Source organism: Larimichthys crocea, chromosome IV, assembly GCF_000972845.2.
Source record: "Larimichthys crocea isolate SSNF chromosome IV, L_crocea_2.0, whole genome shotgun sequence".
In the NCBI taxonomy this organism is placed as follows: Eukaryota; Metazoa; Chordata; class Actinopteri; family Sciaenidae; genus Larimichthys; species Larimichthys crocea.
In genome coordinates, this window is record NC_040014.1 from 4,893,649 (window position 1) to 5,037,827 (window position 144,179).

The following is a 144,179-nucleotide window of genomic DNA, read 5'->3' on the forward strand; positions in this document are numbered from 1 at the left end:
TGTTTGGCCTGATCTCCACCGTCACAGATCCTGCTGTTACACCCTTGAGCCTCGTGGTGACATCATGTGGAAAATGGCTTTACAAATAACCGAATCATCCAATGAAGGCTCCCTCGAGACTTTCTATGACACACAAGTAGGACCTCAGAACTTCAACTCTACCTCGTCCAACCTGAAGACTCATTAGTTTTGGTGAGAAAATGTTGACCTCAGGGTTAAGGGTTTCATCCGTTCTTGACTGTAGTCATTTACGATTGGTTATGGTTAGCAATTTGTCAGTCATGTTGGTGTGTTTTTGTTTCCTCTATGCCATATATATGATTTATGTTCGGTAAAAATGCAAAAGCAAAAATCTGCAGTCAGTCAAAGGACTATGAAGCTCTCTGTCTTCAGAGAAATTGGAAAGTTTTCAATATTAATTTATAGACTTGGACTTGCAGATCCATGGACTGAGTTTTTCACCCAGTTTTGTATGTGCACATTGTCGCTTCACTTTTAATAAATCAAAATTTAATTTAATTGTATTATTTGTATTGTATGTAGTTATGCTATATTCTTTATTCAAAGCAGTTATCACTCATAGTGGAATAGAAAATTACTGGCTTTTTCTGATTCTCCCCCTCAGTTCAACATCACTGAGTAATGTATTTCAGCTCCATTTTCTGGCCTGTAACTTAACTGTTCACCCTAACCTTATAGCACTATCTCTGGTTGCAGCTGAATCCAGAAAGAAAATCTCTGAAAACCCACTGTACACAACCTGCAACAGTAACAAACAACAAACCCGCCCAGATAGAGAGATATCTGGTGAACATAGTGGAGCATTTAGCAGCTAAAGAGTGAGATATTTCCCTCGGGAGTTGGTGGAGACCAAAAACAGAGAGAGAATATTGGACTTAAATTTGCCAGGTGGCCAGGAAGATGACTTTTAAATGCTAACGCTGCTCTACATCTGCTGGATATGTCTGCTAACCAGTTAATTTCAACTTCAAATGATAATATGCCTGTGTTGTGTTCACAGCTTGTTGATGTTGATGTTTCTGTTATATTTTGTGACTTTATCTTTTTCCATTGTTCCACTTGGGAGACACTCCCACAATGTGGAACTTTAAAGCAAAGATAAAAATATTTCACATGTTGGCCTGTTGGTGGCACTTGATTTAAATGTAAAAGGTAACACTATAATTATTGCATTTCATGCTGAAATGTTTGTACCAAACGTCATGGCAATCCATCCAAGACATTCCAGTCTGAATTAAAAAAAATGCCAACTTGCTGGTCACACTCAAAAGCTTTCAAGGTATTTCAGTCCTGAACTGAAGCGGTGCACTGAAGTGTAGGTTCTCCAAAGGGGGTGGGTGTTAAAGGGTTAGTAGAAGGAATAAATAAATTAGTAAAAGAAAAAAGCAATGCGTCATCTTCTCTAAATTGCCCCAGCTTAGGCATGGGGTCACGTCCCTGTCTTTGAAAGCTTTTTGGCTCTAAACAGAGCTGAGTGTTAGGGTTGGGTAAACTCTCAGAGAGAAAAGACCCTTTTGAAATGGGGACGAGCCACAGCTTCAGGTTCAATCACCGGGGTATAAAATATAGCTGGTGTCCTCTCACGGAGCTAACGAGATCTAGGCCGTGGCCTCTGACCCTAGTGTGCTAAAGGTCACCACGCTCATGTGAAACTAAGAGCTATTAACAAAGAGGTCATTGCTAATGAGGACCCCTGTCTGGATGTCCGATAAAAGCCTGTGGAATGTGGACTCCTCGTGCGCTCTGTGAGAAGTTAGCACCACAAGCTCTTGTGACATGGCATAAGGTGACATTATATTACACTATACTATACGTATACTATATTATCTGGCACTGTGGGACTAGTGGTGAATGTAGTAGCAGGTTTAGCTCATTACAAACAATAGTAAGGAGTGTGAAGAGTAATACCATCATGTTGAGACAAAACCAACATCAAATATATCTTTGTACCGCTAAAGTAGAACTTTGGTCTCCACAGGTTGAACAATTATTTTGGGGATTGGGTATCACTACCACTGGGCCAAAATTCAAATGTGTTCACAGGTACACTCAGTTACTAGTAAACCATGAAACACAGGAAAAAATTGTTTTTGCTGCTTTGTTCATTGACTGCATTACGTTCCCCCCAGTATTCTCTACAGCATTTGGGTACACCATGGTTTGGATCTGGTCTATTTTGGACTATTCTTGTATCCCTTTTGGATTGGGTCTACTTTATGCACATTGTATTTTGGTAGGTTTTCCATGAGTCCACAGGACATGTCAAAATGTAGAGTGACCATATGACCTAAAGGTTTATGGTACATGAATTGCAATGCCACTTGACCTAGATGTTTATGCCCATTTGTCATTCACCATCTCCCTTCCTTGTCTCTAATATTATGACATGCTTACAACAACAAAAATCCAAAAACAGAAAAAAACTATCAACATCTAAGGTGCGTGCTCCATAGAGGATGACCCTTTGAGTACACTTGCCTTTATAAAAACTCATCTTCTATGATGATCTTCCTCAAACCAAAATGTTGATTTTGTGCTGAAGTTCAACAACCTAACAAAACAATTTAACTGACATCCACCCTGGTGATAAAACATTTTGCTACATTTTCTGTACAAATATTAAAATCATCAGTATCTTGATTTTTCTGTACAAACACTTTTCTATTAAGGAGAGTAACAAACATTGCAGTCTTTAAGAACAGAAAAAGACTTTAAACAGCAGCAGGTTTAAAGTCTTTTTCTAATCACGAGGGGAGCCTGATCAGAGCTGTGACAATAACTATTTGTAAAGCAGGTGATCATAAAACCGCATCCTACAGCTGGTGCCAGAGTACACTCTATTTATGACTCTGTATTCATTGTCTGTGTTGCATGTGTGTGTATATTCACATGTTTATGGTTTTGTTTTATGTGTGTATTTGTCTGAGGGAGTGTGCGTGTGTGGTTGAACGCACCCCATGTGCTGTTCCAGAACTGGTGTGGTTATGATTTAATTTTCTCCATCTGAATGTGGCTACTGTTTGTACTGATATGAACTAACTGAATTTCACATATCTCATCATGATTATTTGATTTAGTTCATTATCCTGTGACCTCCCACCATCCTGTACTGCTGGCACCGGGAAGGCTCTGCAGGTCATATGGAGGTCTAACTGTTCGGTTAGTGTCAAGAAAAAGGCTGTCTGACAGTAAGGTAAAGCCATGAAAGTATTCATAATACAGCATAAACTTAAACACAAATGTTACAAATGGCCTGCTATGTGCTGTGGATGACAGCAGATGTAAATCAGAGACAGATGAAAATGCTCTCTTAAATTCTTTTAGATCTCAGTGTCATTTGTCACTGTTAATCACAAAATTCTCCTGGATTGCCTGGCATCTCTGGGTCTGCCCTTGACTGGCTCCATTCTTACATTTCAAACAGACATTTCATGCTTTCCATTGGCAGCTCATCTTCCACATCTGCTAACATCTCATGTGGGATTCCACAGGGTTCAGTTTTAGGTCCACTTCCCTTTTGTCTCTATGTGCTCCCATTAGGAAAAATCATCCAAAACCAAAACATTGGTCTCCACTTCTACGCAGATGATACGCAGATCTATCTCCCTCTCAACTCCCAGTTGAAGGCCAATATACCATGTCTACAAAATTGCATTCAAGATATTGAACACTGGTTGACTCAAAATTCTTAATTCAGTTAAATGAGGATAAGACAGAGATCGTATTATTTGTCCCCCACATCTTACCACTGCCTCAAACACTACCTACATCAGACCACACACAAAAAACCTGGATGTCAAGTTTTTAACAGACAGGTCAATTCTTTTGTCAGGGCCATCTTCAAAATCAGGCATTTCCTATCCCCTACTGATCTTCAAAGAGTCACTCACACACTAATATCTCCCATGCTGGACTACTGTAACTTAACTCACTGAGGCATTTTCCATTTTCAACTAATTAAAAATGCTGCAACCCAATTTGAAAAGAAACCACCCCCATTCTACCATCCCTACACTGGCTTCCTGTTAAGGAGTTTTCTTTAAATCTCTATTGTCTTACCCCTACATATATCTCAGAACTCACCTTAAACAGAACCAACAGAGGATAGGACGTTTTGAATAGCACATTTTCAATAGCTTGGCTCTTGAATATCCTTCTGGGGACCATTGGACCGGCTGGTAATCTGGAGTCTGGTAATTATTTTAAGACACACCTTAAGACCCACTTTCATTCTTTGTGCTAGATAAATAAAATAAACCTAAACAGACATAGATCTTTTTGAGGTAGGACTTTTTTGAATGTAGCTAAAATAAGTTTTTTTTTTTTCTGCCCTTCTGTAGGTAACACACTGGGGCTATATTTAATCCCACTTTAAAAAAAACTAAACTATCCCTTTAAGCAGATGGACATCTGTTGTTATTTAACAGCTCGCACAGCAAAGAGGTAGATTATGGATACAAAAGTGAGAACAATGCTCCAATTGTTATAATTGATATAAAACAGATTAAAAATCACATCCTGTTTGCTATCATTACTCCATAACACATGTTATGAGTGGAGGATTTCATCAAGCATCTAACAAAGCTGTGAAGCACGAATCCTTGTGGGATCTACATGCAGATTTTTCCATGACACTGACACAAGAAAACACTTCCTGTGAAAGTAGCTGCATTAGAAACAGTCAAATATTATTAACACACACACGTGAGTGTGTGTGCTTCTCCTTGTAACTGAAAACAGAAATACTGGTAAGACAAACAAACAGTGGGATATGAAAACTCACACACTAAACTCTTGACAAGCTCAGCTTAGTGTTGATATGTAAACAGCAGTAATGAGCCAAACAGATGAAAACAATAGCTCGCCTTTAGGCAACACAAACAGTCACAGGACAACTACTGCAGATGGTCAAGCAGGATCTTGTGCCAAAGGTTTCAGCAGGTCGGTCATAGTGACACAAAGAAAGAAGAGAAGATGTTCCTGATCAATGCTACTTCAACAATGAAAATTAAAAAAAAGAAAAAAAAAGAATTGGATATTATGGATATATTTTGTAAAGGAGGTTTGAAGAATCTTGCTAACTGGAAATGAACCTAATATGACCCTGTGTGCATATCAACGTTTGCAATGGGGATTCATTTCAAAGTCGCAAAACCTTCACTTCATAAGCTTCACTAAGAGTAACTGATACGCAAACTGTCCAAACATAATGAACAGTCCTGGTTCTGCTGCTGAACATATTGTACGAACCAAAACATCTGGTTGTACATCATGATCAGGGTACAGTATCTGACATGGAGGCCGCAGACTTTCTGGAACACCAGCATGCTGGCTGAGAAATTGTGAAACATAAGCCATCTGTATTTAGAAGAACTGTAATTTACTGCAGCACTACCATGTATTTAGTAGATAACCACTGTATTGTTTCCCCTCAAAATGGTCAGTTTTAAAAGTCATTGTTTTTCTGGAAAATAATTCATGAATACCAACAAGTCTGCAGTCATGCCAGCAGTCATGCAGCTCCACGCTAATGTCCGAATGCTATCATCTTAGTTTAGCATGTTAGCACACTAAGATATGCACAGCAGCTCTAAGCACAGCTGAGGATGACGGGAATGTTAGTTGGTGGTATTTGGTCATTAGACAAATTTAAATTTGAACCTGATGGCGGCAGCAGATGAAAGGTCAGGGGATCACCAACGTTATTACAATCCATCCTGCGAGGAACAGAAATATCTGCACCTGATGGCAATCCATCCAACAGTGTTAGTCAAAAAATGGCACCAAAAATTCCACAAATTCAAATGACTCTGAATTAAATTTACAGTGGCAGGATTTCAGAACAAATATTGTAACTTGAACCATGGATCAAAATGAATATCTTAATCCCTTTTTCATTCTTGAGGGAAACCAGTGACAAGTGAAACATGATAACCAACATCTTTATTATTCTGTTATCTAAAAAGTATGGAAGAGTGTTTACTGATGGCAGCAGGGACAGAAAGACACAACCTGAAAGCAAACCTGAACCCCGTCAGCTGAGAGAGATAAGTGAATGTTTACATTCTTCAGGTTTTGGATAATTAAGGTTGATTAGCCTAAGTGTGTGAGGTTAGCTTATCTAAACTAACACTGAGAGACCGGCGGAGACAGCAAGAGGAATCCTCCGGTGGTTTTAGTTTTGTCATCCCTGCCTCTGACGCTCGCAGGGCTGAATTGATTTAATGCAGTATCATGCTGTATGCACACAACAAAACACATTGACACGCACTCCCATATGTGGGAAAACATACAAACAAATAATTCTTTTGTTACTTTTTAAGCAAAGCTATTGTTGAAGAGTAACATACTGGGAAGGTCTGTCCTCCATTACGATGTTTGTTTTCTTTTCCATTTTTTTTCTTCTTGGATTGATTTTGATTGATCTCACTCTTCTCCCAGGGATATTTGGTGTTTTGGAAAATGTTCTTGCATCCCTCGCATCATACTGCCTGGACTCGCCAACCTCGTCACAGGACTGCAAGCACACATAGGGCAAAATCTGAAAGAATAAGACTATACATGAAACAGATAAATGGTCTCAACATGCACCTCAACTACCTCTTGCTACTTGTGTATGGATTGGAGAAAAACGTAACATAAATCCATGCAGCACTTATGTTCCCTCCAGAACATACTTGGCAAAATCATTCAGGACTTAATTATTAGAAATGTTTGTGTCTACCCCAAACACTAACAACCCTGCACTCCCAACTCAGCCATTGTTAAACCTTACAAACACAGGTGCATTTAACATCAAATCACACAGGTGACCTCCATTCAACAAGGACCACAGCCACCCAGCTCACAGGCTGTTCTCCTTGTTACCGTCTGGCAGATATTACAGGAGAATGGCTGCATGTACCACCAGACTGAAGAACAGTTTTTACCATCAGACTTCTCAGCTCTTAATCTAACAGGACTGCTGTTTGGAAAACTTAACAGCCGTGACTGCTGCTACTGTACCAGGGTGATACTTCTAGATACACTTTTCACTTTACTCTTATGGCTTAACTCCAACGGGCGTGGCTGCAACATGTTCCGGCTACGCTGCAGTTGCTGGAGCTCTTCACGCCCGTTCAATAATTGTAATTTCACCTAAAGTGTCATGCTGCATTTCAGAAATGTCTCGAGTTGACCGGAAGTGGCAGAGAGAATCCGACCAATTTTAAAAATTCAAAACACTCTGTGCACACTCCTGATGGTAAAAGACAAGCCTATTTGCTCCTGGTGGAATATGATGCAGTGTGGAGAATGGACCAAAACAACCTGAGGTCACGACATCACAGAGCTGTGGCTGGTGGAACACAATGCCGAATTTTCATATACACTTAGCACTTTTACACACTTACTTATCATACACCATAGTTTATTTATGGATTGGACGACAAATAAGACTGAAAACTGAAACTTCCAGAAGGAACTGGCAGAAGCAGTGATGATTTAGTTGCTGTTGTAGTTTCGGTCTTCTGCAACAAGACAGAAGTTTCAAAGACCTCTAATAAAAGTCATGTATGTGTTCTTTTGTTCAAAAGCATAAACTTTCCAGGTTTTTCCAGGTTTTCCAGGTTTGTGCGGGCACATAAAGCAGTCCATCTCAATGCCCGGGGCGACTCTGACCAGTGTATCACCCGTGTATCTGCCGCTGTTTTGTCTGACAGTTGCCACATAATAGATAGCCGAGGGCGGCAGAGTAAACAGTTCAGGGCGTGAGCTGTGTGCAGGGGAGGTCAGACATGCTGATTTATGGCCTCTGTGATAAATCACCTCCTCTTTCAGGGAGGAGGTCACCGTCAGATCCTCCTGACTGAGGAGCATGTGTGGTTTCAGCTGTGGCCTCAGTGACCTGCAGGCAGGGCTGTGCCAATCGGATTCTCCTCCTACACAGTGTCACTTGTCTCCTCCTCATCCTTTTTTCCTTCCCTTCTACGCCTCCTCCTACTTGTATACTCTCCTTTTGCCCTTTATCTCTCTGTCCTCATGTTCTTGTTCCTCATTCTCGTTACACATCTTTGTCCTCCTGCTTTGTTTTCTTCTCCACTTTCTGTCTCGAATTTCACAAAACCTCTCTTTTTTGAAATCTTCTGCTCCTTCTCTCCTTACACAGTTTAATCTTCTCCTTCTTCTCGTCCTCTTTCTATACCCATTACCCTCCTACTCCCTCCCCCTCATCATCTTCTTACTCTCTCTCACCTCTTGCTGCTCCATCTCCTTTCATTCCTCATCCTCTCTCACCAGTCACAACTGCTCTCCTTTATCTCCTGCCGCTCTTCCTCCCCCTCCTTCTCTTTCTCCTACTTAATTAGATAACATCCATTAATGCACACTCCATCATTATTTAAGTGTCTGTTGCAAACACCTACTTAAAAACAGACCGGGCCGATAACGTGCAACAAAGCGGGATATTTACTCCTGGGTGACACGAATCACCATCGGGGGTGCAAAACTTTTGCATCACTGGCAATTTTTCAGTTTAACAGGATGTTTACTGAGACTGCAGATGTAAATGAGCACAGCCACAGTTCATCTGAGCTGCATTAAGTGACTAAACAAGTCCTGATCCCGGGCTGTTTGGACACATGTTGCACATGTCTGGAAAATAGTGGAGAACAAAAGAAAACTGTTGAAGTTGGAATGTTGGTTGAAGAGAAAAATATTTTGGTAGTGCAAGCAGGCTTTATCCTGTAGGTAGCTTCGTGCATGACGGGAAACATTAAATACTTAGGCTTGATGTTATCAGCCCAACAAAATGATCAGGGATTTAATGACTTTTGGTAAAACTTTTAAACACAAAGTGCTTTGCGTAATAAATAACATGACTCTTGTACTTAATTACTGGCACTGCTGTGAGTCATTAAAAAGTCTACGGCAAACAAGCAAGAACTTCATGTGAAGAAAAACAGGTTGCTGCACTTGCATCTTCTGTAATGCATCTTTTAATTTGTCTGTCTCCGTCACACTGGTTCATCCTGACCTCTGTGTGTCCAATGAAACAGCTGCTGCAGGTTTGACATTACTGTAAATTTCAGATACAGTCTTGTCTGCCGCAGTGTTCAGTCTGTAGTGTGCTGAGAGTTTTTACATAAATCTCCATTTCCTCCTCCTATATTTTGTGCCATGATACATGTTTTTTTTTTCTCAAATAATGATGCCACTTTACTCCATTCCATTTTACTCATGGAAAACCTAAGTGCAGCCATTTAGTAAATAAAAACAAACACATTTTCACTGTTTAATGCCAAAAGTCTGTCTGAAATGTGCGGTTGGCCTTGCAGAAGCCATTTTATATGTAAATTGTTTTATTTCTGCCTTGTCTCATAGAAATTGCTGTAGACTTTTTCTTTATTAAACCAAGACCACAATCTCTCCCTGAGCTGAGTGCCTAAACAAAACCATAAAAAGTTCATTGATGCTTTCGCCTTAATAATGCTTTAGTTGCTACTGTTTTAATTCACATTTTCTGACCTGTTGGGTCCATTAATTTGATTAATTTTTATTAATATTTCTTATATTTCTTATACTTTCTAATTAAGGTCCAGTGGGCTCTATTTTCAAAATATGGTAGACATGAAATATAATATACATCGCTTTGTTTTTATTAATGTACAATGGCCTGAAAATAAGAATCTTTTTGTTACTTTAATATTAGCCTTTTTTAATGCTAATAACGATGATTATTATTTATTAGTACATAGACGTAGAGGCCGTATTGTTTATTAATTTGTTTACCTCGCCTCACTTCTAGTTTGATCCAGTTTTTTGTGACTTTCTGTCCCAGAGAAGATGAACAGAAGATGGAAGTGTTGAGGCAGGAACAGGTTGGAAGCTTTGGACACCTTGTCTTCACCTTTAGTGCGAATAAAACATGCAAATTGAAATACTAGTGTCAGCACCCAAAGGCCTCAGTACGCTTTAAATGAACAGCTTGTCACACTAACAGCAGCCTTTTGACACCAGAATCAGGCGGTGCTGTGCCAGACAAGTTTGTAACTTGTCAGTCAGTCCCACAATAAGCCCACAGCGTTTGACCAGGTGTGCAGAGCTCCATTCCATCTCATTATGTCGAGTCTGCAAGCGACACCAAAAACTCACATGGAGGCAGTGGGATGCACCCAAGAGGAGTACGCTATGACAGCAAGTGTTTCTCTTCATCTTCGAGCGTAGACTTTCACAACAGTTTTGCCTTTAGACGTAGTGGGATGATGTCTTGTATGGCCTTGTTCATTTGAAGCTTACTGAGGCCTTTAGAGGTGTAGTACTCTCTTTGCCAAGTCATGAAAACAAGTGAAAAAAGACTCAACTGTAGGCGTCTCTGCTCGCCTGAATATCTTCATTGAAAGTTCTGGCTGCTATTTGATGTATTGTTCACTCACTCATGACCCTGTGTGTAGAGAAAAAGGTGTAAAAGAGCATGACAGATGAAGTAATAGAAGTAAATTGGAGTGTTTTATGTATTAAACCTTCAGAGGCTACAGAGATTTAATTTAAGCAGATTTCATTCTGTATATTGCATTTATCTCAATACTTAATAGATTTTTTATGCATGGTTGAGGTTGTTGCTGTGTGCTGAATCATCACGGTCATAATAAAACTGCCGTTACACACAGGGACACTAAAGCTTCTTTCAAAGCTCCCACATAAAAAAGTCTCTGAGGCAAAGACTGATGATTGTCACATGGCCGTGTTTTCTTTCATTTATTGTTGTTTGGGACTTCTTGTTGTGTTCTATTGTGCGCCCACATGTGACTGAATAGGAATGACAATTAAAATGTGTTTATGGCTGAAAGACAACAGACTTCCTGACTATATTATTATGCATAATGTGGATTCAAAGGGGAAACAACTGATCATGCTCAAATCTTTCTAATGAATGGAGGCAGTCTGTTAATCAGTCTCACCCACACAACACAGATCCATAGTTTTCAACGAGATCAGAAAACCTGAGTTTGTTTGTTTTTTAGTTATTTGTCTCTCAAAACTATGATGCAGTTCCAGCAATCCGATCAATCGCAGATCAGATCTCCAATCAATAGAGGTGTGTCTGTCCAGTCAAAGACTTTTGCAATGTTATCTAGTGACACTTTTCAGAGCAGATCTAAACTAAGAGTTTCATAACTAGGTTCAGGAACAAGGCTAATGCCTTGAACTCATCCCATTTCCATATCTAAAGTACTTCAACACAACCTATCTGTTCTCTTTATCCCTGTATTTTCTTCTCTATCTCTTTCATTCAAACACAGGAACTACGGGGGCTTAAATACATAGATATAAAGAGAGATGGTTTCTCCACCCAGAGTCTCAACTCCCTCCCGGTTCCCTAAAGTCTTCCTGCCCCCAGCTGACACTGGTCAACCTCCGAACTCCTCCATCTACCAGTGACCCTGATTTCTCCTCTCACCCCCTACCCTCTACCCTCATCCTTTCATCCCTTATCCCTCCTGCAGCACATCATCTCGGTTCACCCTTATCCATAACATGAAAAAAGGTCTAAATTTAAATCTATATTGGCGTGATCCTTGTTAGGTAGAATAACAAATAAAGAGGTAGAAACCACGATAGACCCTGGTTCAAGGTGGGCGACCATCTGTTATGACCGGTTGTCCATCCCTGCTCTTGCCTGAATTTCCTTGAGAGCACTGAAAGGGCCTTCATGATGGCAGACCGGAAGGATTTTTGGATCAGTTAAATCAAATAAAAGAATTGGCATGTACTCACAGTTGTACGTTTGGCTGCCCTGCACTATCACCCCTGCTTCACACTAAAAGCAGGTCAGCCTTAGGTTTACACAAGTCAACACCCAATACATCCTTGATAAAATGGAATGCACATCAACACATCTAGGCATTTGGAGTGTTCTTGCCCACATGTTTTGAACTGGGACAGCACTTGGCATTCAATCCATTGACGTTTCACAAGTCCATGTGAACACAAGTACAGACAAGAACAGGTTGAGAACGGCCTCAGTCAAAGACACACCAAGCGGAGTCAGCAGCAGTTCACTCAGTGCTGCCACAGGTGGCCAGAAGCTACACTGCAGCAACACTTTGCTGTCTTGTTTATTTAATCTTCCATACTGTGGTGAAGACAGTATCGAAGCTGGTTTTCATTTGTATTGAGTGATTTAGACATTGCTGTTAGACATTGTTATTTATTCTTTCGTGGAGGCTAATTGGGATCCAGATCACGGCTAAGGAAAGAAAAGGAGTTTGTAAAACTCGTAGTCTCTTCAGCCCCAGTCAGGCAGCCACTAACAGATTGAAACTAGCATTCTGACATCAATGTTCCTCATCAGCATGGAGCAGATGATCTCTGCCTCTCTGTCCCATTCTCCACTTTTCTCATTATCTCACATTCCTGCAAAAAAATCTATGGGAACAGTGAAGGGAAGATTTATCTCAGGTAGATTCATGTTTGTGTCCATGCTTCAGACTTAGCCGACATATCTCAGTGTCTTGGTATGTGCATGTGATGTTGTGATATGGAGAGATGAGCACAAATCATCCACTGCAGTGTGTTTGTTTGTGAGTATGTGTGTGTGTGTGTATCACCGCAACCTGTCATTCGATTACAGGTCACACTAATCTAATCATCCAGCTGTGAGCTCAGTGTACAGGCGTTTATGAAAGGGACTGCAGTGCTGGACAACACAGACCTCAGTCTGTCACCGTGTTACCTTTTGCTCCATGACAAACTGTGTCTGGCCTGACTCTGATAGCCCACGGCTGTTTCCCAGACTGATTACTGTGGGAGCAGGCTTTTGCTTCAAGTTAGATACCTCGCCAACCAGTTGACATGTCAGTGTAAACAAGGGGTCACGTCTGGTCTCCCAAAAAAAAAAACATGCAGGTCTATGTGAAACCTGGGGGATGTCCAGGTGTGATGGAGGACAGCGACGTCTCAGAGATAAAGCTGTTATCTGTGTGACTTTATAGGACTGGACAGGGCGACTCAGCTGTCCTCCCTGAAATCATATTGACAGGAAACGCGGCTCCCTCAGATGAACTCAGGCGTTTTCGTCTGGTTTATCATTCTGAGGCCTGGCTTGTGAGGGTTGGCAGCTGATACAGATTTTCTCAGGCTCAATCGGGCTGAGCGGCTTGAGGTAAAAGAGATCAATACTTTTCATTTTTAACACAGAGGCAATATCGACCGTCTGAAACAGCCCCTTCAGTGGGCACGGAGAGGCTTCTCTGCTCTATGATAAGAGGCGTATTATTTTAATCATCATCATCTTTCATCCGCTCCCCTCTTATCTGTCGCTGTTACACAGGAAGATGTTTAAAGAGAGGGGGGCAAGGTAGAAAGCTTCACACAGCGGTGCAGAGTCACAGAGGCAAAAACAGATTGCTTGACTCATCTCTTGCACTCTTTGTTGAATTAAAGCTGCAGCTAATAGGATGACATGCTAATGACAGGTTGTGAAAACATGCTGGCACACATTCGTGAACACAAACACATGCACACAGGCAGCACACAATACACCATGACTCTCTCTGAACACACACTACTCCTATTACTCATACCATTAATTGGCAGTGTAGCGTCACCATATATATAGTGGTTTGGTAGCACCAACAACTGTCATGGCACAGGAAGTAGTGATGTTGCGTCAAGGGACATTAAGCCTTGTGCCAGCTGCTAACAAGCCACCACGTATACCAGTAGGTATAATAGCAGGCTGCTCAGGCCTCCGCCTATACTGAGCAGCTTGACTCATCTCCCATGGTGTCATTTGCCTCGATTTGGGTGGTGGGAGCCCGGCCTGCTGTCCTCTGGTGCGTCATAAAACACTGAATGCCCACTGTTCTGACGTTGGTTTCAGTTCATCAAGGTTAAAGTGGCTATTTGTAAAATAACAATGTGTCAAATAAGAATGTGAAAACAATGTGACAACGTGAAAGGATTCGCTCATAGTGATGAATTATCAGCCTCCCTTGCCTTTTTAGAGCTTCATAGTAAGGTTCAGCTCATTGTCTGGCTGTCTGGCCTGCAACTTTACAGTTTTGGCTCATAGCACAGTTTCCAGAGAAACCACTGTACACTAGGGGCATAGCACCAAAAAGACACAGATAGCGACTAGCTGGTGAACAGTGGATAAAGAGCCAGATTTCCTTCAGACCACCTCCTGCCTGCCAAAGACGTAGAGCATGGGTGGAGCTGAGGTGAGCTAAATGAAGGATGGTTGTCAAACAAGCCACCTGTGAGGCCAGCCACCTGACAGTCAAAGTGGCCATGCTTTTAAGTTAAGCTTATGGAGATATGGAGACTCCTAGTGAGCCACAAGTGGCCGTTTGAGGAGTTGCAGTTTTTGGCATTTCTGCATTGGCTTCATTTTCACATCCACAGAGGTTAATGTTTGTTCCTTAACTGCTGGATCAACTTGAAAGATGGTGATATGTCAATGTTGTGATCACAAACAAAGCCCAAATACTTGAGAGGAGAGGGTTATTATTCATTGTCCCAAACAGTCTTTGACATAAGGAGTTTCTCATTACTCAGCAGAGCACTAACTTTCTTGCCTCTCTCAGCGTCTGCCTCTGGCAGGCTCAGAGAAGATGAGACCCACCACTTTCTTGATATTTGGCAGCCAATCAATAGGACATTGACAAGCATATCAGTGTGACACTACTACTACTGATATTACAACAGTTTCCACGGCTGCTGCAATACTTTCACTATGCAGTCTGTGTACACATGGCTTTACTTCTGCAGCTCTGCGTGCATTGCTGCTACAAGAAGCACTACTCCTGCTACAATAAATGCTACGCCTCTCTTTACAACAAATGCTCCAGCTACAATGGTTGCTACTACTGCTGCTGTTGCTGCTATAGCAGATTTTGTTGCTGGTGTGGCTAGTGGCCTCCTTGAAGGAGTGTCTTGGCAAGAGAGAGCAGCAGAGGTTGAGCGGGTTAGACAGTGGATGCGTGTGTGTGTGTGAGAACAGAGTGGTGAATCAGAGAAATAAAATGTTTGGATGGGTTCACATAAGTTATGTAATAAAGAACAGATAAACAACTTCACCCAACCCTGTAGGAAGGTGCCAGAATGCCAGATTTTAGAAGAAGATGAGAAGAAGAAGAAGATTATTTTAATGTTATTGATCCCTCAATAGGGAAATTCTTTTTTCATTCAGGTTTTACATACATAGGCCTGAAATACAACCACACACACACACAAAGGGCTTACAGACATGCAGATGTAGAGAGATGGTGGAGTGATGGGGAGCCATGTGGCGGTGCCCTGCTTGTGTCCTGGCACCCCAAGCTAAGACTGAGCTACCGCCCCCTCTGCTCTGCATGGGTTGGGTTCGATGACTCCTTCTGTCTACATGTCAAAGTGTCTTTGAACAAGGTGCCCAAATTGCTCCTGCATGCTTAGGCCAGTGCTTCGCATGATAGCTCACTGCTATCAGTGTGTGAGTGGGTGAATGAAAGGCACATTGTAAACAAACAGAAATGATCACATTTCACACAACAAGGTGTCCTACCTCCATATTTAAGGCCCTTGAAAAAAAATCCATCCTGCTGAAGTGTCATTTAGCAAGGCACGGAATGGCCATTAGGTGCAGAGCTGCCTCTGACACAGCACGTTCACCTGCCAGTGGACGGGAGAGAATGATGAACAATTTCAGTATCAGTAATACCATCATCTGTAATAACCAAGAGATGTGTACACACTCAGAAGAGGCACGGGACAATGTAACGTCATATTAACATATGTGATGGAGCCATAATGTTAGAGAATGAATCACGTGATCATGTGCCATCACCCAGGCCGATGGAGATCAGAACAGTTGAGTTCCATCACAGTTTGTCAGGAGGCAGCGAAACAATATATTGTAATTTTATTCATTGACCAAATTGACAGATGAAATACAAACCATATTCATAAAGTGGCAATAAGAAGCAGAGGCAATACAAAGCTAATGGCTCTGCTAGCGCAGCAGGGTTTATTGTTTCACTGCAGTAATAGACTCTCAAGGACAAACTATTGTTTAGAACTGGCCTTAATGTTTGCAGAAAATCACATAATTATTCCGAGAAATGACATGCTGTAAACTGCAGTCAGGGTCTTTTTGCATTTTTCTTAAATTTAAAGTTTTCACTGTCTTACAAATATTGGATAAACACACATAACTCATCCAAAACCACAACTTGCCTTACTATCTCAGAATTTTTCAAACCTATACTTACCTCCTTAAAAGTCGCACAAATCCTCACACTTTCCTTCCTAAAGGATCTGAGTCACATATTCAATATTCTAGTTGAGGTTTTGATAAGTTTGGGTATTTAAAACTACTGGTTTCTGGGTAGCGAGAAGAGTGTGCAATACGGACTGTTGTAGGAGACGGCATGTGAACAGTACTCTCGGGTGTCAAAGTCACACACTACCTCCACGCCTGTCTTTTGTATTGGCATAATGCCAAATGTCAAGGTCTAATACAGAACACACAGAGTAATACTATCAGTCCTGAAACAATGTAAATCAGTTTATTGGTTGATCTTCTAAAGCATTTTTTAAGGAAACATATCAAACATTTTCTGTCTGCAGCTTCTCAGATTTGAGGATTTGCTGTTTTGTCTCTGTTTTATAAATTGAATATGTCTGGGATTTGGGCTGTTTGAAGAGGTCAGTTATTTGAAAAATATTTGATTTTGGACATAACAATTTGTGCTGCCATGAAAAATTAAATTTGCCATTGAATAGAGAAAAAATAGGATATGAGATCAAGTAAAAACTTCTAATAAGATGTCAAAATAACAAAAAAAAAAGTAAGTGAATGATAGAATAACGTTTCATAATAATGACTTCAATATCACCTTCAGCCTATATTGGAATGAAAACAGAACAAAGATATTTAATAATAAATGTACTGCTAAATATCTTGTCGTATTGTTTTTTGTAAATATATCCTCCCTTTGAAGTCGATGTTTTCTGGTTTTACAATGTATTTAATGTATATTTATCATGTATTTTATATAATATTGAACACTTTGGGGCTCCATACACAGTGGGCCAATTAATTACAAACCTCAGGTCAGTCATGCCTGACAGTGTTTTGATATCAAGCCGTGATATGGTTGACAGTGCTGCACTTTAGCTGATTGAACACTTTGAAATTGTAACTTTAGCATAAAGATGAACATTCATTCAGCCTTCGTGCGGACTCATTCTCTCATGTAAAAATAGATATAATGGAGTCCTCTCACATTAACGTCAGACCAAGAAGATCTTTTTGCACAAAGAATTCAAACACATGTGATTTGCAACAGCAGAAAACAGGAAGGAGGACTAACAGGATTAATTCGGTCCTTTGTTTCCACAAAGGTGACAGCAGAGACTAATTCCATGAGTGTAATCATCATCATCACCATTTGACCGTGCCTTGACCTCCTCATCACCGCTCCGTAAAATAAGCTGTCATGCTGGAAGCACAGAATTTTGACAATCCTCTGATGTTTCACAAACTGACCCTCCTTTGTAGGTGGCATAGATTGAGTTCTGCTCTCTGTAACCAAACTCACGTCAGTCTATTATGAAAATCTTTTGTTTTTTCATGACAAGGTTACAAAAACCAGACACCCCTGCGCTGTGAAACACTGATTACCTTGAGCTATCACTGCCAGCTTGTATTCAACCTTTCTATGAATCACCTCAGCCATATCCATTGTGTGACAGAAACCAGGGACTGAGAGGAATTTACTCACTTTATGTATTCCTGCTGTCAGGTAAATGTCAATGTCAAAGTGTCAGTTTCTGCTGGAATGGGAAATACTGTTATTTTTATATCGATGACCTGGTTTCTTGAGGGCCAAGGTGATGAAAAAAGTCTTCAACTCTTGACTGGAATCATTCAGTTCAAACATGAAAGATAAATTTTCAAAGATATTAGTCAACAGACCTTTTCTCCTCCTCCTCCTCCTCCTCCTCCTCCTCCTCCTCCTCCTTCCACCAAAAATTGTGACTCCTGGTTCCACTCCATTCAGCCCCTAGCAGATTTACCCAATAACCCTTGCTGACAATTTGCCAACGAAGGCTTTAGGGATTGTAAAGGAGATTAACTAAACAAACACATCATCTTTAGAAGCTAAATCTGTCTTCAAGGAGACTGGTGAGGGATGGACCTCTGTGCGGGGAAATATAGACAATGAATAAGACCAAGGACCAAGCAGGGTGATCTGATAGCTCCTGAGGGCATCCTGTGACTTGAAATCACACATTTCATCTCTGCAGCAATCACCGTGTCTCTCACTGTTGAAGTGTCCTTGAGCAAAAGCTGGAAAAAGAAACAAGATTTTCCTGTTGGAGCTTCCAGTCGCCTCATACGTATGATCCTACGAGTAATACATAAAAAGAGTCTGTATTTTGCTTTGCAAAATGATCTAAAAAATAATAAACACATGAAAATAAAAGAGCAACATACAATACCGAGCACCCGGTGCTTGAGAGATAGCGGAGGCACTGCTGGAAAACAGCAGTTGGTTGAAAAGTAATACTAAACAGGAAAAAGACTATTATCTGCTCTCACACAACTTACATGGACTTTAAAACTTATTTTCCTGTTGACGACAAAAGTTTGACATTTTGGGACATATACTTATTGGCTTTCTTGTGGAGAGAAGACTGGAAAGCTATACTGGCTCAAAGGTTGTGTTAGACTTTCCTGTTGTATGTCATTTTGACAGACAGGATTCTAAAAATTCTGTCATCTAATTATATTTTTTAATCATCATGAGCCTACTCAATTACAAAAACATTTAGTATACAGAAGTTCCAGATTTGTGCACAGATGAATGATCTGTACCTTGCTGCCACTTGTTTCCTCTTGTACAATCCTGTCTTCTTCAGATTACATTTGTATTTAACTCAATTGTTTTCATAAGCTGACGTTAGCTGTCACTCGGTGATAAACCTGCTTGTTCCTTATCCTCCACCATCAGTCTCCCTTTCTTCACAACATTTATCAAGCACATCACAATGACTGAGCTTTCTGAAGAAACTCTGGAAACTTTTGATTATGTAGCGATACAGCTTTCCAGTGTGAGTTAGTTCATTAATATGCATACTGGCCACCAACTGGACATGGGGTTCTACTAAAGGTGATCTACCGTGCTTATTGACAGTGTTACATGTGAATTACTTAATGTTACGGTAGACCGTCCTCTGTGTAAATCTGTCAAAATGACCAACAGTTTTCAGATTTTTATTGTTAAAAAAGTTCAGTCAGTGATGAAAAACATTTGGGTAACACAACCCCCTTTTTTGTATAATCTGTATAAAACCAAAGTTTAAAAACAATTCACTGTTTCCATAGAGTTATATTTACAATATACAATTTCTTGACTCTGAGCAGTTGTTACATCTTTTGTAAGAATATGACTATTCTTTTGTAAATAAAGAATAGTCATATTTCCCAAATCATCCCTGAGATATTTAGCATTTTCAAACTTCTAGTCTTCACAACAAAAGGACGCTTATCAGACTTTGTACATCTCTCTCTCTCTCTGTAGCCACAAAATGTTTTATATTAATTTGCAGTGTACCTGCACAAAGACTTGAAGAGAAGAGTTGATAGATATCTCCTTTAATGAGGTTGTATTCAGACCAAAAGTAAATGAGGAACCAGCTGTACTCTTTGGCCTTTCCCTACTGACTTCATCTTTTGGAGGCTTAAGGCAACAGTTACCTCGGCTTCCTCACCTTCTGTTGTCCCTGTTTTTTGTCTTTTTTCTTCATTTTACAATTACTCAGTACTTGTATCATGTCTTTTCACAGGCAGTTGTTTTGCTCTAGCAGACTATAGAGACACAAAAGATGTTTCCTTTGGGAGCTTAGCAATTTGCTTTTTTGCTTTCCGCTGCCTCACTTAAATAAATGTGCTTCATTTTTGTTGTGGAAAATGTCACATCGATCTACCTTGAATGGTCCTTCACAGGTGTACCAGCTGGAATCGTGTGCTTTTGTAGGCATAACTTTGAGTCACAAACTAAAGTATAAACATCTTTTTCTTTTGGAGATTGCCAATGTATGGGAAAACTCTGAATTATATATAAACTGCAGTCTGCTGGGCAGCTGCATTTAAAAACAGGTAATTACAGGCAATGAAAGAATATAAGAATTAAAATCTACTTGAATTTCATCCATTGTTGGAAGTCATTGAAAATAAGTGCTTCGTTGCCAGGAAACTAATTGAGGCACTTAGTGCTTGCTCCCTTATTTTACAATGCACATTACATTGTATAAAAGAAAATTACCAAATCCAGATGAGCCAACATACAAAATATGCCTGTTGAAAAGTTTTCAGTTATACAAGAATAACATTGAGATTGTCTAATACAAAGCTTTCGATCAAAACAGGTCCTCAAATCAGTACAAATACTTGAGGAGATGAGCACTCCGGTTGGCAACTTGTACTCAAATGACAAGGCATGGCAAGGATCATGGAGCAGATGGGACTTTCCTGTAACAACAAAGCCAGCTGTATATAATCAAAATAGTAACCCTAAACCTGATATCAAAAAGGAAGAAAAAAAAAAAATCACTAACCATTACTTAATGAGCAAAAAACACAGTAAGAACTCCCCTAAACCTAGTGCTTCTAAACAAAAGGATCTGTGTGTGTGTAATAAGAGAATCAAACATACCTGGCACAGTCCCCAGGTAGTGAACAATGAAGTGTTCAGCAATTAAACGAGTTATATAATTCACAATGACAATAATGATGTTGGCAAGCTTGAGAAGACCCAGCCCACCACTGCCAAATGGTTCAGACTTACGTAAGCTAGTTCCTCAAATTGCATCCTGCAAATTCATATCAGGTGCCACTTCAATCAGATTCTACCAGCTCTCCAGGAAGCAATGACGAAGGTGGGCACGCTTTACCAACTGGAACCACTGGAAGTTTTGATTGCCTGTATTTTGGGAGCAGAGGACCATGTACCTAACTTGGCATACACAATATACACTACAAGAAAAGGTTATACAGTATGGATCTCCTCAAAAAGCAACACGATAACAGTTTCCCACATCCAACCCACTACTTATTTATTAAGCTTCAAATAAGGCCTAATGTTCACATGATTTCTCTTGACAGTCCCTCCATTTTATATAATCCAGCAATAGATAGATGAGCAATAGATATTAGCTACATTAACTGCAGAATGTGCTATGCCAAGTGTTAATGATCATGCAGTATTGACAAAGTTATTGATTGTGTTGTTTCTTGTAACAGTGTTGCAAGCGTATCCAAAAGTTGCCTTCAGGCCATGTAAGTATACAGTGACTGTTTTTATTTATCTGTGGGTTCACAGAATTCAGAATTGTGGCAGCTCAGAGGGATGTAGCAGCATCGAGTCTTGACTCAGGACAAATGTGCTGCTTCACAGCTTGACTAATCCAAGGCAAAAAGCCCCAATAGAGGCAGTAATGAAGGACACCATCATTTCTTGCATGTTTTGCATGCATTTCTTGGTTGAGAATCATAGTTTGAGAACTTTTCGCGTCAGTTGTGGATGTCAGATTCTGTCAAGTCACACCCAGTAAAGGAGGCCAACAGAATATTTAGAGACTGTCTCTCGCACAATAGACATTTGGACTGACAAGAGCACGTATGAATTTTTTGCTGACAGCTCATTTTTATAAAGATGGGAGGAAAAAGATGAGCCCAAAACTACAGACTGGTCTACCAAGCTGTGACAGACAATGAATGATACATTTAAACACAGCTGTGATAACCATGAACATGCAGCTTTAAACATGAAGTAGGCCTTCATGGCCCGTTTTCCCTCTGTGAGAAAGAAGAAAAAAAGCCACAGATAATTCACAAGCTGACGTGGAATTGAGCGTAACTGCCAAAAACATTGCTTGCTGTGTTTTGCATGAGCATTTAAAGCCAATGAGACAAACATGGTGAACTGGTTAAAGCCAGACTCACAGGACCACAGGACTTTTCAAATCCTAACCGATTGTGAAATCAGCTTGCAAACACAGATTTTCTTTTTTTGAATGTAGCATGCACACAATACAAGATACAAATAACTCTATCTAATTAGGAATCTTTTTGTTGTTGGTGCACACACACGCACACGCACACACACACACACATTTATTTTCTTTATTCTGTTTTTGCTAAATCCTGTGAGTCCAACACAAACACTATTGTTAAAAAAGTTCAAGCAGGTCAAATAAATAGAGCTAGATGTGCTATTCACTGAGGCAATGTTTGAGTTGATGCCAGTATATTTGCCTTTATTTTCAATTAGAGGAATGTGCCTGTGGGTCCTACACCGTAAAACCCGTTACTACATTGGATACAATTCAAAGAGAGAAAATGCTCTTGAACTAGACATATTAAACTGGAAACTGCAACTGAGCTGGCTCACTAACTGATTGCAAGCTTTGTTGGCCTGGTAGAGAAGTTCAAGTAGTCCTCCTGTAGCAATTTTATCACCAAGCTTCTATGCTACCTGTTTTCAAAAGAACATGCACTTCCCTGTTCCACTTTGTGGTGTGACAAGAACTTTAAATTGGATTGAAATGGAGAACCCAAATAAGACAAATAAGTCAGAACATCTGTAAAAAAACAACAAAAAAACAGTGTCAGGGAGGAGTCAACAATGACAGTATAAAGAATGGACTGCATTATCGTCACCCACAGGTTTCTGAAGAACCATTTTGAAGCTCGGTGGGGTGGCTTTGGACACTGCCATGTTGGCAGTCCCGCCTCTTCTACCTCCTGGTTAATTTAAAAGACATGGCTCATCAGCGGATCTCAGGCGGGTAAAATGATGGCTGCATGCTCAAACAAGCCATCTATTATGGCACCCACCTGTCAATCAAAGCAGTGTGTCATTAACGGACCAATTAGCTAGTCAAAAAACATTTTTTTACCAGGCTGTAAGCATGTTTATTTCTGCTGTGAAGTTGGACATGTGAACATGGGAGCTTATGGAGACTGACTAGCCAGCCTCAAGTGGCCGTTCAAAGAACTGCAGTTTTTGGCACTTCCACATAGGCTTCACTTTACAATTCAAAGAAAATGTTTGTGTCATGTGGGTTGTTTATTTCCTTTAAAGCTTTGGGTTGCCCTCTGTTTCCTGCAGCGTGCCTATTAAAACATAATAATAGTTTGGATGATGTGGTGATTTAATTTGGTTTAACTTTAGCAATTATGGGCTCCTCATTATTATGCAGTCACACCAGCATAAAAAAGTTATTGTAAATTATTTCCCCCTGAGGGGCAGCTTGGCCAAAGAAGGTAAATCGCCTCTTGCTCTGCAACTTTAGTTGTGGACATCCTTGACTTTTTCAGAGCGACACTGTGGTGCAACAGTTAAAAAGAATTTGTCAAATCATCACTGAGCTTTGATCACTGGATTTGAGGTAATTATTAAATCAAGATTATTGGAAATAATAAAAATCTGTATTGTTTTCTTGTATATTATGATTTTATAAAACTCATGACGGGAAGTCTGAGATCATAACGGAGATTCCTTCACTCATTACAAGAATCCACGGCTAACATGCAGATATTTTGCAGCTCTCTCTCTCTCTCTCTCTCTCTCTCTCTCTCTCTCTCTCTCCACTGAGTCCTGGCTGTACCGCTCTGCTGGGCTGGCACAGACGCCTGTGATCCATCATTACCAGCCACAGCCAATGCAGAGTCACCTCAGCCCCACACATCTCCACAGGCTGTCTGCTAATTAGGAGAAGCAGAGAGTTGTGAAGTAGCTATGGTGTAATAACATCTACAAGTCATGCATGCGTGCCCAACATGGAGCAGTGATATTTTAGATTTAGCTCAGTGAGGGGATGTTTAAATATGCCGTTATATCAAAAGTTTTGTCCTAGACTAAGATAACTTCCACTGGAAAAAGGACAAAATTAAAATTAAATGTAAAAGTTGACTTAACTTGAACTGAAAGTTATACCTGATAACACAAATTGTGTTTTCGTGCAAGCACCAGCAGGTATAGGTCAAAATATATATGTCTATGTACGTTTCAGTTTTATGTGCAGCTATTTACATTTGTGAAATCGCATAGTTTAACATCACAAGGCTGTGTTATTGCATGATGATGAGGAAACCACCTGCGGACATCCACTGAGCACGTGTCAGTAAATGCTGATGACTGCTTTCAGGTTTCTTTGGAGTGACATTATATCACACCACATATTGTTGTGACTACATGTCCTACCAATCAGTTAAATGCCACCAGTGTAAACCTGTCAGCTGGTTTCTGTTGGCTGTTTGACAGTATCGTGACGATCTGGTTGCTCACAAGATGCAGTGCAGGAATTTGTGATCGTAAGCCAAGCTTTGAAAACCACCGTTATACAAATACGGAAGAGTAAGGCTGACAACTCACATTTAGTGCACCTTGGATTTGATTAAATCAGGTTTCAATCCACATAAGAGTCTTTGTCAGGTTTAAATGTTGTAATTTAATCAGGTCCAAGAGGGAATACAAACTGCAAGCATTTCTATTCTGCATTTACTCGCATTCAGCACTTGGAAATAATGATGTATTTAGTGAGCAATTGGGCAAGATTTATATGACTTGCATTGATTTATTTATTAAAGATCTACAGATGTATATTGTATTCTAACTATGTGAGCATTTAAAAAAAAGATGTACTGCCTCTTGAGGCAACATGCAGTATGTGTGTACATGATACTCCCAGCTGCTGTACAGGCCAGTCAAGTTCTTCCACAACTGGGAAAACCATTTTTTTTATGGAGCTGGCTTTGGGCTTGGGGGCACTGTCACATTTGACATGGGTTTTAAGAGTTCCCTTTATTGGAACGAAGCAGCCTAGCACAAATCATGTAAAACAGATCCACACTACAAATACATATAGTGTGTTTTCATAGTGTAAACAAAACAGGAAACCCAGCAAAAAATGAAAGAAGTCTATTTAAAAGATTTCTGTGCACCGTCAGTTTTTCATAAGTTGAAATAAAACACATCTGACAAATGTGGTACTTGGTCTGCAAACCTTTTAAGCCAAAATTATGGGTTGACAAATACATTTTAAAAATACGTTTTGATGTGGTTGACTAGGTTTTCAAGTGGCCAGCCGATGGTGCTCAAATCTAACGTCATTTATATGGTTCATTTAGTTGCAAGATCCGTTGTTACGCAATTGTTGCTATGGTTATGTTTAAATCTAAAGTCTGTGAAGATTCTCAGTCATCCAGGTCACAGTACCCATTGAAAGGGTTTCAAGGCAACTAGACTTGCTTAGTTTCTCTATGAGATCTCTCTTCCAAGAGGCTTCTTCAGTTCTACCTGAACCTTGAGGTGGATGGAGGGCTTTGTCAATGGGTCAGATGCCTTTCAATCCACTGATCCTATAGAGATAAATAACTTTGACTCCCACACAGTTGTTTAGAACTGAAGAAGCCTCTTGGATGAAAGATGAAATGTCTTCAAGAAACTACGCAAGTCCAGTTGCATACGATAACCTTCAACAGGTTTGAATCTAAAGTTCAAGTTCTTTGGTTGACTTGTCCAACAGTCACAGTGAAGAAGTTGTTGGCAATAATATTCTAGTTGCTGCTTTTAACAATGATCTTACAACATGTATAAAGAGAAAATCATGCTAGTTACATGAAAAGTATCACCTACCTACTTCAACACTCCATATCTCACTAGTTTATTTGGGTTACAGAGTGTGTTTACTTGCTCTACCCTGAAATCTCTCTTCAGGTTATTTGATGTTTCCATTTTGATTTCAAGGGCTCTTCCTCAGGCTGACCGCAGCAGAAGTCATTTATTTTCAAGCCCCATATTAAAGGCCAGCTTTATTGAAAAGTGTGTTTCATTTTCACACAGATCTTCCCAGAGGGAGATCAGATATCTGCCCCCCCCAGCCCCCTTCTCTCCCCCCTTTTCCGTTACCCCCATCAGGTCGAGATCCCACCAATGCACAATCTCCGCTCATTTATCCAGCAGGGACACATGAGCTGATGAGTCATTTCGATCATTGGCTTCAGATCAATTTTACCATGCTTGGAGTGATTTTGTTTTACCAGTCTGATTCACAGCTGCCCCGATTTCCTGTTATGTTTAAGTACCCACTTCAGCTTGAAATGCCTCAGATCAAAGGCTAATGAACAAAAAGCCAGCTACGCTAATTTGCAGACATTTTCATTTGAAGAACTAAAAGGTGTAAGTTCTGTGTGTATAATTAATCTCTTTGATAGAGATTAACTCAAACAGCCACTTCAAAGGGTCATGTTCTTGCTAAGCTGATTTCTGCTTTTGTTTACACGTCCCACATACTGTACAGAATATTATTTGAGAGGGGGCTAAGACCTGGCCACTAGATACAAAATATGACTCAATATATGTAAATTTCTCTAGCAATTTTCCATTCTGTCTTTGGTCCTCTCCCTGAATCTAATCTCGACTCCTACAGTTTCAGAAATAAGCTAATTTCAGACAAAATTGTGTTATGAGAATGGGAGTGAGTGGATTGATTGAAAGGGCAATAAGGGCCGATCAATGAGCAGATGAGCGCTGGACTTTCAACTCCACAGTGTATGACTCCCTGAGGCAGGTTTCACTTCGATTTGGATAACACCCTCTAATTTAGTCTTTGGGGTGGTTACCCACAGCTGTGACTTTTCCTAGCTCTCACTTTATGTTGCAGAGATCTGATCCTGGGTCTGCAATAGTCACCTCCACATGAACTGTATGAATTCAAACATGAAGAGTCAAACATAACTGGGTCAAAGAGAATGAGAAAGGGGAGTATGTCTTCTCTCGTGCAGTTTTTTTTATTTTTATTCCAGGGTACACAAAAGAGGTATTTGAGATGACCACAGGACAGAAGGTCATGTGGCCTGACCACAGGGACACAGATATAGGGCACTGGTCAAGGGCTGAATAGAGAGCACTTTTCTCTTACCAAAGGAGCATTTGGATGAAATGTTGTGTAGCCAGACAAGCACTTGGGGTGACTAAAAGAGACACTTGGGCTGGCCAGAGGGGCACTTTGGTTGACCAGACGGTATAGAGGGACACTAGATTCACCCAGAGAGGGGCACTTTGGTGCATGCTGATCGACTAAAGGGGAATTTGAGCTGACCACATAGATTTACTTTAGCCAACCACATGAGGACTTTGGTTGCCCATCAGGGCATGTTGGTTCGGCCAGCACGCCACTTGGGTAGACCAAAAGGACACTGTTCCACCACAGGGGCATTTGTGACACTTCGATCAACCAGCTGAACACTTAGGCCACTTGGTTGACTACAAGGTCTGACTAGAGGGCACCTGTTGGCTGGCCAGAGAAGCACTTTGGGGCTTTTTAGAAACACTATGGTTGACCCGAGGGGGCACTTTTGTTAATTACACAGGGGCACTTTGTTCAACAGAAAGGACACTTGGGTCTAATAAAAGGCTACTTCAGGGGCGATTTGGTCAAGCAAAGATGCATTCTGGCTAACCAGAAGGGTATTAGGGGCACCCAAGTACACTTTTGGTGTGACAGTAGGGTAAAACCAAAGCATGAAACTGCCTCATTACGACTAAGTCGCATGCTGGGTTGATAAAAGCAACAGAAAAGGGCACTTCACCTCATTACCACCCTCTGTGCACGCACACTGGTATAAATGCACAAATCTGGTGAGCACTTCCCCCCCAAACATAGCTAGCATTCCAGTGTCAGCAGCCCTCAGTTTGAATGACTTTAAGCAGGGCAGGCTCCACGGGTCACAGACATTACTTACCTACATGCAGGGAAACATCGCTATGAAAACAGTGACAGAGAGAAGTTTTTCCTCCATAAAAACGTGTGAGGCGTGTGTGTGTGTGTGTGTGTGTACCCGTCTTTGTGTGAGCTTTACACACACTCTAAGGCTTTTGTGTGCAAGTGTGAGTTTGTGTATTTGTGTTTGCAGAGGTCACGTATACAAAAGGAGTTCAACCAGGTGCCACACACAGGCCTACAAGTGCAGATTTCGGCAGGAATAACTCAGACCTCCCACGTTTTTCTGGGTCTAAGTCAGCCTGTCATCGTGCATCTTCCTCACACCCCTCTTCTCTCAACTCCTATTTCACCTTAATTTGTATATTTTTCACCACGGCCAAGTCTTTTATTACAGACTATTCTTCTTCTAACCCCAAAATCTATGTCCTATACTAGGCTGCATGCAAGGCCAGCTGGGAAGGTTCACACTGGAGTTTTAGACAAAGCGATGAAGAAGGAGAGACAGAGGAATAAACCACTCCCTGGGGGGAGAGATAAACATTTACTTTTCCACGAGGAGATGGCGATAGCATTACAAGCAGTCTGAAAACAAGGGAAAGAGAAAAAAGGGTGAAAGTAAAAGGGAATCAAATGGACAGTGAGAGTAGAAGAGACAGAAGTACATGACTGTCAAGATCAATCTGTATCTAATGCAGAATGTATTCCAATAACAATGGCTGACTGTTTACTTTTTTTTCTGAAAACCTTTTAAAGGCTAGCAGAGATGGGCTTGTAGAATGTTGAGCAACCATAAGCAGTACCATGTATTAGTCTGCGAGGCAGGCAGCAAGCTTTGATTATTTTTAAATGGAAAACTGTCTCTTTGTATAGAACATTCATTCAACATTCATTTACAAATCAATATTTAGTGGCTGAGGTAGGTACAAAGGCATACATCATGGCTGTATACGTGTTCATTAAACAATAGAGTGAATGCGTTTTTTCAGAATAAAAGGAGGTGATAATGAATCAACATGTTGATTTGCTCACTAGATGACTGCGACTTCACGACCTATAAAAACAAGTGATAACATTGGGTTATGGATCACGTTAGATGGAAAAAACATTGCCAGTGAACGTAATCCAGACAGGTATTATGTTCCCTGAATTGTGTGTGTACAAAGAGCAAGACTTTGACATCGGATATTGGGTGTCCCACGTCCTGCATATGTTTAGATTTAGGCTAAAACACTTTGGTTATTGAAAAGATAATCTATCTGTCTCATGCTCCAGTGTTTTGGTGTTTTTGGCACCTGATTTTGATTTAATTTTAGTTTAGCTTCTTAGCAGACGGTCGAATGCCAACATAAATCCTGCTACTAGTTCCTTCCAACAAGAAAGGTAGCCAACTGAAAGCAACATTAATGTTACTTCGACATTCACCTGGTAATGTTACGTTAGCTTAACTTTTTGGGAAAGCATCCTGCTTGCATGTTTTCCGTAGTTTGTCATAGATGTCTTTTTCCTGCTTCTAGTCTAAATGTCTGTTCGATAGCATGACTGACAGTCACAGAATGTGTTAGTTGTGAAAAATAGGTTGTGAATTAATATTTCTTGTCATAGTTTGCGCTGATGAAATTAACACCGTTCAGCAACAACAGCATGTGTTTCCTTAAACAGAACCAAATAATTGTTAATCATGCTTTAGCTGCAAAATATGTCTTGTAGGAGACATTGTTAGATATTAGTTATCACGTCATGTAACTAAAGGCATCATTATGCTTCATATTGAACACCTTCTCTTCACACATTGGAATCATAGGGGGGCTGTGTTTAACAATGTTCTCTCTTTTTTATTCTTCACACCACTTCTGTCACCTTTGTATGTACGAACAATGATTAAACATTTTCCAAAATACTGCACTGTTATCCCAATGTCATTATTGGCAGATTTTCAGCCTCACTTTTGAAACGGCTATGAGGTCCTGGCCCGGCGCCTCTGTCAAATTTTAGAACCAATGTGGCCCGCAAGTCAAAAAGTTTGCCCACCCCTGGCCTAGAGGTATGTGTTTTACCAGAGTGGCTTCTCGGCAAAATGTTGGTTAACCAGGGAGGTAACTGGCCTGACTAAAAGGGACACTTTGGTCAACCAGAAAGTGTAGTGGCACTCAATTCAACCAGAGAGGCCCACTTTGGTGCATGTTGATTGACCAGGTGGACACTTTAAACTGATTACATGGGGTTACTTTAGTCACCCACATGAGGATTTTGATCAGCCTATTGGGCATGAGTTGGTTTGACCAGCGTGCCACTTGAGATGACCAGAAGGACACTGGGGACATGTCTATTAAACAGAAGCACACTTGGGCAACTTGGCTGACTACACTTGGGCTGACCAGGGAGGCAACAATGTATTTTATTTTTGGTCTTTCTATAAAAATTATTTCTACAGATCAAAATAATATCCAGTGGGAATATTAAAACCACTGTAGCACTACAAGTTCTACAGTGAACTCTTGACATAACTAACAAATCAATCAAAAAAATATAAATAATTCAAGTGGTTACAGCAGATATATAACTTGCGTTAAGAAAAAGAAACTATTTATCTACTTCTCACTACAAGATAGGAATATTGAAATGGATTTTTCTTTGCAGGGTGATTACAGTCTGTTTACGATCTGCTAATGGAAGAAGACTGAGGGGCTGTAATGCCTGTGTCACAACATAAACACTCAGCGCCACTTTGATGGCACTGGTTTATTACAGATTGCATTCATAAACAACAGAAGAAGGAAAAAAATCGGAACAATCTGCAGCTCTCTTCGCTTCACCGCTGCCCTCTTTGCTCGTAATGGAGGAGGTCTGTGATTGAGTGTTTTATGGTAAAGCAGCGTGTGAAGTGTACTTCATATAGGAGATATGATTCCTCCATGTATGTGACAGTCGACTCATTAAAATGCACCGCTGTGTGTTGTCCTGGCAGCCCCACTGACCCTAATTTATAATGACTCCATTGTCTTGGCGAACACAGACGTATATCAGGCGTAAATGAAGTAGGACAGGCACTTTAGCTGGGGAGATGAGGTGATTATAGCTCATGGATTAGTCTGGGCGAGGTGGCTGATCAGTCTGATGTGCATGCACGCACAAACACACATATGAACAAAAGAAGCGTGTGCTCTGGCTCCCAAGAACACACGCAAAAGCGCTCAGACGGTGCGGGTTCGTGTGTACACGTCCATGCATTTACAGGACACACACACACATGCTTGCACGCATGCAAGGCGATGAGCTCACCACGACACTGAAACACACACAGTGTGAAGTGGATTTACTGTAAACAAAGCCCGCAGGAAGATGATCATGATGCTGTGGAGTTTTCGGTTCAGCTCGCTCACCAGTGATTTCTGAGCACACCGCTGTGGTTTACATGGTTTGTAGATGGGTTCAGGTGTGGAGAGACGGTTCTGGAGCTGTTACAGGCGCCTCATAGATCTAGATTATCAGTGAAAACAGGCTTATGTCAGTGAAGTTTATTTTCAGGAAGTTATGTATCATAAAGTTTAAATAAGTCTGACCTAAGCTACCCTGGAAAATGATCCCTCCAGACTAGCCAGACTTAGCTTCACCTCAGGATTAACAAGTGTTGCAATCAATCTGTCAGACTGAAACCTTCCTAACAGTTCTGCTCTGTGAATGTGAGTCAGCTTTATTTGTATGTCCAGTTTATCACAGTGGAAACTGTTGTGCAATATGAGGTTAGTGCTTGCACAGTATTTTAATCAAATATGTGATTTTAAATACAGTGAAATTCAATTTCCAAACTATGATAAAACTAACTTGTAACATTTTAACTCTGTGTTCTATCTGTAAGTGACTTAAATACAGTTAAAGGAACAAAGTGGGCACAATGTAAAGTTATTTAAATGTTCATATGGAGCCTCTTAACTGATCAGGAACTTTTCCAATAAAAAAAAAAAGTTAATTATTTTATTTTTTTGCTATAAAAACACCAGGTCCTATTTCATGCGTGAAAACTGTTTAACATCATATCAGGTCAAGTCAAGTGGGATTTATTGTCATTTTAACCATATACACAGTACACAGTGAAACATAATGCAGACAGGACTACGATAAAGTGCATGCAAAGTGCACACACTTTTGCTAAAGTATGGCTGTAGATGCAACTTTACCACCTCTCTACTTTATATACCCAATATATTTATACTGCATATGTAGCATGCTAAACATATTTTGCATGTTTTATGCAGCCATTTTTGTATTTTGTGTTGTAATGTGTGTGCACTTTATTGCACATTTTTGCTGTATATATTTCTCTTTATAATATGTAAATATATGTTTTGTCTTTATGCATCATTTGTCCTCCCTGTGGATTAATGCAATCAATGTTTTATGCCTCAGGTCTGTATTCAAATCCATGAAATAAACCAGACTTAATGTGATCTCATCAGCTCTGACTTGGCTTTATGAAACAGCTTCTATTGTTGAGAAACATTTCTTTTTTTAAAAACTCAAGGATTCTCACCAGAGCACATTTTGTTTCAATTATGCTCTTTGAATCTTTTTTTTGTCATTTTTCCACAATGAATCTCCGATAAACCCATTGCACAGCGCCGAGCCGCAGACAGACACAGTTAGGGAACATTGTGCAGCTAAAGGGTCCAATCATGCAGATGGAGCACTTGGAGGAGACGCCATACATACATGCATATTTTATCTCTGAAGGTCCTTGTTGGATCCATGCTCTGAGGCTGCAGCGTGAACCACTGAACCACCGTGCCACTCAGTCACAGGCATTAAAACATCTAATATGATATATATAAATATATATAAAGCATTTGATAGGATATCTACACTGTGCCCTTTCTATTTCACTCCACTTTGCAGGTGATCATTTCGGAGCTTGCGTCCTGGTAAAAATAAAAAAAATCTCATCACTTTAAAACTCTTTCTCCTCATCCATTTAAGCATTGCTTCTATAGAAGCTATTTCATTTTGTGCTCTGGGGACTCTAATACTTTTCAAATAAGTGTACACACTTTGGCATCAGGGGCTAAACAGATGGAGAGCAACTCTGAACCGGGAGAGATGGAGTTCATCGCGCCCATTCAGGTGGAATAAATCAGGCTGTTTGCGAACAGAAGCCACAGTCTGACGAACGTCTGCGACTGTTCAGTGTCTCTGCAAAGTTTGCGATCCTCCCGTTGAGCCCAGCGGCCCTCGGACGAGCTTCCTCGGTGGTACTGTTGTTATGAGGAGGATTAGTTCAGCTACCAGGCTTCAAGTCTGTCTGTATCTGCACTGATTCACTAATGGACAAGCTCCAGACTCCACCTGGTGATGTTTATGCAGTCTAAATACTTTAAATAATCCCATCCAAACAGAGAAGCAGTTCAAATGTTCTCCTCTTTAATGAGCAGTGGACTGAGACCCTGTGGATCCACTCACAGCTCATGATGTTTTTCCCATGACCACCACTACGTGGCGCACTGAGTCATGAGCAGACATGCAAGGCGCACTGTGAAACTATACAGCCCTGAAACCTAAGGGGGGAAAGTTTGCAAATGTCTGGGAGATAAATGTGTGGCCAATAAAAATGCATAAAAACTACCAAGTCAGAAAGCAGAAGAAAATTATGCTTTCGTGCTGAAAACAAAATGTCTCTTCTCGGGTCATTTAGTGCTGAATGAAAATTTTGTTTTTTCCCCCAAACAAGTGAAAACTGTGCCAGCTCATTTTATGGCACAGTTTTACTGGTTTCAAGGCAATTTTTCCAGTTAGAGAAACTGTGTTGGAACCAGTTGCGGTTCTTGAGGCGGGACAGAAAAGTGTATTTACTGACAAGATAATGAATCAGTCAGTAAATCCATAAAATGAGATCATTTTGCCTCGAAAACAGCAAAACTCTATTAGAGAGTGAAAATGAAGTTTACCCAGCGACAGGAGCTTTGTTGTGCAGCAGCAGCAGCAGCTTTCATGAACTGATCTGGGATCTGTCTGCCGGCCTGGGAATCACAGATACCCCCCAAGAGGAGGGACGTTGTTTTTTTGTAAGCGAAACGCCCGTCATTCAAAATCCAAGCCAATGAGACTGCGAGCAACCGTGAAACTGTACACTGCAAGAAATATCCGCAATAACAAACAAACCCCCACATGGATGAACTTGATTGAGATTATTGATCCGCTTTGGGAGGATTCTCTGCAGCCTGTGGAGACGTGGAGCACTACAGAGGGGAAACAAAGCAATCCGTCTGAAAATACCTCGTCTAACGTGAGAAAACTCAGAAGATTTGGACATTTTTTGCAGTGTGACTCGGCTGGCACAGTAGGAAGGATTGAGGGGGGGGTGTGGGAGAGAGAGAGAGAGGGAGGGAGAGAGAGAGAGGGAGGGGGTGGAGGAGGGTTGGAGGTGAAGAGGGGGGAGGTTGGTCCGGGTGAGCATGGCCGCAGGAGCCAAAGCGCTGCTGACTTGGTTTGGTTGCTCCGCATCGATAACACCGCTTTCTCGTGGCGCTCGTCAGGGGACATTTAACCCGGAGACTGTGTGCGTTTACGCGCGGCGGACAGGTTTGATTTAGTGCGTGTGCGTTGTTGTCGTTCGGCAGGACAGAAGCGCTCGGTGAAGCTGCGGGTTCAGCCGGAGCTGAAGCTGCTGCTTTCAGTCTTCTTCTGTTTTTTGGTTTCTTGGTGATTGAGGAGGAGAGATCCTGCGCGTCAGGATCAAGGACTGCGTGTTTGCGCTCTTTATCTTCACATCGTGGAACATTTATTCTCTGCTTTTCTTAGTTTTTTCCCTCCTTACTGCGCACTCATCCTTACCTCCTCTCTGGGAAATTCAATGCGAGTTGGAGAAAGTGTTCGCGGCGCGGAGCGGAGTTGAGCCGGAGGAAGAGTGTTCGTGGCTCAGACGGACGTAGCCTGTAGTGGATTTCCAGCCGAGTCTGGTCGCTTCTTTAAGTAGAACTGCTTTTCATTTAAGCGAGTGAAGAGTGAGTGTTTTGTGCAAAGTACTGTCAAAACGCACAGTGGAACAGAACCCCGCAGTTTTTAAAGACATTTAAGCTCCAACTGTGCGGGAATAAAACGCGTGAAGTGAACTCTCATCACAACACATCCACGTCTGAACCTGAACCAGAGGAAAAGGAACTGTAAATCAACCCATTTTTGGCTTCATCAGGAGTTCCAGCTCAAAAAAATATGCCGCAGGTGGAAATGCTCCTCTTCCTCATCCTCATCATTGGGATGTGTGTGTACGGCCAGGACCCCGCTTCCAAGGTGGTGTCCGACCGTTACGCCGTCTACTGGAACCGAACCAACCCCAAGTAAGTTAACCCGTACACGCACCGGCACACTGTGAGCTCCGTGAGCCCCGCAAGAGGCGGCGGACTTCACCTTTGACGTTGCCCGGCTGAAGCTGCTCTAGAAGCGGGTTCGAGTAGTTTGAAATGTTGGGTGACAGGATGCACAATGTGACAAGTGTTAAAAGTCAAAGTACTTTATATATTAATAATTCAAAAAAGAACCTCATTTATAACAGTGTCATCATGATGAACATTTAAACATTTGAATTATCTCTATTCTAAACTCTCTCACTCACTCTCACACTCACACACACACACAAGCTCGATACATTTGTTAGACTCACTCTTAACTCCAACCTTTTATTATTTTTATTTTTTTTATCTCCACCGATGGATCGTTGTGTCGATCACAGTTTAATAATCCTCCATATCTGAATCATCTTTTTAATCAACTGTGCGCCCCGTGCAGCATAAATCATCTCTGACAGAGGAAACAACGAGGCATTCTCACACCGCCTGTTCCCTATTACGCACCATTACACATTAATGTTCAGTGTTTGCTCCACGTTCACGTCGAAAATGAAAATAACAGGACGTGTGTTTGAAGGGGGGGTGGAGAAGTGTGTGTTCGCCTTGAGCTGCTGCGCTGAAATAACGCCGAGTCTCCAGACTGCTGCCATCGATTAGAATTGACAGTATTGTTTTTTTTGTGTGTGTGTGTGTGTGTGTGTGCCAAATGGAGACTCATCTCTGGAGACGTTGGGATATTTCGGTCTGGTTCATGTGGTTTATTATTTGTCTGACTCTCACCGCGCACGCTGGTGTGTGTTCAGAAAGTGCTGATAGAGTGGATTCCGTCCCGTTGGGTGACTCAAAACTTGCAGTTGAAAACTTTTTCAGGCTGCTTCCTGGTTCTGATCATCACGCTTTTGCCCTAAAAGTCTCCTCTCCGGAGACCAGTGGGTTTTAGTTTAAATCCTAAAGTGACATTTCTCGTCTATAGCTCCCTCCTGTGTGTCAGGGCACCTCCCTTGGTGACTCAGTGCCTCACTCTTGGCACTTTAAGCACATAGTGATATAATGAGAGTGTGTGTCACTTTGTTTCAGTTGGGCATGGATACTTTCACCTCTCTCTGGTGTCAGCAGGTCACAGTTTCGGCAAAACATTTTTTTCAACATTTGTTCAGGAACAAGAAACCGGTTTGTTTGGTTAGGAGTTGAATTGACAGAGTATCAATTATGCATATGCAAATAGGTGCTGGTGTCACTCCCTGTTCTGCTAACAGACACATCTCTGTCTGATAACTTCTGTCTGATTTCTGTGCCACTCTCAGGCTGCAGGTTGTTGTGTTTTTTTTTCTCGTCTTGGCCCTCAAACAGTTCCTAAGTCTGGTTTCTTGGTTGCCATGTTCTCCCCATCCAAGTGTCCCCCCCTCTCCCTCCATCCCTCCACCCCCTCTGCTCCCCTCCTGGCCCACGCTGGGGCAGACAATAAGGGGGTACACAGGGGTATTTCAGCTGCGGCCAAGACGCAGCATGGTGCTCGGTCTTGTGAGAGATCCACACATGCTGAGGTCACACACTTGGTAGTAACCAGGCGAGTTGCGGGTTAAGCAGCACAGAGGAGACCGTTGTCAGGGTCAAAACCGGGGCAGTACCGCCGGCCATGGGGCCCGGTGACGGCCCCGGCACGGCACCCCGCCTGGGCTTTGTCTCTGCAGAATGGGGGCTAAATAAATGAGTAACTCTAAATGACTGTCTCCTTTTCTCATTCATGACTTTAATCTAAACCTGACCCAGGATGTATAATGTAAGAGAGGGCCATGTTTAAAGCCTGGGGCCCCCTGACCCGCAGCAGAACCTAACAGTATTCCGTACAAGCTCACTGGCCCCCGGATCCCTGCTGTTTAATGTAACCATACTCAGTATTGGAGCCCTGGGAACCTGCTGTGGTACAGTCCTAACTTCCAGATGAGCTTTCTTACCCCCCTCTTCTTCTTCTCTGCTGCATATTTGACCAAAGTGGGGAAAAATGGCATCCGGAGCAGCAGTCCATACTCAGCCATTCATGAAATCCCCTACAGGAGCTCTGGAATTGAAATGGGAAGTGAGTCGTGAAAAATGGAAATGCGATGACATTTTCATGTTTTTCTATTGTTTCAAAGAAGCCGAAAGGAGGCTTTTTGTAATTTAGATAAACGTGCGCTTGTGTTTGCTATGCTTTCATCTCAGGGAAACATCTTCCCGTGCTGATGCTTGTTGCTGATTAGGCTGAGACGAGCAGGACTCTGAGCGGAGTGGAGGAGGGATTTACAGCCCCGAGGATGGTTCAGCTTCGCCTGGAGTTTGAAAAGCTCCCACGGTGACAGCGAGTAGCTGTGCTACTATAAGCTACTTAATGAAATTAAATGTAACTCTAGTATCAGGCAGGCTTGTTAGAAAGAAACAGCTGAGACAGAATTGATGTAATGACACTTAGTTGTTTTTTGACAGATAATTGTGTCATTTATCAGTCAAATGTAATTCACTTGGTGTACAGCAGGCAGTGAAATCATTCATTGTTCGGTCTACTCAAGAGTCCACTGGTCAGGGGACGTTATGTGCTTAAGACATGCGTATGCAGGTTTGGAAAGTCAGGGAATGCTAATTTGGATTTAATCCTAAATTTCACATTTAGGAATTTCACAAAAAATCTTTGACTTCCTTTAGTTGTAGACCCAGAGCAGTTTGAGTTAATGTCATAGAAGAAGAGTAACGTGTAGCTGCTGTAGTGCTGTGCTATAATACCCTGATCACATTGACAAGGTATTGTTAACATAACTTGTCGTGCGTTAATGTTTTCAGATGAGTAAGAAACCATTTGTAAGAACAACGTTTGTGTTGCCAGGTTGAAAAATGATGATCCTCCAGTGGACAGATCCACCTTCTACCCTCTGAAAAACGTCTGCAAAAGCCAAACCACATTTATTAACCGCAGACAATGGAATAGTGCAGTGGAATATTCTTTATTCATTTATAATATGATAACTAGACACCTAATGAAAAGAAACGTCTTTTCAAAAACTTAAAACAAGTTTGCTTGTGGCGAATAACAAACTTTCAGAAATGTTTCAGGTATGGTGATTAAAGAATAATGAAGAGTAATGTGTAACTGCTGTTATAGTGTAGCTCCTGTCATAATGACAAGGCACTGTCAACAGGATAAATAGGTTAACACGTTGGAACGAATGGTTAATAAATAATTAAGAAATTCTTTGTAGATCAGAGGTTGTGGTGGCATTAGCCAGTTGTTAATCTATAAGGTTGATTTATTAACCGCTATTAACATTAATTGCAGTTTATAAACACTTTATAAAGTCTTAGAAAATAATGTTGATAATGTTAATAAATTGATTTTATTGCGGGAATAATCTCTATTAATATCTTATTAAACATTAATGAAGCCGTTAGTGACAGCATATAAAGTATGTCTAATGAGATAAGATAAAAGGAATCCAAACGTGTGTTCTTTGGTGTGATCAGTAAAGTGTTATGAACACATGTTCTAACCATCAATAAAGACATTAGTTACAGCTCATAACGTCTGTATCAAGTGTGTTTTATTAGAAACTGGCACCAGGACAAAAACATCCCAATGAAGACAAGAAATCAAGACCTAGAAAATAAAAGCGGTGGTGGAAAAGCTCATGTAAGAAAAATGAGCCACAGATGTTCCTTGTCAGCTTCGCCGTCTGTGTCGGTAACCAATGATGGAATAAAGTGCATGAGTGGGGTATTTACTGCTGCTCTGACAAGGAGCTATTAGAGAATTCCCTACTCACCAGCTATTTAGCTGCTTCATTAAAACCCACCCGGGCCCATATGGTCCGCACGCAGGCTGTGCCGTGGCCCAAGGTGTTTATTTGTTGCTGATAGGTGGGATCAACGGAGAATCAGGGCCGAGTTCCGTCCCTAATCTCTCAAGCTGTTTGTGTCTCGGACGCCATGGAAACTGATACCCCTCGTCATCAAAGAACCTCATTGGGTGGGACTAACGACCTGACAGCTGGGGAGAGAGGGAATCCAGTGTTCAGGGAGAGCACTGTCACCCCAGGGGTTTCCTTTAATCCATGATAATGCTCCATCCAAAGCTTTCCCCAGCAGATGCAACATATTTCTCTCAAAGACAATCAGAGAATCAGTTCAGTGGCTTGTTTTCATGTTTGATATATTGTAAGTGTGGTTATTAACTTAAAAGAGCTCTCTGATGGTCTTTTCCTCTCACTTTCTGCACACACGTGATTGTTTTTGCTTGAGTTAATACCTCAGAAATGGGAGTAAGCTCCTCGACTTGACACTTGCACACATTTCTTCTCATGGCGGAATGACCTCCGCTATTTGTTTTTTTTTACACTGCTTTCTTTTTAATCTCCACTTAAAGAAACAATACTTCATTTTTCACTCTGTGGCGAGCTGATGTTGTGATAGTTTCCCAGTGGCATTGCGAGTTGCCCAGTTTGCATTGTTCCCAGTGTTTACCCTTGCTTTCCCCTCGAAGCCTTTTCCCGGCTCCCTGCTGCTCGGTTCCGCTCGGATTAAAAACGGACACAAAAAGGCAACCACGTCCAAATATTGACTGGGTCTCAGGACCGCAGCCCTCTCCCAGCGCCCGACACAGAGCGCCTGAAAGGCCGCTATTGTTCCGCTCGTACTCAGCGGCCCATAGCCGGCTTTTAGCTGTGCATGCAGAGAGACAGACTGAGAGAAGGAGGAGACGGGAGAGTGTGCATAAGTTATCCGAGGTGGGGCAGGAGGGGGATTATAACAGGAGGGACAGCACAGTCACTGGGGTGAGAGAAACTTCCTCAAGAGGCCAGAGGCTACGACAGGGGAACACTATCCAGGCCATGGAGTCCTGGGGTGGGGTCAGAACCAGTGTTTCCACCCTGAGGAAGTGCCAATCTCAAAAAGCATCAAAGAGACCTGACTGAATGTCATTTCCTACAGAGGGGGTTCAGAAACTATCAATAAACCGAGGATAAGAGGCCTCTTATCTGAGGTTTACCTTCCATTTTATTACAAAGTGCAGGAGCATTAAGCCTCCTCACAGCACTTCAGACTGTCAGCGGATGAAATGAAAGAGCGCCACATCTCCGATAGGAAATCTCCCTGATTCAGTTTCTCATATCATTTCAGTTTCCTGCCACTCGCTGTACTTTAATCAGTGGAATCTAACAGAATGTGCTTAGTAAAACTCAACCTTCGGGTCAATTAAGCTGTGAGTTTCATGAGCTTTCTGCAGAGGGGGAACAGTTGTCCTATGGAGACCCCCGTCATTCCACATGCTCTCTGTGACCCTGCATGCAGAGAGAAGCTGCCCCTGCCCTCCCATTACCCTTTGGCTAATAAGGCGAGGCCCTTAGGCTGCCAGGTCTTGATTGACAGGAACTAGTGACCAGGGGTTACTAATAAGTGTGGAGGGTTTACTGGTTTATGACAAGATTTCTCTCAAGCTCTTCAGAGAAAATGCACTGTGGTTACAATGACTGTATTATAAGTTAAGTAATTTCAAACTACAGCATCTTTTAATGTGAATTTTTGGAGACATCATTTTTTTGTTTTCCACATTAAGAGAAAAAAAAGTAAATTTGATTCCAGACTTTTGGGGGAATTTAGCATCATAATCGTGAAAAGTAAATTACTGAACCAGAATCAAGAAAACACTTGAATCTAGAAAAATCAGCTTAACTTTAAAAAAGTCTCTCAGTATCTTAAACCTGTTCCTATACAAATCAACTTTTAGAACTGAACTGTCAGTGTAAATGCAGCAGATCACACCATGATAATCTGGGAAAAAATGATAAAATATGTATAAAAATATGACAATGAAGCCAGACTCCAGTAAAAGAAAAGCATCTTTTAGATTTGGCCGTCAGTTTCTTGAAAGAAGACAGAATGGAAAATTTCTGCACTTGAAAAAAGAAAAACTAGACCTATTGTCTAGTAGAAAAATCAATGCATGAACTGAACATCCTCTCGCTCTAGAAAATTAAAATAAGCTTAAAATTTTTTTCCTGTTTGATCATTTCAGCCAGTTTCTGATACAAATGAACTTGTTTGAAGAGTTTTCTAGAACTGTGAAGTGTCACCATCTTGAAAGGTCACATGATAGTAAGAAATGCAGGGCTAGACTCCTTTCTTGATCTAGAAAACCCAAAGAAAATATAAATGTATCATTATTTCAACCTGTTTTCAATATAACTGTAAACCTCTGTCAAAGATATTTCTAGAATTGTCATTATCTTGAGAGAAGACACAATAGAAGAAGTTAAATTGATTATAAAAAATGTAACAAACATGTGCATCTGGGAACAGGTCGGATTTCTTGACTGGCAGATTTTTCTTCTGTGTTTTGAAAAAATAAAACATTATAACTCAGCAGCAGACAAAAAGACTTGATAAGATTCACTGTGTCCAGATCAGATACTGTGTGAGTTTGGCATCCTGTGTTTGATATGCGCGGCAGTCAATGGATTAGCGGGGGACTCTTCAGGCCTAATCTCACAGTCTCACTCCGCTGCACAGAGGTTCACTTTTCTGCCGTTTTAATCTTGGTGGGGCTTTTTTCGAGTGTATGCTGTTTAAATGTGAGTGGTGAAATGGCATCCCCTGTGTCTTTGTAGGCACCGGTGAGGGTATTAGCAAAGAGGCTCTAAGGGGCTTAAGAGGTCAGCCCTCCCTTTGTGTGGAGACACAAAACACTTCCTGTGGGACCCTTCACCCCTCTCTGTTCTTCCCTCAGAAAGCCAGGTCCTGCCTGACCATTCACATTAATCAGCCTTAGCTCCTAATGACTGCAGTAAAGCTTCTAAAAAAGTGTTTCTAAAAGGTCCTAAAGATCCACTAAGCTGCTAACAGACTTGGGCCAGGCTGCTGCTGTTTGTAGGGCATCAGACAGCGTCAATATCAGGGTGGGTGCTAGGATGTCTGAGCATCACTCTCCTCAACACCAGGAAATAATGAAACATGAGTTTATGAAGTTTGTCGAGGCTTGCTGTGTAAACTAGAGTCCAGGGAACCGTGCAGCTGCAGGAATGTGTTCCTCATGTTCTGTCTTCAGTGTTAAAAAGGACAGTTAAAACCTCAATCTCACCAAGACATTTTTGTGCATTATTCAAATCTTAAAGTCTGATCTTCAGTTTTTTATAGCGTGCTAAGATCATTTCAGTCTGTTTCCAACACACATGAATTTTGTTTTCCAGCTTTTTCTACAATCATGAGACATTTTTTTCTTGACTCTAGTGGAACAACTGGTCCTTATCTTGTGTTGTTTTTACCAGATTTGTATTTGAATGAAGTTGGAATGAAGTTATCGCTGCTATATTTTTTCCCTCTAGACTTTTCGGTCATTATAGATAAAAGGTCTTTATAAAAAGGACTTTATAATCGGGAAATTGTTGCAGTGTGGAAACATAAAGGTGCATCAACACTCCATTCTTCAAAGTAGAGAAAGTATAAAGGATGAGTAGATTCAAGAGGACTGAGCGAAAGCTGGAGGAGAACACAATTCGTCGTGTTTTCTCCCGCGTGTTTGCATTACTTACAAGTGAATAACTGTCTTGTCGTGGTTATTAAGCTTCATTTTGGACTACAAACCGTTACTCTGTGGTTTTGACTTGTTAGCTCTGATGTTAGTATCATTACATCACATTGTGCTGGCAGAGAAAGGCTCCGCTGTCTCTTCTAGTTTAAGACAAATGGAGGTAATGAGAAAATTGGCACATCAGTAGATTGAAATCATATACGATCACAACTGAAATGTAAATTGGCTTGAAATGCACGCTTGATAAAAAGCAAATGTGATCATTTCGACAGCGGGGGCCAAACCTCCAAGTAAATGCTTCTGGAACTATATTTGGGTCACTGCGGCTTTGGAGGGAGGTCTGAAACAAAAAAATATATATATGTACGCCTCCTCATCAGGGCAATAGTTCCTGATTTTAAATAGCTGCTGACTTTTAGATTTTTGTCTATGTTGGAAGAAAATAGACAAAGCTTGATGTGAGAACATATTGCTTTTCCAGTCAAGGTTTGTGAATCATGTGTGATTCACGGTGATGAAGCAGCATGTACGATAGCCAGTATTTCTCTGAGCCACAAAGACAAGACAAAACAGCTCTGATGAAGCAAAACAAGCTTTTGCGGGCGACGCTACTGCCGTCTAATTGCTTCTGTTACCCCGGTTCAAATGTCTCGTGTAATGGTTTAGGTATGAGGGTTTATCTGATGATGGTTTGGAGCCGGGTTTTTTCGTACCACAACAGAGCGAAGGTTGTTTTGTTTTTTTTGCTTGTTTTGCCGTTTTGTGACTCCCGCGGTGATAAAGAACGAATGTTATTCATCTGCGTGTGAAGAACAGTTGTTGCTAGATGAACTTGGTGTGACTTTGTGGGACCTTTCGTGTGGCTCTCTGGTCCGTTGAGACTCAAACTGTTTCCTCCTGTTGGATTTTCTGCGCACTTGGTGCTTTGGGACGCATGAAATATTAAAAAAGCCGTTTGTGATCTCACGATATAGCCTGGACAAACCTTCACACGCAACCAGGAGAAATCCAGGTCAGGACCGCCTTGACTTTAATAGAGGGGTTGACATTATGTCTGCTGTGCTTTTTCTTTTTCACAAATTCTTTCCCGGCCTGTGTTTTGTTGCTGACGAATGACTGCGATTAAATCGCATTTTTGGTATTTTATCATTACACAAGTTGAGTTGCAGGGTCATTAATTGAAATCTCAGACTGCCAAGATCTGTACACGTTCCATACATGTGGCTGACTTCTCTTCCTCTTCGTCTTTTCTCTGTGGTGTGTGGCGGAGCGGGGAGAACAGGCAGCCATTTTCCAAATTCGACTCCATTTTGATTCAAGGAACAAAAAAAAAAAAAAAAGTAGGTTGCGGATCATGGGACGTCACGTGAGCATTATCTGATCTTTACTACTGCACAAAACAGACAAATTCTTAATGTCTGATTTCCCTAAAACATGAAAACAATTCATGTGACGGTAAAATATCGTTTTGTTTTTTTTTAAAACAGAGCCGCTTATTTGAAGAATTTTCGAATATCACGTCTATCTTGTTTCTTTTCGCAGTTAATTCTTTTCTTTTAAAACATTTTTTTTAACTTTATTTCTATTTGAAACAAGTCAAGTGTTCGTTCTGTTTTACATTTTTCACACAGTTCTCATTTATTACAGAAAATATGATTTTTTCCAAAGAAGAAAAGAATCGTCTTGACTTCATGCCTGCTTAACCTCATTTTCAGGATCTGTGCAGACTAATCGACTGAGGCTGAATTTGGGAGCACTGCAAAGAACTCCCCCTCTAGAAACAATCGAAATATGTTTGTTTTTATTTTGTACAAAAATGTAGTGTCAAATAAAAATTATACCGGTGAGCAAGCTAAAATTATGATTTTGCTAAGACTTAAAAACCATAAAAATCAGCCCACTGTGAAACACCATCTGAAATTAAAATCATCGAAAGACCTTCAGAGACTCATCATAAATTCAGAGGTTAATGACTGAACCGCTGTGTTATGTTTGTCTTGTCTAGCTGAGATTAGGATCTGACTTTTCAATCAAGCGAAACCATCTAGATTTCTCAGACGGTTGAGATTTGAGTGTGACAACAGCACAACCGTTTCTTGTGTACAAAGCAGCGCAAATGTTCCGTGACAAGATTATTTATCTTGGATGAGGTAAAATCAGATTTGGGGATCCACGATCAAGGTTTTATGACTTTGTTGAGGTCTGACTTGCTAACACAATGCTGATTGTACAAAGCTGTGATATGTTTGTTTATGCTCCAGCCCGTTGGTGTGTGCCATCACTGCCGCCCTATATGAATCAGTACCATGGTGCTCATATCACCGGTTGCGGCAGCAGTGCGGTGGGAACGCGCGGGCAGACGCTTGGAGCGCTCGCGCTGATGATCCCCTTTTATGTCTTGGCTCCATCAGGGCCCTGAGTTATTCTAGTGCATAATTGATGGAGGAGTTAGAATAGCAGAAGTAATGCGATGAGAGGGTGCAGCCAAGCGGAGCGAGGGATCGCGTGCGTGGGGCTGCAAACATTGCAGGGGACGAGAGGAGGGCATCTGGCGTAACAGGTCCCAGCTCTGAGTCGACACAGAATATGTCACCGCCCCAGCCAATCGCAGCTCTCCTCTTCCCCGCCAATCAGATGTCTCCACTTGAGCAGAGTACTACGTTCTCATGAATCGGGCAAAAGACTCTTCGGTTATCAGAGCATTCTCAGAGCATTAAAGAGTATTGAAGCTTTAAGTTGATTCTGATGTATTGTATTTTATAGGAGATTCCTCTCTGACTGGGAAGGCATGTTGTAAATGACCTCGGGGGTATTTTTGTCCTCAGAAGGCATTCTTTGTCCCCGTAGTGGATTCTGAGGTCGACTCTGCGGTATCAGCGGTGACAGGGTGGATATCACACCTAGACGAGCAGCTACAAAGACAAACTAATGGCCCAACAAGACTGTATTGTGTGTTCAACAAAAGGGACGAGTTCACAGATAACCTGCCCCGTCCTGCTTCAAAGAGACTCATGAACTCTCAGAGGGAACAAATAAAAAAAGAGATGGGTTCCAACCCCCCCAAACCTCTCCCAAAGTTTCACTCTGAAAGAAAATTCATTTTGCCGGGAAACAAAAAAAAAACACAAAAAAAACTTAAAAAATATTGAAGCACTGCAAAAAAAATGTTGCAGACAGTGAGAAGTTAAAGCAAAAAATTTTAAAAGAAAGAAAAATGCTTATTAGTTCTAGTGTTACTATTCACTGCACAGAATACATTTTATTTTATCTGGAACTGAACTGATTACTTTTTATTAGTAATAATTAGTAAGAACAGAGTACTACAAAATGAACAAAAATATCACACTGAACTATTAACATTCTAAAAATGGTTCAAAACAGGAGTAAAATCTGAAAAGTTTTTGCGAGATCAGAGATTTATTTTTAATAAATTCTCACTTAATTTAGGAATTTTCTAGAAAAAAAGAAACAGATCTGTGGGATAACAGAATGTAAAAGAAGCAAAGAAAAATCAAGGAAATAAGTTTTTAATCTAGAAAATGATTCAACGATCTTCCTTTGTGCTGCAAAGTGAAATAATTGACTCTATTACTGATCATTTTCACTTGTTTGTAAGAAAATATGTTTTTTAATCATCGCACATTCAAACACAAGCGCTGAAAAATTACATTTTGTCTCTTAATACACCGACCACACGACTTCTACACACTGTTTGTTGTGTATCAGCTTCATGTTCTGTGTTTTAATATGCAAAACACTGGACCCAGCTAATGGGAATTTATTGTAATTTCACGGCCAGTGAAAGTGTTCTTTTAATTATCCAGCAGCTGATGATGAAGACAGGAAGTTGTGCAGAGTTTTGTGTGTGGTGGTGCAGACAGTAGCCGGGCTCTGAAGTCGGCTCTGAAACACAGACCTGTCCAGCAGAGCACTTAGAGGCCACTGGACCGGGACTATGCCTATTAAGATCATAAAATGGCGCTCATAAAGATGTTTTATTTGTTTCCTGAGTGTGCCGGCTGCTTAGGTTTCCATCAGAAGTCTTTATGGCTCAGTGCTCATATTTCTGTCTCTGGAAGGAGGTGACTATTAAGTTTTAGTGGACTTTTGTAAGTAGCAAAAGGCTGGTCACCAAAAGTTCACTAATTATTTTTTTTTCTTTTCGTTAATGGACTTTTATTTTCTTAACCGCGGTGTGAGGCTCGGCAATAATTAACAGTTATGTAGTGTGACTTTATGGTTTTATAATATCTACAACACCATCATCATCAGATGCAAGAAGAATTCATTGAGATATTTTTTTTATTTTTAAATATTTTAATCCGAAATGTTCAGTAAATTCCCCAAAAGAAAGCTTTTTATCAGTATGATCTTATTATATTCTGTCTTCTGCTGCTACATAGATATTCTAGTATTATTCATATGTAATGGCTTATAAAGATTTTTTAATATTATTTAAAATCATAGTGACTTAAACATTTAAATTTGTAATTTAAATTGCAAAAATTTTATAATTTTATTTAAAGTAGAATTTCTTTAAATTAATAAAATAAAAAAAAATCCGGCATTTTCATTTTAAATCATAATTTTATTTGGAATAAAAACATAACACACCTAAAATCATAGTTTTTATTTATTACAAATATAGTCGTATACAGTACACAGTACAAATATGCATGCATTATTTTTATGTATGTATGTTACAATTCATTCAGCCCACAATGAATTAAATCTTGAATATTATGTGAACATATTCAGAACATATTAATTCAAAGGAATTTTTCTGTTAGGAAAAAATATTTAAAATAAGAAAATCACAATAAATGTATTCATTTATACATTTGTCGTTTATTTATTAATTTAAAATTTTTATTAAAATATTTGCGTGGTCGTTGGCATAACTTTTGGAAATTAATACGATATAATGTCTTATGACTGCTGTTGCACCTAAAAAACTAAAAAAAAATACAAATAAAAATCTTTCGAAAAGCGAGCTGCTATTTGCAGAGTTTGAACCTCGCTTTGATGCAGCCATGTGTCATTGGCGCTTGGCTCCACTTCTGTCACTTTGCCTCACTTTCACTTATTTGAACATGTCTGATTACAGGCTGGAATAAAAGGGACGAATTGATCGAAGAAGAAGAAGAAAAAAAAAATAGGCCTTAAAGTGTGGATGTTGAAGTCCTGTGACTACTCCTCTGGGTCACATGGTCCTTCCAGAAGTAGTGCTGGTGAGGTCTAGACACGCGATACACAGGGGGGTTAGAGAAACACGCCGGCTAAGACGTCACACACATTTACCATCCACCAAGCCACTCCTGTATGGAGGCAGGCCCGTTCTAAATTTTGCCCAGCAACCCAGCAGTGTAGTGGGAGATGTGGTGCAGCACCACTGCTTGACACACTTCTTGACTTTTCCAATCAGGAATCACGTTATTTTTTGACTATACAGTACAGTGAAAACTCTGCGCGAGTATAAAGTTGATTAAAATAGTTTTAATAATTATCCCCGTGTTGAAATAAGATTTTGTAGATCAACTCTGAAGGCTGAAGCCAACTGAGATCTTTTTCTTAACATTTGGCGATATCATGTCTTTGTCATTTAGGGCCAAAAAATGGTAAAAAATTAGGTTAAAAATCCTCCACACTATAGTGAAAATAGATAAATATGCAAATAGCAAATTTCTTCCAACAAACCCCCCCAAAAAACAGAGGTGTGTCCTCTCCGAAAGTCACCAATCAGGATTAACCCATAACCCCGTGTCAGCCAATGAGCCGTGGAGCAGCTGTGCTCTCATTGGCCCGTTGAGCACAGATAACCAAAACTGTGCCAGATACACCAGGGTAGAAATAACCTAGAATTCATGTTGCCTGAAGGGAGCAAAGCTCTTAATGCAGCATGCTGAATCCATGCTGCAGGAGCCTGCTGCTTTCTGGGGGATGCAAACTGAAATGCCAACAACTATCTGAATAAATCACTATCTGTATGGTCTCTATTCATTGTGGCAAGGGCACACACACATGCACACTCACTGTTGCAGAGTCCACCATGGTATGAATGGTACAGGAAGCTTCCACTCTTTCATGCTTCCTGCTTGCTCATTATCTCCCCCAGTGCTTCTCATCTCTCCCTCCTTCTTTTTTTTACTTTGAAGGAAGCTCGAGCCTTTTTGTCCCAAAACAATTACCTCGAGTTAATGACTATTAAAATGTGCTTAAACTTGGACCATACCTGTTCTGTGCAGTCCTTTATCAGAGAAACCACTAACGTGCAAAAACTACATAAAAAACACAAGTTGTTAGCTACACTAAGAGTTTGTTTTAGCACATGCAAGCCCCTAACTCTGAGTTCCTCCAAGAATATTTGTTATAGTACCACAATATCCCAAACTATTTGTCCCCCTAAGCTGTTTAATACCAAAGTTTTTACAGGATTTGCCAAAATACTGCATGTCACAGTATTCACAAACCGTTTTTCCATTCGGGATACTACCAAAACTTAAAATGCCAAACTTCCAAAATGTGTTGTAGTAACCTATAAAATTGTCGTGTTGTGTTAGACGGTCCATTAAACACTCTTGGCATTATGAAATATTATGTTACAAAGTATGCAAATCACCCACATTTGGTGTAGTGTTACATAAATATGTTAAACATTTGGTTCAGCTGCCCCAAAAACAGGCCACAGAGTCCAAAACTATGTTGCAGTACATGCACATCACCCAAATTTGTCACCAAAACTTTACAATTTATTCTATCCCCAAATGTGGTCCAGGATAACCAGCACGCGTTTGTTAGAATCCCCACATTTGTGATACGGCTTCAAAATTCCTTGCCAATTTTCCAAAAGTTGCTACGGTGCACAATCTGGTTTACTGACCCTGAAATGTCATTTGTGATAATCCCAACATTTTTTTGACAGTGTCAGCAGTCTCATAATTTTGCTGCGGCAGCTCCAAACATTTTGAAAAATGTGGTAATGTGCAAAACAGATGTAGAAATTTGGTATGTCCCAAAAAATGTGTAAATTTGTATTGGAAGTATGAAATCCAAACATCTGGTGGAGTACGCGCCGAATAAATTCGTTATAATATAAAGACTGAATTAAAAAACGTGTTGTAGCAGCACGGTCTCACATGTATTGTAGTAAAACACGTGTTTTAACCCCCCAAATGTGTTAAAACCTTTTTATAGCGACAGGAAATCACAAAATGTAGGAGAACATTGTCAAAAAATTTTGCCCCCGAATTATAAAATGTCCGCTGAGGGCTACAGCACAACGAACATTCATTCATATAATCATCGTTAACATTTAATCAGCGCCGAACAGCAAAGAGAACCCTAGAAACATTTCATGATTTGTGTACATTCAGAGCCCTCAGCTGCCTCTTTTTTGATTCAGCTCCACTAAGCCCGGCGTCCAGATGTTTTTCATCCAGCTGCTGATTCCTGCCGCTCTGCTATCAGATACGAGGAGGCCGATTAATGCTTCTCAGACTTCAGCGCTTTGAACAAAAAAAAAACCCACCTTTGCTCCTGACCACTCAGCTGACTCCTTCTCTCTGTGCCATGTTTAAGTTGAAGTCATTTCCTCCACATGTGCAACACACGACACACTGAGCATGCATTGTAGGTCAACATTAGTGGAAGCCCTCTTTTTTTTCTACATGTTTATGAAGAACTGTTCGATCAGCCACAAGTGTTGAAGTCTCCTTCAGGTTTTGGACCCGTGTTCTAGCTCCCAGCTGCACAGACGAATGCAATGCGGCCCATCGGAGACTTTAATTTGGCGGTGTGCTCTGTGGGTGCAGACACACTTTTAATCTGCTGTGGTAAATGAGTCTGCAGACTTTGGGGAGACGGTGTGATCGCACACACACACAGACCATGCATGCCTGCACACACAGGCAAACACACACACAGTTGCAGACGCAGACTTGTTAGCAGGGTGTCATATGTTTATCCGGTAACTCAGCTGTTTGATCATAATTTGTGATTAATCAGCCATGAGAGCTTTTGAATTAAGTGCAGCTTTTCATGTCGGAGTAACTGCAGCCTAATCCGTCTGGCCTTAACCGAGTGCTTTATAGTTTAGCAGAGCAGATGACAGAGCGGGGTTTGCTCGGTGCTGGTGCTTTTATTACTGGAAAGTCACAGGTTTTAGTCCCAGTTGTCTCTTGAGCACAATCATTTCCTGCCCCGCTGATTAAATGTAGGAGGAGATCTACTTTTTCACGTTCAGGCAGACTTAGCAAGGATTGTGCACTCTCTTTTGTTTACATCTGAGGTGTGTAGGTTCAAAGGTTTGCAGCAGGAGAAGCTCAAAAAGCACTGAAACTCTGTAGGAATGATTCCACAGAGACACTGACAGTGACAAACAGCACGGTATATAAGAAGTGCCAAAAGAAAGTATAAAAGTAGAGTTACTCTAGCTTTAAAACCCTCACCCTGCAGGTAGAGGGCACCGAGGGTGGCAGCTGATTGGCCAGTGTCATCTGTTGTAACCTTGATAGTGCTGTGTTCCTCCACACATACTGCAACATGAAGCAAACACACTGACATGTCGCTAATAAAGCTGAAATAAAGCAGCAGGCTTTAATGGCTGCGGTCTGGCAGCACAGATCTTTTTTTTTGCTCGGCTTTGTTGTTCACCGTTGGTCAATAACAGGATAGAACGTGAGATTCCTACAACACGAAGCGTGTTCAGAAACATGTTTTTCAAAGTCTTGTTGAAGCAGAAGACATAACATTCGAGTGCTTGGGGACATAACGTAAGATCTGAGTTGAAATCAAAAATTAGTCATAAACACAAACAACAGACCTTCCCCTCCAGCCCTCCTATTTTTGTTTACAGTACTGTTTCTGTTTCAGTTTGGAGCTCGACTTTCTTACAATAGAGGACTGTCTTCTTCTCCCGTGATTTGAAAGTGCCTCCCCCCTTTCCGTCAATCAAGCATCAACTCCGAGTTAGGATCCAGACATTTTGCTCAAAGCGACATGTTGAACGAATGTGTCTAGCTTGTTTATCGTTGTTGTTCACACTATTGGGGCCGTAAGCTGCAGAGTCAATGACGTCTTCACGTATATATCTGCATGTCTGCCTGGAAGCCTTAAGCGTGCCTGTTTCTCTTTATGTCTGAAAGAAACAATGTCCTCATAATCTCATGAGTATGATAGCAATTAAAATGCATCAAACTCACCCTGCATGGCATTCCCTGGGCAAACTGTTCCCTCCCCACAAATGTTTCTCCTACTGCCCTTTTGTTCCGCTCCAGAATGGAGTTGACGCGTGTGAAACCGAACGTGATACCAGGGGCCCGAGAGTTCATTATTTGCCGCTGTTCTCACGGGGCGAGTGAAAAATCACTCCTTTGTGCCTAGGAAGAAAGAGCCTTCCTCTGACCTCATGGTTGCGCAGTGTAATGTCAAAAGGCCCCGAGGTTTGTGCGGTGTAGCCACACCCACTCTGTTGTGGAGCCGCCGTGGAATCCGACCAGGGTTCCCCGTCCCTGAGAGAGAGAGAGCCGGGGAAAAAAGCAGCCTCTTGTAAACAAATGTTTGGATCCCACATCGTATGCCACACTAATTGGACCTTGGCTGCTGAGAGGATCATTTCTTTCCCCCCCCTCTACATCCAAATAGTGCATTTTCTGCATTCTCTGTATACTGTACCACACTCACTCTCCAATTAAGCTCTTTCTTTTAACGGATATGTTAAAGATTTCATCCACGCCACCATGTCTGTGATGCAGCGCTGTGCAGCGTCGGACGAGCCTGAATTATAGGTTTTCTCGACGTCAGCTCGGATGGGGGGCTCCCTTCTGCCTGTAGCATCTCACAAAGAGTTGACCGACATCAAACAACATCTGCACGTTCATCAAAGCTGCAGAAGAAAGTGTTTCTTTGCAAAGTGCAGACCATGCACGTCTGTGGATGTGAGGAGGCGTTCTCAAAGCTTCAATCTGAACACTAACACATGACATAATGACCCAGAGCAGCCTGCTGCCTCTCAGGTGTTAATTGAAGCTGTGTGTGTGGTATGTTTATATGCACACGTGTGTGTGCATCTGACTGTGTATTTTCTCCATAAATCCCCACACACACAAACACAGATGCACAAATCTCTATCTCATTAAGACTTTTGTAAGTAAGAAAAAGGGTATAAACAGCTCAACTGGTTTCATGTACAAATCATCTGAATTTGTTTCATTTTGCTTTAGAATAGTGCAGCAATCTGCCTTAATGTGCAATGTTTGAACAAAACAAGACTTTTAGGGCTTAAAAAATACAGAATTAACTTGATGAGGGAGTTATGTTTTCTTGGTAACTGCAAATCCTTTGGTACATTGGTCCTTGAAACAGCCTTTTTACAACATTCTCAGAATAACATTGAGATCTTTTACTTGTCTTTGACAAAATAAGACTTTTAGGGGTTTATAATGGTCAAAAATGAGAGCAGAGCTGGCCTTCTTTCTTTTACTACCTTGTTTCAAGATCCTGATTTTTTATCTTGTAAAATCTCAACAACAACTCGATTCTTTTCACTGGTTTGAAGATACCAAAATGGCCTGCAAAGATTGAGACTCTTTGCAGCAGCTGCTTAAACCTTTGCTACATTCCAACACTGCTGACGAATCCAGAGCCGACCCGGACTGCAGGCAGTAATGGAGTTTTCATAGCAAATCCTGGTAACTGCGTGATATACGATAGTCTGCTTTAATCACTCAAAATTATGACACGACTCAACCAAACCGGCACTCTCATGAGGTTGATTTTGGATGCAGCTCTGATGTTCCATCCAGCTCCTCCATCTTTCCGTCTTCACCCACCTCCCCAGATAGCGCCGCCTTGTTCGCCAGGAATGTGGAAACGGCACATTTCTGCTCGACTAAAACCTTCATGGGAAAACGTTGCTTCTTCTGTGGAGGAAGAACTGTTAATGGATTAAGTGGCTGCTGTTTCCCACCCGGGGGCCAAGCCTCGATCGTACCCCAGTTTATTCAAGTCTCCCCCCTCCATCTGCGTTGAGGCTAATAGGCATGGCTAGTGTAGCTCAGCTTTAGACCCTGGTCCGCCGCCATGAACTTGGCTTTCCTGCCCCTCTTCACCCCATTCATGTCAGCAGGTCCTGGCAGTCTTGTTGGGCTTTTTGAGTGTGTTCACTTTGGACGGCGATGAAAGGAGTCGGGGGAACACGGGATCTTAAATCACTTAATGAGGGGAGACAGGCAACGCTTTTGTCCAGCTTGTTCTGGAGCTGCGTCCAGCCAAAGGCCTCTAACGGGCTCTGACACCTCGCTCTGCAGCAGACCTGAGTGTGTGTGTGAGTGTGTGTGCGTTGGTACATGGCCAGCATTGCTTCAGTCTGCCTGGCTTCAGCGTTCATGCACTTTTTTTGTCCTACATTTCAGCATTTATTCGCATTTTCCTTACCAGCGCGGCATGTTTATTTGGTCTTGGCATATTTTGTGTCTTTGGGCAGCGGGAAGCATATTTGTGTGTGTGGTGAGGGTTAAGTGAGAGGCAGAAAGAAGCCGCATGATGTGTTAGGCAGCGGTGTCGAGGACAGGGTCGCTCCCTGCGGGTGTTTGGCCTTGGCCTACAGTTAGCATGTGCTGACTGAGCCGGAGCATGAAGGGGAAAAAAACCAGAGAAGGAAATAAATAAACAAGCGGCAGCAGAATTTCACATCTTTGTTTGGTCATTACGTCAGGCCTGAAGTTTCGAACACAAACCTCTGTTGATCCGATGAACTAAATACAAAAAATATGTTAATGATGGGTGTATAAAGATCATTAAACTATTTAATGAGCCCCAAAAGTACCTGGCCCTGTTTTTGGGTTTCTTGTTTTAGCGATTTACATGTGGGTTTCCTCCTTGTTAATGCTGCATTCTCACCATGTTGGCAGACCGTGTAAATGGTCAAATAATGTTCTGTGATGACCCGGTAGCATTCACACATTACGACCCGGAGCCATACCGCGTTGATGCAAAAGTAAATGAAATAAACTCGGCTTGGATCTGCTGCATCTTGTAACATTAGACATAGACAAATTGCACTGGACATGTACATGAGTCCTTTCTAATTAGTGGTTGAATTAAAGGGTAACACACATTAGTGACATATGATGCGTGTTATAATGCCCGTGGCCGCTGTTTTCTTTGATGCATGCTACTGTGGACAGATGTACAGCGACGCGTCCAAATACGATACTGCCCCATTCCTCAGTGTCAGTGCTCCAAAAAAAACAGCTGTTTTATCACATCTGCCTGACAGATTGGCACCTCTCTGCTCTGGGAATAAATGTATGTGCATTAAATAACGCTACCGGTTTGTTGGCAGTTTTTGCCTTATAAAAAATATCTCGTCTCTGAATCGGATCAGATTGCTAGCATGATTTTAGGACAATAATATGAGCTTATATTTGTCTCTTTTGAACCGATTTTGATGATAAAAAGCTTGGTTACATTAGTGAGCTCAGGTTTGGTTAAAACTGGCATCCTCCATATTGTCGCTGTCCGATGAAAGCCACAAATCTCAATTTGATTTGGACTTTTTTCTACATATGAAATATGCATATTTTTTTCTGTCTACATTTTGAATCTTATTGACCAATGAAATGCTGTTTTGGTACATCATGTATGCTGGATAGATAGAAGGAGGACGTCTTTGGATAACTTCGTCTTTAATTTAATGATAGACGGCTGATGCGTGCCTGTCAGTGCCAGATGCCATTAACCTGGAATATGTTGATTTAAATCTAAAATAGTATAATAGTTTTGATTATGCCAATGTGTAGGACATGTAAGACAGATTTGCTATTGATCGTTTCCCAACTGACGTGGACATAAACAGTCCACATAAATCCATTTCAAATATTAAACAGTTCACTGATGACTGTGTAAACACAGATTTCTATGTCTGGTGTCTAATGACAGTGATTATGTGTGATTATTCATGTCTAAGTACTGAGAAAAAAGGTTTTCCTCCTGAAAAAAAAGAAAGAAAAAAAACTGGACATACAAGGTTTTCATCGGGGATGATGTATGTAAATAAAGCCGGTGAACAAACAGCAGCTCAGTTACAGCTCAAACTGTATGAGAGACCGTCTGGATCAGAGTGCAGTAGCACCACTTGGCTTGATAAGGATCAGGCAGGCCTGGGCAGTCAGGGGTCAGCTTTGTAGTTGAAGGCCTCCACCCTGTGACATCACAATCCAGGAAATCCCCCATCTCCCCCTCTGCGCCCCCTCCAGCTTCCTTCATCAGCCGCTGTCTGCCTGCTGTCTCCCCCATTGCTGCTTCAGTCTATTCGCCTTACTCGTGCACTCCTCCCCCTTTTCCCTCTGACATTACTGTCCAAGGTGTGGATTAGCACTTGTACTGCTCTCTCTCTCTCTTTCTCTGTCTCTCTCTCTCTCTCTCTTATTGTCTCTCGCCGTCTACTACCAGCACGTCCCTCCTCTGTCTTTCACACATGCACACACACACACACACACACACACACACACACTGAGTAGCTGGTAGGCCAGTGTTCAGTTACAGGACACCCTTCCGTGTTCCTCCTCGGTGTGTAAATGAGTTTTATGAACTCGTCTTCATTAGAACCGCAGCTTTTCGGAGGCCAGCGTGAGCACCCTGGCACCAAAACCAGCCTCGGCTTGAACCATTAACATATCAGCTGTAAACAGTTGTTGCTGCAGAGCTGCTGTGCATGTGTGTATCTGCATGTGTGTGTGTGCAACTGCGAGCTGCTCTCTAAAAAGCCAAGATTTATATGGCGTTCTCAATTTAGCTTCACTACAGCCGCTTCTTGGCTGTTAGATCCCACAGTTCTTTTCAGCTGGCTCAAGTCCGGTTCCTTTCACAGTCCTCCAAAACAAGAAGAATGCCATGAAGTTCCCATGGTAAATCACATTCGCATTTACATTTTAGGCCTCATCCAGAATGCAACCAATACTATGGGAGAGGCTGTGTTCAGAGCCACAATGGCACTGCATTAAAAAGCCATAAAAGCCTGCACTAAACAAACCAGGAAGTACAGTATATGATAAAGTATATCAAACACCAACACATTTTGTGGCACGACTTTGCAACTCTGGAAAGTTACAGAAAGTTTTTTTTTATCCATCTCAGTCTTAATTAAATAGTAGAACTAGTTCATGATTCAACAATACAAGCCAACAATACGATTACACATGCAAATCTAGTCAAACTAAGAGATAAGACAATGGCAAATATAAGAAACACAAATGTAAATGAGAAAAAAAGCCAATTAACACAAAGCACTGTCAAATATATAAAGTAAATATATATATCAAGTGTCAGTATCAAGGTACTCTACCTGGAATGAGCAGTTGCACAGTTGATTTGTCAATGCAGTTGAGCCAGGTTCAACTTTTTGCAGATGATAACGATGTGTTGTTTTGTACTCCCATAGATATGAACGAGGAAGCGTTTTGATGGAGTCTGAACACAACTGTGTTTCCAAATTCCTAAAAGTGATGTCTAATAGTAGACACAGATTTATTTATTGTAATAAGTTTTACACCATGGACTATTGTAGCATTCCAATAAGATATCAATCAAAGAATCAAAGATCTAGACATGGGTAGGGCTTTTACTGCTACATAGTCTTCTAACCCTATTAACTTAACCGTACATTTACCAAAATTCAGAAAAACATCTAAACCTGGACACAAAAATATATATATATATATATTAATTAATTAATTAATTAAAATAATCTTTACCTTCTAATTTTATTTGTTAGAAAATCCTGATTGATCTCGATGGATAAAGCTTAAATTTGTAAGTTATTTATTATTCAGTATTTTAACACAAACCCTCAAAACCAGACCACTGCCGGTGGAGGCGTGAAGGATACTGAGCTCTGTTTCCCGAGCCCTCCTGAGCCACTGGTCTTTCCAGGATGTTTACGGCTCTAAATGACAAGTTTATGTAAAAAAGAAAGTACATACCAACCAAACCACAGTCCACCCAAGTGGTGGCTGAGGAACAAATCCCATTTCCAGACTCACTGTGTCACTGCCAAACAGCACTCTGCCAGTTCTGCCACATCTGTGCCTACTCAAAGTTTTTTTTTTTCCTTCTACATTCCTCTCCCTAAAATATGAAGATATGTTTTCAATCAGAGGAGCACAAAGACAGTCAAATCATGATTTTTTCATCATCTCTCCAATCTATTTAAGCTGAGATTTTCTTTTCTGGGTTACCTTTCCTTTATGTGACTACCACTGTATATTTTGGCTTTCAAACCCCTCAGGTTCCACACTTTATGGTACTTTAATATGTGAAAGGAGGCTAACATCGGAAACTACAGGAATGAACATCATTGTGCTCAGATAAATATGGATTCATGCTTGTGCGACCAGACTACAAACAGACATTGTGTACTTTGCTTTGCAGCCGCTTTGCATGGTGTTTGAATGGGAGGCTCGACAGTCCATGAGACCATGAGAAACCCGCAACATGAAAGCCGTCGTCTGCACACCAAGGAAATTCTGCTGACACCTAATCACAAAAAGAGGGGAGTGAAAAAAAATCAGCCGGAGCCCACAGCGATCTCCGTGGGTTATCTTGAGGGAGCGTAACCTTTGTGACATTGATAGGATTGTACACAAAAGAAGGCGCTTTGCTTGTGCACGCACCAACACACACAACCTTACCAACTTTCTTTCATTGAAGTTCTTTGGGGTGTGTGTTGCCGGGCTGTGAAGCAGCAGAGGTGATGGATGTCAGGTTGCCTTCTGTCGCTGTTCTGCTCAACTCGCCTTAATGGACCTTTTAGAGAGTCGAGTGAAATTGATGGGGAAACTAACCCAAGATAAAACCGGGGGTCTTTTCTTTTCTGCTATTTTCTCAGGCTCGCAACCGCATGGCACCTTATCAACACCCAATATTTTACACACAGTAAAACTCCTCATAAAGATCTGTTTCTCTTTGACTCACAAAGCTGGTCAGAGCTCACGAGGATGGAAGTTGAAGTCGGCCTGGAAGGGAACCACTGCAAACACTCACTCCTCTTCTCTCTCACTTATTTCTGAATGTCTTTCTTTTTTCCTCATTTGACTAAGCTTTCTCATGTCAGGCCAAACATGTGATTCCCCTTAAACTGCTGCCCCGTAGCAGCTGATAGCCCCAGAAATCTTCTCTCGCCAGTCAGGCAGCAGTGGAGGCAGACACAGAGACACAACTGTTTATTTTATTTACTATCTATAGAAAGTGTCTATTTCTGGGAGTGGTGTAAGGCCGGCTTGATGAGGTGTTTAAATCATAGGGGATAAAGGCCAAGCTCTGGGCTCTGTGATGGCCTCTCTGTACTCTTGATGGACTGGGTTTAAGTTTTCTCCATTAGGGAGAATGAAAGAATGAAGAACAAGGTCAAAGCAAGCGAAAAGCACTCCCATTTCTGCTGGAAAAAAAAAAGGTTTCTGAGTTTTTACATGCAGACGTGCAGGACAAGGCCTCCAGACAGGGAGACAGTACCATTTGGGACACTACTGTGGCTGGTGGAAGGATAATGTAGTGATGCAAAACACTGAAGTGTGGGCTACAATAAAGAATTATATACATTATCAGTTAATTTGGTGATTATTTCCTTGATTCATTCTTATTCATATAGTCTCAGAACACCATTTTGTAGTTCCCAAGGTGCCATCAAATGTCTTGTTTTGTCTGACCAACAGTCCAAAACTCCTGAAGGAGCAGAAAATTGTCACATTTTAGAACGGGTAATCCTCAAATTATTTGCTTCATAATGATGAATAGAAGATGGGGTTTTATTGATCAACTCGTTGATGAATTGACGAATCGTTGCAGCACTGAAAGTCAGACATCAGGAAATAACAACAATGCAACGGGTTCATATGATGTGTTGTCCGGCCATGTCTGAAGAAGAGTTTGTAGTTGTTCCAGCAGCCTCACTCAAAGTGAGGTGTAAAACACGATTACCGCTCAGGTTAGTCCTGTCACAGTTTTGCACTTGGTTGACACACGAAAAGACAATTGTCTTTTGCAAGTTTAAAATGATGTACATGAGGACAGGAAGAGGTGCAGTGATAGGGAAAGGAGTGGGGGTTGGTGGAGGAGAGGAAGAGGATGGGGGACAGGGGTAGGGTAGCACTTGGAGATAACAAAGCAAAGTGAATCCACATATATCTTCATCTGTCTTTGAGTCAACATTTCAACTGAGACGCTGAGTCACAGTCCGCAGCAAGAGCACCAGGTCACACCATGTGCACCGAATCAAGACCTAATCTAATGTCTGCCGCCACTTCACCCATACTGCTCAGCCTGTGTGTGTGTGTGTGTGTGTGTGTGTGTGTGTGTGTGTGTTGGATGATCAGACTGAAATGTGTTTGTCGATATCAGCGGCGGTCCTACCTGAGTCATCACCTGTGGTGAATAACACATCAAACACAACAAAACTGGCTTGATTGGAGTTACCTGAATGTTTGCTCATGTGTGTGTGTGTGTGTGTGTTGTGACCCTGTGTGTGTTTATCTCAGTGATCAGCCTCTGGTTCAGAGATAAGAGGACAAACAGCCAGCAGGAAGTCACTCAACACACCCACACACACACACACCCACACACACACACACACACACACACACACACAGAGCCGGAGACAGACTCCTGTCCACACACAAGAAAAAAAGCAACGGAAATGTGGGCTAGAGAATTTTTGTGGAGTACATCACATGATGAAAATTTGAACACTGATACCTCTTTCATGTCTGCATGGTGAAAGCTACAGCCTGCAGCCGTTAGCTTAGCTTAAGCTCAAGGACTTGAAATGGTGGAACAGCTAGCCTGGCTTTTGGTCATAGGTTACAAAATCTGCTTAACGCCCTCAAATCTTATTTGTTTAATCCGTAGAAAAAACAAGTGGAACTTATCTTTTTACAAGGTAATGACAACAGTCCTACCTCCGTTTTTACTGTTACTGACATCAGAGCAGTATCGATCTTCTCATTTAACTCTCTGCAAGAAAAAGCAAAACAGCTTTATTTCCCTAAATGACAGAAAAGATCCCAGAAAGAGACAAGTCGCATTAAATTAAAGTGATTTGATTCACTAATGACTTCCAAACCATCCTGGATTGTAAAATCTAAAGGAAATGCAAATGACATTCTATAGATTTCAGGCTCAAGTTCAATAAATGTTGCTCAATTTGACAAATGTAGGATTTTGGGAGTGAGAAGCCACATTTATTTAAATGTTTCCATCCCTGTCCGGGCCTCCGTGCGGTCATTATCATGTATAATTACCCTCCTTTTTCTGCAAACTGGGACAGTTTCCACCATAAATCACACTTTCATTCACATGTGAGGCACGTACCTCATCACTGTAGAGAAACTTTCTAACATTTTCACAGCACACCCCGTAGTGAGTCTTGTGCGCGTCAGAGCGGCAGTGACAGGTGGAAGGATGGCTGATTGACGGCGAAACAATGCCGAGGCGTTAGGTGCAAAACCAACATGGAGGCATTATTGGTTCCTCTCTCCTTGTGTTATTCTGTGCCTCTGTTGTCGGCAGAGGTCACTCGGTCTTGACCTGCTGACCCCTCTGTTCCTCAGCCCTCCACAAAAGCATCAGACGTCGCTCATATGATTGCCGCCGCCGCCGCCGCCGCTGACACCCCCCCTCCCTTCTCTTTTCTCTCTCTCTCTCCTCCCTGCCTCCCTCCTCCCACCCGTCCTGCAGCCATTGTCTAAATGTCATCTGGCAAACAAAACGCCTGTTCATACAGAGCCGGAACAAAACACAGCATCCTCCATTCACACTGCGACTGTCAAACACTCCAACAAACGCTGCCACCTTCTCAAAAACCCGGCTGTCTCGTTTCTTTTTTTTTTATTAGCAGGGGCAGAGAACTTCTCACCCCAGATCAAAGAGGGTATCATAGCAAACATGGCAGAGATCCCGACCCTGATACCCATCCTGTTTATGTGTGTGTGAGTGTGAGAGAGTGTGATCCGTGCATGCAGGCTATGAAAAACCCCATTGTGGTCATGCGAGTGTGCCTAATTAGTGTGTACACAACTATGTCAGTTGTCCTCTGATCTCCTCTTGTTCGACTGTTTGTGGGGCTCTATTGTGAGACGAGTGGGAACGCTGAGGAAAATGCAGAGATCTATGCGCGCGTGTGTGTGTTCGTCCTGTATGAGTGTGTTATCAGAGACACACATCAGCGTTCCTGTCTGTCTGGCTGCAGTCTCGTCTTCGGCTCACCCGCGAGCTCAGCGTCTCGGACGCCTCTTGATTTACGGCGTCGAGGCCCCACGGCTCCAGGATCGGGTGGTGTTGCTGCCCAGTGTGCCAGCTAGGGGCCCGAGGAGTCGAGTTCAGCCCGGTTGTTTACTTTATGCCCTTTAATAACTTAAAGTTTACATCCTTATCAACTGGTCCAGAGCCACTTTTTTCTTTTTTATCAGGGTAGTCTTTCCCAAAGGTACCCGAGGGTCTCTCTTGACTTTTCTTCAAAAAAATGCTGGAGTTACTCAGATAAAGCTTCTGTTTCCCAAAAGTTCTAAAAAACACAATTTTCACTGATTACTCCTCCTTTTTCCATCAAAGCAGAGTTAAAGATAATCTTTATTAAGTTAAGAGCGATAAGAAAACCTGTAAAAACAAGTATGAGGAAGTTTTTTTTGCTGGTATTCTGATTGAAAAATCAGTTTAGCTGTCATTATGAGGAATTTAAGTTGAGAGGAACTCGTTTTCCCGTTGGTACGGAGATGTGTTGACAGCTTAACAGAGGTCTGAAGGGCCTCGCATATATCGAGTGCGGTGTGAGGAGAATCTACGTACATACAGTAGATGTGAGACCACAGCAAAAATAAACTCGAAGAATTCTTGAACTTCTCTGCGTCTTCTTGTAAATGTGGTTGCTTGACGATGGCACGCTTGAAATACAAAGATAGACATGCACGGTTTTACTGTATGATGAAACAGGCTTCAAAATCTATTATGTCATTTTCGAATATTCATATAAGCCCCCAACTGCAAGATGTTTTCTGTTGCTACACAAAGAAACGTTGAAAAAGAAGATAAATGACGTGACTTTCATAGAAAAGTGCACAAAAATACATTAAACAACACCCAGGGGCTCTGGAGAACAAGCCTTTCTTTCCGTGAGACTTCCAGGCAAAATCCTCAGTTGGGTCCCATCGTAACAAAGCTCTGTGAGTTCAAACTGTTGGAAGATTAACTTTGACTTGATCAAATGTTTTCTGTTCTCCGCCTGCCCTGTTTGCGCAGATGAAAGAGCTGACTGAATGGGCTTTGTACTGGATGAGGGATAAGACTATTGTCTGGATTGAGCTTTTGTCAAAACGCCCAAGGATTTTCACTTTACCTTTTTGCTTGTTTCAGTTGCCGGGTTTCCACCGTGGAGCCAAACAGTCTGACTCGGCGTTCCTTTATCAACCGCAGATTGAAAATCACAGGATGTATTTGAAGAGTTAATTTGCAAACAAAGTGTCCAATATGGGAGAGGAAACAATCATTTACTTATAGAGGTTCCAAATGGCAACAGTCTGTCTCATAGTTTTGTGTGTTTGTTTTTTTTTTATACAAATTTCAGATACATTTTTGGTGATTTTTATCTGACAGCAGCAAAGGAGTTAACTGGGAGCAATGAGTTCAAATTCTTAGAAAAGCATTAACTTTATTTTCTGCTATTGATATCAGTAATCTGTATTATTCCCATTTTTTCAGTTGATGGAAATCGTGTTTTCGAGCCAAAGCTTTCATCAGAATAAAGCATGCGTTTGATCTCCTGTAAACACTTAGAGATGCCTTCCCCCTGTTGGAGCCCCACGCTGCCTTGCTCTGGTGAAATAAAATAAAAGGAGTATGGTGTTGTAGCCGTAGACAAAGCTACAGGAAGATAACGCAGAGTTGTCTTATCAGTCTTTGATGCTTTGGAATGGTCGTCTGAGTGTGTGTGTGTGTGTGAGTGTGTGCCCCACTTTATCAGCTCACAGAGATGTAAGAGGGCCCTGACCTTATCATAGTGTCTCTGCCTCCTCCTGCATCCCATCCTCCCTTTCTGCTCTTGAAATCATCAATACAAACACACACACACCCAAACAAAGCAGATCAGAAGAAATGCTCCAAAACAGTTCAATACATCCGTCAGTGACGCTCTTTGAAAGGACAGGAGAGCTGACAGTGTGCGGGGACCAGTCCAGACAGCTGATATTGATAAAACGTTGGACGTCAATATTGGTGGAGGGAGTGGGATTGTCCCATCATTGACCCGTGTGTTGTTAGAGTGCCGCGGTCTTCTACAGGTCAGCACTGTACTGCATGTGACAAGAGGTTTGAGATGATGTAGCATGAAGCATGCCAAACTTTTGGTTTACTGAGTCAAATCTCATGTGACTCATGGTCGATAAAGTACTAAAGGTGTTCAACAAGTCACTGGTGTTGTGTCGTGGATAGTAGCGGATGGTTTGGGCATTGATGTATTGTGTATTTACAGGAAACTAAAGCCTGTGGTTCAGGCACAGTCATGCTTCCCATAAAGTTGCACTCGACATCTGTGCTTTTGTAGTTTGCCGTCATTTAGATTTGCTGATAATTTCATCATGCTTCACAGTAACGGTGACGTATTTGGCGGCACATCTCATGAAAAGCTGCTTTGCACTGACGACCTGGCTCGCAACCACAAAGTTGGAATCTGGATGAGGAACGTGATCGCAAGTGTGTAAAGTATTGGCTCATCCTGACATACTGAGCCTTGATACGAAATGATAATAATAAGTGAAATTAAGCTGAATCACACAGTGTGTAATGTTTCATTGAATATTTGCGGAGAGGCTTTAAATTAAATTACCGTTTGCTTAAACGGTTACAGTCGGTAATTACAACTCTCTGCTCGCTGAGCAAATAAAGGGTCTGTGCCCTAAAGCGAACAGCAAACATCTGAAGATTTCTGTTTAATTATATTAAATATATCAGATGTACAGAAGTCAGAGCATATGTTGTTAGTGCTGCCGTTTCCTCTCTAAAAGTAACGTTTTTTTAAAGAAGCTGATCAGATCGGCTCTTATCACCGCTGCATGAGCATGTGTTGTCCATGTCCTTCCAGCTCACGTCTCTGGTTTGGACTCCTGTGACATTACTTGAGGATTTTTGTGGTCTAACTTCCCAGAGCTGGAAGCTCCTGCTTGCAGCGTTTGATTTAAGACCGTTATTTTCGCCCCGCAACACCAGAGGAGGAGAAGGCCTTAATTCACGCCCTGTTTTGGACTGTGCGACTGTGCGATCACAGCCCTCATCTGTTTTGAAGCATGAAGGGGAAGTCGTTCTATAACCCCGACGCACGTGTGACTCGTTAGCAAACATGGCTATTAGCCACAGTTAATTCCTTTCTGTCCCTCTTCGCTGAAGGCCTACCAAGAGACGCATAAATATCCAGAGTGGAAAACTAAAAGCGGCGACACGTGACTCCGGTCGCTTCCTGACCGCCAGCTGCCAAGCTAAGCATTTTTTGGTCATGACAAAGTCCTTGACGTGCCTCATGACTACTGACACTGCGTTGCCGTGGAGAAAAGGGTCGTTCCTGGGTGTCACTTTGGTCTCGATGAGCCTGAGATTTACGGCGACCTGACCCAGAGAAGGCCATCCTGGGGTGTGTGAATTATCCCAGGTTGACTCCTCCAGGGAGCGACTGCTAGAGGTCAGGGTGAGCGATGCAGATTTATATAGCCGGAGCAACATGCTGCACATGCTCTTTCTCCATTTAGCTAATGGGGCTGCCGTCATAATAACCATCCTCTCTGTGAGAAAGAGTTATTGCCTCATTGTCTTGCTGCCTAAGTTGTTTGTGTCTTTTCTTCTTGGCGAGCTGTGCGAGCTGCAGGTTTGGCGCTCATGTGGCCTGTGGCTTCAGTGTCGCATCATGTGGTTGGATTCCTGCAGGAGCCAGTGTCCATTCATGTGTAAGTGACTGAGACACTGAAGACACTGGGACTACTAAGTGGCTGTAATAGAATCCTCTGGTGAAAGCATGTGTTTTTCGAGGGACATGCAATGAGGAAACAATAGTGCTTCTTTATATCCCCACCATCCAAAATACAAAGTTCTGTTCACATTCACGATATCTACGACTGTACTGGATAGGAAAAAAATGCCACCTTGTTATTTTGTTAGCATTCAACAACTACAGCTCCCATAAGGCTTTTACAACATGCCAGTAGCTATAGGGCAGCCTTGTCTCGTTGCGTCATGTCATCTGACGCTGGTAGCACACAGCGGACATGTCACACATACAGAAGTAGTCGAGGTACAGCAGCTCGTGCCAAATGTGATAAAAAACGTTTTTTTCTAGACCATCAACCACTGTCCGCAGTGACATTGTTGAATGGCAGCCCGAGATGACAGCTGAGTGTGAGTGGGCTCATATAGAAAAACAACACCCTGGTGTTCTGACTCACGCCATACAGTACACACTGCTGGTGTGTGCTGTCTTTAAGTCACGGTATATAATGTGGACGAACGCTAACAAAATGATCATTTTATCTTTGTGGAAATCAATACGTGCTTCTATTTTACCGTGCTGTAACTCAAGCTGGAATAACATGGCAGCCGTTCCAGGATATAATCCAGTTTCTCCTAAAATATGGGCCAAAGTAAATGTCTGGATAAAGCGAATGAAGGTGAAGAACCAGACATGTTTTTTAAATCATCTACAGGGGGTTCAGGAGAGGTGGCGGGTCGCTTTTTCAGCTGATGGGTCGGAGGATCAGGTGATTCTCTGTGGATTTTGGAAGGTGGAGCTCGGCAGATGTACACATGTTCTGTATTAACTGACAGTAAAGTATGAACAATAAGCAAAATGAAGCCATTATAAATGCTTCTAAAAATAAAAACACATCAACTAGAATTTAAAAAAAGTTCATTAAAAAGCAGCAGATAAAATTCACTGACTCAAATAATTATAATAATCATTAACAGCACAAATGGACAGCGTAACAACAGTACCATGTTGAAAATTCATTACTGTTTATTATGGCGACACAGGTCAGTACGCTGGCAGACCATGTCTGAGCCACGTGCACATGCGGCCCAACAGCCAGGTCTACACAGAGAACATCTGTGCCACATTCCTCTCCCATTCACACAAGTGTAAAGACACCAGCATGGTAGCCTCCAGCTAACCCCGAACACTACGGATTAGCAACGCCACGCTGCCTAACAGCACAGTACAAAGTGTTGAGAGGAGCTAACAGGCCGTGCGCTGGTTGCATGTGGAGCAGGTGTGCTGTTACACACACACACACACACACACATTCATGCACCCGCACACACATCCATTCAGACATTCCTCATGTGCACCTTCAGATTCATCATTGGCTCATCAAAAACCCACATATACAGGCCAGATGGGTGGCTATAGATCAACATGGGCCATGTGCCAGCAAGCTGCACGGTCATTAGATGGAAGAGGGGTGAGGAGAAAAGACAAAGAGGGGAGGAAGAAGGAAGTAAAACTGCGAGGGGGGAAACCTAAACCTCCTGGGAGCCTTTAGTCTCTGCTGCGCTGTGTATCACATTAGGAGGAACATAAAACTTTATATTGTCTTAGATGAGATTTTAACTTTGTTTTAGACCAGGTCTCACCTCAGAATTAATCTTGGCCCCTGGACAAGCATTGAGCTGATGCACCACTAAAAATCTCCACTGAGGCCGATGCTAATTAAATTCTTTCAGGCAATGTGACATCTCAGGTGCAGACTGCTAAACGCCGAGGGATGCTGGAGTGAATGCACGTTTTCTGCCAACAGCTATTTCATCTAGAAGAATAATTGATCGTATTGAACCTCAGTACCTTTTTGGTACTGAAAAATGTGTGTGGCATAGATTATAAACACAACGTGCTGGCATCGAATGACTAGTCAGATTCTTAATCTCGTTTGTAGGATTGGGTTTGCATTTATCAAACCCAGTATCAATTTCCACTTATTGAATTTAAATCCTTTCATCAAATCTAATTAGGTTTAGCTTTTAACACTTGCGAAGAACTATTAATAATTTAAACTCCACGATCTGCTATCAGCTTCTGTTGGTTGAGAAGGCAAAAACACTGCAGTCATGAGTGGTGGGCTCATGAGCGTTCACAACTGTAGCTACACCCTGAATATGAGCAGATATGATAGAAGAAAAAAATGTGAAATGATACTTGTTTTAAATATAGGAGGTCTAATTAAGTTAACTGAAGGGAAGTTTTGTATTGTTCCAAATGCACGTCGCCTGCGCCCCAGATGACCCCACCTATTTTGCCAGCTCTTCTTTAACTTTTCGAACTACAGATTGTACTTACACATTTTTCATAAGCCTGTCCGCCATTTTGTCCACTCATCACCCGTTCTTTAAGTGATTTTAACAGTTTAATGCTGGAATCAGATATTCAACACCACATTTATGAGCCAAAATACAGTCCGAGAGCCAAAGCGCAAAATATTTCTATGAAATGCATGAAAGTTTAACTGGAGATCCCCGTTAAGTTTGTGTGATGAGCAGCTTCGTCACTGCTTTAGTGAAGGCAGTCGATGTAGCCATTACTGAATTAGCATTAATTATTTATCATTTTAACCAGTGAAAGTGAAGCCAGCGTTTAAGAATGAGAGTCTCACTAATGCTAATGTTTAATTTAGATTAAAGGTCCAGCATTAGTTTGTGTCAGAGCTTAGCATTACATTTATCATTTCAGAACTTTGGCTTCTTTGGTTAACTGGAAATATTATACATTATACATTATACAACAAAACAAAACAAAACAAAAAGTTAATGTCCCTCCCTAAGTAATGAATCCCAAAATATAGTGACTTGCTGTCGGTGCAGACTCTCAGGTATCGTTCAGCACTAAAATCAGAACATTTCCAACGAGACACTGCCTTAGCAACAGACGACAGTGTAAAATTTATTGCTTCAATTTATTTTTTATGCGTGTGCGTTTGTGTGTGTGTGTGTTTATTTAGGTAGTAAATCCCCAGCAGCAGGCAATGTGGCTGTGTGTCAGGACTTACTCATCGGTGTTTGGGGAAGGGATTATGAGGGATGAGAGACCTACATCCACACAAAACAGGATGAAGGGAAGAACACGGAGGGAAAAAGAAGGAGAGTCCATTTACAAACAGCAGGCGTGTTCTCCTCCTCTCCGTCTTTTCTCCTCTTTTGTTCTCCTAGCGCTCTTATCCGAAGTGCCTCTCCACGTTTTTAGCATTGGTGGCTCCGCTGGGAATGTAGCGCCAGCCGCCTCTCACCACCACCACCCTGGCGGAGGAGGTGCCATGCTCTGCCAGTCGAGCTATGCAGGACCACACACTACTTTCCTCCTCATTAGTCCTTCCCTGCAGTCACTTCTGTAAATTATTAGAAGAACATCTCCGCGACAGCTGCCTCGGTCATGGTTTCACCACATGTCTGTTGTGTGTGTGGACTTTACACTGCGGACGGCAGAAAAAAAGTGCACATTGAGATTTTCAGAGTTTTAAACGTTTTCAGCACTTTTTATTCTCAACATACTGGACAAATTATTCATAGCAAAGTATTTTTAAAAGGCTCTATTAACAATGGATCAATGTGTAAAGTGAACAGCTCTACACAGGCTTTTTAGCGTCTTTCAGCTCATTGTTTTGTTTTTTCCAGCTCACAATTTCACTGACTTTATTTTGTCGCACGGCTGTCAGCAATTGTGGCAGCTGTTTTCAGCAAAGAAGAAACTAAACATCTGCCCAGCACTGAACGACAGAAAAGACAACAACTAGCTGGTGAAGAAAATGAAACATTTAGCAGCTCAAGAGGGCGATATATCCTCTGGGAGCCCGAAAAACAAAACTCCAAATGAATGCCAATGTTGCTCCATAACAGCTGGATGTATAAAAAGGCAAAGGTTCACCACCTTAAATTGCGATACTACAGTATGTCAACCTTTACTCACCAGCTTTTTCTCAGCTTTCATAATGAAGTCACGCGATGACTCGTTTGAGTTCCTTTAAGTGACAAAGATCATGAGTCGCCGTTGAAAGGCTCCATGTTAAAGAAATAATGAATTCTTTTGGGAACAACTCATTTACTTTGTAAGCTCAACTCCAGGTCCACCTATTAGCTTTGCTGAAGTTCTGTCAGCGGTGTCTGATACTGCACGTGATGGATGAGCAAAAAGGCACTGCCAATTTGCCAAACAACAAGGTATGGGAAACGAAGGGCATGTTTTTCCGCTTTCTTTTCCCCCCCCATCACTCTGTCGCAGGTCCTCCACAGCTCACCCCGAGCTGTCAGGCCCAAATCAGGGGAACAGATGAGAAACAAATGGGTTTTGTCTGGCACACATGAGGGAGGGAGATACGCTTATCAGGGCTTCAGTGGTGGGCTTTACCCAACGCACCTCAGCTGCCCTGGGCCACAGCTGCCCCTTCAACTTTTCTCCCTCCTTCCTCTTCCTCTCTACCTGACATTTTATCTGAGGAATGTGGGAATGCGGTGAGCCCACGGATGGAGGGAGTGTGAAAGAGGGATGTGGGGAGGGGAAGGATAAAGGGGAGATGATGGTGTCCCTCAGTGCTGACAGGTCGGCTCTCCGCACAGACACCTTCTCCTGAGCCCAGGCGGATTAGAGCCTCAGCCAAGGGCCAGGAAGGATCTCCATGACTCCCGCCCATCATCCCTCGCCAGTCCTCCCTCTTAAACCAGCCACTTCTTTACTCTCATGGGCGCAGTAGGACATATAACAGCTGTCACGCAAATAAAAAAAGCCTGTGCATGGAATCCTACTGATTTTCAGCTAAATAAAAAAGGAAGTGTGAGTGTCATGGCTTGAAGTAAAGATGCTTCAGCAAGTCTGCTGCCCCTCAGAGGCCCAAAATAGGTTCTGGAAAATATGAATTAATTCCCATGTAATTCAATCAATAAAGACAACACAAGTTAAAATGAGCAGATGAATGAAGGAAGTTTATTTGAAGACACTGAAGGTACTGACACTGTTGATGAGATAGATGTATAGGGATAGAGTCTTATAAATAGCAGCCAATCAGAGTCCTACCGAGGGAGCCCTATACTGGGGAGATGGTGGTGGGGGGCGAAGCTGCAAATCAGCATAGACTGCATTGACAGCAGTTTACAACAGACTCAGAATGCTGACTATCATAGAGAGAATAGAGAGAACATGTTTAAATATTCTTCAGATAAGATGATTGGATGATAGGACACACACACACAACTCTGTGAAATCATTGGACAGTAGCTGAGAAGTGGGGGTTCACTGTGATGACGAAATAGGCTGATATTTGGCTTCCTGCTCATGAAAATTCACACTCATTTATCACCAACATGCAAAGTGTAGTGCACAAGCATGACGTGAAACCTTTAAAATTAAACATACTGTATTTGCATATTCAGAAATCTCAGAAATCAGAAAAGTTTTTTGTGTTTTAAGCCTTTAAAGTTAAATTCATATCCATTTGGTGAGAGAAAAAAAAACCCTACTGCACAATATATTGATCAAAGCAGAGGGGTATGTGTAGATGGTGTTGGTTGGTCTGATGGGTCGTTTTTTAGTTATTTTTGACAATTTATAATCAATTATGAAAATATTTCTGGCCCCACCCCTTTAACTTGTAGTGACATTATACTGGTGGCCAATTCAAAGCCAGTTGATCAAATGCTGTTGCTTTAAAAAGTTGATAAAACCGTGAAAAGAAACAGCTTCAGCCGAATTTTAATAGCGAAATCGACCACACTTTTCCTGGTCCACATTCTCTCCTCGTTAAGTGTTTGTATGTCTTTAAATCAATGCTGTATCAGAATACACATAGTTGGTGCTGAATCATTGGATTTGGTTGCTTCAGTTCGTCCCTTCCTCTTAGGCACATTTTGCCACCGTCCGCGGTGTCAGAGCAACCTTGGGACAAACACTGTGACGCTCTGTGCTCAGAAATCCACTCGGGGCCATTTAGAAACTCATCGACTGTAATATCATCCCATTGTGCAGCGTTCACTGTCAACACCGTCCACTTAATACGGCCACAGATGCGCACATCGGCCCGTTGGCTGGCACCAAAACCTGTGACATGTCATTTGTGGGCCGGTCCCGCTGACCGCAGGGCCACCCCGATGCTCTCATCCATTTACGGCGAGGCAGTGAGTGCTTCAGTCATGACGAGAGGCCCAGAGGCAGAGCTGGCAGAGCCCAGGAGTGTTTGCGAGAGTAGGTTAGTGAGTGATTGAACGCAGCCCTCTGTGATGTGTGTGTCAGAAGCAGAGACTTGTGTCAAATAATGGCCGATGTGAACGTTGACTGATTCCGCTGAAAGAAGCCTCATTTGCAACTCGCGAGTTTTCAACGTGTGTGCGTGCAAATGTCTCGGCATGTGTGTGTGTGTGTGAATGCCTTTGTATGCGTGCATCTGTGAACTTCACTGCAGTGTTAATGAGAAGCAGAACAGCCTGAAGGTGTGTGTGCGTGTGTGTGAACGAGTATGAGCTCTCATCTCCGGTGTCAGATCATCGCCTCAAAGAGGGGAAGTAGAGAGGTGAATATTTATGCCAAACAGGGGAAATTCCTCTTTATGAAGACAAATACAGGATGAGACAATGCCGGAAAGAATTTCGGAATTAAAGACAGCCTCAAAGATTCATTAGCAGTTGTTAAGATGCAATTGTTTTCCCATTTTTATTAATCCGTGTCATGATCTTCCATCTTCTACATCTGAGAACAATGAAATGCCTACAGACTGTGTGACAAGCGAGTGTTTTTATGGTTAAAGAATCAATTAATCACCAGGAAACGTTAAAGAGGCAAAAATTTGTCTTAATGACGCTGCCACAGGGACTTTCTGACAACGGTTTATACTAAACCATATGGTAAAATATAAACAGGGCTGTGAATACAGTATACAAAGACATGACAAGACATAATGTAGTATGCAGAGCAGACTATACATACACCGCCACATATAAATATTCAGTATTCCGTAACAGTGTGGATTTTGTGCTTATTGCAGATTGTATATGCATTTTAGATGACAAGTGTTTGTGGCCATAAACCACCGAAAAGTCACTTATCTCTGCTCCGTCGTCCATTATATCCTGTAATGTTTCTCCTCCCTCCCTCTGTTCTCCTTCTGAGTGATGGAGCCAAGTGAGCACAGCTGGTTTGTGGCCCTTCAGAGGGGTCTCTATCTCCTCACTCCTTCCCTCTGTTTGTACCTTGGCTCTGCTGGGGACATCATCTGAGAGAAGAGTGCAGTACTTGGACACGAAGACACTTGTGTGCAGGTGTGAGAGAGAGGAAGTATGATTGTTTAAATATAACTCCGGTACTGTAGAATACTAGTGCGTCTCATCATTGGTGCAGGTACAGTAGCCGAGATTCAGCACTGATACCCAACAGACATTTTTTCATAATGTAGCTCAGGTGATTTTTTTTTTTTTTTAATCAAAAATGATCCACCGTGAAACAAGAGGAGACAGAGATCTCAGTCTGATAGGTGAAAAGGTCAGAGAGGTCGTTGACATTCTCCTCATGTGCTGTCTGTCTGAAACCTGCTTCACATCTGCTGCTGAGCTGAAAAGAGCAACGTTGTTCCTTCCAATTAAAACCCGCCCCCCCAACACACTCATCACCACCAGAACCACCAATGCTACTGCTGCCATGCACCACTGTGTGTCTGTCTGTCCGGCTTTGTCCACGCAGATGTCACTGTCTGTACTCTTATGAATGAAGAGGTGTTTATTTCTCTTGAACACAGATTTACTATCATTTCTGCTGTCATTTAAGACTTATATTTTAAATTATAGGCATTTTGTTCCCCTATATTTTGTTTGTGAAAAACATTCATCGTTAAAGCTGCTTGTGTAAAAAAAAAAAAAAAAAAAAAAAACACAAAAAGAGGAAATTTTCTGATGTTGGTTCAATCATCTTTTTTTTTTCGATTGATTTTTATTAATTGAAAGCTGTTGTAAACCGTTACATCCACTAGGACTAACCCAGTCAGACAACAGCACAACATTTATAAAATCAACAAAGTCTCTGTGGTAGTGAATGAAAAATGGTTTAATTATAACAAAAAAAAAGATACACAGGCGGGGTACGATGGGACAAAGTGATTGTGCCAAAAATAATGAAATGAATACAACAAAAGTAGGACTGTCTTATCTGGAGCTAAAGAAAAGAAACACAAACAAAATGTCTAACTGGCTAACTAACAAAAGAATTTCTCAAAACAGTACAAAGGTGGCACGACCAATAATCCTGGTGAGGTAACAAAAAATGCCTACGTGTGTGGTAGTGTATAGGGTACCCAAGTTACCTAGTCCCAAGTAAAAAAACAACCTCCCGCCACCTCTAACAACTCTGTAAAGTTCACAAGAACAAACAAAGGCAGCACAAGCACAAGTGGAGAAAAAAAGAGCAAGAGAGCGAAGACCGGCGACATCCTCCATTTTAAGAGGCCTTCTCCTTCACCATAGGCCTACTGGAGAGGTGGGGAGCCAATGATCAGCAGCAGCCCGCCTTCACAGGTGAGAAGTATCTGTGCAGCCAGGCACGTAACATAAACATATAGAATTTTAAATCAAAATAAAAATTTAAGAAATATTTTTTAATTTTAAAACAAGTACTGGCCAATAAATAAACACATTCTCAAAAATCGATATCACTTTTCACCTCAAAAATCCAGGATATAATATAGTAAAAGCATAAATGTACTTTCCTCCTCTCTACAATTTTATTGCAACATTTTTTAAAGCTCAGATTATTTCTCTAATTTAAAACAATCAGAAACCAGACCCGGACCCTGGATGTTGTACGTTGAGCTAAGTGACTTCCCCTTGACATTTTGCGAACAAACTTGTGACTCTCGAGGCTGCAGCAGCAGCCACCGGCCTCCATCTGCGTCTTGTAGCTCCGGCTCTTGTCACCTGACACCATCTGCATGGTAACAGGCCTGTGAGAGCCTCTTCAGGCCGGCCGGGCACACACTGCGGGACTGCTGTGCTGTCCGGTGACAAGTGTGGAGGGACGAGAGCCAGAAGGCACACAGGAATGCAGCAGACACTCACTGTGTGTGGTGTCTGTGTTTCTCTCGCTCCCTGTACGGGTTAAGAAATGCTCTTACTATCTTGTTAAAGGCAATACATGTCGTTGTCTTAGTTTGTTTGCCTCTGGCTGACCCGTGTCTCTTCGAGAATCTCAACTAGCCTGCTGAAATAAAAGCCTTTCACTTCCTGTTTATGTCACTCTATTGCCTATACATCCTTAAGTATCTAAAATTAATATTTATTACAGAAGATTTTATTATAGCCTGTGATAATAGTGATGAATGAATGAATAAATAGTGAAGGTTTAGCCTGCCTCTCACCCAATGCCAGTGGGGATAGCCAGAAAATGTATGGATGGATTTTATTGTAGTGTCTCCTGTACCCCAAAGTAACAGTTAGTTACTTAATGGCAGTAAGATAAATGTAATCAAAGTAAGAGATAATGCACAAAGGGTGTTCCAATATAAGAAAATAATGGACTCAGTGCATTCCTTATCAAACTTATATCATATATTATAGGATTTGTTCTCGAGATACAACATATCACACTTTGTCAGGGAGAAAACAGTGAAGTCTCTGACTTGCAGCAGCAGACAATCAATACTTTTTCAATAAAGAAGTTTTTTAATGGTCTCCTGCAGACCAGTAACAAACAATGCAGCACTGTATTTATACCATAGTCTAAATGAGTCTACGACTCCTTCTATGAATGAGTTGTCATGTTTCATAAAAACCCGTTTTTCTTCTGTAGTTTTGTCCCTGTGTGCGTGCTGTCACTCCTGACCCGAGCCTAATCATTTGAGGGATTATGGGGATTTGAGTCTTTACCTGCCGTGAGAAAAGGCGACTTAATCGGTCTGTCTGTCTGTGACGGCTGCAGCCTTGGTTTCAGCGTCGGGCCGACTCATGTCGTATGAAACTTAACAAGTCCGGACGTGTCACACACTCAGATCCCACACATACATGCAGGCAGGGACACACTGTTTATCAACTGTGTTTCCTGCGACCTCATGCCACCCCGACACAACACACAAATACACACCTACTCAAACACAGAGTGGCCAGTAAAGCCACCTGTGTGCATATTGGTCAAGACGGAGCAGTTTGCTTTACCTGACTGATGATCACTCAGGCTGTCGGAGCAGCAGAAAGGCTTTGTTGAGGTGGATTAGCCGTCTGCAGGCCAAGGCTCGAGTTACTCTATGGGTTAGGCTCAGCCAGCGCCTAATGACAGAGGAAAAGTGCACTCCGTGACCTGTAGGTGTTAAACTGAGACCTCTTCTCAACTGTGATGACCTGGCTCTGCAATCGGACAGGTTGAATGTGCGAGATGACATCTTAACTCTCAGCACATAACTGATTTCCCATGTGAATGACCTCAAACAGCGGCTGTAATACTCAAGTCGATGTGAATGAAGTGATGGAAAAACTCTGAGCTGCTCCTCTGTGACACTTTGCTCAGTAAAAAGAGTAGTTTGTACCCGTGTAAGCATAAATATAAAGATGTTCATCTAAACCGGGCTTTAGGTCCGCTGCCTGTCGGTCGATTACTCAACTAATTGGTCATTAGGTTCTTCATTCGACCAAGAAACCTGTAGACAATTAGTTCTTTTTCATGGTCTTTTTATGGGGAATGAGCTATTAGTCAATAGTCATTATAAGAAAACTGGATTTTAAGAAAATAATCTGTTAAAGGGTTGCTAAGGTAACACTTAAATTTAGTGGCCACAAAGCTGCTATGTAGCTTTTAATTCTCAGGACGGCTTCTGGGAGATTTAAAACAATTATAGACACAATTTTGACAATGTTCAGATGAGACGTCAAACATGTATTTCCAGTTACTTGCTAGCATAACCAAGTGAGGATTAAATGGATATATTGGACATGATAAAACAAATACACCAACCAAATATAGCCTGATCCTGATTCTGATCGCAAAGCGACCAATGGTTGTCCATCTTACAGGGGACCTGACAATAAAAGTAAAGGATGTAATTTCAGCTGGAGTCAAGAACACTACAGGACATCCGCAAAAAAGTACTTAAGTAGAAAAAAAATCAATCGGATGACTTTAAGATAAAGTCTCCAAAAGTTAAAAGAACACAATACAAAAGTGTTGCAGTGACTGGAGTGAAAGTAATCTGTAACTTCTGCTCAACGCGATCCAAGACCTCAGTCCAGTTTCCCTGAAAGCTGGAGTTATTATGTGTCACCAAAGCACGACAACTGACATGATATATGTTGAAAGACAGGCAGAGTGGGCAGAACGCAGGCTGGAAACTCACCACAGTGACATGTTTAAATAAGGAAAAATAGTAGATTTGATGAATGCTAACACTAACAGGATGTTTAACAGTATAATGTATACGTCAGTTGAAAAATGTGTATTTATGTCCACATTGAGTTATGTTGCTCACTTTGATTTTATTTAAATCCATCCAAACAGCATTGTGTAGAATAACATGAAATATGTCCAAATGTTTGCATCACTGTGATTAGAATAGCCTTTGCTCAAACCCTCCCCTGTTCATGTCACTGGCTGTTGTTCGGGGGGTAAACACTATCTGAGAAGTGTTGAGCCTGTGAAGTGTTCGGTGTGTGTGTGTTAACGTGCTGAGTGCAGAGTGTGTGTGTGTGTGTGTGTGTGTGTGTGTGTGTGTGTTTGTGCTGACTGATGTTGGTTCAGAGTGATTTTACACTCTGGCCCTCTTACCCAAACTGTCTCTTTCACGCACACAGACATTTTCTTTCAGTGGTCGCAGCTCTGAAGGTCAACTAATCAGCAGGAACACTTAACTTGTGTCGCACACAGTCAGTAGCTCTGAGATGTGGCTGCTTTTATGTATTACCCAGAAAAAGTGACAGACATTCTTAACTTTTCAAGACTATTGCTGTTTTCTGACTTCTACACATTTGAGTTTTCTTTGTTGGGTATTTAGTCATCAGGAATATCTTCCATTTTTCACATTGTTAATTGGTGATTCAATATTTTTGAGGTGGCCTCAGCTGCACAGTTTCCCACAGCAACGGTTTAAAAACTGAAAATGTAAAGGCTTCAGGGATCAGAGCTATGTTTGGTCACCGTGGACACGAAACAATTTCTACGTTGGCATTCATTACAATTCGTCAATATGTGCAAAATGTCAAAATTAATTGTAGAGAGGAGGATAGAAATATGACATATAACACCCAGGCTAAACTGAAGTTTTTATAGTCTTTACAGGTTTCCTGCTATTCATGTTCATAACGTGGGAAGTAGAATATCCAGATACAATCATCAGATCAAATCTGATCATTAGCAAGCTGACTTTAGCAAGTGTCTAAGAGATATTCAGCTTGATTTGCCTGAGGCCACTTTTGCAAAATGACAGGAGGCCGGTCAATGAACAAACATGAATAATGTTTATCAGGTAAAATGATACAAACATTTGGATTGTTTCTTGTGGTGCACTGAAACTAACGAGATTTAACTCATCACATTAGCAACCTTGCATACAGCAATTGTCGTTTGGTAAATTAAACAATGCTTTAGGATCAGTGCCAAAATAAAGACAAATTCAACTTAACTCTGCAGGCCTAGAGTCTACAGCAATGGTATTTCTATGGACTTTTTTTTCTGTTCTTTTTCTCTGTAGAACATTCAGTGAATGCTGTACAACTGCACAATTTCCAACTTGTATCAGTTCTGCGAGGGAATCATGCATCATGACAAGTTGACACCAGTGCTACATCATGATGTGATTCTACTGAAACACGATCGCCAGTTTATTGAATTGCTGCCACGCCCTGGTCAAATAACGTCGGCATGGATTCAGCATCCAACACAGAGCTCTGCTAATTGCTGCAGAAATCGAACCTGCGGCTGTTTTGATAACCAAATGGTCTCTCCAACTGCTAATACCCCCTCCACCCCCCTCCCTTTTTCAGGCTCCAACACTGAAGGACAGGAAGAATGTACATTAAGGGCCAAAGTACTCAAAGTCGTAAAAAGTAATGACAGCGTCTGCTGATGTTGGCGGGCGGCTACAGTCGAACCGTGTGCCTACAGTCCATTATTTGAAGACGGTGTGAGTGGTCGTATCTTTTTACAACGTTCCTAATGGTTATGGATGAAAATGATGGCACACATGATGACGCCGCTCTTTCCACAAGGCGATAATGGCGGTCACATGCCATTTAGGGTGAGAGGGAGAGAAAGAGAGGTTAGTAATGGCAGTGAAAGGACAAAGAGAGGGAGAAAGAGACAGAGGGTTAGGGGTTGCATTAAAACGATTAGAGATGCATGGTTAAGATGGCAGCCGTGGAGCGCTAGTGGAAGAAGAGCAGGCGGAGAGATGAAGGGAAGGATAGTGGTGTAAAATGAGTAGAGAGGAAGGGTTAAGATGGCAGGTCCAGCCCTGCTTCGCTCTTTCTGTCTCCCCAGGGGGTAGATGAGAGATGAGAATCCCTGTCATTCAGTGAAGGGGAGTATATTTATCCAACCCTCCACCCCACTGTTTCCACAGACTCCCACTGAATATGTTTCTATCCCTGTTTGAGATCTTTCCTTTCCTCTTTTAAATCTTTCATTTTCAATTTTCTCTCTTCATTTTTTCCTCTTTTTTCACCCTCATACATCCCTTTGTCTCTTTGTCTTTGAACCCCCCGTCCCCTGTTCCATCCCAGGCACTGATTTGGCGATTTGCAAGCGTAGTTAAACCAATATTACGATTTAAACTTCAGTATGTAAACTTTAGAATTTAGAATTTTTGTATATATTATTTGTAATATAATATTCTGTTCAATCATCCAAACAAGCCATGTCAGAGAATATTTAAAATAGTCGACGAAAGCAAGGCTTCTTTTTCTATTGCTGCTTTTTATGGGTGTAGCTATGTAGTCAGCTCGCTATCTAGATGATGGAAGATGTCTGCATTGGTAATCCTTTTATAGAGCTCCTCCAACAAATTTGATTGGTTAGTTGTTTCTCCGTTTTTTGAATTACTGAATAAATTGTTTTTACATTGTTTTTCCATTAGAAAAAAATGTAAAAATAACTATATAGCATGGAAATTACAAATGCACTGACTAGCTATTGCTAAATATACGAGCCACAAGTAAACTCGAGTGTAATACAATGAAAGTCTTAATAATTAGAACTTTCAATGACGCTACAGTGGCCTGTGTTTCACATTGAAATGTTCTAATTTAAATGCTGTTAGAATGGCAGTTGTATGCAATCAAGACACCCTTAACAAACCCAGCTTTAACTCACATATTTTGACAAATCTCAAAAGTGGCTCGTATCGATATCTCTCCCTCTTCATGTTTTTGGCTCTAAAAACTGTCTCTTTAACTGTATTTTTGGCTTCCATTCATACATTTCATATGCTGTCACGCCTTTGCCAAAATCTTGATTTCTCTTTTTTTTTATTGCGACTCACAAACAAGGACAGGCGGCGACAGTGTCGCCAGCAACTGTCAGAGGGATACGGAGAGAAAGTGTTGTTGAGTGTTGCAGTCTGAACAGCAGGCTAGTATCTCCACTCCAATAACAATTACATCAAGTGGTGTGTTAAATGAGGTGGCCCACGGTTCAGCGGCTGGGGCTAATCGCTGCAGTCTGCTCCCTAAAACACAGCGATAATGACGGGCAGGGGGGAGGATTCAGTTGCCACGGAATGCTTAATTTAACCCAGAGTCATACTGTACATGTAAAAACTCTCAGTGTGGCAGACAGTGAACGGAAAGAAAAAGGAAGTTTCTAACTCTGTCAGAAAAAAGATACACATCTGTCTTATGTCTCCTTCCCTTTGGCGAGTAGGTGGAGGTGAAGAAGCCGCCTGCTTGTGTTTTTAGAGAGATGGAAACCGGCCTGCGGTGAGGCGATCTATTAACAGCGGCTCCATCTCTCCTTTATGGCTCTCTCCATCATCACATCGAAGCAGTAAATCCTTCCTTAAACCGATGTGCAGCTGCTGACATGTGGTTCCTATCTAGTGATTTCACAACTGACCTGGATTCAGCCAAGGTGACGCTGATCGTGGCAAGGGACGCAGCTGATAGCTGGTCTGGGGTCAGTTGTGAAGTTCAGAGAGCGGTGCAGAGAGACTGAAAGTGCGTCAAGTGTTGCAAAACGTGATGTTTTCTTGGATGTGATGCCGATGTTAAAGGCGTGTTTCTGTATGTGAGTGGGCTTGGTTTGGTTTAATGCTGATCAGCTGTTGGATAGCAGCTGGTGATATTTTTTTTGGCCTAGTCAAACTAGTCGGACCGGTCTACTTTGGCCCGGGCCAGATTTCTGCTGCTCTTTGTGGCCTTTTCCTCAGAATAATATGAGCTGTGTCGGCAAAATGCATGTACATGTGGGCGGATAGATTTGTATGTTTGTATTTTCTCTTAACTGTTATTTATCCAGGGAGGTTTCTCTGTTGGCGACGCCCTGCTTAAAACTCACAAAGTTAACCAAATTACCTCCTTCTAAACCGCTGTCTAATGTTGCACATGGCCTTTGGTTCTGAAAGGTGGATTTAGTTTGGATTTGGTTCCAAATTGATAAAATTATTGGACTCAATAAAGGGTCAGTTTGCCCAAATAACTAACTTAACACAGGTGTAGCTAAACAGATGGTTTTGGATTTTCTGACACCTGTTCCTGGGTTTCTCTGCCTCCGTCTAAATGGTGGAAGATGGAATTTCTGTTGTGGTCCTCAAAACATTTCATTTGAAAATATTAAAATACAGGAACTATATCACAGTTATTTTGAATAATTCACACATCTGACTGGAACTACTTTCTCCCAAAGACATGATCGCTATGAATGCTCGACAGAGAAGTACCTGGGGGAAAAAATATATAAAATGACAATTTAAATTCCTATAAATCTTATATTTGCTCTTCCGGCATTTAGTAAATTTACAAGTTTTAGTCCATTGAGTATCTTTAAGTTTTAGTATTTAAATATGGAATTATTAATAACTTTCTTTGAATATTTAAAAAGGAAATCTTTCTAGACTGGATATAGGATTCAGGGTGATTCTGATTTGATAACTAGATTTAATACTGAACACACAAATCAGTTAACTGTCTGAAGGCACTAGTTTGTTGAAGGTCCACCCTCTAAACTTTGTACCTCCTGCTGGCTGTGTGTGTGTGTGTGTGTGTGTGTGTGTGTGTGTGTGTCTGCAGGTGCTGTACATATTCACGTGTGCTTGAAATTTTGGAGCACGCCTCAGATTTATTTATGCTCTATCTATCAGTGGGAAACCGTTTTATATGCATTGAAATTTGCCCACTGGAGGTCCCAAAAGACGAGCCATTACCTTACTAACAGTACGCCTTGCACTCTGCTGAATATGTGAATGAGGAACATGGCCTCCACTGGCGCTGACACTGGAATGCTACAGCGGGTGTGAATATGAAATACAGCCCCTTAAGGTGGAGCACAAGAATCTGAGCCCCGGACTTCTAAAGGCGCCGTGTGTGAATCCGAGCCGGGCCTCTCTTAAGGCGGCATGTGCAGATCTGAGATAGTCTCCGGTTTGCAGGCTGATGGACGAGACTTTGACAGACATTCTTTGTCCAAGGGGGCGAGATGGGGCCCTGTTGGGGGCAGATTGAACGGACCAGGTGGTATGGCCCGGCGTTGGCATGCATGGCACTCGGAGGGTGCTTCTATGTTTAGCCTTTACATGATGTTACATGTGCTGTTTTTTCTGGGCCTGCTGTTGGATGTAAAGAGGACAGAGCTGTGTCCCTTAAGTGCTTCTCCCTCTGTAGATCCTCACAATGGGACACTTCAGACTCCTTTCATTGTGTGTCACACTTATAATGATTGTATGCACTGTAAAACATTATACAGGAATGCACCGTTATCTCAAAGCAAATACATAAATAGGTTTTGTATTTGATCTTCATAAATACACAAGTATTATTAATTTCAAGCTAATTCTCATCATCGAAACTCAGTTAAAACTCTTTAAATGTTGTAATTTTTTTTGTAAAACAAACACATGAGACATGCTCCATGTTAAGGTAAGTCACATGTCTTTCTTCTGATAGTAATACACCATAATGAAGGTTAGTTACAGACATGAACGTTTACAGTAAACAAAGGTACAGGGTGTGGCCTCACATGAAGGTTTCTACCAGCTGTAGTGTCAGTCAGCTCAATGTTAAATAAAAATATACTCAAACTGAAGATGTGACTGGAAAGTAAAACAAACTAACCATTGTGAATCTGATTGAACGGTTGTTGATCGGCAGTTTATTGAACTTATTTTTTTTTCAAGTTCAGTAAACTTAACTCTGTCTGTTTTTATTTTGGTGGCTCTTGGCGGCCTTGGACTTTAGTTCAGTCAACTCACATTTTGACTTGTAACCCTCGTGTTTTGTATTTCTGTCGATCTTCCATGTGTTTTTAATTGCCTCCGCTCCGTGTTTTCACTGACCAATAAAAACGCAGCCCCCTTATTCATTTAAATAGAAGCACTGCATTAGCACAGCAGGGTTCATCTCCTCGCCTGAACCTGCAGCATTACACACATTGAACTGCTTACCTTAACACAGTGCAAGGTGTGCTAAAGATGCCAGGAGCGTTATACTCCGAAAGGCGGATAGAGAAGAATTCAGTTTGTTTTTTTCTGATTTTTCTTGCCATTCAGTTGGCGATGTGACAAGACGTCCACAACACTCTGAAAAATTAAAAAGTGTTTTTCACCGGGATGATTTGGAAGGACCACCATGATGTGTGAGTCACGGTAATCACTGTAATCAGCGGCAAATTACAGAGGTAAAAGGACAGAGAAACGTGACAGGTTGTTTAACTACATCTAACAGCAAAGGGACAATAAGAGAAGCGTCTGTTAGTGTTTTACTAAATGTTGAATCTTTAAGGACAGTTTGGTTATCACCTTCTACATTTATCACATTTGTATATTACAAGTAGCCTGTGGATGTCTTCACCTGCCTACCTTGCATGTTGTAGCGACCTCTTATGATATGATATATGATGATCATTTGGTGAGAAATAGAAAACAAGCAATCCTCCTTAGTGACACGTCTGTCTAAATGGACGCCAAAGTTTTTCTTTGTTTGTTTGAAGGAGTCTCTCTTAAAGAGGTTTTGCTGGATTGGGAGCAGTTGGTGTTCAGGGCCTTAGTGTGTGATACTGGGCCATACAAATAAACACCAAAGACACACACACGCACACACATATTTAGAGAGAGACCTCCTAGCTCTTATACAGGACCTATGGGAGTTTTAAATCAAGGATGTGCTCTTTCCCACCCCTCTTTCACATCCCTCACATTTTCTCACATCATTTTGGCTTCTTCTTTCACATTTCTCGCACTAGTCAATCTTCCAATCTGCCATTTACCCCCCCTCCCCTCCCTTCTCTCTTTAAAACCTTGACTATAATCCTCTCACACCCTTTCTCTCTCTCCCCCTCTCTTCTCAGAACCATGAACACAACAAATTTTCCGAGCCTGAGTTTTTAGCATTTCACCATCTCCCCACTGAATGCCTATTACTCAACCAAGTCAGCTCCACCGCACTTTGATGTGTGTGAGACCTCACTGGTGGATAAGTGCTGGTGTTTTGTTGTGTGTGTGTGTGTGTGTGTGTGTGTATGTGTGTGCATGCATTGGCAGTGGTGTGTGAGAGCTTTGCAGGCTTGTCATGGGCGGGTGATTGAGTCCAGACGCTGTGGGTTCCTCTCTTCACCGCCGTCCCACCCCACCTTCCCCCCAGCTCCTTCCCTGGTTGCGGGTTCAGTGTGTGTTGGGCCCGGGGCGGGCGGGGCCACGGCTCCCTGGGGTGCAGTAAAGTGATAGGGCAGCGCAGGGGGCTCGGGTCGCCCCTGGGGAGAGGGGTCAGAGGTCTGACTGTGGGCCCTGCCGAGCGAGGATCAGGGCCATGTTAGTCAAGCGAGCTTCAGGTGGGGGGCTTCCTGTAGAATTCACTGCTGCTTAGGTTAGCTCGCATCTGTGTTTCTATGAGTGTGTGTGTGTGTGTGTGTGTGTGTGTGCATTAGTCTTGCCTCTGTGTCTTAACATATTCCTCCTTGTAGTCTTTTATCTTTTCCTCCTTAAAAATAGATGAAATCAATCAATCAATACATAATATGTGCTTACACATATATACATATAAATAAATCCAGGTTACGTCTAGGATGTGTGTTTACTCATGTTCTTGTTTTACACATGTGCAGCATGAAATGAATTTTAGAAACAAATACTTTTAAACATTATGACTTTTTTTTAGGCTGCTTGGCTGTTGTCACGGTGACTGCATCTTTGCTTTTTATGACTTTTTTTTTTTTATCCACTTTTTATCTTTCACATTTGGTGGCTTCAGCTTAAATTATACCCTTTTTGCCCACCAGCACAGGAGTCTACATGGACTGTACGTGACCCAACCACATAAATGTCTGCTGTCTGCCATTTTGTATTATATCAGGGCCTTTGTTTTTAAATGTCACACCGAACAACGCGCAGTCGTGCTCATTTAATGTGAGTGCAACGGTGCAGCGAGAGCCAACTGAACACGATCATGTGGAGGAAGAATAGGAATGACTAAATAGGAAAAAATATGAAACATAAGGAAGCAAGTTTACCAAAAGTCTTATTTTGAGATGAAAGATGTTTTTTTTTAAAATGATGAAATGACTAAAAAAAGTTTTTGATAAGAGAAGAAAGAAAGAGAAAATTAGTTGGAAGAAAATGTGATAGAAAATGTTGGAAAGTAAAATCTAAACTAATCCACTTTTTTTTTTTTTATAAATCTTTGGTCATTAAAAAGAAATAGAAATCTTTACAGACACCACTGAGCCAGCAAAGAACTTTCAGCAAAGAAGTGAGAAGAGGATGATGAGCACGACAGAGAGTGAAGGAATCCAGTTTACAGGGAAGTAAATAGAGAAGTGAATGAAGCATGAAGCCTTTCATGGGAGTCCAAGAGACTTTTTAAACTTCACCTTCCATCCCTCGGCAGCTCCTAAGATGGACGACAGCGAGGTCACGCTGTCACCTGGGCTCAGACACTGACCAAACACTGACTCTCAGGGCTGAATAATGGGCTGTCACTAACCCCTGACCTCAGCTCAGAGTCTAAGGTGTCAGATCGATATCAGCCGAGCGACGGTGAGCAGCTCGTCTGATGGGAGGTATCCTGATGTTGGGCGGCACTCAGAGGTTAGCTGGCTGTGTGCTCTGCTGCAGAGTCCACGTTAAGTGAAATTTAAAAAATCATTCATTCACTGTGTGTGTACGCAGTGATGTGTAAGCATCCTGTTCCTCGGTACACATGTCCGGCAGGTGCTGATGGGACGTATTTTAGTGAGGTTATTTTAACAGGGCTCGCTCTGGGCCTCCTGGAGTTATGTGGCATTAGGGGTGGTAAAGGAGGTATGTGTGTGTTCCTGTGTCTAGGGTCCACATATGTACGTGCCTGCATGTATACACCTGCAGCTATGAGCGCTGCGTGGTCGTCAAAAGCGCTGATTCTGTGGTTGGAACATTGTGTTGGTGTAAACTGGCGTCATGGCAACCTGAACAACCATCTTTGGCACAGAGGGGGTTTATGAGCCGCTCTGTCAGCCCCTTGGGGTTTTACACTGACTGAATGACGGAGGCCTGCTGTGTGTGTGTGTGTGTGTGTGTGTGTGTGTGTGTGTGTGTTGACTGACACTAACCCCATGCTGCTGTTGATGCTTTGACCCCCTTGACACCAGAATAGCATTGTCAGTAATTAACCTGCCTCATTCATGTAAGACAGAAGGAGAAGCTCTTGTCTCACACAGTCTGAAATATTCATCTTTAAAGAGCCACGTCACTCAAATCGAGTAACTCATAATCTCGGGGAAACAAAGTGGTCAGCTGATATTAGTCCAGTGTGAGTCAATGACTCGGTCATTTTACAGTTGGAAAGAATTTTTGCAAGCTTTTTAAACTTTTTTTTTTCCTTTTTTTCCTTTTTTGTCACTTTAGATTGAGACTGTTATTATGTTGTCCGAGCATTGATGTCATTTAAAGACGATGGATATTATTTCTTCTGATTTCAGCTGTATCCAGTTTTATTTAGTGAACAGCAGGTCAGATGGTCAACTTTATGTTGAACAATAAAGTTTACAATAAGGAATACATAATGAATTTGCTTGAATTTAAAGGAGCACTTCACCAGTTTTACATGGTTAACCTCTGGAAACAGTTTTATATCCTCTGGAGGAGCTTCTTACAGAAAATAACCCTGACTTTGTGATTTGTTTTTTGGACTGGACAGTTGCATTATGGGAAATGTAGGATCAAGCTATTTTGGGGCTTGAGGCACACTCCTGCAGAGTCTGCTGCTGTAAAATTTTGACTATTTATCTTTTTTAATGTGCTTCCTGTGGGTCCTTCAATGCTGAATTGCTGGATACAGTTTTTCTTTTATCAAAAATTCCAATTTTCTATCACACTGAAATCAAATCTTTAGTTCTTATCCAGGAAACCTTATTTTCCCTGAATTATGGAGCCGTAAAATAAATCCTTACCTGGAGTGCCTGCGTTTAAACTCCATTTAATATTTGAGAATTTTTACCTTCTTCTTTTGAAATGAAAAATTGTAGAAAAACTGTAAAAACTTTCTCAAAGTATTGTCTCGTTCCCTGGATCAGTTTTATGTGATGTGTTTTTATGTACAAGCTGCGAAGACAACAGAGCCTCATTTGCAAGCAGCCTGAGAATTAGAATATACATGAAGCTTTACATAAGACGTCCTCTGTGTGTGTGGACTCACTTTAGCCTGGCACACAATGTGGCTGCAGCTGCATTGAAGGACGGGTTAGCGATTGGCACAGTCAGGACCACCAGGATCCGTAAACAGACCATCCGTCCGCTCTTATTCTTCCTGTCTCTGCTTCCACTCTCTCTAGCCTCTGTTTTAGTTTTTAACTATCGGAGGTGCCTTCCCACAAGCAGCAATGTGTTTTCAATCTGAGGCCAATTATTCACCTCCTCTGGTTTTGTTCCCAGCAGGAAAAAAAAACAGAGAACTGTCTATACTTTACAGGCTCCATTTTCCCCATCTCTCCGCTGTCAACGCCCAGTCAGACCGAGCCCCCTGGCAGACACATTATGTGTTCAAATGCATTCTATGTGTGTGTGTGTGTTTGTGAGTCCACGGACAGATGTGTGTATATAATTAGACAACTAAGTAATAATGGCTTTAACTTCCCAGCGGTGAAAATGCTATGAATGATGGGACAGGTGGAGGGAGGGGGATCTAGACCTCCCAACCCCGAGGGCAAAAGGATGGACAGACCCCATCTGGTGACATCACGTCACATGACCAGGGCCTGATTAGTCCCTTTTTTGGACCCATAAAGAGTTCCCCCTAGAGGTTGTAATCGGGAACTACATGCCGTGTTTAAAAAGAGAGTTAGTACACATCGGTTTGGAGGAGGAAATGGAGGGACTTGATATAGAAACAACGTGAGGTTTGGAGTTTGTGGTTTGTGAGCGCTCTTGTCTTTCAGTGCAGACATTATCAGTGTGTGTGTGTGTGTGTGTGTGTGTGTGTGTGTGTGTGAGAAGACAGGAGTGTCATGTGTTTCTGTGGGCTAAAAGCATCTCCTCTTTTCTTTCTTTGAGGAATAACCCTGGGAAGCTGCCCCTTGTCTGACCCAACTGGGTTTATGAGGAAAACAACAGGAGGGCTTTATCCTCCTCTCCTCCTCCTCTCTACTTTCTTTTCCCCTCCTGTTTTGTCTACATTCCTCTGCTTCCATCTCTCTCTCTCTTTTGCTCCTCTTCCCTCTTCCTCATCATCATTTGTGTCCTCTTCTCTGTGCTCTCCGACATTCCTCTTCTCTTTCTTCCTTTCCTTTCTTTCACCACTTGTATTTTCATAGCTTAACTCCTCTTCTCTTACATCCGTTATTGTTCTATCTGCTCCTCGCACTTTTGTCATTTACTCCCCTCTCCAGTTTGTTTGCTACTCTTTCCTCTCCTCCATCCTCCTCTTCTCTCTTGTCCCTTCTCCTTTAACTACTTCTGTCCTTATTAGCTCTGACTTTCTGAAAGGACCGCAACATTATAATTAACTAGCTAACTTTTCTGCAGTCATACACTCAGGCACTGTTGGCACTGAGGTCTTGGCCTCTGTATTTTTCTGGAAATGTGATGCTATTTGCAAATCCTGAGGGGGATTTACGTTCTACGGCTTCAATCTTATCTAAATATTTTCGGCTGATTCCTGTTCTCGCAATATAAAAAATTAACTACTTTAATGCCAACAACATATTTGAAAAAAAAAAGTCTGCACATTTAAATGCAAAGCACAACTTCATAAACTTGATTTAGGCTGAGCAGAAAAGTGAATCCAGTCATCAGGCAGACAGTGTGTCTGAGTTTTATTCAGTTTTATTCATGCCAAGAAAATAAAAAAGAAACGCATAAAGAATTCAGTGTTTCTACACCAGAGTTTAAAGTTTTGGGCAATATAAAACAGCAGATGTTCTAGTCAGGGACTAAAGCATTACCACTGCATTTCCTGAATGGAAATAGAGAAAAGTTTTGATACAAATAATTTCTTTAGAGTTTATTCAGTTGAAAGCATTTGATCACCTCATTTTTGGGCATGTTTAAGCGGGACTTTCCTCTTCGTCCTTGTACTTTTACACACTCTTGTTTTACGCTGTATGTTCTTCTCTCCTCTTTTCTTCAATTTACTCCCACCCTCTCCTCCACACCCCTTCTCGCCTCGTCTGTTTCTTTCTGTACTGGCTCTGCCGTAGGTTACCTGTGCCAGGCCACAGAGAGACAATAACACAAACAGAAGGGGATAAAGAAAGCAAACAAGCAGGGGAGCGCACTGAAAAGAGGGATTATCCATAGATGTGGGCTTTGTTAAGAGCTCCGGTTACTGATTCATTGATAAGCCCCTCCAACTGGCCATGAGTAATTCAGCCAATCAGGGATCATTAATCCCCAAGACAAATGGATTTAGGATTTAGGTGCTTTTATTTTGTTAATGGCTCATTATGACAGATTTATAACTGACACTGAACCGCTGAACCGTGCTGTTTTTTTCTTCATTTTGTTGTTTTTGCCAAGGTCTGATCGTTCTTTCTGCCTCCTGCTATCAAACCCCCCCCGAACACTCGATCAGCCTTCACCGCGTCCTGCTGCTCAGAACACTGCCGAAGGGAAAACACAACTGTTGAAATTGCCTCGATCAGCCCTGTAAAGGCTTAATGGTTCACTAAATAGCCTGTAACAACAAAGCCATTTAGAAAAACAGATGAATAAATCTTACTGGTAATGAAAATGAAGAAACCCCGATGCTGAAGATTGCAAATACTGCTTAAGGTTTATAGCTCAGTAAATGAACGAAGGCTTCTCACACGTGAGTCCAGCCCATGGTTGGGGGTTGTGGAGAGGTTTGACGGATGCTCTCAGAGTCTCAGGGTATTAGACAGTAGAGATCAGAGTAGAGAGCAGCGGGAGAGAGGCTGTGGGCAGCCTCCTCGAAAGGAGAAACCAGAAGACATTGAGAGATTAAATGTCTCCCATTCGACCACATCTTGAGTCAGGCTGTGCGTTTATGACTGCGTCTTATCAATATTTCATTTCTGCCACTCAAAAAACTCCTAAAAACCTCCATCTGGCAAACATCTGGATTATCTCTTGGCGCTCTTCATACATTTAGTGCATTCTATCATCTTTTGTGATAAACACCTACAGTCTAGATTTTAGATTTTAGACTCTTTGCTGCATATGTTTGTCCACATTTGACCCCTGTTCAGTGCTGTCATCTAAATCCAAGTGATGTGATCATAAAAATGTGCTTCCAAAGCAAGAATTAGAAACAGATCACTCAACGTTTGCAGGCAAACAAGGATGCACATTGTTTCCGGGCATGTTGCTAAGTGGGAGCATTGGGATGCAATGTCCTCCCATGGCACAATATTTTGTACAGTGTCCTGCAGTAATTTGTCTGTTTTGATATTTCTGCGACAGGAAGGTTTGGACCGGGTTCAGACCGCCTCTTCAGTGTGACCTAAATAAAGTTCAAATGCAGCTTTCAACCAACAGCTGCACATAAAAAGTTTGGTCATGTCACAAGTGGTAACTCTGTGCCGGCAGTGTAGTTATCTTGTTTTCCTCACAATGCTGTTGTCATACTGTCCGACTGCTTCGCTGACCAAAGATGTGATGTAAAATGTTGCAGGATCATAATGCAAGAGGTGCAGCAATCCTAAATGATTTAATTGATCAATTTATCCCTGAAATATCAACAGTCAAGTAAAATAATGCGCTGAAGCATTTAGACGTGATGAATGTATTGATTTGTGTTGAGTGCAGAAGTGAGATCCAGTCAGAAGTGGTCACTTGAGAATGATTTTGAGGTGCTTGTAAATGTTCTACCCACTCATGGGTGTATTTGAATACAAGTATCCACATCTGAGCAGGGTCATCGTCACTTTCCCAAACTTTTTCCCACCTCTCTCTGACAAAGGGCATTAGTTAGAAACTGTTCTTAATCCCGACTAATCTTGGCTGTTCCTCCTGGGTCAGGTTTGATTGACAGCCACTGACACTTGCAAGGCTGAAGCTAACATTTAAGGCTTTGTTAAGACACGGCATGACAAGGCAGGATATCCCACAGTGCCTCTGGCTGAGGACATGATACTGCGGAGCCGGTTGACCCCTGGTAGTCATAATATCAGCGAGGAGCTCTGAAGCTGAGGCCATGCTGTGCCTGCCTGGAGCCAAAGCGCTCAGCTGGTGCTGAAGGGGCGGAAAAAAAGAAAAAACTGGGAGAGAAAACAAGAGCTTTGGTTTCACGTTTGACCAGACTATAATTAGAGAGAGAAAAAGATTAGAATATGTCCACCAATGCCATAAGACACCCACACACTCCGCTATCACGCCTACACCCACAGTCATTTGCGGCCCCTGCAAACCCAGTAGGACGACCACTAATCCTGCAGCACATTTACAATCTGTGTAACGACAACCTGATACCCCCAGCAGGCCGTGGCGAGCACACACCTTCCTTTATGCTAACGCATGCCTCACAAAGCCCCGACATGTACATGTCAGCAGCTACAGCTGTGTCTTTACCCGATCTCACCTGGCTCCAGATCAGCTGATTGGCGTTCCCTTTCCCTTGGCATAGAGCTAGGTGTAATATCTGATCCGTGGGCAGGAGAGGAAACGCCGTGGTAAAACCCCCACAGTGCTCCGACGAGTTCACCCGTATCGGATCATCAGCCCGCTGCAAGCTCCAACACGGTCTCTGGCCTGTCTCCCCTGACGGCCTTCACTGTGTCAATGAACAGAGGTGGAGTATTGAAGACATCCGCAGCATGTCAGTGATACTGAACCGCGGGCCATTAGCAGCTATAGAGACACAACTAGCCGGCTGTCCAAACCTAATCTGTCTCCGCTAAAAGCCTCAGAAATGCAACCTTATACGGCGCCTATGGGAATATGTGTTTCCAATCACTCTCCTCAGGAATGAATACCTGGCATATCTCACTGCTGCACTTTTTTTTCTACTTTCTCCTGTCCACTGGGTTTACAGTAAACACCAGGCAAAAAAATCTTGGGGCGGTTTCAAGGCGAGGCTTGAGAACAGGCCCCATTTTCCCAGACTCGGAGATTCCACAAGGGGCTCCTACATCAAGCTGTCATATTCGGCTAATGAAAATCTCATTCTACAGAGGGATCCTCTTAAAGCTGCTAAAGTCACATGCTAACCAGGGGATTAGCCCTGTAACGCTAGGGGACTTTAATTTCAGCACCAGCATAAGTCATCACTGCTGAGCACTAACATTGATATATGGCTTAGGACTGACTAGCATGTGTCATAAGAGGTTTCTGCGGAGGCGGGTGTGCTGCAGGGGGATTCGGTTGAGTCTCACAAGACACTTGGATTGATCAGGACTGACATGATGAGATCCTGTAAACAAAACCAGAGGAGCCGTAGCTTAGATGTGTCTTTCACAGTCGGGCCTCTGTTTCCGAACACATGTGGTAACTTTTTTCTTAAGCTGTGGCCTCCCTACAATACCAAAAGTATCATCTCTTGTCATCAGGTGTTGGAGTACTCATAACTCTTACGAGAGCTTACCATCATGGAGCATGATGGCGAGAGACTCCCCAACCAAATCAATGAATAACAACCTTCCCATTTAAACAGCTGCCGCCAATGTACCCTTAAGCGCTGCTTCAGGGAATGTGTATGTTAATTTTGGTGAAAACATAAAGTGGGCCACTGCAGAGAGAGCATGCATGCTCAGCACATTTTCATTGGGTAAATAAAGGTCAAGATCAGTGATCACATGATCATGTCTGATGCTCTGGTGGGAATTATCCTTGCATGTAAACATGCAGAACAATCACCCCACCGATAACAGATTAATCACGTTAGCATTATTGCTGACACACAGAAAACTGCCCTCAGTATGGATTATAAACAGCTCAATTCAGTCATGTAAGCACAAGTGGGCACATGTGTCTCTGGTGTAAATGCAGACATGACTTAAAGTGGTCCTGTTTATTTTCAGTGTTACTCACTAAAATGTACTTTGTGTATCCCTGAGGTCTAGCAAATCTGAACACATTTCTTTACTCGAAACATTTGCAAAAACACATTTCTGGATCATTTCAAAATGTTTAGATCACCGTTTACATCCTTGGCCTACTTGCTAGCAGTCTTCTTTCCTGCCCTTTTGCTAGCACATTGCTGGAGTTTGGAATCCCATGCACCAAAACATTACTCCATAGCGCTACTAGTGGTCAAACACTTTTTAGGGTACCTTTAAGTGATGAAAATATTTTGTCTTCAAACTTGACTTACTTGAGACTCTCAAAAAATTTAACTTGCCACTTGAATCTTACTGTTTGCAAGTTGTAATATGGTAAAAACTATAAAAAGTGATAGTGAGTGGCAGAATAACTGTAAAGCCTGTGCACTGAAGTAACAGACATTTACAGATTTAAAAGACTTGCAACTGTCTTGTATTGTATTGTTTGAAATACTTAAAATAGCTTTAGTATTTCACAGGTACGACAGTTACACAGGTTTGAAATTCACCTTTGCCTCTTTTCTCGATGTCTCTCCTCCAGCTTTTACCGGGGTGACTACCACATCGACGTCTGCATCAACGACTACCTTGATGTCTACTGTCCGCACTACATCGGCCCTGTATCTGATGATCGGGCCGAGCGCTACATCCTCTACATGGTGAACTACGACGGCTACAGCTCCTGTGATCACACCGCCAAGGGCTTCAAACGCTGGGAGTGCAACAGGCCTCTGTCGCCAAACGGACCGCTGAAGTTCTCAGAGAAGTTCCAGCTCTTCACTCCCTTCTCCTTAGGCTTCGAGTTTCGCCCTGGCAGAGAGTATTATTATATCTGTGAGTGTGCACTTACCTCCCTGTATTATTTACAGAATTGATTGCACTTTTTGTTTGATCAGATAATTATTATTGGATTTAAAATCAACATTTTGGTACCGCTGCTTGTGGTTAAACAACATTCATCATTTGACAATTTTGGCTTTTTTAGTTAAATGAAAAAAAAAGGCTTTTGTTCTGCATTAGTATTGAAAAAATTATAATCAACCCCAACTTTAACTGGGAGTTGCATCAGATGATTGACATGAATTTCATCTTGGAATCTTGCAAAGAAGACAGCAGCAATGTTGGGGTTTTGTTTTGTAAGTCCTTGGAATGAGGGCTAAGCCAAAACACAAGCCAGCGGGAGCAAAAACATAACTCAACTGTTGAGTTCTTCTCTTTTGTTGCTGACTGGCTGAGCTCAGCTTTCTCCTCCTCGTGAGAGGACACGGGAAAACAAACAGCCAGGAAGTCATGTTTTCGTAAGGGGAGTCAGTGTCCTGCTAGGGCAGATAGAGAGGCTAACTGAGATATAGTTTGCTCCATGGTAGAGTTTTGATATTTAGCTGACATCGGCCCGAAGAACTTCATAGTTAACAGAAACCCATACTAATATGTCAGTGAAAACAAAGCACGATCTTGGCATTGCAACAAGTGCATAATGAAGATATGAAATCCAAGGAGACTGCTGACAGGGAAGGGCAAGAATGGAGAGTGTTTTCTCCATATTTGTGCAATGTTGGTGCAGCATTTCAGCCTCCAGAACCAGAGCAGGTGTTTCGGAAAGCTGCCTGAAACTATGAATACAAAAGACAAACAGAGTTTGGCTCATCTAGCCAACCTCAGATTAAAAAAAGAATGTTTTCCATGGAAATGTAAATCAGGATTTGTTTTGTGTTAGCTGGTCCTGATTTAATGATTTCTCCCCTTAAATTCCATCCTGACACATGTTGTGTCTTCGAAACTTTAAAATCTCTGCTAGCAGGTCTGTTAGAGTTCTGTGTGTTTGTAATAAAGATCAGTAGAGATCACAAGGAAGACTTTTATAATGAAGTAGCTCAGTTCAACATCAGTCACTGGAGGATTTGTTCGTCTGTTTCTGATCTTGAACGGTGCTACGAGCGAACATCTGGGATCCCAGCACTATCAAGAATGTCCGCATGCAAATTGAACCACATGTAAATCTGCATTTGTGTGGCGGTCTTTTGTATTATGATGTATTACCCTTCACCAAGTGTTTGTTGGATTTGGATTTGGTGTCCGTTGGCTAGTCTGCTCGACTCCTTTGCATTAATGTGACTGTATTGTTTGGGGAAGAATTGTGGTCTACTGTTAGCATTGCCAGAGAATTGTTGATGTTGTTGCAATTCCTTGGATGTCGATAAGAAAAATCATAGATTGCCTAATTCTGCTTCATTTTTCTGTTGGCTCTGGTTGATGAGAAACTGAGTGAAGACGATGTTCTTGTAGAATCTGATGATGATTGATCATCCAGAGAGAGAGAGAGAAAAAGGCATAGAGATAGTCCATATGGCTTCGAGCAGTTTCAGGCCATATGGACTATCTCTGGCTGACTCAGATTCATGACTCATCCATCAGATCCTTGTTCGCTAAAGACACTTTTTTTCTCTTCTGAGAACATGGGATCTGAGCACGGTATAAAATAACAAAGGGCAGACACCTCCAGCAAAATACCAAAGCCTCATAGTCAGACATCTCTCATAATACCGATATTTGTCCTTTCATTGTGTAGAGTCGTGTAGACGGAAATAATCTGAAATGATATACGCCAGGAAATTCGCATTTGAATGATGAGCGCTTGATTCACCTGTCAGGGTGTGATGAATGACTCTATATACTACAATACCCATGAGCCTCAGTTCATATGGACGAAAAGCCAGTCAGATCCTGAAGCAAATTCATGCACTTAATCGTACATTGCGAACAACACAACACAGATGCGGAATTAATCTAACACAATTCCAAACTGGTGAAGTGATACAAAGCAGCATTAGCTATTCTTTTGGCCACCTGCAGAAGTGAAAAATACAGCGTGGACACATTATCCTATTAGATTACTTTGTTAGCAAAGTATGTACACATCCCGCAGACATAGAGAAACATTAGCTTTTATTTAAAGTAGTGTTTTTGGCCGCCTGATGAATGTCAGCAACATATTTACTTCGACTAACTCCAGAGGTAAACTTCTAGCTGCTAAATGCTACCACACGTAGCTGGTTGTTAATTTTGTTTGCTGTTTGGTGCTGGCGTGTAGTGTTCAATGGGTTTTCAAAGCTTTTTATAGAAAACAGCTGCTTCCTGCGACTGAGAACAAGGTTGATGCGAGTGAACCAAAAGAGTAAACTTGTGGGCTGAAAAAAAAGCAAAACTATTTGCTAAAAGTTCTTTCATAATCCTCATCATGAGCAGCCCCTTTCACATAAAACAACATAATTTAATCTACTGTTAACATGGCAATATTTTCAAGTGCAGCTTTAATTGCTGAATATTTCTGTGCTTTAGCTCACTGTTAGCAGTGCACCAACAGGTTTGGTGACTGAATTTTTTGTACTAAAAAAGTTTTTCTGTCTACAGGCTTGTAGCCCTGACTTAAAAAAAAATGTTATCAAAGAAGTACAAAAGATAAGCAACTGCATTAGAAATCATCTTGATCTTTCATGTCCATACAGGCCTTGAAGTCCTCCAACTGTCAGTCCTGTTTTTATTTTTTTGTAGGCACTGTATGAGCTGACTATGACTTTTTGAGCCTCCATTTTTGCAGAAAAGGGTTATTTTATTTATTTTATTTTGCTTTCTTTAAAAAAAAAAAAAAACTTACAGTAAATGACCATTTATTCAGTCAGTGAATAAGTATTGCTGTGAGACATGAAAAACACATTTTTTCAGTTGGATCCTTGTTTTTTTTCCCAGCAGCATCATCCAGAAATGCTGGTTGCGTTACAGTAAACTATGTTTTATCAGCTGCTGGTATCAGTGTCATATTGCATGTTGACTTTGTCTTGCTCTAACAAAGCCTAACAATAGCTGATAGGTAATACCAGTGTGGTACATATAATATGGTTTGGGAATCTGTTAAGTGGCAATGTAAATGACACATTGAAGAGGGGTTCATGTCTTCTTGTCTCACTGAAGACAGGCACTCCTTTGTCCTCCTCTCTGGTGATCGTCATTCGCCCCAGGCAGGGTGGGAGTGGGGGGTGGGCCACGTCAAATGGATGACACCTGCATTTGGGGGCTAAGGGCATGCCCGTCTGGCAGGCAGACAAACACCCGGAGGAAAAGCCGCCCTGGTGTGGGATCAGTATTGCGGCTGGTCCTAGAAGGTCAAAGGTCACCAAGATGATGGCGAGGTCTGTGCTGCGAGCTTCTCGTGGCCTCAGAGGGCGGCATGTTTTTCTAATAGAGCCTCAGTGGAGCGGGGAAAGCCTGATCCTAATCTCAGGGGATAGAAATCCAATTTTCAGAGGAGACAGTTGAGAGTCTGGCTCTCCCTGTGTGAGAGAGATGACTGTCTCCCTGCAAAGCCCTTGCGCTTCAAACGCCCGGGTCCCGCTCTGTACAGCCAGAGCAGATCTACATCGATAATGACATGAACCCCACCAGCACAGCACCCCGACAGTTTCCCTTTAGCTTCTGGCGGCAAAGACAAAAGGCTTTGTTCCCCGAGATAAACCGATCATCACAAGAAAAACACCTGATCCCACAGTATTTATATCAGGATCTATCTAATTCACCTCACAGTCACACCAAAGCCTAGCCTTATACAGCAGCCCAGCCTGTTCAGTGATCTGCAATGTGTGTGTCCTGTCCCGAATGTGCGATCGCGACGATCACACGTCCCGCAGCACATGACTAAACGTGTAAGCATGTGCCTGAGCGTGTGACCAGGTGATTATTTACCGTCGTCCCGTTGTCATGGTGAGGCGGCAGCCGAATGACCCGAGTAACTCTGGGTTTAGAGTTGCAGGCAGAGCTGGAGTTACAGTCATGGTGAAGCGCGGCTGTGTTGCTTGAGGATAGAAAACCCAGACTGTGACCTCAGTGGCAGACATGAGAGAGAGAGGGAGAGAGACAGTTGGGTAATTGTGTGTGTGTGTGTATGTGTGTGTTGTGTGTATAGGGTAGAAAAGAGGGTGAGAAAGTGAGATGAGAGAAAGACAGTGTGACATGATAAAGAATGAGAGTGAGAAGAAAAGATTCACAGCTGCAACTGAGACATTTTTTGAACAGAAAAGAAAACAATTGAGAATGAAGGATTATTGTCAGATCCTCAGAGAGGTCACCTAACAATCCTAAATATGTGAAATGTATAATGACCCTGTACCAAAACAGTGGCCAAACGTACTGAAAACACATTAAAGAACATATACTTCTGTCAGTCTCCACATTCAAAACCACATCAAAGCTGTATTAAGTTGTCCGTAGCACATATGAGATGATGTATGACATGGTCTCCTGATAAATGACACCTCAGGGTGCATTATCCAGCTCATACCAACATCACTTACCAAAGGAAAACAAGAGAGGCTGTGTTTTTGTTACACTTTTAAGGTGGTTTTGTACTTTTAGTTTGACCTTTCTACCTTAAAAGGCAAATACAGCTACTGTCACGCGCTTCTCCTGCTTGTATTTACTTTTTGTGGATTTCCACTGCTGATCGGCCAACACATTTACCGCCTGGTGCATCTATGGAATCTGCACCTACAGTTCTGCTTTTGTCGATTATAATTTAATTATGCAAAGCAGGATCACAGCGCTGATCTTTTACCAAAGTTCCAGAGATGACTCTGTGTGTTCAGGAGCAACATTTAAACATGTTGGCATCTAAAACAGCTTAGCAGTTTAAACCGTGTCTGTTTCAGCTGGGAGTTAATTGCAGTGTAGCGTGAGGCATATGTATTGTTGCTATGGTTACCTATGGTTTAATATATCTTGCTCACTGATTTAATGACTAGGTGTTTAGGGACTTTTTACTCTTTTTTTATAACAGGCAGGAGATTTCTCTTTTTACTGACAGAAAAACTAATACGACAAATTGATCTGGATTAATGCTAAAATGATCAACTGATCAAGAAATTCATTTATCAGATTAAAGTTCCATACTGAAACATGAGAACGCTGTTTTTTATCATTGTAAATTTAATATTTTTTGTCTCATGGACCATTGATCAGGCATAATAATTAATTAGTAGTACATTACCTTGGACATTTTTTCTACTTTCTGACATTTTGTATCCTCAGCAGTCAGTTTAATCATGGAATGATAAATAGATTATTTGATGACCACAATAATTGTTTTTTTCTGCCCTGAATCTGAAAACGTTCACAGGATTAATAAAATGTCTTAGATGGGAGCTCGGGACAATGGTTTCTTTCTTCTGTCCTATAATTTATGTCTGTCGAGACGTTCCTGCGGGAGTGCAGGAGTGCACTTTTTATAGGAGTCAAACAAAGTAGAGAGAGATAACGACAGCCGAGGAAACAGAGACTGAAGGAGCATGAGAGGCATAAAGAAAGAGAAAGACAGGGCTTTGGCCGCTCCAGTCCAGAGACAGAAACTGAGACTGAGGGTGTGAGGTAAGTTACTCGATACCCGCTGACACAGACAGAAGCAGCATGATTGACATCGTTCCTCTCTCGTTTATTTCTTCCCTCTGCTCCTTCAGCTTCAGTATTCCTCTTATGGTGGAGTTTTAAAGATGATTTTTATCTCCTCTCACACTCCTCTCCCACACGGTGTCTGATAAAGTGCCTTTTGAAATAAGAGCCAGAGTCACTGGCGACAGTGGAAACACTGACATGGTTTACTTTTATCGGGAATTCACCGCTGGGCTAGAATCTATCACAGGGAGCGTCTGGGTGAAAGGATAGAAGAGTCCGTGGACAAACTATGGACACGTCTGTGCACAGATGCACATACTCGGGAAACCACAGACATGCATGCACACATACCCAGCACACGGTCACGGAAATCAAACACACTCAATGGTTGTGTACTGTATGTGTGTGTTTGACAGAGTTGCAAGCCAGCAGGAAATGACACAGGTCAGAGTATTGAGTCCCATTAGACAAAGTCCAACAAAGAAAGGACAAAATCTGTTTTTTGGATGAACATACGGCCAGACAAAATAAAAATACTCATGACAAAAGTGCAGACAGAAGTTGAAGTCATTCGTCACAGCTGGAGACACCCTCAGTGCTCTATTACCGACTTGGTCCCTAGCACTACTTGAAAACTAATTAGTTTTGGTAGCTCTGCAAAACAATCACAGCAAAGCCTGCAAAAAAAAAGTTTTTAATCATTCCCCTTCACAATCAGGAAACAGAGGAAATTAGATTTTGTAGGTGAGCGTAACAGGACGACACACATCTGCAGAAATGACTGCCCCTGGCCATATTAGACTTGGAAATACGAGGGTGACATTGAGTTGTTTCATATCATAAAAAATGGAGCATGTCACATCAGGATGAGAGGGGAGTTTAGAAGGTGAGACGAAGCTCTTCAGACTGTATTTAAGGGAGATACAATGTGTTGAGTTCCTCTGATGAAGAAACAATCGACCTTGACAGAGATTATTCGTTTTGGCAGCTTAGCCACTGTTCATGAATGAAGGTAGATTTAGGAGTCTTAGGTGAAGCTGTGAATGGAGAATGTGGAGTGGGTTTGCAGAACTAGGATCATAAAACGTTATATGCTGGGATCAGACTACAATATTTTGTCCTTTTGAGATGCAGATTAGGTGATCAAGAAGTCACTTCATTAGAGGTTCAGCTGTGACTTAGAGATGTAAGACTATGATCAGTCCAACATGTAGTCATGTAGTTCAACTCAAATACATTTTATTTATATAGCATCAAATCATAGCAAAAGTTATCTGATGACACTTTCCATATAAATCAGGTCTAGACTGTACTCTTTATAATATTATTTACAGAGACCCAACAGTTCCTACCAGGAACAAGCACTCGACACGGTGACAGTGGCAAGGAAAAAAACTACCTTTTAAGAGGTAGAAAACTTGTAGTACAGTATATACTATACTAAATATTATATACACTATACATACTGTAGTTACAGGAAGGAGGATGCACAGACAGAAAATTAAGTATTTGATACTGTTGTCTTTCACTATTAAACGAAAAACCATCTTGCCTAACAGCCAGTTTCCACGTCTGTCAAGTGGAGTCATTACCAGGCGTGATCCATGGTCAGTATTCAGTAATAATACAATCATATTACAGGCTGGAATAACAATACTTGTGAAACTAGGTTACTAATTTATACAAAACTCTCATTTTGGAGGTTGTGTATGTCTTGGTAGGGTTCTGTGTCATTTATTTGGAACTCGTGCCAACACGACTTCTAAATTTCAGTATCGAGACAAAAAAAAAAAAGATTTTTTGATACCTTACCTTGTGAAATATAAACACTTTTATTGTATGTAACAAAAGAAAGCCAGAGTTCTCAAATGTTAAACGATGAATACAAGCAGCTACAAGCAGCACCTTTTTTGGTGTCATATTGGGTCCATTTCAGCCCAGTTTGAGACAACATACCCACGAGTGAAGTCTGAGTGCTCAGTTAAACCGTTTGTGATCTAACCATCTCTGTGAGTCGTTTTCAGCCAATTAAACTTTGACTAGACTGTGAAATTACACAAAACATATAGAGTCTTAACTCACATGCCAGTTCCTTCATGTTTACAAAGTAAAATATAGATGTTAAGGCAGTTTTGTCAAAATAAAATGCTCTGATTTAATTTGTTCGAACAAAACTCTTTTATTTCTGAAGATTGGATGACTCATCATGATCTCATTATTGAGCGAAATGTGACGACTGCCCTTTTAAACCATAACCATGCAGCCCTAGATTAGATCAAGGGAGATATTTTGAAATGGAAAAATGGAGGCAATGCGTGTAACGGGTTTTGTTCTTAACTGTGCGTGATGTTTCCACAGCCTCCATCACTGACGACAAGGGAAGACGAAGCTGCCTTCGACTCAAAATCTTCGTCAGGCCTCAAAGTGAGTCACGGTTGTTGTGTCTACTCTGCCCAGTTTCCATTCTGTTGTACGGCAGCTCATGATCAAGTGACGTTTGAGTTTTCTAATCTTCACATGTCCTCTCTCTTCTTTGTTTTTCAGACAATTGTGTGAAAAACTCTGGGAGCGTGCAGGAAGGGGTCGATTTTGACGACAACAGTCACAACTCCCTAGAACCCAGAGGTTAGTGGGAATAAACAGAATTTAGACTTCCTGTAACTTCTACGTCTGCTGATAATTTTCCTTTCTTTTTATTTCCGTTAGAGTTTTCTCTCACTTTGTGCATCGCTGTTCATGAACATCTATTGAGGAGAATTTAAGAATGAAATGAAATTTGTTTTTCACTAACTTGTTGCAGAGATAAAATATCATGAACATGTCAGTTTTACTTGGTAAATTAAATTTGACATATTTAGTGTGTTCATAGTGGGGGGAAAAAAAACATTAGTATTTTTGTATCTACATGGCTTTTGTTTTTGCATGGCCATATTAACATTATTATATTAACATGCCAGGGGAGCCTGGGTCATACATTAGCTCTGGGCCTTTACTGACCCTCATAGCCGTGGTAATTAAAACATTTACAATAAGAAGATCGAGGTCATTCTGACGCTTGCTTGCTGAATATGTAGCCATGAGATGGGTAGTGTAGCTTAGCATAAAGACTGGAAACAGCTAGCCTTGCTCTGTCTGAAGGTTAAATAATCAATCTATATGTTCTTAAATCTCTCTAAAAAGTTGTGTTTTTTTATGAGAAGTCACTGTGACCAGCCAAGAAATAGCCTTGGACATAACTCTTTTCTGCTATCCACATATAACCATCTGCTGAGGTATAGCTTGAGATTTAAGAGAGGAGGTGTATATTTTTCAAAATAATGAACTGTTCCTTTAACATAAATTTTACTGAGGAATAAGTACTATGTACTATGTTACGTATTATGAATATGTGAAGGGGGCGTGCTAATGGGTGCTAAGTTGCTCTTTAAGGCTCTTTTCATTTCAGTTGATGCCCTGCTTCAGTGGTGCATATGCTGCAGCTAATTTGCAGTAATTTAATTTACCACAAACCAACTGACACAAGATTAATTTGAAAGTCTGGGCCCTGAGGGCAGTCACCAGTTTACCTTGTTGGTAATATAGCCTTGTTGTATACATTATGTTTGCATGTCTCTCTGTGGATAGTCCTGTCCTTGTCATTTTGTCACAGAGAAAACAAAACCACCATATTTAAGTTCATTTGCATGTGAATGATCATTCTCATCTCTTTCCCTTCAGACGGCATTGGTCCGGAGTCACCAGAACCAGCTCGAAGGGATGTGAACTCCGTTGGTCGGTGCCAGACTTCAGTCCTCGTGCTCAGCTCTGCCCTCATCCTCCTGGCTGCCATCTTGTCTTTATAGCGCCCAGTCTGAGGAATCCCCCAGGAATGGACTGTCCTGAATGGACCACAGGCCGCCCTACCCTGCAACCCCTCCCCTCAAGGAGCACTTTTGAAAAAAAAATTAAAAAACACTGACAATCTCTCTCTGCGAAAAGAGAGAGGAAGGGGACTTCGACACTGAAGCCTTTGCTGTTTTTTGACTTGCCAACTAGTGTGATTCTTGACTTTCTGGTGGGTGCTGATGGCGTAGGCTCCCCGAGGTGACCTGTTCGCCTCGCTACCATTCACAGTACGCAGATATTAAACATTGCTTTGTGTAAAAGACAAGCACACATACATGCTTTTAAACATACACACACACACACACACACACACACACAACACGAAAACACAATCAGTACCCTCTTTAGCTTGAACGGCAAAGAAGCACAGCAGGATCCCTCAAAAGTTTACAGACTTAACATTTTTTTGAGTTCAGGAAAACGTCACGTAACCCCCCACATTTAACACGATGAAATCTCACATCAAGAAGAGGAGGAGGTTTCGAAGAAGATCCGGTAGGACCACGGAAAGAAAAGAAGACAGATGTTGTTGCTAGGAGACTGTTGCTAAGGGCATGAGGGTAGGGGGCGGGGCTTTTGATGACTTAACCTTCCTCTCAGGTTAAAAACGGAATCTCAGACTGCGGAGGACCCTTTGTTAAGAGTTAAAAAAAAAAAAAGAAAAGAAAATTTAAAGAAGCACTCATCTTTTAGTGTTTGGATAGGGGCGATTTAATGACCGATTAATGTATTTGTTTTTTAATAAATCACGTAATTCAATTGTAGCAGCCAACACGGGTGTACAGTAAAATATTTGAACGGAGCGTAGAAGTCGATATGGTATTTTGCCAGGCAAAATGTATTTTCCTATTTATTGTGAAGTCCTCGTGCTTTTTTCTGTTCTGGTTTAGTCTGTAAGTACAGTAGAAAGGCAATAAAAAAACACTTACCCATTAAGTTAGTTCATATTACACACAGTTTATTTGATACAATCATACAAAAACACTGAGTGCAGTTCATGTCTCTGCTTTGATTGATCGCTGATGGTGGGTTTTTTAATTGTTTTTAACAAAGTCCAAGAAGAAAAGTAAAAAAAAAAAAAAAAATTAAAAAAGTCTGATGTGCTATCAGGGTGTAGAAATCGTAGAATATTTGTGTTTTGAATTTGTCATTTAAAAAAAAAAAATGTCACAAATGTAGTTTTACTATTACACTATTGCTTTTGTGAATCACTGTCATAACACGACTATTGTATATAGAGGCGAATTTCCTACAAAGTTCAGGGATGTGTCCATGCCTAACATGAGGTTTAAAAAAAATGATTGTTTTTTTTTGTTTGTTTTTTAAATCGGGGAGGGTCACCCTTCCTCGAATAAAGCAGCACAAGTTTTCTGTGGCTAAAGATGTTTCAGTGACTTGAGTTCAAGAGCAGGTGGTAGCAGTGTGTGTGTGTTGGGGTGGGTGGAAAAAGGGCTTGTGCGTGATTCAGTTGCCCTCTTTGATGTCATGTAAAGTGGCGTCCGTACAGAAAATACACTGGGGGCGCCCTCCTACCGGTTATTTCTGGAATGAAAAAACGACCACCCGGAGTGATGGAATAAACAGAGCGAGGTGTCCTGTTCTTTCGGGGCGAGCTGAAACTCTACCACCGCTGGACCTGAGAGGGGAAAAGAGAAGGAGAGCAAGATGTGAAGCTTTGTAGAGGTCCTGCTGAGATCAATAGTCGTGTTTTAAAGCAGGAACATGCAGTAAACATATCTTCTCCATTAGGCATGGCCGACTGATGCAAATCCACATGTTGACAATTGAAGAGACAATGGCAGATATTGAGGAACTAAGTTTCTTTATTTGAAAAGTGTACAGAGAAGATTAACTTATTTAAAGGAAGTAGAGATGTAATGAACCAGGTTCAGCAAATTGCTGCTTTCCTGCCTGTAGTAACAAAACAATTCACAAATCTTTACTTTACTGAGTTTGTTTCTGGTGGAGTGGCATGTCTGAACCTGATGATCATCATTTCTGTTAATCAGCACAGTGACTGTGCTCCTTAAGTCAAAGCACCCCGTTTGAGATCTGTCTCTCCATCTGCCATCCCTGACAAGTGCTCTGTGTCATCTGAGAAAACCTTGCACCTCCATTCTCCGTATGCCTGCTCACCAATTCTTTGCTCTGCCCGCCAATGCTCACAGCATCCGGTTGCGATGTGGCTGCCAGCAACAAGCCGACAGCATTTTAATAGCATTTCCACTAGGTCTATGATTTCTTTTGCACGTTCTGCTAACCTTTGGCAGTGCATGGTCCATTTTTGCCAGACTGGCTTAGACCTTTAAACAATGAAACACACTTGTGAATGGATATAAATGCAAAAATGGAGGAGGACCGAACTGTATATCGACAATCTCTAGTTGTGAATGTGATGATATGAAAATACAGATGTTTGCCCAGTCCCCTTTTCCACCCGCCATTCTCAGCAGCTGATACACTTCCATAGTCCTGCTAGATTTACTACTGAAAAACAGCAGTACTATCTGCTCGCTGACACAAGATGATACCGTATCAGGGCCCTCAGACATTTAAGTTGTCAATTTGTGATACAAGTCATAATTAGAATCATAATGTGGGAATAAAGTGAATTAAACAAAGTGGTGTTAGTAATAAAAATTAATTTTTCAAATTATATAAGGCGAATAAAGTTTTCATTTCAGGAGAATAATTTCAGGCAATTAGAACTAAAGGATCATAATCACAATTTTAAGAATGATACAAGAATAAAAAACAAGATGAGAAGAAAAAAAACAAACAATCTAAAAGTTTTGCAGGAACTGGAAACAAAGTTATAATTTCATGAGAAAGATATTACAATAATAAAATTGCAATTTTATAAGAGATATTTTCAGATTTAGATTAAACTGATACTGATACTTTCTTTATTGTGCAGAGAATGTTTCTTAAAAGGACAACTCCAGCGATTTAGAATTACCCCTCCATGAAGTAAAAGGAATCAGAAGGTCTGATGAAAATCTGATTTTGTTCTTTGTAAAAACGTTGAAATCGAAGAAACAGACTCAACTACAAGTTTCAGTTCAACCCCACAAATCCTACAAATCCCACAATGTCTTTTGTCTCACTCTTCCTGCTCGTGAGTGCAGAATTATTTCAAACTCACATCAACTGTTCCTCCATTTGCTGTTCTCCCAACAAGTTCCATGAAGTTGATGTGTAAAATTGAGGAAGTTTTTATGATCACCACCAAATTAATCAATTTAAACAAACTGCAGAATTTTTCTACAGATATTTGAAATTAGCATTATTACCTTCACTCAATACTCACACAGTTCTTATTATATAATCTCAGGTTACTTCATTTGCTCTTCTCTCTTCTGTTTTGCAAACATAAAGGAAATTTACATTTATATCAGTACGAAATCTAAATAAAAGTCATTAAATATGAGCTGAGAGTGCTGGGGAGAAAAGAACTGAGAAGGCTGTAACATAACACAGTGTAGCATGATGACATACATTTTGGTCCACAAGTTTCTAATTTCAGTGGAGGAATTATTTATGGAAGCAAATAAACAGGAATAAGTATTTTGAGGGTCAGAATTATTCAGCTTTGGGAGCGAATCAGTTTATTCATCATCCTGATTAGTTTCAGGGAGTCAGTTTTAATTTGACAACACAAATGACTACTTTATAAATCTTTTCCCTCGTCACACCACCAGCCTCCAGCCACTTTAGTTCAGGCATCATTAACAGTCCACAGTCACTGTAATCATTGCCTGTAGCCATGCCGCGATGAGGGAAACCAATCAGTTAGTTTTGTGGATACTGTGTATCCAACAACGAGTCTGTTGTAACATACAGTATTAGATACTTTCTCTTTTTTCCACACCTCTTTTGAAGGACCGACACATTCAAGTTCTTAGCAAGAAAACACATTCACCGTTTGATATATATATAAAAAAAAAGTATGCTTCTTTTCATTTTATATGTCTTTTATATGAAACAAAAAAATAAATACAGAATCCACACTGCACCCACTATCTGTAGCCTAAAAATGTGTGTGCAAACATGCAAGCGCGGTCGGGTTACAATCATGAATCAAAGGGCCTCAAGAAAGAACAGATGGAAGAGCTAAAATATCCGTTTTTCCTCTTTTTCTCCCCCCCCCCAGAAACCGCTCTTGTTCATTGTACCGTTGCATCAAAAGTGTCTTTAAGGTGCAGGATGTTCTTTGTTTCTGTTTGTGGTCTTTTGCTAATCTTCACCTCCAGCTGTTTCCGAGCCAAGCTGCTGTTAAGACGACGATGTTGCAGGATTCGGGAGGAGCGATTTGACTTTTATTGGTGTAGAAGCTCAGTGTGTTTGTTTGTGACAGCAGGAGAAAATCTGCTTTGCAACTCGAATTTTGATGTTTCATGTCGCACTGAGCAAACTGTGTTAAAAGAAGGGCAGGTGTTATGTTCTATGGACTTCTTCACCTGATTTTGGTATCATGTAGCCTGAAGCTAACACCACTGTGTCCCTGGTTTGTTCTCCATCCTCTGTATCTTAAGAAAAGATGTGTGTTTTTGTCAGCTCATCTAGCATTGGGAAGGTTTTTGTTACTTTAGCCACAACTGTGCTTATTTTCCCCAAAACGACATGGATGTGCTACAAAACTGCACATTTTTTAACATTGTTGTAACTGTACCTTGTGCCTATATGAATCCCATCCTATCCTGTACTCATCTAAACTATTCTAATGTCTGTTTCCTGCTCGATCCCTCACTAGAATTTTCTACAAAAAAAAGGCAATTTCTTTGTAAATACACGTGTTGGAGCAGCTATGACTAACAAAAAAAAGAAGAAAAAAAAAGATTTAATAAATATTTCTTTGTCGTTGTAATTGTCATGTCTGATTTGTTTTATTAATCATTATGCAAATGAGTGACAGTTTGTGAAATGGGAAAAGAACGTGAAAAAGGCGTGAAGGCAGCTCGAGTGAGAGCTGAATGTTTGTCTTGGTTGTCACTCGATGCATAATCATACAGGACCGAGTCCGGGGGAAGTGGGTGAACAGCTGTTTCTCTATAATCTGGAGGTAATTCAGACTGAAAAAAAACAAAAAAGAAACAGCTTCAATTAATCTTGCGGGAATGTGCAGCGCTTCAGGGAGCTCTGCCAAGAAAACTCCGTCTCACACGGTCTTTTGCTCCTCGCCTCGCGCTGCCTCTCCTGCTGTCTGCTTCGATTCCTCACTTTCTGCCTTTCTCAGTCTTCCTCACCTCCCTTCGTCTCTCCGTTGACTTTGCCACCTTTCATCAACCTGCTGAAAAAACCCGAAGACGTGCTATCATGGCATTCACACCGGGTTGTCAGGAAAGACAATGGGAAATTTCCAGGAAAAGGTCAAGAACATGCTGTACTTTGGTCCAGTGGAACAACCTACTTCATCAACAGTAATGAAGCTGAGTGCGGCTGAGAATCAAAGTGTGCTGCTGGTGGAAAGCTCTGATTTCTGCCTTGGATGGTTTGGAGCTGTGAACTCTGAGCTGTGGAAAAAGCCATTCCACTCTGAGGAGGTTCTCCGGTGATGTAGTATTTACACCTCCATGAAGTCAACGGAGACAGAATGATAAAATAATAGTCGAAACTGATGCAACCCAGGCTGACATATCTAAGGTTTTTCAAACCACTGAATCCTACATCTCCCATAATACAGCTTGAAATCCTCATTTGCTAGACTGCTGGCTCTCAAACTATGGTATGTGTACCATTGATGATATGTGATCTCCCTGTAGTGGTACTTGGAGGAAATGTTTTGGTTTAAATGAAATAAATACATTTTAAAACATACCATCATTATTCAACAACATTTGGAGTGAAAATAAACTACAAGATCACCAGAATGTTAAAATTGAGTTTTGTACTTCCTAAAATATTTTGTTTCAATATCAGCTACATGGTCACGTTCATGCACGTGCATAAATCTATGATTGGTTCAGAGGGATAGTAAGCAGAGGTGAAATGATTTAAAAACACTGCAATCATGGTCCCAAATGGGAAATATTAAAAAGAGAAGTGTGACTCTGGATCAGGAGTACCTCTTTTTTACCAAATTAGCTCTGGTTTCATTCAGGATTCAACAACAGTCAACAATAAAAATCTCATTAAGAACATATCTGCCTCGTGTGTAAACTGTCCATAGCTGAGTAGGATCAGCCTACGTTGCTGTATTTTATTGGGGTACTTGGATAGCGTAATAGTCCAAGGTGATTTGTGATGTTAACAGTTAGAAATACTCTCTCAGACTGTGAAAATGTTACTCAAACTTCAGTTGGTAAGGCAGACTTTCTGTTAGAAATATGTCGTCTCCAAGGCCAAGGCAACACCTCTCTGATGACATCACTATGACATCATGAGTCTTATTTTGTGACTCCTCCAGAGCTACAGAGGATAATGGTTTTCACAGGCTGAGCGCGCTTCATGATGAGTGAAATGAGAGTCATTTAAATACATACCTACAGTCCTACAGTGAGTCAAAGTTCTGTATTGGAGTGTGATAACATTATGAACAGAACATAGGTGTATTCTAACAACAATGGGACTCTTGCAGGAAGTGATATATATGAACAAATGTTGTCTGCACACACAAATTTCTGGGATTCTCCACTGCTCTTCTCTTTGGTATTTTCTAAATAGTTGAAAACTCTTATTGAGATATAGAAACATTTTCTGTCTACAAACTGTTTGTATAACACAAAGAAATAAGTTTTAATTTTGAGGAACGTGCATAAAATTCATAAAATCCAATTTAGATGATGTTTTAGAGTAATTATAATGATTGGACTTTTATATTTATGGGCTGAAAAATACTTTCCTGTGGAGGAAAAAGGAAAATACTCCAGAATGATCAAATACTTCCACAAAACTGGTGCTTCACGGGCAGGTTACTTCTCTGCAGCTCTGATGTTGGATATTTTGGTTCTCCTGTCGACATGTCTCTGCTCTGTCAGGAACATGGAGTAAAGTGGAGTTTTCCACAGTGAACATTGAGCGATGTAATGAGATGCTGCTACTGGGCACAGATTTGCAGTAAGTGACCTTCTCTTCTCTTCCATAACCTCTGGTGACAGCCAAGTCCACCAGCAGCCTTCATCTCCGTCCTGAGGAGACCATGTCTATTCTCAGACTGCCCTGTGGTCAGGTGCTAACTGAAGGGCACAGTGCAGTTCACTCAGTCAGTACGGCTGTGGTTAGAGAATGAAGGGAAGCCTTAGTGGTTAAAAAAACTTTACTGCAAGCACAACTGGCAACTCAATTCTCTATGAACCCAAAGAATCCACCCTGCTAGAGTGTCATGTCTATTGAAGTTTTCAACATAATGACTCAGCAAATTCTTGAAACAACTCAACTTATTTTAAAACAGACTGAAATGATCAAACAACACTGGCAGATTTTGTTTTATATGAAGTGTTTTTTAAGCTCCAACCACTGAGGACACAGAGATCAGTTCACATCCATGACTCTATACAGTATACCATGGAAACCTGGGAAATATACTCATCAGTTATCAGTAAATTATTGACTGACAACATATTTACTTTCCTCAAGTGGCAACCTACATGGCTGAAAAATCAAGCAGAAGTGCCACAAACTGCCATTCCTCAAACAGCCACTTGAGGCTGGCTACAGAACGAGTCTCCATAAGCCCCAATGTTGTAATGTCAAACAGCAGAAATAAACAGCCTGGTACAAAAAGCAGTTCTGGTCTCTAAAACTAATTTCTTTGTTCATGACAACTGTACTGAGGGTGAATCTTTATAGAACTCACATGTTCAAATTATATATAGCTTAAAGTTATGCAGAATTAAGGGTGTGTCCGCTTTGAGTGACAGGTAGGTGCTATCACAAGTGTACCACCTTTAGCTCCATCCACTATCCACATCTCTGCCAGTTTTTAGATTAGCGGGGAGCCGGCAGAGGCAGGACTGCCAAGGTGACAGATAGGATTGAAGCCAAGATAAGTTTATTATTTATTTATATATCACTACAATAAATTTCTCTCCCAATTATGTTGTGCTCACAAATATAATCACAACTTGGATGGTGTTCACAGCTACGTTTGAGAGAATTAAATGTCACATTTATCACAGCAGCAGAGTTACAGGGAGGTGGTGGAGGTGCATGGCGAGTGTCCAAACAGCAGCGCACTTTGACACCAGAGTCCAGAGTTTAGAGTCCCGTGCTTAGATTTGGGTAACAGGAGCACTTTGGTTAAGGTTAGGCTGAGTTAGTTATTTCAGAAGCATACTTGGGCATGTGAAGGCCACATTATGCAGAATGCACTTTTCATTGAATTTTAACAAAAATATGTGTCCCTGCTGTGCATATAAACCTCTAAAATATGAGAAAAGACATCTCTCATCTCACATCATCACATTTTGCTCCACCTTACAATGCAGTGTCACAAAGATGAGCCAGCTCCTCCAGAGATAAATGGTGTTCCGAGGACAGTGGTGATATGAAAGCCTGTACATTTTCATGTTCTTAATGGAGCCATATTTATTTTCTCTTGTATGATTCTGTAAATAGCTGCACTGGAGGCAGACTGGATCAGTTTCTATGACAGCCTAAAGCCTGGAATAATCATCATTATGAAAACATTGTGTTCTTATAACTGTGATGTTTCTGAGCAGGTTCTCGCAGATGATCGGACATTTGAGCCTCAAAACTTTATGCCATTTTTCCTGCAAATTGAAGTTTTCAGAAGTAGATGTCGGAAATGTTTCTGTCACAGTCGACCAGTTCATAATTAGTAATAGCTTTTATATTTACTGACCATTTCTCTTAAATAAAGTCTAAAAAGTATTCATCTGTAAAAGCTACATTATTTAAATAAATGCTAGTCTGGACTCACTAAATCACCGGCACAGTGTTCAGGTTTTTCTTTGCAAAGGTCTGCACCATAAATTGGCTGCAGTGAATGTGTGGGGATTTCTCAGTGACAGTTTATTATGCAAAAATAACGACTTCACTCACAGAGCTGATATGGCTCCGGGCAAATATTCAACTGTAGACTGAGATGAATCTGCTGCTGTGGACTTGTAAGAACACACACTAGTTTTAACTTATCAGTGCTACATGCTTTAAAAAGGTGTGAACATATGAGCAATGAACAACAGGGTTAAAAGGTAGTGAAATCAGTTATTGTGACATGTTGCTTACGAGTCTGATACATACGTGAATCTTTCGTGTCTTATTATTCCTGATATGAAAACCATTGACATAAGTAGAGGCAATCTTTTCACCTTTTTTAATGCTCCCAAATTTATTTCAGAGTAACTTCTGTAGGTCTAGATATGAGCCACATGCATGTACACAGCCAGATCTACCATCTCAATTATGCAAATTGTTCTTAGTTCTAGTTTCAAAATGCAAACATTCAAGGTAGAGAGATAATATTGTAATGTGAATTAAAGACAACTAATAAGCGTGCTACAGGACATAGATTGTAGGACACAGAGTTGTGTAGAGTGCAGAAAAGGCTTTGCAGAAAGCATGTAGACCATCATATTGGGTTAGATAGGCTTAGATGAGCAAAGATGGATGATTTAATATTCCATAGCTCTGATGTAACCAAATCTAACTCTGGTTAACACAAAAAAACAAAAAAAAACAAACAAAGAACATAATCATAGTTAATAGTTACAGTTACAATAATAGTTACAGGAATATTAGAATATTATCTTCTCTAATTTTCTTTAGAGAAATTAGACTCATGGATCTTCTGAAATCCTAACTACAACTCCAGGATAAATGACGTATTTCAGTAGAGCTTTCTGAAGAGAAAAATGAGGAATTATCAGCAGTAGGTTGACTATCTACAGGGGGATAGAGGAAATATTGTTAACACTTCATTCAAAAAGGACTTAATCCCGCAACAACCCCGTGTATGGAAAACCAGCATGCAGCATTCATTCTACACTAATCCGATGTTTTGTTGCCCAGAAACAATTAGTTTGGGGTGTACATGCCACGTACAAATGCAATCATATAACACATACTCCATAGAGATAGTAGTACCATAGAAATAACATAATGCAACATATATTTTAAAATGTTTTAACTGATGCACCTGATATTTACAGATGTTTTGATTCACTTCTACGCCAGTCGTTATTCAACAACCTACAGACAGATTTGTAGGTTATATCAGAATCAAGCCTTTGCACCATGAGCTGTTTCCATTACTTTGGCTACCTCCTGTACTCTGTGTTTCATGTTGACAGATGCTGGATTGTGGGAATGTTTCAAACTGGACTTCCCACTGATAACCACTCCCTTGTTATCTGTGTTTTGAGTCTGAGTGAAATATATCTGCCAGACACTTCCACTTCCTGTACCCTCTGCTCTCACTGATTTTCTGGCCTCATCTGTGGTTATGTGAGCTGTGATTTTCAGTGAACCTTTACGGACACAGTGTCAAAAAGCAAACATGTAATCAATGTTTTCTCTCCTTGCTGAAGGATACAATCAGCGTTTAAGGCTGTGGGATTCTTCGTACATTTAAACTCTTATTGTAAGATCATCAAGGATAAATCCAGGAACCTGTTCACAGCGACAGGATTAAGACTAAGACTGCATCTGCTCTGCTGTTAGATGGATCAACTTAAGACTGCTACTGTAAAGCTGCTGATTATTATGAGGGATGTATTCCTTACAACCCATCACTGTACCTTCATTACATCAACTTTTCCTGAATTAAGAAAATCACCCTTTTTAAAAATTATTTTGGGGAGTTTTGGGGGTGTTTTATTAGCCTATTTCAGTATTTCCACACCCATAAACGTCATAGCAGCAACAGGATTTTCACTGGACAGCAATATGAAATCATGGGAGTGTTGTGCATGAGCTCACGGCTGATCATCTGTGTATAATTATGCATTAGACCACCTTAGAGAGTGAGGGAGAGGAGATGGCTGCGAACAGGAAGCCTGCTCCATCATTTGCTTTAAAACAGTAAAAGCCTAGAAGCTGTTTTCTGTCAGTTCCTCCATCTGCAGCGCGCCTCACGCAGCAGACACCTTAGCAGGAGGTGCGAGGCGCGTCACTTTCATTAACGCAGCTGCGAAGAAACCTGCCACCTTGAGAAAATGTCAGCGGCAGGAAGCGGAGTCTGCTGGTTGCTTTTGTTTGGTCTAAAAGAGCAGGAGATAAAGTTTAGGCTGACAGCTGCTGCGATGGGTTCGATCCAAAAGATACACTGTCCACTGCACTTCTTGTCTCAAGCTGTTTCTCATCATGAAAATAAAGGGAAATGTTACAGCATATAGTCATTTTTTGGACATATTAAGTGTTTTTAACTTTGTGCCAACGGTGGTTTTGTGTTTGACCTTTTCAACACGAATGCCCTCATGCACAAAGCCAGCTCCATGGAGAAATGGTTTTCCCAGTTTGGAGTGGAAAAACTTGACAGGCCTGCACAATCTCTGACTTGAACCACATCCAGCACCTTTTGGATGAACTGGGACACCAACTGTGAGCCAGGCCTCATCAGTGTTGGACCTCGCTAATGCTCTTGTGGCTGAATGGGAGCAAATCCCTGTAGGCAGGCTGTACAGCAGCAGATTAATGCCCATATTTTGGAATAATTTTGCTGCACGAAGTTTTTTTTTAAATTTTTTTTTTTTTTTTACTTTTTCAAACTTTTTTCTGGTGAATTTCTGGAAAGCTTCATAACTTAACTTCAGGCCCCTAAAATTAATTAAAATAAAAAACAAAAAAGAATTCACCCTGCTCATTTGTGGTATGTGCAACTGGTGATGGAAGTGTTGCAAGAAGACGCTTTTTTGGAAACCACAGTGTTGTTGTAATGCTTGTACAGTATGTCAAGACACTTTTGACCATGTAGTGTATTTTGGGAATATTTTGTATGCCCTTCGTATTGGCACATTCAGACCACTGTGCTCAGAGTGAGCTATGGTTATGAAATGCTGCAAAACTCTGCGACCTGTCCAAAGTGTGCTGCATTTCAGAAATGTGCTGGAGAGCACATTATACAACACCAATGAGATCTCCTTTAAAGACACTTCATGCAATCAAAAATGTATCCTCTTTTAAAACAACAAACATATTTCTGCTAAATTGACTAAAATGAAGGAATGAATGTAAACATTACATGAAGTAAAAGAATAAAAGAGAAAGTAAGTCACACTGGAGAAGGATAGTATTTCCAGCTTAATGCCACCCATTGTGTTTTGTGGTTCCACACCAAAGACTGTATAAAACATGGACATAATATCCGTGATGACACCAGTAAGTTTCTGAAGAGCCGTTTTGTCGGTCAGTGTGCTGCTGCCATGTTAGCAGTCCTGCTTTTTCAGCCTCCCAGCTAATCTAAAGTCACAGTACACTGTCGGCTGAATGATGCCTGGTTATCTAAACAAGCCATCTATAACAGCATCCACCTGTCAATCAAAGCAGCCCGCTACAGAGACCAAAACTTTTTTTTGTACCAGGCTGTAAACTTGTTGGACATTTTAATATGGGAGCTTATGGAGACTGACTGGTTCTGTAGCCAGCCTCAAGTGGATGTTCGAGGAACTGCAGTGTTTAGCACTTTTTTACTTCACAGCCATGGAGGCTGCCGTTTGTTCTACACACATTAAATAACGAGAGAAAAAATGAATATATAACGTCATGAAAAATGAAGACCATATTCAACCTGATAATGACCAGACCCAACAAATGTAGGGCGTCGAGGATTTTTCTTCTTTTGTACAGTTTGACAGCTGTAAAAAGGAGCAAAGCGAAGAGGGATGACTTCAATTTCCAACTTCAGTCAGGAGCCAAAAAACACATACACTGAAATTAATTTTAAAAAAATCAAATCTGTTTGTGCAACATCACCCTTTGTGGTGCACCCACACACACACTGTCTTACTCACCCTCTTATTTGGAAGGTTCACCGCTGAGTGACGGTGCCAGCTTCACTTTCATTCATAAAAGCATGAGCTGCCACACAAGGTGCATCACTCAAGTCGTGAAAGAGGGGATCCTATGGTTGGTCAAGGGCCAACTGGTAGCCTGCCATGTCTCGAAGCCAAGTCATAGTAAGAATTTATGGCTCTATGATTGCCTAATTAGACACAGTGATCACCATGGAAGGCAAAAAAAAATAAAATACTGTGCAGTCTGTTGTTGCTATTAGAGAAAAATGAAATGGATAGCTGATGGATGTGGATTTTCAGGATGTATTTACCTACTCTAAAATAAATCAGAGCTTAGGGGATACACTGACGCCACTGAGGTCAAAATGAGATGCAGGAATGAGCTGAAATCTCTGAATATCCAGCATGCTTAACAGACTAGTATGTTAGTTTGACACCTTCTTATTCATAATCCTTCATTTTCCTGATTAGATTTTCATGTCGTTGTGGTCTTAAGAACGTCTCATGTGGCTTGTGTTAATTTGATCTCACGGGGAGAGCCCCCCGCCTGATTATCTCGACTTTAAATTCCCAAAGCTTCCTCCTCAAACTTTTATTCCTGTCCTCTTCAATTTAGCTGAGGATTCGAGCAGATGGAATTGGGCGACGGGCCGCAGTAAATGAATCGTTTTGGGGGAAGGAGACGTTATATCAGCAGCCAAACAATCGTGACACCTCTTCAGAAGCGGTGACCTTCGACCGCATGGCAGTGCAGCCGCAAACCCCGAGGACAAACCCATTTCAGAAATCATCACGGAAAATAACGTTGCCCATGTGCACGGACAGTGAGGGACAGGCTGTATTACTAGACTCCCCCGTATTCCCATAATAGAGACCACACAATGGCATGCCGGCCAATTCTCTGCCCTGCTGTTAAAATGAAGCCCTATTCAGTTTTATGTAGGCCATCTGTAAGTCTACTCAAACCTAAAAATAAAGACTGAGTGGAACAAAACATATTCATCGCTCTCTGCTCTCACTGTAGATGGCTCAGAGCTGAATGGGATCTCTGAAAGGAGAGAGCTGAGCCAGAGAAAACACAGAGCACGGCACTGTGATTGACTCAAGGCCGGTGAAACGGGCTAAATCTATTATTCAGACACATAAAGGACGGTAGTGTAAAGCCCATACCTTAGAAAGAAACATCAATATTTACAAAATGCCTTCTTGTACTGGTGCACAGTATAGAGCATCGATTGATCATTAATTATTCCTCACTACAGTAGAGCCACATAACAATGTTATTCTGTGTCATTGATCTCATTATTATGTATGATGTCATGTTGGAATAGTAACTGTTATATTCAATTATTGAGCCAGTTCTCTGTGGTTCTGCATAAATGAAGCAGACAGGACTTCATGCTGCAGTATTGTGTATCATGTTAGCTACAGCTGAACCGGTCCAAGATATTTTGGGTGAACATATTTTCAAACCCCCAAACCAGGATCCTTAAGTTTACCACATGTTCATGCATGTACATGTATTGTGTTATGCATGTACCATCTGTTTTCATCAGCACCGTGGACATTAGCATGTACCAAGTGCACCTTTAACACCATGGATGCCATGAATGTAGCATTTTGATTGCCAGGTAGTGGAAGTGGAAAGGATGTCTTAAGATTTACGGTACTGTCCAATAAAAGTAGAAAAGCTGAGAACCAAGTTTTGAGGATGGTCAGCCAAACTTAACAATTGATAACTGTCATTTCATGTGTTTTCAGGAAGAGAAGATGTTTTTGACCCCCAAAAATCATTGTGACAGACCTTACATATTTAAAAAAAATGCAGAAATAGCAGTCCAACTTTGGAAAATCTCAAGGGAGTGTAATACAGTGCCAACAAAATGTGTTTTAGTTAATCTTGGTAATTTGAACTACATTTAAATGTATAATCTGATACATTACTAAACTGTCTGCTCATCAAAATTCATGTTTTTCTCTGACAAAAATAAGGCATGTTGTATGGCAAGTTTAGCTAAGGCTAGCTGTAGCTATCACCAGCTAGCTTTAAATTAACAGCGGTACAGTTGTTTTTCCTGGTAGACGTGTAAATCATAAAAATTACTTAGCTGAGGTTAAGGAAAAGTCACAATGATGCCACAAAGAAAAGAATTAATAAAGATAAAGATTTTAAGTCGGTGTAAAGTAAGAATAAATGTCTGTCAGACCAAAGAAGAAAGTGTTATTAAGCACCCAGCCAAATTTGAATGAGTTGAAAGTTTATGAAATTAGGCATCAAAATCAGGAAGAAATGAATACTCAGCACCACTGTGACTGTGGGGGGCATGCCTGCTGAACTAACTTTGAAACACAGAGTGAGATGAATTCATTTCTATCTCTCTGCTCAGGGTGCAGAGGTATGTTCAGGGTGGCCTCAGTGTGTCATCAAGCCACCCTTTAAGGACCGCCCACAAAAATCCTGAACTGAGAACAGTTTGAACCTCTAACTCCACATTTCTGTAATATATCATTCAAAGTCCTTTCACATGTTTTCAGCAATTATTTTCCAACATATTTAATGTGTTTTGAAAGAAATCTCAGAATTGCCTTTACACAGACTCTAACACGGGACTCACACAGGAGGCGGAACGGCAGCGGAACGGTCCTTTGCCCGGCGTCAACTCACACCAGCCGCGGAACGGCAGCGGAGCGAGCCGGCCGTATTCACGCGAGATCACGAGATCACGCGAGAATCCTGGACATACCCGAGACCCCGCGATAAACAGTGTATAAAAAAAACAACAACAACAAACAGCTGACTTTGCTTCTCCGACGTGGAGGAGATTATAAAAAGCATCTGTTGTGTCATAAATGATTGTGTGTTGTTCCACTTCAACAATTAGTCTCTCGTTGAGATCCTTTGATCGATCTTTGATCACCTGGTGCCACCGGTCATGACGTAACGTTGATGTGAAGTTGTAAAAATCTACATGAACTGAGTATTGTGTTTTATTTTGTAAGGGGGCGGAAGTTTATTACGTTGATTCAAGGCCCGGTTTCCTGTCTGGTGCGCAGTGCTCTGTTGAAGGTTCAGCCGCGGCTCGCGGTAAAAATAGTAATGAAACGCGCCCTGTGTGAGTGCTCTCATTGACTAGACTGACTTCTATTTGCTACGGTGACCGCGGCGGTACCGTGCCGCTTCCGTTCCGCGCCCTGTGTGAGTTGGCCATAAAGGTCTAGTGTGTAGGATTTTGTGACACCTAGCAACAAAGTTGCAAATTTCAACCAAATAAATACTCCCGCGCCTCACCCTCTTCTTCAGAGCTTGTAGGAAAAACTCTGGCTACGAAATTCACATAAAAAGCAAAAGTCCATATCTAGATTAGTGTTTGGTTTGTCTGTTTTAGGCTACTGTTGAAAATTGGTGGTTCAACATGGCAGACTCCATGGAAGAGGACCTGCTCTCTCTGTAGATATAAAGGGCTCATTTTGAGACAACAAAAACATAACAATTCTTATTTTCATACGAAAACATACTAATGAATAATTTATTCCATTCCTGCTAACAGATACTCCTAAATCTTACACACTGAACCTTTAATACAATTTTGTGCTACACACATTGGAGAAGTCTAAAGAAGTTTTTTTTTTTTCCTAAATCTAACCAAGTAGTGAAGGTGTCTGGCAGAAAGCCCTAAGGACAAGCTCCCATGTGCCCCAGAGTGTGCAAAGGGCACAGCTTCCAACGTCATAAAAACATGAGATGCACGCATGCAAACTCGCTTGTTGACTGTTTGTGTTGAGTTTTATTTTACATCTAGCTATCCTTGTTAACTTTCTTTTTAAATGCATGATATGTGCACAGATGTATGTCATTGCAGGTGAATACATTTCACCTGTCTGTCAGAGCACTACTTTTGTCACATGTCATACATAGGTAAAGTGTTGACTTGTTATGATACCTCCATGCAGCGTTCAGCAGCGTGTTACAGTAACTGTTACACAACAACAACATGAAGCCGAAACACATGGGACACTGCAAAGCTGCAGGCTGTGTGGAGGCAGGTGTTCTCCCAGCCCGGGGCCTCAGGTAGCCACCTGGCACTCAGGTACGTACGTCCGCACACACAAACACACATAGTTACTGTGTGCAGACACACACACACACACTTCCCGGCAATGTAACTGTATGAGATCCCAGGAGCCAGCTCTCAGACAGGGCAGCTCTACAACACACACACACAAACACAGTCACTGAGGAGACGGCCTCTGCTCAGGTAGAATTAGTGCAAAGTGGCACAAAGTAACTGGAAGTTCTGGGGAGCAGCTGGTTGCTAACATAAAATATTTTAAAGAGGCAATTTTAATGCATTAAAATATAACTCATGAAATCATATTAATGAGCAGTCAGGACCTTGTTTTGGTTGGCATTAAAGTGGTTGTAACTAAGTAAGTAGTGACAAAGGGTAAACAAGAAAGACCAGGACTTTTTAAAACATTAACATGCCACAAATCATAAACTTAAAGCTTACAGAAACTTTCCATGTACAAACTCATGAGACCACATTCTGTGTGTGTTGAGCCAGACTTATAAAGAACATGATAAACAGCGACGGCTTTTCACCTGGAGCGCAACCACAAGCAAGTCTGTTTTGCTGCTGTTGCTGTTTTTTAGTTGGCTGGTGCACATATGCGCAATAGCTAACTCATGATAACTCGCCATGATAACTGACAGTAGCTAATGTTAGTACTTGTTCCACTGGAACTCAGCCAGACTAGCATAAAGTCAGCTAAAAGTCAACTTAAACCCAAGCTGCTTCTATGTGAAAATAGAAAGTCATATAAAGCAAAGATCGGCAATTAATATACTTTTGTTGAAATCTGGAAATGTGCAGCCTAACCCTGGCCCTGAAATGCAGTGTATTCAAATGCCATCTGATCTTAAATCTCAGTCTGGTTTAAATGTTATTCATCTAAATGTGCGTAGTCTTTTATCTAAAATGGGTATGGTCAGAATATGGGTCAAAACAACAGCTGCTGATATTGTTGTTATTTCTGAAACCTGGCTGACTGAAGTCTGTCTGATAAGGATATTGCTATTGACGGTTTTAACGTTTATCTTGTGGATAGAGCAAAGAAAGGTGGTGGGGTTCCTATTTACATCAAATCAACATTTTGTGTTACTGTGGTACTTTCTGAATCAATCGGCAAGCAATTTGAATTCCTAGCTCTCAAAGTGGATATTGCTATAAGCCTTGGTATATCTGCTGTAGGAGATAACTACAACTACTGTTGTCGGCCACAACTACTGTGCTGCAGTCCTTGAGTGACTTTCTATCTAGACTCAACTGCAGTGAGATTATTTTAGCTGGTGATTTTAACTGGTATTGGCTCACCCCAGTATCTGATGATTTTAAATCTCTTTGTGACTCTTTAAACCTTGCCCACTTGATTAACTCCCTTACTCGTCCAAATCCAAAATTTCCAGTGAAGGCCACCTTAATTGACCCAACTAATGTTCCATATAAATCTTCTGCAGTTGGTGTCTTTTGCAATGATCTAAGTGTAATTGCTGCTGTCAGGAATACTGAGATTTGTACAAAAGAAATCTTAAACATTTTAATTATCAGGGTTTTTAAATCAAGATTTGCTCAATTTCAAATGGAACACGATTGAGCTGATGGCTGATGTTGAGTCAGTGAGTAACGGCTTTCATACCACCCATCTGTATTATGAAGGATTCTGTTGCTGTTCATGACCAAACTGATATGTTGAATTGTTTTAATAAGCATTTTATATCTTCTGGCTTTCTGAATGATCCATCCTATACTGTGCCTATGAATTCCTGTTCTGATGTTTCTGTGAATGGTATACACCGATTTAGTTTTCAACCTTTTACTGTGGAGGAAGTACATAAAGCACTGAATGCTCTGGACAAATAAAAAAAAGAACATGGGCCAGATCTTATTGAACTTATTATTGATTGACTAGCAGCTGATGTTGCTTTTGTTCTTCCTCTGTTAAAGAGGAGATCCAACGATTAAATAACTACAGGCCAGTTTCAAAATGTTCTGTACTGTCCAAGATTCTTGAAAGTTAAATTAGTGAACAGCTGAAAGAGTGTTTATATTCAAATATCTTATCCCTGTTTCAATCAGGGTTTTGGAAGTACCAGTACCATTATGGCAGCTCTAAAGGTAGTAAATGATATTTCCTTAGCACTTCATGAAAAAAAAAACAGCACTGTGCATCTCTTTTTATTGATCTAGCCAAGGCTTTTGATATGGTTGATTATTTTGTCCTCAAACAGAGGCTTTCTGATATTGGTCTATCAGAGAAAGTTGTTGGTTGGTTCTCAAACTACCTTACTGATAGGTCCCAGTGTGTCAGTTCTGATGTTCTGCCTGTTTGTAAGGGTGTCCCTCAGGGCTCTGCACTTGGCCCACTTCTTTTTAACATTTTTATAAATAATTTGGGTAAAGATGTAAAGGATGCCAAATTTTATTCATATGCTGATGATACAGTTATTTATTGCAGTGCGCCAACGCTCGCTAAAGCTGTTGACCACTTGCAATGTGCATTTAATGTTGTACAGAAAAGTTTGTCTAATTTAAAACTTAATTCTTAATGCAGAAAAAACAAGTGCATGTTATTTTCAAATGTCAAGAGTAGACCACTGAATATTCCTTCAGTGGTCACTCGAAGGAAGAAGCATTGACAGAATTTCCCTGAATTTTATGCCTGGTTAAAAAAAACTGAGGCTGAAGTTAAGTTTCTATTTTAGAAACAAGTTCAGATGTCTTTCAATGTAAAAAGAGACTTGTTGCTGCAACATTTTTGCCTGTTCTTGACTATGGGGATCTTTTGTACATGCGTGCCCCTGACATTGAAACTGATTGACACAGCTTATCATGCGTCACTCAGGTTCATAAATTGTAAAGCCCTGACTCACCACTGTGAGCTTTATGCTCGGGTGGGATGGCCTAGTTTACCAGCCTGCAGACATACCCACTGGTATATTTTTATATACAAGGCAATTCTCGGTTTGCTCCCAACATACCTCTATTTCTTAAAAAACAGGATGGACAATACGCGCTGCGTTCTAGGGAGTTTTATATCTTATCGGTACCAAATGTCGTACTGAGCTAGGGAAAAGGGCGTTTGGATACTCAGCACCCTCTGACTGGAGTGTTTCACAGAATGTTTTAAAACTCAAAGACATGGATCTTTGAATGCTTTTAAATCCACATTGAAAGAGCAAGAGAATGAATCATCCAGGTGTAGTTGTTTTAGCTGATGTTGTTGTTGATTTCATGACTTGTATTGTATTTTTTTTATATTACCTGTGTGTCTTGTGTCTGTTTTGGTTTGACTTCTTTGTTTGTGCTGCTGTTCTGTCTTGGCCAGGACTCCCTTGAAAAGAGATTTTTAATCTCAATGTGACCTTTCCTGGGTAAATAACGGTTTAATAATAAAAAACAGACTGACAGAATTTGTGATTTTTTGAGTGTCAGGTGAACTTAAGTTCAACTCAAGCTCTCAAGTGCTGCAAAAAGGGAAATTCATTAAAAACAACAGAATTGAAAAAATAATATAATTTAATGTTTGTGTTTTATTTTAAGTTCCAGTTCTCTACTTGCATAAGTAGTGAGATGTACCGTATAGATCAGTTTTACTAACACGTCCGTTTACTTTCTGTCAACTCTACAATAACGTTAAACTTAACCTCCTGCTTCCTACTGCCAACATTTAAAGTCACTGTTCCAGCCCTGTATGCCCTATATGAGGGCTTACATTAGGTTACTTTCACCACTTAATGTAACACAATACAGGAGCACTTGTTCTATGGTTCTGTTAATTAATAATATAGTTTGCATGCTGAATTAGAACAGTGATTTTAACACCTGTTTTCCAGTTACAATGAATGAATGAGTACTTGTATGTTGAAGTGTGACTTATGTGAATTAGAGAAATAAAAACTGTTGGTTTTGAAAATTATTCTTGAGCAAATTTAGCCCAATTAGGCAAAAACTAATACATATAAACTGGTATGGTCTTTGTACTAAACTAGTGTGCAGTCAATGTGGACATTTCACTGAAACCATTCGTCATTATTGTTTACATGACGATCTCGCCTGTGGTACTTTGTCTCTGTTTGTATTATGAATGACGTCTTTGCACACAAGCAGCTCTTTAAAGTGATAGAACAGTTGAGTTATTACTTTGAACACGTGTTCCTTCATCGGTGGGAACCTACGAGCGTTCTTATGCTCAGTGTTCCAGGCTCAAACTATGCAGGGATGTATTTTAAAACTGAGGTTTCGTGATTGTCGTCTCATAATAATCTATAAACAGTCATAGACTGCTTGTGTTGAAATATTTGGCAGCCTGGTTGTTGGTGAATGGTCTGCAAATGTCTGAGGTACCAAAAAGGCAATGTAATTTTTCTTTGTTAATGACTTTCTGTTCAGTTCAAAGTTATGACATATATGTAAGAATATAATATAAAAATGCACAAACCCCCAGACGGCTATTAGCAGAAATGAAGCTGAGGCACTGCAAACACAGTCTCTTCTTAAAACCACTAAATAGATTGTGCCAGTGTGATGACATAATTAGCCTACATCAAGTGTCATGTTTCTGGTGTAGTGATCTGCCGATTCTGTCTTTAGGAAGAAAGGAAGATTGTTTTGCAGTGTGTAGCTGGTAGTTTTAACAGAATAAGAGACACCATGGCTGTATGATCTGTGTGATAATTAAGGCGTCGCACCTAAAAAGGTTTCTTAATAATTAACAGAAGAACATAAGCCCTCATCAGCTGACCTGGTATGTATTTAAGAGCTCCTCTGGCTCATCGTGCTGCTGCTTTTAAACTGGCAGCTCCACTTTTAACAGTTGTATTTGTTCTAATGCTTTAAGGCTCATTAGGGTTTGTTTGGATATTTACTTCATCTGTTTTCACCCTAATAAAAAGACAAGAGCACTTCAGGATCTTAAACAGCTCAAAACATCCTCCCAGGCTGGAGGACATCCTGGAAAAAAAAGTCAACATAAAAAGGGGGAGGAGGACTACCACATTTTCAACATTTTGAAAGAGGATGATTTCCTACATTTGGCTCAACATAACCCTGTTAAAGACCCCAAGTATATAAATCTAATGCCAGGCACATGTGTGAGTTTATGAGTGAGCTCAAAGAAGCCCTAAAAACCACCAACACACCGGCTGCCAGGAAACACACACGTCCGTTGTAAAGGCCACACCTGCAGGGAAACAAGTGTGATCATTACAGCTGATTACAGGTGTGTCTGCTGGAGAGCGCTTCATCGTGCAGGTTAAAACATCAGGAAACACCATCTCCAGTGTAAACAGATTAACACAAAGAATGAGATGAAGAGCAGCAAACACCAGATGAGGATGGATGTACACAGAAAAGAAAAAAAGTATCTCACTGCAGAAATCATTATTAAATAATGTACATTTGATTCAGTGAAAAACATTTGTTTATATGAGTTATGTACATAAATAATAGCAACTTCTGTTCACACAGCAGGTTTTAAAAACAGACAGTAATCGCTGCGTTGCAATCTCCTCACATCACCCTCACCTTCCGAGGGTAAAAGAGAAAAAACACTTGAAAGGCCCTGTCCAGATTACATATTTAGTTTGTCTGTTCCAGGGCTACTGTAGAAACATTGTGTTTCAACATGGCCCGCTCCCACTGTCCCACTATCATAATTGTTATTCTTCAGCCACTTGTCTTTCAGATTCTTGGCTAGTTAACTTCTGTATCTGGCAAGCACGGTAGCATGCTGGTTAACTGTCAGTCCATAATGATGCATTTTAATTAAGATCATTTTCTGTTTTCAGTTCCAGAATGAGGGGGCAGCTATGGAGAAGGCTCTGTTGCCCCAGGTTTGGTGGTAGGTTTGGGGCAGGTCTGTGTGGTAACAGGGGGCCTGGTTATGGAGGCCTCTGAGGCAAATGTACTTTGTGACTTTGGGCTATACAAATAAAATTGATTTGATTTGATTTATGGAGGGATTTGTCTGTGAGGATTTAGAAGAAAGCTGTAGTAGTCTGTTCTTGAGGTGATGAAGGCGTGGATGAGGGTTTCAGGGCAGTCGGGCTGCGTTTTTTAAGGGTGGAAGAACGCGGATTTGGTGATTTGATTCGTGTGCTGTTCAAAGGAAAGGTTATTGTCAGGGATGACTGATTGCGACTGTTCGTGGAGGGAGACAGGGTGGAGCTGTCGACGATGAGGCAGAAACTGTGAGTGGTTTTGGTGAGGCCGATGATAAGTTGTCAAGCAAGCTTTGTTAGCTTGTTGCCAATGGGACTGTAAAAGAAGAGACATATTTGTGCCATTGACTCCTGTCTCTGAGCTGTGCTCCAACCATTTCTCTTGTCGACCAGTTACTCCTCAGTTATAATTTCGAAACTGGGTGATGCAGCACAGCTAAAGACTGCGACGAGTTCAGAGCTGTCAGATGGTGCTGTTGGTGCTATAGTTTTACCAAAGTTAAAATTAATGCGAGCAACTTTTAAATAACTTTAAAAAGACGTGTGTGTATCTTTTTCAGACTTGTTATTCTGTCTGCATCCAGTTTTGCTCCTCATCAGAACAAACACACCTGTGTGGGTGTGGCCCGCTTCCTGTTTGTCTCACAAAGACTTTCAGCCAGAACATGCTGATTATTTTCAGTCCTTCACTCTCTCCTTTGCTCTCATAAATACTTTCACGTGAAACACAGAGATGTAGTGAAACCCTCAAGTTCTTCCTGTTTTTACTTTTTTTACAGTCTGTTTTATAGCTTCACATTGTTACAGCTGGCTTCGCTCTGTTTCAGATTTTGTCAGCTGCAGCTTTGAGAACAGAGACACACCACCAACAAACATTTATGGTGTGAGAATTCAAGACAAACTCTGACCAGGCAGAGCTCCTGTTGAGTAAAATAAGAGTGACCTGCAGAAACACTAAAAAGTCCTGTTTATAGTATGAATGGCTGCTTTACATGGCTGAGTTACATTGCAACATTTACAGTAATTACCAATATATATGTATGTCCAAGTGTCTGAAGCTCTAAATATCTGGAAAGAGGTTCTTGATCTACTTCCTCAATGAACAGAAAGAGCTCTTCCTGCAGTAAAATTGTGCTCATTGGCTGAAGGTTACTCTAAAGTAAATGAAAGGAAAAACAAATATTATAACAGGCCAAAGGTGTAATTGCTAAAGGATAAATAAAGGATATTCAAACACCTCCAAATGGGTTAAATACATAAATTGAATCTGCCCTTAAGGGATTTTAGCCGTGCTATCTGTGTTGCTCTTACAATGTTGGTCAGGTGGTTGGTTCAACACTTCACACTGAAACATAAAACAAATATTGGAAATGTTTTCATTCATCTTCCCCAGAGGATGAACCCTAATAACTCGAGTGATCCCTAACTTTTCAAACACCATCAGCAGGTCAGAGTTTTTATTTATCCAGTAAAATATCTCCAAATATTTTAGATGGGTTGACATGAAAATCGGTGCAGACATTTGTGGTTCCAAGGTGATCCCATGTCTTTTCCTCTACTACCATTATTAAGGCAAATTTTAAATTTGGCAGTAACACAGCTGTAGAATGAGTTTGTCCTATTGCTTATTCGCAGCATTTTAATATTTATTTTTTGGTTATTCTTTTGAATTCGTAATTAATTTCTTAAAGTCTTTTTACATTTTTGATGAACAAAGGTTAACCGGGACTGTGTTAACCTTTCTATGTTATTTCATTGTGTCTTGTGAATACATGAATAAAACATTTTTTTTAAAACAAATAATGTTGCAATCTGTCTGAGATGGCAGAGGTTGTAATTAGAAAAGAGACCCCAGAGACACGTGGAAGCTAGCTATTCTCAGACGTTATGACCTCGGCCTCATACACAAATATCTCAACACACACAGACACACACACACACACACACACACACACAAATAAAAACCCACAAAACCCCATCGACAGACAGGAGTATGCCCAGCACACTCAGCTGGTGTTTGGTCTCCTACATTCCTTCCTTTTGTGAGCCGCAGTTTGAGTTTCCCCCTCCTCCTCCTCTTCTTCTGTTTGACATTCCTTCCTCTTTATATGCCTTTTCTTTGTTAATTAGCCTGAATGTTTTTATTGCTTAGCTAATTAGCATAGCTTTACAGTGAGGTGACACATGGTCCTGTTTCCCATGCTACAGTACAGTGCCATTAACCAGCCTGGGGATCAGGAGTGTACAGACGTCTGCTCTCGTGGTTTGATGGATGAGTAACTCCGGTCCATTAGTCATGCAGCGCCGCTAAAAGGCACCAGGGCTCCCAGGGCTGAACAGGTCAGGTAGAGACGGCCGATTATCACCAAGAAAAATTAAACTGCACTTAAATTTTTTTGTAAACTTTGGTTTGGACTTTTGGTAGTGCCTTGTTCTCTTTTCTTCTCTTCTCTTCTGGTGAATCATATTTTATCATGACTCTACTGCACTTCATTATATTTTGTTATTGTTATATAGATTGTTTTTATGTAATCATCTGTCTGTCATCAACTCATGCACATTTTTAGACATATTTTCTTTATATTTATATACTAACAATTTGTGCTGCCAGGAAACATAACTGCTATCTGGGTGATTTTCCCAGGCAAACATTTTTCCCAGTATAGGAAGTGCTACATGTGCATTTCTACACTTTTCTGCACACAGGTCAAAAAGAAATGTGTAGTTTTATATTTAAACAAGCCTACTAAAGCACCTGGTCACTGTAGTTTTTAGCATGAATTACTCAAACAGGAGGAAATAGTGCATTCTGTTGGTGTCTATTTTCAGTGGCAGATTAATACACATTTGGTGTACTGATGAATATTTCCATTTTGGGTTGTTATGAATACTTTAAAGATAATTGATGGAGAAAAATGATTTATATGAAATTACTCATAGTCTCACATCTACCTCAGCTTCCCTATAAATTTTGCTAAAGCAGCTAAATAAATACTTAAATCAAACTTGAAATAAATTTGGCCTGCTCTGGTGGTCAAAAGTTGAATCAGTAGGGGTGTAGGCTGTACAGATGTTACTCTATGACTTGATTCTCACAGTGCTGGAACGCTCTGGAAGTGTTTATAGTGTTTACTCTGAATCACATTCCCTAAAGACATGGACACATCCACGTCTCTCATGTCAAATGAAAGTTGGGCGCTTAACGTCTGAAACAATGTTTTTTTTCCCTATGAGTGTCGGCAGTCCACCAAAGTGGCAAACTATTCCAGTCTGCTCTTTCCATACTGTGCTGTCAAACCTTGGTTCTATATCCAAACTCACGCAGGAGAGTGAAAGTGAACATTTGTCTTGGCTTCTAATGTGTCAGGGAGAAAATTAGCCATGTGTTGGAATAACAGCGCATGTCAACGTCCTGCAGTAACGTACAGACGCGCCGCTCTGGAGGAGAGAGTCGAGGTGTGTTTGAAGAAAGCTGGAAGCACGGCGTGTGCTGTCAGCTCACTGACTGTGTAGCAAGGGTCAAAGGTCAACCATTTCCTCAAACCTACTTCCTCCTGCTGAACAGAGATCCTCCCTCCCCAACTATAACAACCTTTATACATGAAAAAAAAAGATCTGTGGAAAAGGTGGTGTGATTCTTTAGTGGCTCAATGTTAACCAAGTATCAGAAACAAGACTGCATCTCTCTCATTAATGCTATCACCTGTGCATATCTATGTAACTGTGTCTAATGATGCGTTTCCTTGCAAGTCGGACATCGATAGTTCTGACTGGGTTTTCCAAACTTCTGATCTAAGTGTGTCCCAGTGCATCTGTTTGTATGGTAAGTCCCAGAACTGCAAAGAAGTTCACTTAGCACACTCTAAAAGACAAGATAATGAGCAGGCGTGTAGCAGGCATGTACATCATGCTTGCAGACGTCTACTAAATGTAAATCGAGTGAATAACAATGAAAATGAAAAACTGTTCCGTGCAAGCCGGGATCGCCTCCAGCCCCCAGCAACTCTCCTGTTAATTCTATTCAGTGTATGCCATATTGCTGTGATGTCAGATGTGTTTATGCCAGCAAACTGGAGCTAGACTGATCTTGCCAGTCCAAGTTTCCACCTTAAATGACCTTTCCATTACACTTTTCCATGTCTGAGGTCATTTTATTCCAAATTCCAAGCACAATGGAGCACAGCGTAATCCCTCTCTCTTGTGTCTCAGTTCTCACGACTCTCCCCTCCCAGATCCCGTTGTTTTCTTCTCTCCCCTTCCAGTAGGCAGCACGGTGGCTCAGCAGTCAATACTGTGTCCCACACAGCAAGACCATCCTGGGTTTGAACCTTGAAAAGAGTTTGCACATTCTCCCCATGCTCGGGTGGGTCTCCACTGTGCGTTAGGGTTAATACTCCATTCTAAGTAATTCTTTTTTTTTTTTCTATTACCATAAGGGGATGATGAAGCAGCAGGTTCTCAGCTGCTCCAGCAGCATCATGACTCAAATTGAGCCCCGTTTATCCACATGTATCGAACCCCATTAAACCCTCTCCTCAACCCCCTTGATCCCTGCTCTTGGAACCTACTGTAATCACCTGATCCATACAAGCCCCATACCAACCTTTATCCCCTAGGCATTCCACTGAACACAACCCTCATCCTATGCTTCCTGAATGCTCTCATCTATCCAATTAAACTACATTTGCACTGAATAAAGGGACTGGTCTTTAATAGTAACACAGGTTTCGCACACTTTAAACAAATTTTTTTTTTCTTTTTCACAGTGTTAAATTATTAATATAATCACATTGACAGTGAGTAGTACAGCACACAGCTGCTATATAAAAACGGAAAAAACTGTTTTTGAGTCAATCAAAAATAGAGAAATGCTCACGTTAAGTGACAAGTTGTTTCCTTTCAAATTCACTTCTGATGTCGTAGGAATGAAACACGTACAGTCTCAAACAACAGCCCCAAGACTGAACAAGAAGAGTGCATTAGTGGGGAAAATCACTGAGCCATTTGGATTTCCTCAGTCCAACATGTGCTGCTGTAAAAGATCCCACTGATATCTCACTCTGGTGCAGCTGGCACACTCCAAGACCAGTACTTTGGGAAACACAAGCATGTTGAAGGTCATGGTTTATAGTGAGTGAAATAGTGTATTCATCAATTTTTATATTTTATCCTCATTCTGTATTCCCATGCTCACACAAGAGAAAAGTCAATGATCTGTGAAGTTGGTGAAAGGTGAAATGTTGGAAAAGACTTGATCTTTGCTGGAGGAGGTCGTGTTTAGTCAGGGGGAGTTATCAAAAATCAAATTTTTTTTGTCAAGATACACAGAAAACTGTTTTCTTAGCAGTCTGTCACTGTTAGCTCAATTTTACAATGCAGTCTTTATATTTGTATTCAGAAAGCAGCGTGATGTGTTCATACGAGGATTGTCATGCAGTGTAAGCCTTATTAATTATCAAAAGTCTGAAGTAAACAGGAAGTCACATGGACTGACATGTAAGCCTCTGGTTGGACAGTTCTGATTATGTCATTCTGTATCATTAAGCCAATGCAAAGCGCCAAAAACTGCAGTTCCTCATTCAGCCACTTGAGGCTGGCTATGGAAGAGTCAGTCTCCATAAGTCCCCATGTTAAAATGTCCAGCTTCACAGCAGAAATAAACATGTTTACAGCATGGTATAAAAAACTCTATAGCTAATTTCTCTGTTCATGACAACTGTACTGAGGGTGAATTATTATGTAAATCACAGGTTCATATTATGTTGAGGCATAGTCTTGAAGTTATGCATAATTAACAGCATTGCATTACAGGTGGCTTGTTTGAGCACCCATGCCCATTTTTGGATTAGCCGGGAGGTGGCAGAGGCGGGACTGCCAAGATGGCGACAGCCAGAGTCCCCATACTCATACCCTATTCTAAACCTGGGGGTGGCAGCACGGCTACGACATCCATACTGCCTTTGGTGCCCCCATTGGAAATGAACCCACCTGTTTTACAGTCACTCCTTTTCACTCATGTTGGTCACATGTTGACAGTTGTAGAAAGTAAATAAGAACATTTACTCAAGTACAATACCTAATACAATTTTGAGTTAAAACTAATTTTCTTGAGTAGTTGAGTAGTTTTATTTTACATCATACTTCTACTCCACTACTTCCTCTAGGTTAGGGTGAAAGCACCCTAAATGCACAAGAGTAATATTTTCACAGGCAGTACAGCATGTCCTCCCAAAATAGCTGAAAGCTCGCGACTAAACATTTTTCTGTCCAAAAGTCCTAACTCATGGTACCATCATATTTCTTCCCAAAAACACAACGGCTAATGTAAAACAGTTGCACATGAATGTAGTTTTTACAGGAGACCGCTGGTATTTTCACCTCTGCTGGTTGGTCTGGATTACAGGCCTCTTTTCAGACAGATCATTGATATTTTCAGTGAGGTAGGCAGAGCTCCAAGCCACCAGCATCAGAGACTCACTGCCAGATTTGGTGTCAGTCTCAGGTTGCTTTTATCCGGCCGCACAGAACAGAGGCAGTGTGTATGAAAGCAGGTCTCCCCGGCAGTATCAAAGATGCTGCTGGCTCTTTGTCAAGACAAAGACGTAATGAGATCTTAGCTGTTCGGAGTCGGCCCCTGAGAGTTTCCCCCGCCAAACGTCCGGGGCCAGCCGCGGGTCAGGCCTCTCCTTGTGATTTATGTTCTTCTTTATCAGACATAATGAGTGTTCTCACAATTAGCTGGAGACACGCTATCAGAGTCCAGCTCTGTGTCAGCGCTGACCCTTGCAGACACAGCTGCCTCTTAACGACGGCCGAGGCGAACACGGGATTTCTGTTTTTAATGGGCGGAAATCGCAGCTTTCGCCCGCTGTGGCCGCGGCTCGTTACACCACCTCACGAGAACAGCTCTCACCTCGTCACTGCGGAGCGTCGGCTAGGTTTTTCTGCCCGCATCCCGCTGTGAACTTTTGATGTTTTTAGCGGGCTAGTAAATCGTAAATTTCTTCAGTACCTGCTCACTGCTTGTAGGCGTCAATGATGGTGATTAAAGAAAACGTGGAAGACATATTACAGGTGTCCTGTGTCAGTCTGAATCATAAAATAGCAACAGAACATGAAAAAGTGAGAAAGAGGTTTGACCTCCACAGGCCTCAGTATTTAAACTCACTAGACCAGCTAACATGCTAGCATTTTCTTTTTAAAGTTTTATATTTATTTTAATTTCTTTGATTCATAGGGGGAAGTTTACTAGCTGCAATAGTGAAACGAAGAACACATTAGTGCATCAACGATCATAATGATATTATAATATAAAATGTTTGAAATGGTGATGTCAACAGTCTGGGCTCAGATCAGAAAGTTCTTTTGTGTATCCATCTGGAGGCCAGGAAATAATGACGTTATTATTATTATAATTTAAAGGACATTCGCATTTTTTAAAGGTTAAGCTATGTAGGCCCATATGTGTCGAATAATCTGCAAATCCAAAATGCTAAGCACATTAAAACACCTGTAATCACCTTATAACTGTTTATTTGACACATCTGGGCCACCGTATAAACAACATTGACATGAACATGTGTGTTGAAAGTGATATTGTTCATATTAAATGTCACTCCTGTTTATACTGGCCATGAAGGCAAAAAGAGGGAATTTTATACTAAAAAGAAATTTTGGAAGATCTAACTCTGACTGAATCCTCAGATTTTCATGAACTTTAAAATTATTTTTTGCACAGAAATAGGACTGTAGATTTTGACATTGAAATGACTAAACCAAGAATAACGTGGCAGAAAAGTGGCGTTAAAATTAATAAATGAGTTTTATGTAACCCTCAGATCAACTCACAAGCATGAGATGTCATTATAGGAATAATTCAAAAGAATACAGTTTTGGATATTTATGGAAAAAACTGTTCAGACTAAATTGAGACTGTCTCCATGGTTATGTTATTCATTTATTATATGCATTCCAGAGGAAATAACAGAGCAGAAACAAAGAGAATATTTGTCTAAAGAAGCAAGCACTGATGACAGGATCACCTTTTATTTGAATAACTTTGATGAATTATAAATTGATGTTCTTTACACTTACAAATATCTGACAATATTTGTTTCAATCTCTTTCGTTTCTTATCTCTTTGTAAAACAACATTATTTATTCAAAATCAGTCTCATTCAGTAATTATTTAGTACAATAATGTCCTCATTTCAAACCAAATCCCTGGGAGCAGAAATTAAATATTAATGGTACAAAATAAAGATCAAAAAACTCAGTCTAAATATCACAGCAGACAAAAACATAATGATGTGTTTGTATTCAAAGAATTTCAATTAATGCTCACTGCCTGATGGGAAACTTGATGTTGAATGACGACGCCCACTCGCCCATGTTGGAAAATCATTCAGAAACCTGTAATGAAGACTTGTTCTGAGACATGTCGTGGCAGGTTTTATTGTTTTTTTTAACTTTTCAAACAAGCTGCTTTATTTGTTCAGGGATCTCTTTACGAATCTGCATTTTCCTGTTTCATCCTTCATCGTAAACGTAATCTAAGCTTTTCATACTATACCACCATAAAAATGACAGACGGTGGAGTTTGTTTTTCTTCAGAAAGTCTAAAAGAAATTACTGTTTAAATCAAATGTATGTATATGAGATACTTCATTTAGTTGAAAAGAAAAGTCTCAAAAGGCTCTGTTAGCGAGTCATCTATTGTTTCCTCTGAGCTAATTAATATCTCCATGCCTCAGGCTCCCAGCATGCATCACTGCATGTTGCCTACAGAGCCAGACTTCCTGGCAAATTGGGACTACACAGGGACACACATATTCACAAATATGCACAAACAAAAGCACACATACACACACACACACACACACACACACACACACACACCCACACACACAGACCGACAGACGTTTCCCTGTCCTCTGCAGGTCTGCCAAAAGCTGTGGACATCAAACAGTGAGAGGTGGTTTTAATATTTCACATTTATGTCAGAAGTTCAGATCCAGCGTTTGTCATGATACACAGCTGTTGGCTTGTAGACACATCTCCCTCCTAAAAGAAATTATTCTCATGGAAAAAGAGCTTCATGAATTTTTGCTTTTATCTGTGCTTGACCCAGTGAAGTATAAAGATAGTGGTGCATCCAGTACACTAGATTAAAAACAAAAAGCTCTAGACATTCATGCTTCCCAGATGATGAGTCCTAATGTTCTCAGTGGCATCCTGACTTTACCTTTATAACTACCACCACCCCAAAATATCCTAAATTATAGGGCCCTGTGAAATTGCCATGAAATTTTCTAGACACATTCCTGCTCCCCAGAGGATGAGCTCCAGTATTTCCATTCTAAACAATCTGACCATTCCCCAAGCACTACCATCTGGCCAAAATGTTGAACTCTGCACACAATATCAAAATCTAACAGGAATGTTGTCCTGGAACGTTGAGTGCATTCCTGTTCCTCACAGGATGAACCATGATGATCTTGTACCTCTGCCCTCAAACTAACTAAGTAAAAGCTCAACCCAGTTTTAAATTACATGAGCAGTCACTGTATTCTGAATGGATTATGTGGTTACTGGTGATAACAGAAAGTGTGAGTGCAGATCCCACATATCTGGGGGCAACAGTCATTCAGTCAGAATTACAACAGAGGAGCATCTGGTGTATGTGTTTACACCACAGTCAAACAAACTCACATTGTTTTCATGAAGAAGTCAGTAAGTAATCTGTTTTTTTCCATCATGCCATGAGCAACCGTAATCTAATTTTATATTGCACGTGGCAATTTTTCCACACAAGAAGGGCACAATGAAGTTGGTTGGTTATGTTGATGGATTGTTTTTTGGAGAGGTTAGGGTGGCATTTATGGTTTTTATTACAGATGTCACTCAACAAAGTCCCCAGATTGACTCCAACTAAAGATGTTGCACTCAGTGGTCTGCAGCATGGCCAACCTGGCACCCTGGTGGATCATAAAAATGATCCACTGTCTAAACAAATGCATAAAACAACCATGCCTTATTTTGCGGATGCACTTTTGATGTCGCGGTTAACACCAATAGAACCTGACAAATGCATCGCATTTCCTGTGGCTGCTTCTCAATAAAAGCCACTCAGTGTTCTACCACTTGAACACTTTTAACGTGAAGCAGCAGCAGTATGAAATGTTGAGTTTGTGGTAACTCAATCCAGCTCTGACACAACTGTGAGAGAGTGAACCGAACAGTGAAGCTGAGGAGATAAAATCAAATAACAAACCTGTCAATCCATCATAGGTAAGCAATTTGGGCAATGCAGTGCAGGAATGGCGGACCCCACCACGAAAAATGAAAACCTTCAGAGGGGTAATTACCAGTACATTTAATGGCAATTGGTGAAAAATGCTATTAGTATTATAAATAGGGTTTGATTTCCTGAAAATCTTAAATAAATTAGGACTGCCTGCATGACATGCATAGCTAAGAGTTAGCAACAATGTCATAAACATGTAAAAAAGAAGGCACTCAAAGGGTTTTTCTTATACATGTTGAATGTTGCACACAATAAAAATGCAACCATAAAGTTGTCTTCCTCCTGAGAAGTAATACTCTGTGTTCAGGGTGGACATGAGCAAAATTACATTACATGGATCTATGAAATGTCTATTCCGCCTTTCATGTGGGGACTTTCTATGTCCTTCTGTGACTCACTGCCTCCTCTATCTCATATTTCCTCAGTTTCCAGGCCTGCATTACCCACAGTGCAGAAACTGCTCTTTATGGATCAGCCCAAGCTTAACCAGAGCCATCAATTACAGCACAGTCAGACACGGCCGATATTTGGTCATAACTCAGTGAACCGGCCACGCAGGCAGCAAACTCCTCCTGCAGCATTTAGCCAGCTAATAATGATTTAATGGACGGGCTTCGACAAAGATAAACAGTAACCTCATTCTTGACAAGAGAAGCTACTAATTACATCATAGAGCAGAGAGAGGCAGAGAGGCAGTCTGTCTCTACATGAGCAAATAACCGGGTGCATATGTCTTCCATATGGAGAGCCGAACCCCTGGGCTACAGCTCTGCCCCTGGAAACAAGACGACGGAGAACCGCAAGAACCGGGAACTTCCCAGGGAGACGTGTTTGAACCATCTTTGATCATTATGAGGAGGAATAAAAAAAATTTAAAAACGGGCCGGATGATGATCAACAACGACTCATCATAATGAGCTCTGATTTCATTTATGATCATCAAAGGCAGCTCATCACAGCACGCCTATTGTGCACTTGACAATAAACTCAATGTTGCTGTGAAGAGGCGCAGACAAAACATGCCAAGTTTCATTACTGGGAGTTTCTTCTTCACTTTTGGGTTTTTTCTTTTTTGTAATGAAGCATTTCAAATTCATAGCAGGGGCAAATGCTTTGGTGGTAAGTGTAGATATTTGGAATAATTTCACTCTTGAAATTTAATGATTATGCTTCAGAAATGATGGCTGTATTATGCAGCTAACATCTCTGGATATGTAATCTATTCCATCTCTTTAGGCCCTGGGAGGAATAATTTTAATTTGCACAGATGATGATGATGATGATGATGATGATGATGATGATGACGATGATGCACTTAGTATCGTGCATGTTGTTGATCAGCTCTGCTTCTCTCACTCTTTTCAAAGGTTCCTAACCTCGGGGAAGGGCCGCCACAAAAAGTGTCACAAGATTTTTAAAAAATAGGAGTTTTGGAATGATTTGAAAAAAATAGAAAAGCCAAACATTCTTTTTTTCTTTGTGAAACTCTGGAGATCGTGATCTGCTCACAGCTGAACGGATGCCATCTGTGCTGAGCGGTCAAGAGAACACATTATTTTGGCAATAACAGATCACAAACTGTTTTTAAGTTTGGGAACAAGCGAACCTAATACAAAGCCGACGCAGTGTTGTAGTTATCTCGAAAGCTTGTGGTTAAATCACTTGAGGTTATTACACAACCAACCACATTTTTGTGTCTGTGGCCACAATATTATGTGTTCTGTAAAAGTAAAACTGTACAAATGTTACAGAAAGTGCTCCGTTTCATTTAATTTCTCTGGTCAGAGATCAGCGCTGTGCAGGCCTGAAGCCCAGGGTGAAGACATGAACCTCAGCGCTGTGGTTTGGAGCTCCTCTTGGTCATTTTCTCTTCCTATTTGTCTGCTCTGTAATGTTTCTGACATTCATACCACCCATACTGAGCAAGGAGAGTACTGTCTATAGGTGTCTGAGGTACACTCATGTGAGGGCTGAATGATTATTTGTTAGTATTTTCTGTTGGACTGATGTTGTAAACACGTAGCTTACCATGATTTTCTGTTTTGTCAAATGTCTTTTTGGTTTTTGTGTGTGTGAAGTCTTGTCTTGTATGGAGCCCGAGATGTTCCATTTTTTAATTTATGCTCATGCATTGATTAATTAATAACTCACAAAATATCATTGTTATGTTGGTTTAATTTTGTTATCCACTCTTTAAAAGTGCTTTTCTAATTTATGTTACATATTTTCTGTGAAATGTTTCTTTTTGCACTTTCAGGCCTCCATATGTTGTGAAATAAATGAAAACTAAACTTTTATACAGAAAATTCCTGTTGCACACCTTTTAAGACCTTTCACCCAAAATCTATCAACTCTGTCCAAATATCTTTCTAGTGACTCATTCATAGCAATGTACGTGACGTATGTATTTATCGATGTGGCTAACGCGGTCAACAAATTGACTAGTCTTAGTCATAATTACAAGACAAAATACGGTGAGTTGAGCCGGTCTCTGCTGGCTGCTGTGCCTTCACTCACATTCCTGGTTAATCCCGTCATGTTGCACTGTTTGCCTAAGTAACATGATTTAGCCCGTGTGCACTGGGCCAGAGCCCTCACTCCGCGCTGCAGGAGCCTGAGTGGCATATTAAGTTATAAAGAGACCAACACATGGAATTTGCCATTTTCGTTTTTGTTTTTTTTTTACTCTTGTGCTTCACTGGAAGTTGTCCCAGACAGTTATGTCTTTCAGCAGGATTTCCAAGGACTAAAAACACCCTGAGAAACAAGAGAAGAGAGGAGGCCTGCGCAGGCGAATCAGACTTTCTCTATTAGAGAGGTGCAAAGGGTATTTATTACAGCTTTAAGCAGCCAGCAGTGGAAAAAAGAAGAGACAGGGATGTAGGGGATAACACTTTTTGAAATATTACTCTAAGTGGAATTAATTCCTGCCTGCTGAGTGCCTGGACATCCCAGGTGTTACTGTGAAAATACCATCTGGCTCATTAATTGGAAGTTATTCCAGACGATTACTGATACCCCTGAGGACCGCAGTCCACTCTCTCTGCACGCATATTGAATTTCATAAATAAGACACCACCACGCCTAACCCCAGAGAGCAGCTCAACCAGGTTTTTATGGGTGAACATTGATTATCAACAGTTCAAGGTAGTTTACACACATTGAGCTAAATTCACAGGTGGAGGAGAAAATGAAACGTCCGAGTGAAAATATGAAAGAGAAGCGAAATGAAGCTTTTGGAGGATCCAGACAGTGTAAAACTATTATTTTAATTAGGTTTACATCCACAAAGATTTCTCCTCCCTCACTGGAAATTAGTTTTTATGCAACGTAAAACTTATCAACAGAAAATGAAAAGTTTCCAGAACAATACGTGACACAAAAAGCACCACAGATAATTCAAAAGTTGATGCAATAAGAATATATGAATGTCAATCATATTAAGCCCCCTTTTTTTAAGTAGAATATTTCAATAAAGTTCAATAATTCAAAAGAAAGTTTTTAAAAAATGTAAATATATATCTATATGTATATATATTTAATATATCCCATCATGCTTTGTGTAGATGATAAATCTGTATATAGGGTTAATATAATGAACGGATACGTGTATGCATAAACATATATTTGTATTATTATTATTTTCAACTTGAACACTGCAAGAAAAGATTCTGATTTTCAAAAATAAATTTTGATTTGATTTTAAAAAAGGAAAACTGATTTCTGGAGCCAGCACAACAAGCTGTAAACACTAAATTGATTTATTGTCACCGTATGAAGGTGATAACGCCTTAGCAGTGACATTCCTTTTTACACAGTGAGCAGACACGACACATTTATTTGAAGTCGTTTTTGTGTCCACCTAATGAATGTAACCAACTCCTGAGGGAAATATCAAACTCTTTAACTGCTAAATGCTCCACTGTGTTCACCAGCTCGTTGTTAACTTTGCCTGTCTGCCATTTAGTGTTGGGGAGGTGCGGTGAAAAGTGGGTTTATCAAGGTTTTTTGTCTGAAAAGAGTTTCCTACTGCTTCTGGAAATGAGGAGATCTGAAAGTGAAACACAACAGCAAAGTTATGGGCTATAAAACCAAAACAATAAGCTGAAAGGGGCTAAAATAGAGCAAAGACCTGGGGAAGTGCAGAGTATGGTGATAACTCTGTGCAGGTTCATCAGTACATTTTACATTACACATAATGATTAGCTCTGTTTCTGCGTTGTTGTGAAGAAAATAATGAATCATAAGTGAAAACCCATCAAGAAAAATTTATACAACCTATTACTATTGACAAAAAAGTATTTGTACTGCTTTCATGGACACATTATTTTAGTCCAGTCATCATTTTCCTCTTATGTGTTATTTCGTGCTTTATTATTGTTTTGTTTTATTGTATTGTTACTTGCAATTTACTTCGACAATTTCAATCTGCCTAGCCGTTTTAATGGGAGCAGTTGATTAATTACATAACATAAACACTTGATAACCATGAAATTAACTCCACATGAAGTTTTGGGGGAAGGGATCATTAGTCAGAGCCTCATCTCTGTGGATCTAATGTGTTTGTGGTCTCCGCACTCATCCTGAACGCCTGTGCCCATTGATTAGAGAGATTCCTGCCCTCGCCCTCTGGAACTCGGGGCAGGGCATCGGTTCCCTGCACCTCTAACCCCACCACTTAACTGTGACCCCGACAAAGCCAAGAAACAGTCTCCCCACTGTTATGTTTTTGCTTAGTTCACAAAATGGATCCATGTCTTTCTACTTTTTGCAGACAAACATGCTGTGAACAATTTTCACTTTTCTTCCTGCCATCTTCCACAAAAGGATCAGGTTCACTGTGTCCAACTTCAGTTCAAACTTGTGTGATTTTAAGCCTTGCACGGCTTTTATAAACCACTGACAACATTTGAAAGGCAGATGTTGTCATATGCTGGCCAACTTGCAATTTTTTCTTTTTTGCTGACAAATTGCAGATTTTCCGGTTGCTGGGCTTCTTTAATTTTTATCGTTCTACCAACACATGGGCTGTTTTCCATTGGGTCGGTGTGACTCCTCAGTTCACTCACAGCCGTTTCTTCCTCATATCTTAGCTCCTTACAATGGGGATGCTCAAGAGATCTGTGGAAGGATGAAATGTTTTTACCATGAGACATCCACGCTCCTCAGACAGCAATAACTTACAATTAAATTGCAATTTATAGAAAATAACTGACCTGATGATCTGCTGCAGCAATTCATATTACTGAGCTATTCACAGAATGTGGCTGATAGAAATAACAGCAATAGACAATTAAGATTTGTGTACAAGAACAGACACAAGTGGGTACACATGAGGGAGCAATAAGAATAGTAAGAAATACTCTAAAAAAAACAAAATGTCGCTTTTGTTGTGCAGACGTTGCAAGTACAGTAAGTCTGTCTTTTTCAGGCTCAGGTCGATATTATGGGATTAATAGTAACTGCAACTCTGCAGCTGTAGAGGAGAAATATTTGGACAGATGACATTATTTTCCCCACTGAGACAAGATGCACTTGGAACAGAAAATAAAAAAGAAGAAGCATAAAGTCTTTTGGCAAATGAAGAAATGGGCAAAAGTGCAAGATCTTTATTTAATATTTTCTATTTTTCTGATTAAACCTTGATGAGTACAAGGCACTGATGCAGCTATTCCTGTTTCCGTAGGTAGTTTGCTTATTGTAAATGTGCTGAATTAATTGCAGGGATGTATAATTGCAGGGGGGGGGGGAATTAACGGGATTTCATCATCCTCAGTGATGGTTAATTTGGAGGACCAAGAATAGGATTGGAAAGCACCCATGGTAGTGACATGATCCCTCACCGGCTTCCCATTCACAAATACAGACAATTGTGTTTGTTGGTACTGGACCAAATTGGAGATCGCTGCCCCAAGTATTCTTACAGATGGATCCAGTCGATGACCATTAAACACTAAATTCTTAATGGCCCTTTCAGTTTGTGCAATTTGCACCGCGCTTACCGCTGGGTTCAGCTCGCTGCCCACCCACAGCGAAAAGGCATGTTGTGGCATGGTGCAAGCCATTGGAAATAATGGGTTTGAGAGCACAGTACTGCTGTTGTCGCATTGTCTGAAAGGGCCATAATGAAGGGCCATAAAGTCTGTTCTACTTGGCTCACTTTTATTTAGTTAGCTCCGGAAATGTAGATGGAGCCTCCAGAATTGTGACACCAGGTCATTGAGAAGTTGAGATATTGGGAAATCCCCATTTCAACACCCTCATTTTTATTAGCTGAAGACATCAACTATATTTACATGTGGGAAAATGACTGTTTTCACATTGGTTGATGTGTTTGGGTTCCAAAAATATGTTGTTTTTCAAACCCCACAAGGATCCTGAAGACAAATATATGGGGTCTACTTTCAGCATCACTCACAGGAAATGGTCAATACAGGCAGGTCGTAGATAAAGTCACACTTCCCCCCATAGTTTAAGTTCAGCTTTTCAGAGCCTCATTTGGAAGTGAGTGATAGAAACTGTCGGTCGGAGTGTTTCACGGATAATCGATGCGATCACCCCGCAAATAACCAATCAATCAACCAGATCCCCGCATCATCCACTCCATCCACCATCGTGAGTGATGGTGACACCTGTAATTGGATTCACTCTGTGAAACAACGGAACAGAGGAACGGTCCGGAAAAAATGAGACAATTATACACAACGGTAATGCGCTGCGTGGCGGATTTAGACAAACTCATATTTATTCTGAGAGGCGAAGTGAAGCAGAAGGCACGGCCGGCGCTCTTCAGAGGTGTTTTATTGAATTTGTCAGGCTGTTTCCTTCTCTGTGGCCCAATCCCTTCCTCTATCTGTTCTATCCATCACACACATACACACTCTCACACACACAAACAAACTCAAAATGATGGGTTTCTCCCTGCACCCCAGGGCTCAGCCGACCCCCGCACCAGATTAAATCTGACACTCATGACCGACTCTGACAGGGGGAGAAAATACTGAGGGTGAGGAGGGGAGGAGGAGGGGTGCGAGAGTGAGGGAGTTGAAGGGGGTGAGAGGGGGTTGAACGGTAAGTTTGGAGTGACAGACTAATTAGGGCTTTCCTGCGTCAAGCTTTATTTTCATATTTACTCCAGAGTATCAGAAGGCCAAACAGCACTGACCGGCATAGCTTGGATTACATAGTACACACACTTACGCACACACACGCACACACACACACACACACACACACACACACACTTAGTGAAAACTTTACCATGGCTGTTACACACAACTGGGAAAAGCTAGTAGAGATAGGACTGACACTTGTGTTGAAACCAAGAGAAGAAAC

General features: G+C 41.1%; 1 protein-coding gene across 1 annotated transcript; it reads left to right on the forward strand.

Moving 5' to 3' along the window:
• The first annotated feature begins 34,176 nt into the window (after nt 1-34,176).
• LOC104928480 (ephrin-A5b) lies at nt 34,177-105,005 on the forward strand. Its single transcript, XM_010742770.3, has 5 exons — nt 34,177-35,105; nt 93,843-94,135; nt 102,098-102,163; nt 102,284-102,364; nt 103,457-105,005. The coding sequence occupies exons 1-5, from the start codon at nt 34,981-34,983 to the stop codon at nt 103,579-103,581; spliced, it is 690 nt and encodes a 229-aa protein (XP_010741072.1). The 5' UTR covers nt 34,177-34,980; the 3' UTR covers nt 103,582-105,005.
• Nucleotides 105,006-144,179: the final 39,174 nt, after the last annotated feature.

Excerpts from the sequence above, each read along its gene's own strand:
- LOC104928480 (XM_010742770.3), top strand. The coding sequence starts at position 34,981 with ATGCCGCAGGTGGAAATGCTCCTCTTCCTCATCCTCATCATTGGGATG. Across the intron at positions 102,164-102,283 it reads AATCTTCGTCAGGCCTCAAA|ACAATTGTGTGAAAAACTCT; the intron begins GTGAGTCACGGT and ends TTTGTTTTTCAG. Across the intron at positions 102,365-103,456 it reads CAACTCCCTAGAACCCAGAG|ACGGCATTGGTCCGGAGTCA; the intron begins GTTAGTGGGAAT and ends CTTTCCCTTCAG.